The sequence below is a fragment of the Leptosomus discolor genome, chromosome Z (assembly GCF_034619465.1).
Source record: "Leptosomus discolor isolate bLepDis1 chromosome Z, bLepDis1.hap2, whole genome shotgun sequence".
Classification (NCBI taxonomy): domain Eukaryota; kingdom Metazoa; phylum Chordata; class Aves; order Leptosomiformes; family Leptosomidae; genus Leptosomus; species Leptosomus discolor.
Window position 1 is genome coordinate 22972787 of NC_141419.1, and position 144179 is coordinate 23116965.

The window sequence follows — 144179 nt, forward strand, 5'->3', positions numbered from 1 at the left end:
TGCCGTATATGAACCTAAATTCAGAGTTTGCTGCAGTAGCAATGCTATAACAGAAAATTCTGCATCCAAACACCACCAGCCTTTGGGGATATTGCGATCTCAGTTTGAACTTGACCCCTGTCATTCAAGACTCTCTTAGCTGTATGGTTTCTTGTTTCCAGAGATGTGAAAACCCATTATTTTTTAAAGCACACTTCTCGTTATGCTTAACATACTTTTAATTTCTTAGACTTAATACCATTATATGGCCTGCATAGCATAATGGTCAATGATACCTTTGAGGGCCATGGTACTGATAGCATCTAGATCATGGCAAGACACAGAAAACAAAAAAGGAATTATATTTTGGAAAATGGTATCTATGCAAAGGAGGTGATAAAGAGGCACAAGCATTTTTCATGCAAAAAACACCTCCCAGAAAGTGAAGTTACACTATGTATATGAGAAACTCTTAGTTTGGGAATAAACTGTATTTTGAAACCTCTCTTTTTCCTCTCCTTTCCCCATGGGATCCTTTCCCATATATCTTTGCTACCATCTCCTGCCTACTGGTGGTGGCCCTGTCAGCCTTGCATCAGAAGAATAAAAAAGCCCCAGAGAAGATGCTAGTTCTACCTCCCAGGACTAGCTGATGGCCTCAAAGAGCCCAAGATCCTCATAAGGAAGCTAATTCTTTCACCCTCTTCCCTGAAGAACATTTCTGCTATAATATGGTTGAAAAATATACACAAAGGGGAACGTGTAACTTGTAAGTATTACAAGAAGCATGATTCTGTAAGTTATATTTCTAAATGTTATCATCATTTTCTAAAAGTTCCATTGTTGTTCTTAATATTGTGCATAACCTAGAGTCCCTGTGGCCCTTTGTTTTACCTTCCCTGTGACCACAGCCTTGCAGGCTTCCTTTCGCAAGAGCACTCTTTTGTTTAAGCTTGGCAAAATTTGGGATGAAAGACTAAGCAATGCATTTGCTTTGCAACTTTAATTTGGTGAAAGTCTTAACTGCATCTATTTAGCTGTGGTAATGGTGGTTAATGAGAAAATCATTAGCTGAATAGTTTTAGCAGCTGAGGCAAGAAAATGCCTTTAGCCAGGAAGAAGAAAAAAACAACCTACAATGTAGATTAGTGTCTAAAAAATGAAGGAAAGGAACATTTTATGTTCCAGAATATACACTGGATTCATTGGGGGAAATGAGGAAAAAGCATCACACCCTTCAATAAAAATTCTTATTTCTTTGTATTTACAGTATTTACAACATCTTTTTGTTACTCGCACGCACGCAGCTGCTCACTGAGTATCAATAACAGCCATCACCCTCTCGTATGAAGAGGAGAACCACGGCTCAATGAGACACCTCAGAAGAAAGACTGGGACAGAGGTTTCCTTCAGTTGTGTTTCTGCAGTCAAAAGCTTTCTGACGAGCTTGATCGGCAGCAGGGTGCAGGCTGAGGACTGCTTCTTATGAAATATTTTGGAGACCTGTGGCCCTGAGGACAGCTGCCTTTTGGAAAGTGCCATGCATGGAAGGGAGGGAAGATACTGCTCCCTCACACCACACCTCCTCCATCCTTACTCACAGATTACAGCTCTCAGTGACTGTAGCCTTCAGTTCTACTAGGAGGACTGCTTCCCCTCCCATCAGATGAAGCAGTCAGAGGTGAGTGGGGAGGAATGCTTTGCCCCCACTGACTAAACTTTTTTATTCTACTGGCCTGCACAGTTGAGAGCAAGGGTTCAAGTTTGCAGCTGCAAGTGTGCCTGCCCTGAAAGGAGGGATCACAAAAGCAACACTGATACAGGAACTGATAACTAACATGACCCATGCCCTCGAGGGCTCAGATGTACAAAGCTGCCTTGTGCGGTGCAAAGTCTCACGCTGTGGTGTAGCTCTGTGTGTGAGAAGTCCACACTGGCCTTGCAATAACCATAAGCAATTGCTTGGTCATACCTCATTTTGCAAATGAAAGCCATTTTTGTTCTCTGCTGTTAGTAAGCAAAAGAGATGGCAGATGATTTACCAGATGATGCTAGCACATTTGGAAACTCGAAATGGCTTACAGAGTCTGAGAAAATGTACAAAACTCATAGGATGTGGCTGAAAGAGGGAGTTGCATGACATTATGTATCTCTACTGGACTTAAAGCCTTTTTTGCTTCTTCTTGTGGTGACTGCTAATACACTAGGTTTTATATGCTTCATATCCTATGCATACTTACTTCCCTGGTTCACACCATGTGCCCAAATGGTCTGTCCACAATTCACACTTGAGTTCTTCTGCCTGCTACTCCTGCTTCTCTGTCCCTGCTGATGTATTTCTCCCACTCTCTGGTCTTTCTCCTGAACATGGGTCTGAGTCCACGGCAGCCTCCACCTGAGCAGGGAGTCCACCAGAGTTTGCTCCTACACCCGTGGGCTGCCTACCTGGCTCTAGGAGTCTGCCAGCACAGGTTATTTACAGGAGAGCAGCCTGTTATTTCAGGGGTGCAGGAGCAAGACAGAGCACTTACTTCCATTGTGACTGCCCACCTCCTAGGACAATTAGTACTGCAGTAACAACAATTCTAAGGGTGACATTCTTACAGTACTGGAGTGATCTTTAGTAGGGACAGGATTGATGACAGCAACCTCAAACTGTCTGAAATACCCCAGAGATCCTCTAATAGGTTTCAGGAATTCGTTTATCCTCATTTACTGGCTAGGACTGGAAAGACATGTGATTTTAATTTTAGCTAGCTCTCCACCATTTCAGAAATATATTTACAAGAGTATGAACAGCTCTGCAGAACAACAGCTCATTGAAGTACACCACACAATTAAAAAACCCAAAATGCCACCATATAGGACCTATCAACACCTGCTAGAATAGACAAAAACAACCACAGAATAGTTTCATGCTTAAAACATATGGTTTCATGTATTTTGTTTCTGGTTGTGTAAGTGGATTTGTGCCTCTCCACCATACAGCCAGTGGAAGAGAACTGGTGGACAAGGTATCTACAAGTCTTTATTTTTAAAAAAAAACACATAAGCTGCTTTTCCTCTGATCATTTTGTTGGATCCTATTATATTTTATATAATAAAATATTTTGTTTATTTATTTTATTTATTTGTTTGTAATTTATCTTTCTTTTTCTGTTTTGGCAGGTGTTCTTGTGGTGTTGCCATGGGATTTGAGCAACATTTGTTATCCTGAAGGATACAGATGAAATAATATTCACATTTCGTGTGGCCAAAGAAATGATATGATATGTTGAGCAAAGTGACCCTACTATTGCAAACCTGAAGGAGCACAGTAATGACAAGAAGAGAAGTAGAAAGTCACTTAGTAGAATTAAGAGGAGGAACCCAGTTTGGAACAAATTAGGCTTATTGCGTTAGCAGAATAACATGATGATGTGTCAGGAGGCCCAGAGAAACCTGCAAGGACAGTTTAGCACTGGAATAGCTCTTGGTGTCCAGAGCAGCAAGGATACCAAATGCTTTGTGAGTTAATCCTGTTAGCCAGGAGTAAGGCATGGAAGAGAAAGGTCCTAAGCCCCATCAGATGTTTTTTGGATTGTACATAATTTTATCTTTTTGACTGGCTGTGTTGTGTCTATGTACCCAAAAGCTACAAATCCAACCAAGATTGCTTTTAAATAATATGTTGAAAGCACCGGTCAGGTCCTTCACTGTGGGGTTTCCAGTCATGGCCATTGCATCTGACTGTATAGATATAATATGACTTGCTTGTTAGGGGCTAAACTCCCTTGTTTTCTAAATAAATTCTGAATACTCCGAACCTGAGGAACTCACAGAGAAGAGGAAGCTCAGTCTGAAAGCTCACACTGGAGTTGGATGATATGGGACTTTGCCTCTGGTTGCTATCTTGTTTAGAAACACATTTAATTGCCCTTAAGCATTTTATTATGAAGAATATTTTGAAACTGTGACTGGAGAAAAAGAATATAGCAGGAGGAAACTTGGTTCATGCACCCTTTCAGTAGCCCAGTGTTTCATAAAAAAAAAGAAAGCAAACAGGAATATGGGGTTTTTATTGGTCTTGAATTTCAAAGAGTTCCTCCTCTATCCCCAAAGCCAGCCTTGACAGAGTACAGTTCTTTCTTACCTTATGTGTATACCTAGGAAGAAGAGGAAGAGAAGTATCTATCAACCCTTTGACACTTTTCAGCAGTGACACCCCATCCCATCCCATCCCATCCCATCCCATCCCATCCCATCCCATCCCATCCCATCCCGTCCCAAAGTCTTGGCCACTGCAGCAAAACCTGACTTGATGCATGCTCAGCCACTGCGTGCTGTTGCAGTGGTTCTGAGTCTCCACACAGTACCTGGAGAAGATGATACATGGATTGTACATGGGCAAGGCAGTCATCTACATCGTGGATTTGTCAGGCAGAGATTTTACCAGCACTCCCGCTCTTGCCTGTGCACGACAGGCAGTGGTCCTGCTCCAGTGCATGAGGTGTTGTGAGATAAGTGACGAGACAGTCATAAAAGCAGTCAGGCCCTATGGTGAGAGAGGTCACAAGACTTCAAATGGGTCAGCTGAGCTGAAAATCTTAAAGGAAATCTTGCGTCATAGAGACTGATAGGGATAAATACATGAATGGCTGCAATTTACTTAGATATGTGCAGTACCTAAATTCATATCCCCAAATCCCATACATAGAAAGCAGGGAACAAAGCAACATAACGCTCTTTGATATGCAACATCACTTCTTAACACAGAGCTGCAACTCCCTGGGAGGCTCACTGTGTAAGCATTGGATATGCTTTTGTTTTGTTTGAATGGGAAGTTGTGAACGTCCTGCCTTGTGCACACAGGTACACATTTGTGCATTCAGGAATACACGTGTTTTCCCAGGAACACTGTGACTTCTTCAGCAGAGCTGGGGAGTCCCAGCCCACTCACAGTAACTCTGTTCAGCAGGCAGCATGTAAGTATAGCAGTGATGCCAGAGGATTGGCCTCCTGGAAGTACTGAGTTACTTTCACTTCACATTTAGGCAAATTTACCTTCCCAAAGTGCTACTGGAAAAGTCAACAGAGTGTCAGGGGTTGTGTTAGCTTATGCTCTTTCAAGTCATTATTTGGTGCAGCATGGCACCGAGCAGATAGTTGTCTCCCTGAGCCTCATAGTACTGAATGTCGAACAGGAAAAGATAACTGAGGTTGACCCCATACTGTTTTCTACTTGCCATATTGGTAATGCCTTGGTCAAGATAATGCTGTAGCTCAGCGGTTAAATTTCTGTGTTAACTGAACAATGACCACTGCTAGAAAACCCAAAGACAAATTCACTGTAAGCTTTCACCACTCAAAAGAGTTGACTTTAGCCATTGCAATCTGGTACCGAGTGAGACCATCAAATGAAGGCACAATCCTCAGCAGCTCCAGGAATATCTTTGCAGTGTTCATGATAACGGTTCACTGGGTGCAGGGAGCTGATTGCAGAACAGGCTCCTGCAGCAGTTATTGGGTGGCTTGCCAAAGGAGAGCACTGGGTAAAGAGCAACAAAATTAAGTGAAGAATTCTCAGTGGCAGGCAAGAACACTGAAAGGAATAGGAAAAGACACCTGATGAACACGTGGCTTAGCAGCTGGTGTCATTGGTGGAATTTTGGTTTCTACGATCATGGGGAGGTTTACATAGCCCCAGGCCTGATGGCGACAGACGGAGTTTGGCTTTCTAGAAAGGGGAAAAGGATTCTCACGTGTGAACTGGCCAGGCTCATCAAGAAGGCTTTAAACTAACTCGAAGGGGGAAAGGGACAAAACAAGACCTACCAGTGATGAACCTAGGGGTGGCATGCCAATGTTGGGGGTGAAATCAATAGCTCAGCCCAGGTGCATCTACATGAATGCAGGCAGAACAGGCAACTGGAAGCCATTGTGCAGCAGGATAGCTATGACTTGGTGACCATCACAGAAACATGGTGGGACGACTCTCAGGACTGGAGTGCTGCAATGGATGGCTATAAGGTCTTCAGAAGGGATAGGCAAGGAAGGAGAGGCAGTGGGATGGCTTTGTATGTTAGGGAGTGTTTTGATTGTCTAGAGCTTAATGACTGTGAGGACAAGGCCATGCTTATGGGTAAGGATGAGAGGGAAGGCCAAGGAGGCAGATATCCTGCTGGGAGTCTCTTATAGACCATCCAACCAGGAGGAAGAGGCAGATGAGGCATTCTACAAGTGGCTGGCCGAAGTCTCATAATCATGAGTCTTTGTCCTTGTGGAGGACTTCAACTTACCAGATGTCTGCTGGAAATACAACACAGCAGAGAGGAAACAGTTCAGGAGGTTCCTGGAGTGTGTGGAAGGTAACTTCCTGATGCAGCTGGTAAGGGAGACTAGCAGGGAGGTGCCTCACTTGACCTGCTGTTTACGAACAGAGAAAGGCTGGTGGGAGATGTGGTGGTTCTTGGTCAAGTTAGGAGGAGAGTCAGCCAAACCACAACCATGGACTTCCGAGGGCTGACTTTGAGCTGTTCAGGACACTGGTCGAAAGAGTCCCTTGGGAGACAGTCCTGAGGGGCAAGGGGGTCCAGGAAGGCTTGACATTCTTCAAGGAGGAAGTCTTAAGGGTGCAGGAGCAGGCTGTCCTCGTGTGCCATAAGACGAACTGGTGGGGAAGATGACCGGCCTGGCTGAACAGGGAGCTTTTGCTAGATCTCAGAGAAAAAAAGAGGGTTTACCACTCTTGGAAGAAGGAGCCAGTAACTCAGGAAGTGTATAGGGACCTTGTCAGGTCATGCAGAGGGAAAATTAGAGAGGCACAAGCCCAACTAGAACTCAAGCTGGCCACTGTCTTGATAGACAAAAAATAATGTTTCTACAAATACATTAACAACAACAAAAAGAGCCAAGGAGAATCGCCATCCTCTATTGGATGCGGAGGGGAACATTGTCACCAAGGATGAGGAGAAGTCTGAGGTACTTAATGCCTTCTTTGCCTCAGTCTTTAACAGTCAGACGAGCTATTCTCAAGGTAATCAGCCCCCTGAGCTGGAAGCCAGGGACCAACAGCAGAATAAACCCCCCATAATTCAGGAGGAAGCAGTTAATGACCTGCTATGCCACCTGGACATCCACAAGTCTATGGGGCTGGATGGAATCCACCCAAGAGTGGAGCTGGCGGAGCTGGCCAGACCACTCTCTATCATTTATCAGAAGTCCTGGTCAACAGGGGAGGTTCCAGACAACTGGAGACGTGCCAATGTGATGCCCATCTATGAGAAGGGCTGGAAGGTGGATACAGGGAACTACAGGCCTGACCTCGGTGCCGGGGAAGGTTATGGAACGGTTCATCTTGAGGGTGCTCACATGGCAGGTGCAGGAAAACCAGGGACACAGTCTCCCACAGCATTCTCCTAGAAAAGCTGGCGGCTCATGGCCTAAACAGGTGCACTCTAAGCTGAGTTAAAAACTGGATGGACGGCCGAGCACAGAGAGTGGTGGTGAGTGGAGTTAAATCCAGCTGGCAGCCGGTCACAAGTGTTCAGTATTGGGACCGGTCTTGTTTAATATCTTTATTGATGATCTGGATGAGGGGATTGAGTGCTCCCTCAGTGACTTTGCAGATGACACTAAATTTGGTGGGAGTGTTGATCTGCTCGAGGGTAGGAAGGCTCTGCAGAGGGATCTGGACAGGCTGGATCGATGGGCCGAAGGCAACTGTATGAGGTTCAACAAGGCCAAGTGCTGGGTCCTGCACTTGGGTCACAACAACACCATGCAGTGCTACAGGCTTGGGGATGAGTGGCTGGAAAGCTGCCCGGCAGAAAAGGACCTAGGGGTGCTGGTCGACAGCCGGCTGAACGTGAGCCAGCAGTGTGCCCAGGTGGCCAAGAAGGCCTGAAGCATCCTGGCCTGTATCAGCGATAGTGTGGCCAGTAGGAGTAGGGAGGTGATCGTGTCCCTGTACTTGGCACTGGTGAGGCCACACCTCAAACACTGTGTGCAGTTTTGGGCCCCTCACTGCAAGAAAGACATTGAGGTGCTGGAGCGTGTCCAGAGAAAGTCAACAAAGCTGATGAAGGGCCTGGAGAACAGGTCTTGTGAGGAGCGGCTGAGGGAACTGGGGTTGTTTAGTCTGGAGAGGAAGAGTCTGAGGGAAGACCTTATTGCTCTCTACAACTACTTGAAAGGAGGTTGTAGTGAGGTGGGGGTCAGTCTCTTCTCCCAAGTAACAAGCGATAGGACAAGAGGAAATGGCCCCAAATTGCACCAGGGGAGGTTTAGATTGGACTTTAGGAAAAATTTCTTTACTGAAAAAGGTGTCAAACATTGGAACAGGCTGCCCAGGGAAGTGGTGGAGTCACCATCTCTGGAAGTGTTAAAAAACTTGTTGATGTAGCACTTGTAGACATGGTTCAGTGGGCATGGTGTTATTAGGTCAACGGTTGGACTTGATGATTGTAGAGGTCTATTCCAGCCTAATGATTCTATGATTCTATGTTGCTGCTCCTTTAGGGTCCTTCCTCTGTGCCTGGTCACAAATCTGCAGCACACAATACTACCAGGGTCCCTTCTGCTGGCTGTCCCTGAAAGTCACTCAAAGGAGTTTGTTTGTCTGAGACACCCATGAGAACAATGCATCCAAAATACAGCAGATCTGGATGAAATTAAGGAGGCAGCTGGAAAGGAAATCCCAATGTTCTAGGCATAGCAACGCCTGAAGATGTTAACAGAAAAATTTAGAAAACCTGTTCCATGCATTTTCTCTACAAGAGCAGTGTTTATGGATAAAGCAGTTTGTTTACAGCTTAGTAAAGTAAGAATTAGACTGCAACTGGATAATGGACCTCAGGTATACCAAAGACTGTACACATGAAGTTTCTCAGGGAAAAAGTGAGGATTATTTTTCAATAGGTATGTAGATAGCACCCAGGAGGCTGAGGCTTCTTGTTCTTCTCCTCCTGGAGAGGAACAAGAAAAGCTGCCCAGCTACAACTGACTGCAGAACAAAATTACATTGATGAGGATATGGAGAAAGCACAAAAATTGGGGTAAACATAGATCCATCCTTCCTAGAAAAAAAAAAAAAAAAAGTAACAAATTAAGTAGAGCTACTTGTGATAACACAAATAAGTAATAGTGATTAGACTTCCTCTCATCTGGAAAAATATTCTTCTGTCCTCAGGCTCACTGCATGCTGAGCTTCTCACCAGCAGGTACACTGAGATCCCTGTTTCCTTTCAGCAAGAGGGAAAAAGGCAGCTTTAAAAAGACTAGTGATCTTTCTTAATCTTTAAAAGCTTCTAGGAATTTAATTACTATGATTCTTTTCCTTCTGTATATAAAATTATATTTCCTGGCTCTTTTTTCATTAAATATCAGTATTCAGTAACTTTATCATTCTGTGGTGTTCCCCAATTATCTCTTTCAGTAAAGATCTCTCAAAATCAATTCTTTAAAAGCAAATCACAGAGTATTTTGGGGATAAGTGACATTAGGTTTCTCAGAGAAATAATGAGCGTGTCATTACTTAGGGTATGGATGGAATTAAAATTAGTTTACAGCTTGTGAATGTTGGGGCTGTAGAGCAACGATCAGTGTGCAACTGCAAAGCAGATCCACACTAAGTTTAGGAGAGCAGCCACTAGATTTTGCAATGAAAAAATTACAAATTTTGTTCCATACTCTATCTCTGGCTCTAGTACAAGCATAAATCTATGAACAGAGTTCAGGAAACAGCAATCAGCATGCCAGTCAGGAGACTGTACAGAATAAGCTCAGGAGAGTAACTCTTAGATCTTACAATAACAAAATTAGAAACTATAGCAGGAACTCATTTTGAAAGTTTCAGCATTAAGTTTAACATTACAGCAAAAGAGTGTGACAAATAAATGTAGTACAAAGCCACTCAATTTCAAGAAAGGAACTGCAGAAAATGAAGCAAACTGTAAAGCGAATGAAAACACATAAGGCAGAAAAAAATAAGTCTAGAAGCAGCCAGGGAGCTTTTAAAAACTACTGTGTTAGAAGCCAAAGTAAATTGTGTGCCCAAACTCAAAAAAAAAACCCACCCCAAAACAAACAAACAAAAAAAACCCAACAAAGCAAAACAAAACCTTCATAATTCACACTCCCTAGAAGTTACGGAGCTTTCAAAAGGAAAACATCGACATTTTAGAAATTGAAAGGTTCCTTAAATGAGAACAACAGGAAGGTTTTAAAAAGGGACTGGGGAAAATTCATGAGTGACAGGTCTGTCAGTGGGCTCTGTAGGGCATAAGGGAAGTGCTCTCAAACATCTCCAACACAAGTGCGCACGCTGGGGGAGCAATACCAGGGGAAAGGACTGCAAACTGAGGCTGGGCTTGCATGCTTTCCCCAATTATGCCACTGATCAAGATCAAAAACTGAGTTAGGTGAACCACTGGCCTGAGCTGGTGGCATATTCCTTACATTCTCATCTTATCCTAGATAGGTTTAAGTTTTTCCTGTGTTAAAACCTACTGAATGAAACCAAAAAAACAACAGTAAATCAGATATATTTTTCCATGCTCCAAGTGCATCCCTAGAAATAATGCTAAGTCTCACTGTGGTAACTAGCAAGGTTGGGGTGAGAAAACCGTTTCCTTGAAGCAGAAGTTAAAGACAAATAGTAACAATAGCATTTTTAGATGACCCCAAGCCCCACCCCAAAAAAATTAGGACAGTAGATTTCCTTTCTAGAGTTTATGAGAAATTTCTCATAGTTTTCTGTCCATGAATATGGACTGGGGTTAAGGTAAGGGTTATATTCAGTGAAGCTGAAGCAAGGGGGTATATTCACTGTGGCATTCTGAGCTGCCCTGAGTAAATTTAGGTGAACAGCTGTTTTCTTTATTGGTGATAAAATTGGGAACATCATTTTACAGGTATCAGTGAGGCAAGTCTGAGCCTAAACAAGGTGTTGGGGTTTGAGTTCATGCTTGAGAGATGTTTGCCAGGGGAAAGCAGACTCTGGATTAGTTTAGGAAAGGGACAATAGCCACCAGGCTTCTCAGGGACAAAATTAGGAAAGACTTCCCCATGAGGTTCCTAAATCTACTCTTGACCAAGGGATAGGGTTGGAGGGAGAGTGCGATAAAACAGAAGTCTAAACTCTACAGGTAAATTATGAGTGGCATTTGCAAGTGTAGGCCAAAGTAAATATAGACCCCTGGCCTAAAGGTCCTTCAAATAGGACAGTTAGAAACTTCATTCTGCAGGGTACCACTTCAACCCATGCAATGCTGATCTTGGGATTAATTTTTTTATCTAGAACAGTGAGATCTAAAGACCTATGGCAGCAATGAGGAGAAAGCAGTGAATTCAAGACAGTAAGTTTTAGCTTCCAAGAGACAGAAATACAAATTCCACTGGGAATCACTGAACTAAGTCTAAGTCTAGGGCTAGTCCAGGCACATTAAAGCAGAAGCAGAATAACAACAGTAAGAATGTCATGGGAAGACAGACCCTTAGGCGAAGGGTTTGGGATGAGAGATAAAAGTGATATATAGAGAAGAAATTACTCTGCTAAATTCATGTTTTTCACTAGTATTCAGGCTGCGTTTACAGTAAGTTGTTTCTTGGTACCATAGGTTTGAATTTGAACTTCTGTTTGAGTTATAAAAAAATTAAATAAGGTATTCTAAGAAAGTCACAAAGTTAAGTTGTGGCAGCTTCCAGGATGGTGTATTTATGTCTGACAATGAGCTATTTGCCATGAGGGATCCAAGAAAGTGAAAACTCACAAAGCAGCAAAATTCTCTTTTAAAAACATGTCTGGGATGCATGGATTGCTGTAGAGCACCCCATGGGCACATTATGTACTCCCTATAAAGAACCCCACACTCAGCTTCTCTAGGTCTTGAAGCAGTACTTCTGAACTGCAGTCAGAGGGATGGTGGTGCCTAACTCCACAAGGAAAAACCTGGCCCATAGTGCCTCAATAGTAGAAAATGCTACACAGCTTTATAATGGAGAAAAATGTCAAAATTCACAAAACACCTGGCTGTAGTATTTGATTTATGTTTCCTAAAGCTATCTTCCCACCTCAGAGCAAACATGATTGAGATGGTTATGATGTCTGCATGCAATCTGCAGAGCAAAATACTTTTATTTGCCTCTCTGCCAGTCTGTGGCTGCAAAGGATTACCTTAGCTTTACATTCAGCTAAGACGTGGAAGCTCTGTTGCACCTCTCTGAAAGCCAGCCTTCTTGTTTTCATAAGTGAAATGAAAGAACACCAAGATATCTCTAACATTTGGTATAGCTGTAGATATACTAGATGATGGAAATGCTTAGAGAGCCGTCATCTACCTTTATGGTTTGTATGAGTGAAGATTGCTGGTATCATGTCTAAACAGAGGGAAGCCTGGACAGGCCACAGGTTGCAGCATGCCATCTTTCATACAGCCTTCTATTTTGACCCAAAAGTTTTGGTGTAGGCTTTGCATTTCTTTTGTACTTGTTTTCCAGCCTCTTCGTTGTAGTGTGACTGCAACAACTTACTGGGATCCTTCTTGAAAGCACTGGTATCAAACATACAAAGACTTTAACTTTCTACTGGATTTACATACTCTCAACAACTCTGCAAGCAATTATATCCTTTACCACATGACACAGCAGGTTAAACCCCTGGATTTTCTAATTCCTGAAGCCCCTGTTTTCTCTCATTGTTTCATTCCAGAAACAAGTGGAAGTTTTAACCCCTTATCGACATCAATATTGTGCAACTGACCCGTTTGCTTTAACTAATGCCTTTATTTGGCACAATTGATATTTTTTGTTGAAAATTATTGTCCCTTGACTGCATGGGGAATGTGAGCTGGATCTTTAGAGTAATTTTTTTCTTAGTATTGAGGGAAGACTTCCTTCTAGAGATTAAGATGGAGGTAGTCATATCGCCAATTCAAGGAAGAGTTTCCCTGAGAGTTTGCCCTTAGCATCCACTTGACTCCAGACTAGTTCAAACGGGGGGTTGGTTTTGGAGAAGCTGTTTCTCATGAAAAGGTTTGTGTCATAGACACAGGGCAAAATAATTTGGATGGAAATTATTTTTATTTTCAAAAAAATATCCCTTGATTTTTTGCAAAACCATCTGATGTGACTGGAACTCTGGCTATAAACTTTTAGGACTAAATGGGGAGCAAAGAAAAATCCTAGAATATATTAGTCATGAAGCTGTTCAGTTGTGGATTGTGAGCGGATATATCGGTGAGGTTGTTATTTTCATACTAACAGTTTTCTAAGCATTCTCTGAAGCAATGCTTAGGGGCTGCAATTATATGCTCCTAGTGTACCTCAGACTCTGCAAGACTTTAAACTAATTTTGGAGGAAGAGGACCCAGGGAAGTAAAGAAGGATTTGGAATTCTAATAGGAAGAAGAAGCTAAATATACTCAATGGAGATATCTCCCATGCTGGAAATCTGGAGTTCTTCCAGTGTTTTCTGAATCTTTTGACTAACTTCAAGATGGGGATATGAAGACAGAGAAGGGAGTTTCCATTAGATAGGAGCAATTTTTGCTTCCAGCCAAATTAGCCTTAAAGAAAAGCCCAACAAGGCAGAATTTGTATGTATCATGCCTAACCCAGTTCCACAGACTTAAAGGGTTCATTAAGCATCTAGATATTTTAGTGCTTTTTCAAACACAACTCAAATGTGTTCAGGCTGCAGGTTACTCCAGGCTGTACATAAATCTGTGCTGAAGTCAGAGGGAAACCTACTGCATTCACCTGTTGTGCAATTGCTCCATGTCCTCACTGAGCTATGCAGCAGCAGGACATTAAATGGCATGAAAAGCATTTGTGGAACTGTGATTTGTTACACTCGTTACCTCTGACCTGCTTGCAATTCAGTGCCGAAGGCATACAGCTCACTCTTACTCATGACCCTCGTGTGTGTCATCAGCCTTCTCCGCTCTGTGTTTTACTTGCATGGATCTCTGATTTTCGCAGTACTTCGAAAATGTTGTTGATCAGCTGCAAAATATCAGAATACCACAGTTCCTACAAGATATCTCATTCTCTAACAAGGAATCAGAGTCTGAAGATTATCCCATCCTTTCTTTGCTTGGAGTGTGGCTTTACTCTGGATTGAAAAATGTGTCACCTCCATTCCTCTCTGTTTTGTCCCTGGTCTGAACTTGGAGTCACGCCTGCAGGCTTTAGCGACAAAATTATTTTTTCGTTGGCTTTTATTCTAGCCAGTGCTCAAGATCCACTTGGGGTAACCGAGAAGGAGCCATCTTCAATTATTTCCTCTACTTTGCTGCACAATAGAAGTAGTGTACATTAGCCAATATTTTGTTACTTTGCGCATGAAATCAATCAGATTCATACCGAAGTGACAGCATCATTAAGACAAACAATACTCGGAGAAACAGTCTTCTAACTTTTTTGCGCATGAAAAAATTTGGGCTTGTTTTCCTCTTTACTCTTCTGAGAATACTGAGACAATTTTGGCTAAAGCACATACTCTTTAAACTACTATCTTTCTTGGCTGATGAAAGGAAGAAGAAGGGTTGGTTTCTTTGCTGCAGGAAGATGACACATGTCATAAAGAAGGAAGTGGCAGCACTCCAGTGGGTACAAGAGTTCTTCATGCTGGCAGCTTCTTCCTAACCTTCACCGTTTTTGACTGGGTATAGAAAATACTGCTAAGGCGTTTGGGCAGTTTTCACATTTTCCTGGTGTCTTAGAATCCCATTTAATTCAGTCATGGCACAAAGTTTCCTTGTGAAACTGTGTTGTGCTGAAGCAGATGAGGTCATGTGAGTACATAAGAAATAATTCTACATACATGCAATAGGCGAAGCTTTGCTCTTTGAGCTGAAGACCAAGGAAGAAAGAAATGAACAGCTTGGTACTTCAGGCATGGGATGAGTCAGAGACATAAAATCATTCTGTGTATACAGTATGTTCAGTGCACAGTCATCAGTGGCAAAGAGTGGAGACTCCTGGGGGGCTGTTTGCATGAAGGACAAGCAGAAGGGATCTTTACAATGCTTCTGCTTACAAGCGGGAAGGAGTTTTTCCTTTAAGAAACTGGGTATTGGAAGATACAGGAAAGGCTGAGCAATTCAGAACATATTCTGTTCTAAAGAGTTTACTTTCACTACTGATTAATTAAATACAATGGTTAAATATGGCAACCCAATTGCTTGGGGTTCTAAGGATTGCAAGGATTTCATTAACTTTGGATAATCAGTTACACAACTGCAATGTCCCTTGGCAAAAAGCAATAAAGCAAAGCAGGAGGAGTTCTCTTTGTTTCTTCCTCTGCTGCATAAGATTCCACAAAGTAATAAAACTCAAGGCAAAGGAATTGTTAATTAGAAAACTTGCTCACCTTTCTTTGTCATACAATGTTTGTCCCACTAAAACCAATCTGTGGCTTATAGCTGGTTGCAACGGCAGCTTTGCCTGTTGCTTCAGTGCAACAGCTTGCACTCCTGGGCACAGGCCCACTATTCCCTCAGAGTCTGCTGTCTGTATCGCAACAAGCTGACAGAGGAAAAATATCCATTACAGCAGAAACAGATCGCCCCCACCCAAGTCCATACGATCACCACATTCCTGTCTCACCCTTTGAAGACTCTGCTGGGACCGTCTGTAAATGTTTCCTGTCCATATTGGAGGAGGCAGTGGAGTCTAGCATCCCTGAGTCAAACTCTGCAAACTCTGCCAGAATCTCAGCATGCCACTTAGACCTCCAGTGGTAAGCAGCACCAGCAGAAGGGTTGAGACAACCTTTCCCCAGAACTATGGACCTTGCTACAAATGGTAGAGAGCTGATAAGGGGTTAACTACCCTGGTGCACTGAAGTGATTGCAAAATGAATGTGAGAAGCTGAGCATCACATCCCAAATCAGCTCTGGGGAATGACCAAAAAATCACTCAGAAATGCCACCTAGCAAAACGGATGGGAAAAGGAGTGGGATGGATACAAAAGAAGTGCATCAATGCCAGTAGTGCTCTGTAGCCTAGCTGTCTGAGGGGCAGTGAAGGAGAGACTGAAGAGCCACCATGAAGGTGTGGGAGCTCATCTGTCAGTTGCTTATGGTGGAGAAATCAGGGAGGTTGTTTATGAGAGTGTCCTCCAGGAGAAGCAGCAGACTCCCATTGTTTCTGATAGAGCAATGCAGAGAACACAGTCAACTAGCAATAGCTGCAATTTAAGTCTCATTTGGATCTTGTAATACTTTATAACCAGAAAATGAGTCTGTCATGTGAATAAGGAGTTACAGGACTCCCCCCAAAGGCAACAATGTGGAGTGTACTGCTGCCACGAGATAAATACCTCCAGCCTGCTGTCAGGTGCATGGAGTAAAAAAAGGAGAGAAAGGAGTAACTTCATGGGTTATGCTGGTGGTGGTTTGCCACCAGCTTTTCCCAGAGGCCTTTCAAAGCATTCAGGAACTTAGTTCTGCACATGTGCGGTGCAGTCAACTTGAGGTTGCACAGTGGTTTACACCCTTCAAGGAACTACTGGATGTGTTGAGCACATAAAATAGGTGTGATCACAGGTCACAGCCATGGCGTAACAACTGTCTCCCACCACCCAGCCAGAAAGGCCGTAAATTTTAGTACTGTTGTTATATGTCTTCCAAAGAAAAGAATGGTGCATGTAGTCTAAGCAGCCATGCAAACATCTAGCCTTTCTTTCTTTTTCTGAGAACTCCTGAGAACTTGGACACTGTGACATGTTGTGGCAATACACTGTACCTAGGGACATCTGTGCTATCAACACCATAAATGAGGTTGGTGCTCAATGTGGGAACTTGTCTCTTTAGCTTTACTTTCTCCTTAACCGCTGATGTTGTCTCTTCTGAAGATGAGTTCAGGTATCCTTCCTACCTGTGAAAAGATCTTCTTAAGGTTTTCTCCTATACATCTTCCTTTGCCTGTGCCTCTGAGACACTGCTACGTTAAGCTGAGTGAATACTGCAGATAAATTTTGTATTCTAAATTTCACATCTTTCTTGTGGTTTCTGTTACCTGTTACTGTATTTTTATCTTCTTGGTGTTGTCTGCTGAGAAGCTAGTTTTCAAGGATAATCTCTCTGGCACAATTGAATTTCAGCTTTGCCTGACCTGTTTTTTCTTTTTCAGGTGTTCTGCTTTTATTTGTCACTCCTTGGAGGTTTTGTTCAGTAGCATGTCAGCAATGAAGTCTCGGTCATCTCAGCAACTATTAGCAATCCACACTCACTAGGATTTGTGTTGTCAGTGCATACATTTGTGGTCCATCCATGGCAAGTCCTTAATATCAATGGAAGGGAAATGCAGCCACGTTTTGTAGGACTGTTCATGCCAAATCATTGTTTACTCTTTCTCTGATACAGCACTTTACTTTTCTCTTCCTATTGTTATTAATAACAGCAGCCGACCTTCTCTAGGACCAAAAGACACTGCATAGCAAAGATTTCTTCAAGCTGTTGTGGGAGCTTTGAAAGCCAGTGTTTTGTTTTGTATACATCTGCAATGTGCTAAGTGGATATTTCTGGTCTTTGCAGTGCTAAGCCTATGTCCAGACTGTTCACAAAACTTTCCATACACTGCTCCTTTTATCCCATGGGGTGCAGCACTTGTAGAAATCTTTTCAGATTAAATACAGCTCATAACTCGATTCCAGGCATCTTTGTTCCTGCAATCCCATTTTGGGGCATTTTGACAACAATTCTGTGTTTTCAGTGTGCTGGAGGGAATCTCTTTTCTTTCTCAGGCATTGCTATTGAGTTCTGCCATGGTTTCTTTTAAGTGGTGGATGTCACATATCCTTAGCATTACTGCTACGACTTTTTTGACTGCTGCTCTATTGTTTTTCATCTTCTCAATTGCAGCTTGTATTTCTGACATTTCTACTGGAGTGATATTAGCGATACTGGCTAAGTTCCCATATTTCACTGGATGTTGTATTAAGGTGGAACTAACTCTGCTTGGAAGTCCTGTGCCTTTTACTTTTTTTTATCTTTTCCATGTTGTTCTACACAAATCTGAGGATGTGTTCCATCTTCGCTTTTGATTGGCCCATTTCTTCTTTGGCAGATTGTCACTTGGCAGAACGCTCTGCGTTTCCCCACTTTAGAGCAGTTTCTGCTTCAATCATTAGGTCTTCACTTACCTTTTATGCACTGTTTTTCCCTGCTCTGACTGCTTCCTTGGGCACGTTCCCCTCACCTGCAGTTTTTCAGTGAGCTTTGCAGGATATATCATTGCAGTGCTTTTCTTTCCTGGGAAGCTTTCCATGCCTCTCAGCTCCTCCAGCTCTTGCTCACTGGCTCAATATCCGGTTATTCCACATGCATCTTGAATTGTGTTGTCTCTGGATAATGTCAATTACTCTTCCAGTGTGCCTTTTTTTCTTATTCTAAAATCTTCAGTAAAGCAGGAGCTTCTTGCAGCACTTTCTTTGCCAGTATGTGCTCTGTCTTACGTTACTGAATCTGCTCTGCATTATCCATGGTGCTTTCCCCTGGTCTCTAAAGGTTTAAATCCTATTTCAGAGGAAAAGCTGCGGTCACAAAGGTGTGTCGGTATATTCAGTCTAAGTAAGTGGTTAGCATGGCACAGATCTGCTGGCACCTGCTTTGTTGATGTGCCAATCAGGTTAAGTTAGTGCCCTTTATATTGTAGGAACGAGAAGGTGTAACTTAGAATAAATCTGAATGTTGGTACTTGAAGCATCTGATTAAGCATTTTCTGCGTCTGTGTCCTGTGAAGATGTTTTTGGAGGTTAATTTCAGACTGACCTGCACAGGTGCAATCTTCACACAGTCGCAGCTGGCTGATGTGCTACTCCCAGCCCCCTCCAGCTGTATTTTTAGAGAACAAAAGGGGCGAGAAGATCTGACCCTCAAAGTTTTCTGATTTTTCTTTGCAGAGCCTGTTAGCTCAGCTCTCTCTACCACGCAAAAGTGCTTAAAATAAAATCATATATTTCTGAGAACTGACTGTTCCTCTTATTGTGACTGTAGGAACAACAGTGCAACATGATCTCCTTTGTCACAGAAATTATAATGTCTTCTGGCTGAAGGACAGGAGTTCTGTTTCTGCTTAATGGCTCCTCCTGCCAACTTCATTTGTGCTGAGTAGTGTCTTGCTTGGCAGATTCTGCTCTTGAAACCAAAAGAGGAACCTCAGAATGAGGAAGGGCAAAAGGATTGGTCCCACTGTTATGTATTTATTCCTAATGTTTTTGCTCAAAGTGCTGGACAATCTGTGCAAACCTTAAAAAAAAACCCCAAAAAAACCACTACCACACCAGAAACCAGAGATTAAGGAATCTATTCCATTAGGAACTGAGCAGGAAGGTGAAAAGTTTAAATAACTGAAAAACAGAGTAATAGACAGCAGTTGGAGATTTTGGTGCAGATGCATATGTACAAAAATATTAATGGAGTATGTTGTCAAAGACATAATACCTCTAGTTCAGCCATATGTAAATAGACACATCTCCAGGGGAATAAACCAAACTTCACCCACTTAAACTCTGAATTAATCTTCATGTGTCTGTACACAGAATCTGGGTTTGAAAAAGGAGAGATTTTACTTGTGCATATTTTGATACATATCAACCATAAAAATTTGGGTTTGTTTTTTAAGGTATATTTTTATTTCCTTTAATCAGAGCTAAGCAAATTTTGCACCTTGTTTTCGGTCCTTAGCTCTGACAGCAATTACATGCACAACTTTGAGCAAATCACTCCCTCATTTCTTAATGATAACTCTTAAAAGTTAAATCTCTCATTTCTTAAAGATAACATTTCCTTCCCTCCTGCTCTCTGAAGGTCTTTCTTATTTAGATTGCAAGCTATAGAGACTATAAATTTCTGTTCTAACACATACATACCTGGCACATTACAGTCCTGATTCCCATGGGTGGAGCCTGGGAAGCGGAAGAGAGAATAGGAGGTGTTGCTGCAGTAGAAATAGTTTCCAGATCCACCAGTAAAGGAGTAGGATGCAGTGAAGGGTAAGCAAGCAGGCAAGCAAGAGACAAGCACTTGAGTAGCCATGAGTCACAAGAGCTTTCATGCAACCTATTGCTCACTTGAGTACAAGGCAAGTGCTACACAGTTTGAACAAAAGAGCAGAGGTGTGTTATTACTTCCTGGTGTTTTCTTCAACCTAGACACAAACCCTTTGACACTGCTATGTCTTGGTTTTGGTTATGCATTTAATTGTTGAAAAAGAATAACAGCTTTCCCACCTGTGCTGATGATGCTCCATTCTGGCAAGATCAATTCTAATTGCTTCTGTCCTATGCACACCTCTCAAAGATACAAGAAAGTGGTCTTGTCTGTAAACCACCCTGAAGAACTTATTACAGGTGATATTCAGTATGGTGGAGATGTTTATCAGACTTAGCTTAAGAAGTGTTTTACACAGCCTAAACTGCCTGGCATTTTTAAGTAGATACAGATGAAGAGGCAAAGGAGGTCAGTGACTATATGTACTTTGAAAGGAAGAGACCCAAATGAGGAGGAGTGTGTGTCCTTGTGAGTGTACATTTCTGCTTCAAGCAGTCATCTCAAACTTTGAATGCCAGCCTGCCTTTTTTCACTGAAATGCTCAAATTTTGTGGTGATCAAATCTTAACCTGAAATCTAAAATCAGTCATGGCTATAGGAGAAAACACGTATTTTACTGCTGGCAGGAGAGACGGGGGGTTCTTTTCCAATTTTATGACATCAATGATGACTAGCCTTTACAAAAATAAAAAAGAAACATGCCTGCTTTTAAAACATTCATCTTAGGGGAGGTTTTCACACACAGCGAAAACTTTTTTTAAAAAAATACAACTCATCTGTGCTGCCTCCTTATTCCTGTAGCATACAGATGACTGTAAGATGGAGACAGACGCAGTCCTTGGACTAAACGGAAATTTTGTCTGTTCTCCAGATAATGTTGTTTGCAAGAGGAAACAACAAAACCCATGGGATGACACTGCAGACAAAAGGCTTTTTATTATTATTTTATTATGCTGGATATTTGTTTTTGCAAAGTTCAGTTTTCCTCCTGTCTTTTTATCAATTTCTGCTTTATAACCTCTGAACATTATACAGCCTTCCAAGATTTCTGGTCTATGCTCAGTCTTTTCACTCTGTGTAGTTCAATCAAATGCATCTCCTTAGCACAGTTTTTCTGAATGGCAGCAGCCAAAGTAACGGGTTTGATAACCGGGTTTGCATCTTTGGTGTTCCCTGTCCCCAGTCCCAAGCTATCTGTATCTCACGCACTTTGTGGACAACAGGAGGAGGGACATTTAAAGTTAGGCTGTTTTCAGATTTGCTGCAGGGTAAAAGGGGGGCTTTATGGGTTACAGCTGTGCTTATTTGATGGTTTCCTGGCTTTTTACAGTTCTGCCACCCACGAGCCATCAAGTCTGCCATTGCACAGCAGCGGGTGAAGCTTTTACAGACCGGCTCCAAGCTGTGACATGATCGCTTTAAAATCCTGGCATAGGCTTCGTTTTGTTGTTGGAGATTGGCCTCCTTTTGCCCCTATTCCAACCCCTTGTTCTGCGCCCCTGCACCACACATACTGTCTTCTGCGTCGCTGAAAGTCAGACGTGACATTTCCACCACCGTTTAGCAAAGTGAGGCAAGTCTCTTGGCTATGATGTCATCAAGGATTTCTAATTCATGTCTGTGACATTATGACAGCGAAATGCAAGTTTAGACAAGAGTTTAAGTGAAACCAGGACAATGGCTACATCTATAAGAGTGGGTAGTAACGCATGTGGTTAGTAGTAATGATTGTCAATGCCAGTGTAGTTTTTATGTTATTTGAAACTCAAACCCAGGAGTCAGATGCTTCCCAGACCCCAAGATGTATGGAGTGGCAGTGTACCAACTAAATTTTTGTTTTTTTTTTTTAACTATAACACTCACAGGTTCCACCCAAAACTGATGTTTTACTCTTCTAGAGGCTGTCAAATCCCAGTCTCTGCCCCGAAGGGTTTACAATCCCTGCTGTTGCTTTCACCAAGTTTTGCACTGATGTTTTTAAATGGAGCATTTGAAAGGAGGATAAAAGGCATTGTATCTTTTTTTGACTGCAGAGATTAATTTCAGGGTTTTTCAAAGCTCCTTTCTGCACCCCATACCCTAAGGGACTCTGTTCTCAGTTTCACCCTCCTTGAAACCTCTGATCCTGAGGTCCTCTTGGGAGCCAGTCTGGATTGTAGCAGGTGCCCAGCTCACAGATGGACTGCAGAGCAGCACATGCCACACTCCTCCCCCATTTCTCCCTGCTCCAGCCTTATCTCTATCACTCCTAGTTGATGGGAGTATCTAAGGATGGTGATTTTTTTAGAAGACAGATGCTTTCTTTAACAGGGCAGCCCTCATTATCTGCCTGAAAGTAGTCCTACTCCAGACAAAATGCATGTACAGGTAGAAAAGAAGCAGATTCATTGTGCTTGGTAGACTCTGGGAGGCAGAGTGGAAACTAGAATGGGACAGAAGACAGAGACACATATTCTCATTATGCCAAGGATGCTGAAAGGAGCTCTTCCTTCTCTGTACAAGAAGCATACTTACTCTGAGGAAGAATCTGCTATTCCTTGTACTCAGAGTCTTCTTGTACTTCCAGAAATGTAAAACCAATAAATCTTTGGCGTAACAAAGCCCAAGCTCCTGATTCAGTAAGAAGCAGAATGGGGAAGTCCTGCTGCCTTTTGTTCTTAAACTTCATCCCAGGGAGCACGGGTATTAGTTCTGCTGAATGAGCAGTGTGAGGAGGGCTGCAATTTGAGGAGCAGCACTGCACACAATCCCTGCTTGACTGACTGACCAAAAGAGCATCTGGAAACCACCCACCCCGAGTCACAAGGAGTGCCTTGCTCCAGGCTTCCCAGGAATATGGTAAAATACGAGGGTGTATTCCTATTTTGAAGATGAGGGATTTTGTTGTGCTGCACTCCTTTCAACTGCTAATGGGAATCACAGGCCATGCTACCCAGGCATGCAGATAGTGATGTGGACCACTTCATGTAAAGCCTTAACTACATTAGCCCTTTCCTGACACTGAGATCTTGATTTTGACCTCAACCATTAACTCATCATTGCCTACATGACCTATGTATTTTGGGGCAGTGACTGGTTTCTGGTGTTCACGGAAGTTATGCATTTTACTGTGTGAATGCCTTTATGGACATCTTCTTGTTAGGTATTCGGTCTCCACAAAGTGTAATCTTTCACTTACAGCAGTAAATAAAAGCTTAGCTGAATCACACTAGGGACAAAGAATGGGTCACAGTTCAAAAGAAAATAATAGGATCCAGAAGTGTTTGGCTGAGAATATATCCTTTAACGCAATAAATTTAAAAGCTGGACTAGCAAAGTTCATGAAGGTGTAATAAATCATGGTATTCAAAAGGCTTATTTAGCACTTCATACAGATTGTATTTTAAAATGTAGAGACCCTACATGATACCAGTCCTCTCATAATAGGGTTTTTTTTAAGCATTTTGCTTCAGGATTTTTCATATTTCTCACACAACAGGTAACTTCACTCACTCGGTGCTTACAGGACCACATAAACTCATCTTATCTGAGTTGCAAGAAGATTTGCTGCCATGCACCTGTGTTTACCCTCAGCTGGGAAGAACCCAGGGTGAGGAGTGGATTTCACTTGGCTCATCCACCTGTTCATAATCCTCAAATGTGCCTTGAAGAAGAAAGACTGATTCTTGGCATTCACATAAAGGGAGTCTTTTCTTGTCCTTGCAATCTGGTATTTTCAAACACATGTATTTCTTACTGTGTGTCAGAAAGTAAGATACAATGCTGGAATGACGGACCTGCAACCACAAAGCAAGTGCCTCAAAATGTCACCCGGAAGATGGTGTCTGAAAGGAGGTGGATTTCTGGTCTTTTTCAGACTATGAATCTTGTCCTGTAGATGCCAGCTGAATGGAAAGAGACACAGTGACACTTCTGTTTCCAGTGATTCAAGAATTACGCCACCTGAGTCAGGAGTCATTTCTATGACCGAGAGGTTGTGTCAAACTGCTGGCTTAAGAAATTCTTCCCGACTAGCAACAAATCCATAGCCTTTGGCAGAAAACGGTCCAGACAAACCAGATATTTAAAGCCTCTACTTTAAGTAGCTTAAGTATGTGTCAGCAAGCATGTGCAATTCAGCGGTAAGGCTCCCAGTATATAAAGTTGAACAGCCTTGCACCCTGACCTACTTCTTCCTGCTCAACCTCAACATTTTACAACTTTCATGAGAGTTTTTGCTGAGAAGGAAAAAAAATTAGTTTCAGTGTATCTTTGTAGGCTGTAGGTGCTAAAGACCAAACTTCTGGTGGAGCAATTTAATATGTTTTTTCTAACTCCACCTTCCTGTAGGACAAATGCTTCCACAGTTCCCGTTAACCTGAACAGGGTGTATGAACCTACCTCAAAGAAAGAAAAAGTCTTTGTTTTCAGCCTTCATGCACAGTTGGTAAGATAAACACTGAATTTTGGCTCAGAGTCTTCTATGAACAGGTTCCAGGACAATTTGAATAGATCTGTCTCAGGTGGTATGCTTATAGTTTTCCTATTGCCTCTCACTGTTGCATCCACCTAATGATATATTTGAACGGTGCATGTTCCTCTTCATTACCTGTACTATCAAATAATTTTAAAAAACCCCCATATTTTTTAAAAAGTTACCGTTATTCAACTGATCTTAAGCTCAAATATTCAATCACAGGTCAGTCTCCTAACTCCTATGGGGAGAAAATTAGTGCCTATTTTAATCACCTGCTGTTAAATCTCCAGTTCTTAATTCAATCCCCACACTACTGGGTACCTTCATCTATTCTACTGTGTTGCATAGTAGTAATAAGCAAAACCATACAGCATGGCCTGTTTCTAATTACACTGTCATGTTTCCTCTTAATGAACAAAAAATTTCCCTTTTGTGCATTGCCTGTTAACCTCTGGAAAGGTCAGCACCTCGCTCCTGTAATGCAGCACACTTTTTTCCCTTCCATATAACACAGTTATTGCTTTCTGGAATGCAGAATGTTTCTTGCCCGGGCTGATGCCGCATCAGGCTGGCCCTTTTCATTCAACATATATATTTGAAAGCTCAGGGAAACATACTTGTCTGACATTAAGTGTAATAGCTGCCACAGACATTGCCTTGGCTACTTGTCCTTTGTGTGCAAAATTGATGACTGATAAAGCATGTTTTCCATAAAAACTTCATACTTTTGGCTTGAAGATCTTAAGCCGTGGTAGAGCAAGGACTTGAAATCAAGTACTTCCATCTTCCATCAACAAAACTATAGGAATCAGCAACCCATATTCTTCTGCCTAGCAGACAGCTTCTTTCTGTCACAGGCCAAAAACCTCAGGTTTTTGTCAGGAATTTTCAACCAATTTAATTTATTGTCAATTAACAAGTTTCTAGCTACTGGTTCTGATATTAAGGAATAAAACCAAGCAAATAAACACTTAGAAGAACATCTCAGCTTTGCTCCTGACACCTCTCCTCCTCCATTTTTGCTCTTTTTGCTGCACTCACTCAGCCCCTTCGGTGATGTGGCAGGTGGCACAGGGGACTGAGTTGATGCATTGCTGTTCCTTTACTTTTGCTCTTCCCATTCTGATTCCATTGCCCAGCATGGTGTCCCCTCAGAGCTGTATGCTCTCACGAGCTTCCTCGCTGCCCCTGCCTGGGTGACTCTTTGCTCTGCCCTGCCTGGGAGACTTTTTGCTCCTGAAAGCAAAAATTAAAAAACTAAAATCTGCTGTGGTCCCACACTTGTTTTATGGCACAGCTCAAAAGCCAGAGATGGAACTATTTCTGGGGGTTTTTTGTGATGCTGAGGAGGTCACTATCAGGGTGAGCATGTCTCCAAAGACTTACCATGGAAATTACCAGACCTCTCTCTGCACTTTGGACACCTTCTTCCTACTAAAGAAATGAGAATTGGGCATCCAGAAATCTTTGAAAACTACAATCCAAGCGAGCCAACTTCTGGCAGCTGCTCGAAAAAGCAGATGTAACATCAGGAAACGTGTGTACATCTGTTAAAAACATGGGCTAGACTTTCATCAGGTTTAAAGTGGCTTTAGTCAATGAGGTCAAGGGGTCTGTTCCCCCACTCCACTGGCATTAAACAAATAGCTTTCTGCTTGTTTTTCTTTGTAGCTCTTACTTTTACAGCCCTGTGAAGGCAACACACAGGAACTAGAAGAACATCTGCAAACAAATGCTGCAAATGCTACACGTGGGTTTGTAAACACAAGCAGTGTTTCAACCCTAAAAGGCAACTAGGCCTTCAATTATTAGCTGACAAGGCTGAGCTGACCCCAAGTCTTTCCTCTGTGCTTGTATGAGGTAGAGAGGGGGCATTTCACTGACTGTGCAGCATCGGCCTGATCACAAAGTGATGCTGTGGCAGCCAGCCAGCAGAACACTTGTAATGGTGCAGCAGCTGGGTTTCTGGATTACATGGGCTTTGCTCCAGGGAAGGTGGGCAAAGCCTTGAGATGCCTCCATCACCCTGGTTCATTCTCCCTTGGTGAGGAACTGAATCCAAACCTACGTGTCTGTTGCCATCTGGGATGCCCCACAGTGTCCTCCCCGCTATTCCAGAAAGACACAGGAGGGTTTCCACAGCTCTTTTGTGCTCCCAACACCTGCAGACCTGGTCTTTGATACCCCACAGTGTCCCAGGTGGAACTAGGAACGAGATGGTGGGGTGAATCTCATCCTTACAGCCTGGTTCCTTTCCTATCCCTGAGACACAATGCTGAAATCCAGGGGAGCAAACTGCACAGAGTCTACCCTAGGAAAAACCCGTGTTCTGCTGAAGGAAAAGAGGTACCCAGAAAAAAGGGCTACCAGCTCTGCTACCTGGTATCCTTGTATCTCCCTGTCCCGGCTTGCTTCTGTACTCCTGTGTTCATGTTAAGGAGGGTGGACACAAAAAATCACCCTCTGCCACCTGACCTCTGCTTCTTTCTCAGCACAGCCCTGTCCCCAAAAGCTGTATCAGAAATAGCTAAACACTTCCAACACAAGGGAGGTTTGTGAGAGTTAGGTGAAAAAGAGGGCACAGGGACCCAGGAGAACAGAAGAAAGCAGAGTGGGTCTCCAAGGGTCTTGTGAGCAGTCTGCATCCACACTTCTCTACTTTCCTTCTTTTTCACCATTTTCTTTATTTTATTTATCTTTATATTTAGCTTGCTTAATAAGCACAAAGTTAAAAAAAAAACTGAAATGGAAAAGAAATAAGAGACCTGGCTATACTTCTGGCACTAGGTATTGAAGCCTCTCAAAGATCTCAAAGGTAGGTGTGCACCCGAAGCCCAGCTTTGGTAGGAAGCCTTTACTTGCTCCTAACCTAATACTTTGGGTGTAATTTTTTAAAAATTTTTTCAGGTTCCTTGTCCATAAGCTATGTTCAGACACAGAGATCAGAGACAAGTCACAGAGGACAGAGATTTTTTTGTCACCTAACTACACCATGTTTGTCTGTGACAAAGGGTGGCTGCAGAGCCACAGTGGAGATGCAGCCAGTGTTGCAGTTGAGTGTTGGACCTGAGAGCAAGTTTACAGAGGAGGTGTGAAGCCAGAAAAATGAATGTGCCTGTGGTAATATACACAAGAAGTGGATTCCTAGACTGCTCATTAATTAAACCTGGAGACTGGGAAGATTATTATAATAGGAATTATATTTAATGAAGGAGGCATGTGCTCTAGGGGAAGAGTGTATCTCCCAGTGCCTGACATTGTTCCTGTATTTTCACATATCTGGAAGGAATTTCTCCTTATATACAGACACCTATGGGGTTTTGTTCTGTGTATTCATCACTGGATAACTCCATTGACTGTAAGAGAGTGTCACCTGGAATGAATTTTCTTGTGCTTTAGAATAATCTGGGGCGGGGGGGGGGGGGGGGGGGGGGGGGGCTGCATACATTATTTAAATGGCACCACTAAGAAAACAGCTTGAACTGTATTAATCAGCCTGACTGCCAGAAGTGTTGCACACCTGCAGGTCCCATTTAAGGCCAGTGGAAGGTGGAGGCTGAGAGGCATCTCTGCTTTTGCATTCTGAGGACTGAATAATCTATCGGGAGGTTATTGGAGGTTTTTAATGGTGCAATCAAATCATTATAAGCAAAAAGCTACAAAAATTCAGAACAATGAAAGCATCAGTTCGTTAATGGAACAGTTCCAGCCATCTGGCATTCATATGTTCTGCATTGGGGCTGTTATTATGCAGACATAAATGACCCAATCTTACCTTCAAAAGAGCTCCCATTAACTAAATATATCCAAATTCTTTACCGTTCAGCTAACATTGCAGGTCCTATCCTGCATTTTGGAAGGGGCTTTTTTCAATTTTGTTCAGTTAAAGTTTCAGTCCAACACCACATTTCCTTTAGGACATGCATGTTCCCCATCCCACTGTAGACACAGCACCTCTTTGAAAAGTTTTAGTGGTTTGTGGTGCCAAAGCTCTGGAAGAAAGAGAAGGAGCAAATTGTGTTTCAGTGAAAATAACAACACTTAGACACTAATGACAAATACTGCTGCTTGAATGAAATGCAATTCTAATGTAGGGCTGAGTTTTTCACTTGCCATTATTTAATTTTTTTCAAATGATAGCTCCAGCAGCAATTCAAAGATCTGACATTTAAACAGACCAAAGTGATATGCAAAGATATACAGTACAGAAGCATCCATCAGACTTTTTCCAAGCATTTTATTTTTTAATCTTGTAAAGGAGTATGATGTTCAATTTATTGGTGGAAAAGTATCATTCAGTTCTAGGTGAAAGGGCACAGACAGGACAAATGATGCATTTTAATGCTGGCTGTTAGCTAACAATCTCTGTTGGGGCAGGATTTTACATTTGCTGGACCTCGCAGCTAGAGCCACAGGGCAGGTACTGGAGAGGTGTGTTAAAGCAGTGCACCCACCAACAGCCGCTGCACTTGCTGAGGGTAAAACTCTCACTTGTCTCCCTGTATCCTCATAAGAACAGGGATTTCAGTCCTTTCATGGCAGACTGGGGCCCTGTGCTTGATGAATAGACAAATCAGAATGCTGCTTACCATTCAGTCTTCCCTCAACACCCTTCAAACAAATGCTGGTTTGCAGAGAACCAGGAAAACAAAATGCTGATGGAGTAGTAGTGTCTCAGCGGCTACTTGGGTTTTTAGGCATCCTGCATCAATGCACAGCTTCCTTCAAACAGCAGCAGTGTCCCAGCCCCAGGCTCCAGCCCAGGTACACCTCAGAGCCGAAGGATAGGTGCCATGCAGGGCTGTTCAATGCTGCTGCCCTCTCATGGGACACACAAGTCCCCAGCCTCCCCTTGCTGCTTTCCCTGCGTGGAACCTGCAGCCATCCCTGTCTCTGTCCTTACCCCAAACCTCATAGCTCCCCCTCACTCTCTCCCCTCCCCCATGGTGGTGAGGCCACATTAGCCAGCTTCCTGGCTGCCCCTCCCACTAAAAGGCAGCTTCCTGCCCCCCCCCCCCCCCCCGTGCCCCCCCCCCCCCCCCCCAAATAAGCACCGTACGCTTCACATAGCCATCATCTCTTGTGTGTTCCAGTGCCTGATCCTACATGGGTCATGAGATTATTAACAGTAAAGCTGAGGCTTTTGGTCCTATATGAGTTATTACTGGATTTGCCACTAATGCATCGAACTCCTTTGCACCTCTAACAATAACTTGCCTGAAGCATCTTACAAACCCTGATGCAACCATCTCAGGGCAACATGTATGGTGCAAGCACCAGGCCAAACCCAAAGCTCCTTTCACAAGGAGCAGCCATGTTGCTCACTCGGACAGATTCTGCTCTGGTTTCTGGCATTAGGCTGTTCTACATGGCCTGATCTGAACTACATCTTGCCACAGAGACTAAACGGAACAACCGTCTCCTCTGCTTTTGTGGGTACATTCCTGACCCTCAATATGCTCAGGCATCCATGGGCCTTTTCCTTCGATCACGGCCTTGCAGTCCTGCTGTTAGGGGCTGGGCGTGGGCAGAAAGCCATAAATAGCCAAAGACTGGCTTGCAGGAGCAGTACGGTCATGTTAGCTCTCCAGTAACCACTGCAACTTTACGCTGCAGAAGAATTAGGATGAGATCAGGTCCAAGCAGCATGAGGCTGAGCCAGAGAGAGAGAGAGACTCTGCATGGAAAAAGCTGCTTTCTGCCTTGAAAGCTTTCCAGGTCCAGGAGGAGTTCATGGTTCGTAGGATGTCGTGCGCTGCTGCTGTAAATACAGAGCAGGAGCCCAGAGCAGACTGCATGAGGGCAGAAGCACTGCAATGGAACAAAGATGTTGTGGCTTTACAGACAGGGCTGCTTTCTTTCTGTGGGACTTCTTATACATCTGAATTTGCTCCGGAGAACTATGTGTTTTCCAGCTGCGGGTAATGTTGTTATTTGCTCAGATTCCTCTGCATTGTGTTCTGAACAGATCCCCTAGGCCTGAGCACTGGACTTCGGACAGTCCATATACAAAAAATAAGCAAAAAGCCAAGCTCCAGAGAGTGCTTTATTCTGCATGCGAGGCTGAAGCTGTCTTTTGTAAAATAACACATGCTTTAGCAATGCATTGTGGACAGTAGTGTTTTAGGAAATTGGAACATACTTAAAGCTGATCAATAAAAAGTGTATGCTGAAAATATTTTTCAGGTTCTCTAATTATTCCTTTCTCAGACAATGCTGAAGCTTGCCATTTTTTTTTCCGCACTAAGATACTATTAATTGTGGTCTCATCTAACACTTCCTTCAAAGCATCCACTGCACTGAAATATATGACACATTTCCAACTGAAATGAAATTATCCACTGTTAAAAGAACACCACAGTATGCTGCATAGAGAAGTGACAGAGTGAAGAGACTTCTTAACTGTAAATTCCCTGAATTTTTATTTTTTCATTAAAAACACCAGAGGTACTTTCCAGGTCCAGACTGAAGAGGAATTAAATGTCTAACTTTTCTGGGTCTGTATGACTAATCTTGCAGACACTCAGTTGAAACTGTATGAACGCTGAGAATTAAATATAAATGTATCAATATGTGTACACGTTAAGCATACTTATGGTATGAATTGATTCACAAAATTAAGCACATGGAGCTTACGTGGTTTGTTCTGGAAACAGACGTTTTTCCAGACTGAAGGATGTGAAAACTACTTCCCTATCTTATGTGATTCAGTACATCTGTGTGTGATTACATAAACACGTTTCAGACCGCAGAGCAGCACAGCCAAGTCTCATAGAAGTTACATTCATTAAACTTTGTCAGACCATGTGATCTCCCCTGGACCTTCAATATTTGCCCGTTTCTAAGATTTACTGAAGATTCCCTATATTTTCTAGTTAGAGCAAGAGTAGAGGACTGAGAGTTAATTATACTAGCCTTGAATAAATGACAAGTCACTGTTTCAGGGCTGAGCAAGCATGTCTGAAGTCATTAACAGAAATCAAAGCAACTGAAAAAACATTGCTGCTTTAACTACATCAGTTCAGTGCAGGTGGACTCTTTCTATTGTGTGTCATGATTTTGCCTTCATACAATTCCATGTCATGCACAGATCAGCCTTTCCCCATGAGCACAGGACTGCTATTTTCCTTCAAGCGTCGGTAGCTAGAGTCACTACTGAGAAGGTCCTAACCAGAAAATCTGAGTAACCATAGGAGGTGAGACATCTTTACAGAGGCTAGGCAGTGGTAATTCCCAATTTGCAGATGCGGTAGCTCTTCATACCTTCACTGTCTCACTGAAAGACGCTCCTGCATGCTTGGGGTGGTAGGTCTTGCCATGGAGATGCAAGTCCTTTTAGCTCATCCTTTGCTTGAAGCTTTGATTATTTTTAAGTTAATCTTGGTTGTTTCAGTGGTATCTGGGCAACTGGCTGAGCACGGCACAGGAATCGTAGACATGTGCAGGCAGCTCCTGTCCCAAAATGCTGAGTAAAATCTGGTTTATAATGAAGCTACATAAGAAAAACATATTGCCATAGCACTGGAGGAATCATTTTTACATTCTGAAGACCTGCTTTTCAACCAGTGGGTCATGCAATTCACCTCATTTCTAGCGCCAGGGTAGGACACATGTGCAGTTGAAGCATACCGTTTCAAGCCTGCAGTTGTCCAACCTGGATGCAGCCTGTGCAGAGGTGGGAAACCATTAAGACCTGTCACAGTACTCAGTGTATCAATGCTAAACCAGGTATCAGGGCTAGTAACAAAACTTGCTTTTTGGTCACCCCTTGCAAACATTTGGTAACTTGCTTTGAAAAAAAGTAGAAGATAAAAACAAGCATTTTCCAAAGCTAACGGCCTGCTGAATACTTAACAAGACTTTTCAGCACATCGTAGCCTAGTCTCTGTGCGAAATCAGAGTGCTGAGTACAAAAACAAGGTCCAGTGCTGTGTGGGGACAAAACACCTTCTTCTTGAAATACATATATAATACAACCATTTTTGATACACAAAAGAAGTGTTTGACTGGTTCCTAAAGGGAAAGAGCTCCTAACCAGCCACGATAGCAAGAGATCAGCTCACACTGATGCTGCAAACCTTTCTAATTACAACACGTGTGATACAGGAGATACTGTCAGTAGGTATGGAAGCCAGTGTCATCACTGTGTTGATGGTACACCAGCAAAGGTCTGACCTGGAAAGAAGTATCTCTGCTGCTTCCTGGTTCCTCGGGAAACGTGAGTACTTTAAAGGGGATTGGTCTTTCATTACGGGCTCTTGTGCTGCTGGAGGCATTGCTGGGTTGTATAGCTGTAAGTAACCTCTAGAAAATCTCTCTGAGGCGTTAGAAACGTCTAGCCATTTCAGCTGCCGAACACGAAACGCTGTGCAGGACACACCACTTTTTCACTTGATGCATGCACATGCGAAAGTGGCCTCTAGATGCTACTGCAATCCAACTGAACCGGACTATTTCACAGTAAAAACTGATGGCAGGGGGCGGGGCGGGGGGTGTGCGCGGAGGAGAACTAACTTGAACCTGCTTTTGTATAATAAAGTTACTCAGTCCAAAGTCTGGAAAAGTATCCGTCCCGCAACCCTGCGCGTTTCCAACTACAAGGGCTTGCTGAACCTAGAGATTGATTCTTCTTCCTATAACCGGGCCTCCCCAACAACTCTCGCCGCCACCGGCGGGAGGCCCGAGCACCTCTGCGGGAGGAGAAATCTGGTTGCTCCAGAAACACCAGCATACCACCGCCACGCAGCCCCCGCCCCGAGACCCCGCCGCCCTCATCCTAGGGAGCCTTCGCGACCGGCCGCGCCCCGCCGCCAGCAGCAGGCGACGGCCGGCCCGGCCCGCAGCCGCCAGCAGCGCGGGGCCGCCGCCGCCCCCCGCGCGCCGCCCCGCTCCCGCCTTCCCCCCGCCGGGGGGCCGCCAGCGGGGCCGCAGCGGGGTCCGGCGGGGCGGGGCGGGGCGGCGCGGGGCGCACCTGGGCCCCCGCCCGGCGGAGGCGGGCGGAGCGGGCCCGGGGGGAGCCCGGCCCTCCCCTCCCCGGCCCTCCCTCCCTCCTCCCCATCCCTCCCTCTGTGCGCGCCGGCGGCGGCGGCGGCGCCGCGCTCCCTCCAGCCGCGCCCGCGCAGCCCCCGCAGGTAAGCGCCCGGCGGCGGGCCCGGGGAGCGGAGACGGGACGGGCCCCACGGGGGGTCCCGCCATCCCCGCCCGGGAGAAGGTGTCCGCTCCGCTTTCCCCGGGGGCTCCGTCCACGGCGCCTTTTTTGCTCCTCTTCTTGGATGTTTTCTTTAGTAGCTGGTGGTAACTTTGGCGGGTGTGCAGCGGTGTAAGGGGGAGGCGCGCGTTTGTAAGAGGCAGCGTCCGGCAAAGGACTCCTTAGGGATGGGCTCCAGTGGGCTGTTGGCGTCGGGTCAGGCTGCTGTTTCTGCTGGTCTAACATCTCTGAGGTTGGCCTGGAATAAGTAATGGACACTTGTTTGATTAAGGGACGTTAACAGTACTGACAGTGTTCGCTTACTTAGGGCTTGTCCTGATTTTTGGTTTGGTTTGGATTGTTGGGTTTTTTTTTTTTTTCCCTTGAAGTCTCTTGGAATTTATTTATACCAAATTAAGGCAGTGGAAAAAGTGCTAGCTAAAAAAAAATGGTTGCCACCTCTCTCTCCTGACTTCCTCAGTCCTTCGGCCGAAGATCCTGCTAAAGTCAGATGGGAGCTGTGTCTGCATATCCGTGGTGCTTACAAAGGTAAAGGACAGGGAGAGGATGAATGACAAGCACACGGGTGCGGAGTATTGGAGAAAGACCGGGAGGGTGTGGAGCAGGAGGGAAGCTTTAGGACAAAAGCCGTTAGCAAACTGAAGTGAGAAGAGAGAGGTGGAACCAGAGGGACCAAGTTTCTTCCTCTCACTCCTTTCTGCATGTTCTTTTTAAATAGCTCCACAATGAGACCCTCCCCAAAAAAAAGCTTCTTCATATGGAAATGAGTGAAAAGTTTTCTGTATAGCCCTTTATTAGAAAAATGGAATGTCTAAACTTTTTTTCTGGTGGACTTCTCTGTGAAAGAAGCTCACACCTTTCTGATTTCAGTTGTCTGTGAATAAATTAGAAGCTGCTCAAATCCCCGATTTCTTCTTCTTTTTTTTTTTTTTTTCTTTGCTGCAATTTTTTTTAAGATTTAAGGCAAAATAGTTTGAGGAAGCTTTTGTAGCCAACCTGTGTTCCCAAAGTGTTGGGGACCTGGGGTAGCTGCAGTCTTTTGCAACTAAAAACTGCTGCAACTATATCTTTTCAAAGAAAGTCTCTTGCATGCCAAATCAGGTTTGGTGTGTTGTACCATTTGGTCTAAAATGAGTCACTCTCAGGTCTGAGAGTCGTGTTTCATTTTGGCAGCCAGGACTGCATGCCATGTAGCCTCTTACTCTTGCGCGAGGATGGAGTGTGCTGTAGTAATAAAATAATACGTTCAGGCCATTTCAGCAGTGGACTGAAGCAGTACTCTGTGTGCACAGACATAAGTGAAGTTCTGTCCTGCAGCTCACTAATACTGGCTGTAGGCGTGCCATGTGTTTCTCCTTAACTGATATATGCTCGGACTTACAAAGCAACTTGATAGGCCTGTGTTTTACTGTTGTTTTTATTAAATATTAACTACACAAAATCAAATACTGTCTTTCTTCAGAAAAGATCGACACCGTCTCACTCTGTGCGGTTGTACATGAACTGTGGTTGTTCTGGCTTTTCAGCTGAAAAGGACGAAGGAAATGTTATTTGGGAATACTGGGAAACACCGTTTCATGCTCAGTATGGTGGTGTCCTTATCGCTCCCTATTACAGCTTGCACTAGTTAGACCCTTGGCTGGTATGAACCTTGTTCTGAGAAGTTACGATTAAAGAGTGCTGCTTGGAGAGAGGAAAATACTGACTGGTGTCTGCTTTCTTTTCCTCCCCTCTTCAAAGCAAATATTGAGGGTGGAAAGGTTAAACAGCTTTTGAGACAAAACACATGGGAAATGCAAGATTGAAGTAATGCTACACTGTGTACCCAGCTTTAATAAGTGAACTTAACGTGTGAGTAACAGACTATCTAATCACTGTGTGCAAAGATACTTAGGGCTGCATGGTTTTCATCAGTAACTCTGGAAGACTGTAACTAGGATATGATTTATTCTCTGCTAAGAAATGCAAAAAAATAAAAATCTGTCTTTAAATTGATCTTGTAGTAAGTGTCACACAGTGAAACCATGTGGGGAATCCAGGAGGGGGTGTTGAGAGTGTTTTGCTCTGGAGCTGTAACTTAGATAAGTCTTACGTAGGATTGGCTTTTATATTGCTGTGATGAGCCATTAATAACACCTTAATGTATAGTTAATTGTTTCTCAGCAGCTTCTCCATACTGAGATTGCCTTGTCTGATACTCAGAGGTTTAAACCAAAAGGCAAGTATTTCTTCTAAGTAGCTTTTTTCTTTGGCAGACCACCACCATCTTACCTTTGAGTACCCAGCAGTTTTGCCCATTAGCTCTCAGAGGTAAGCTGCCTCCTCCAGAGCTGGTCTGAAGAGCTAGCTTTGAGCACCTCTAGGTGGTGACCTGCCAGCATTTGGCTGAGCGCTGTTACCATGCCATTTGCTGTGTATGTGGCTTCTTTACTGTATGGGCGCAGGGGAAAGCTGAGTGCAGCTCGGTTGCCAACAGGGCTGGATGGGGAGCTCTCACAGCCACTGCTCATGGTCTTGGTGATGGTCCAAGGACACCTAGTAGAATCCGAGAGCGGGAACAGGTTGTATGGTGAGGCTGTTGTCCTTTTCGTTATCATCTCCCTGCACCCCCCACCCCACCCCCCCCGCCCCCACCCCAAAAACTGGAATTTGCTACAATTCTGGGATTTCTTCCCTTTCATAAAGAAAAGTGCATGTAATTTAAGGGACACTTAAATTCAGTTTAAATCCATCTAAATGGGTTTTTTGAACTGCAACTGCTACAAGTAATGCTAGGGAAAAGAAGCATACAAATCTTACTGAAAGGAGGATAGAGCAAACAACATCTGATCCTTTCAGTGTCTTCAGTTTGTGGATTAGTTCTTTATATGTAGCATATTTCACTGCTTCTTCATTCACAATCTGTTCTATTCTTTTTTTTTTTTTAACAGTTTAGTAGTATGAAAAGGAAAGGAAACAAATTTTTAAAAAAGTAAGCAGTGTGGTTGTAAAAAAAAAACCAACAAAAAAAAACCCCAAAACCGCAGGAGTTATCAAAAGGCAATGCTAATAGCTGAAAAACCTATTTGCGCTCTTTTTTCTTTTTTTTCTCTCTCTCTCCTTCCTCTGTCCTTTTCTTTCAGGTTGCTTTCCTTTCAGGTAAGGTCCCCATTTGAAGTCTTAGGGTTTAATGATAATTTGAAGGAAGAACACTGTACACTGCTCTCCAGAAAGACCTGATCAGAGGGAATTGAGGTGGTAATGGCTTGAACTGGTAGTGATTATGTAGTATCCCATGTGTGCTTTTGACTTTGCTTTTCCGTGTGTTGTGAGGTGGTACTGTAGAAATGTGACACCACTCAGTCGTGCAGCGTCACAGCTGAACTTACACATTTTTTGTTTTCCCTGAGTTTTCTTCATAGCCAACTCAGAAGCTTAAGGCTTCATCCATGGCCCAGAGATGTCAAAGGTAAAATCGGTATTGGCATTGAAGAGCTTTGCATCAGGTGCAAGGCTGATATGTTGCTTTGACAGAAATACAAAATTGTCCCCAAGACAGAGGAAAGCTGTATTAAGGGAATAAGAGGTGCTTGGGGGGTTCAGGGGACTTGAATGTTGGTTTTCTTCATTTATCCTTCAAGCTTAGTTGTTTTAAAACAAGTAGAAGCATTGCCTGTGCATTCTTGCACCTTCATTGTCATACTGAAGCAAGTGACAGTGAACATCTGAGGCAGGTCAGGTGCTTTGTTTTGAATTTCAGTGAATCTAGAGGAGAATTCTGAGAAGTGCCTGCCTTTGTATATCCAGATCTCTCCTTCTCTCATCCATTGCGGTTTCTTCACGTGCATGACACTCTTCTCCCACACCTAAGCTGATTAACAGCACAACTGGCTTGCAAAGTCTTGGTCACTGTTTGGCTGAATGTTGCACTCTAGGATCAATTTTCATTTTTTTAACAACTGGTGCCTCTTATTCTTGAAAATGTGGTTTCTGTTTATGCAACATTTAGCACTGGTAAGGAAAAGAACCTATTTAGTTCCAGTTTGGGTAGAATACATGTGTATATGCCATGATCATTGCATTTCCCTAATGAGCTCTTGAAAAAGACCCTTTGAGGTAGTTAAGACATTGCATTTCTGTATAAAGGAACAATAGCCTTGCTTGGATCAGTGCAAAGTCTCCAGAATTTCCTGACAGGTACAGCCTGGAGTAATTTGCTAAGCACATTTTCCTCGGTCCTGCATCTACTGCCTTCTGGATCTGGCTCCTTCTTAACCCACATAATGTAGGCAATTATGTTAGTGCACATAAATGGGCGAGCACTGGCACATTTACCCCAAGGTAAAGAAGCATTTCTTCTTAAAAAGAAAGCAAACCTTCTTCCTCTGCTTCTGGCAGACAAAACCAGTCACAGACTCGTGTGGCTGCTGTGGTTCAAGGAGTGTGGGTAAGGCATGCATGCCCCTTCCAGCAGCATTGCTGGAGAGGGAAACTGTCCTTCCTTCTCAGGCCACTCCTGGGCTGAATAGCCTGGATGGTGTCCTGGGCTGGGGCATGTGGAGAGTGTTTTGCTTTCCAGATACCTTGAAGGTTATTGCTGTTGAAGGTGGGTGATGGCCTGGATGTCATTCATGCTGGGGAAATTGGAAGGTAAGCGTTGCCCCTCACAGTTTCTCACCTGTGGATCACAGCATGGTCTGCTGCTGAGGAGGTGATAAATAGGGTGGATTGGTGGCACAAGAAATGCTTCCAGTTGCAAAAGCAGGAAGGCTACATCTTTTATTAGGAGGAAGCATGTTTTGGGGGCACAGCATTGGTGAGAACTGCATTACAGTTCTCTGCCAACCAGATTATTTTTATTTTAAATTACTTTAACTTGAGAGTTGTTGGAACTGCTTGTATTTTTTTTTTGGCTTCCATGTGGCATACTCTAGATAAAATTTGGAGGTGCTTTCACCTTCTGTTTAAAATTACAAAGGTGCCAACTATGTGAGCCTAATATTATCTTTCTGCTTTTGCTTCTGACTGTGAGTAATAGGCAAACATCTCCTGAAATGGATTTTTGAAACTGCTGGAAGAAGTGCTGATAAATTTGATAGTCGTATATGATGACCTTCAACTCACTGTCATATACCAGCATGAGGCCTACACACCATTAGGCCTTTTCTTTAGGAATTTACGTGCCATAGTGACCTTCTGAGTAGGGTGAATTTCACAGGCACTCTCTAGACAGTACATCCATTTCTTTGCCAGCTAGAAAATGTATTGCATACTGCAGTGCTTGCAGGAGCAAGCAAAAAGTATTGGATTGACATCAAAGGCGAGATCTTTCTGTACAAAATGCTGTAGATTTTAAGAGTGGTAAAAATCTGGCAAAGGAAATGCATACTGTTTTTCATTGTAAGGCCCTTTCCCTCCCTCCTCCCCCTCTTTTTAGGGTGTGTATGTCAAATACGAAATGGTGCCAGTATGTTATTTATGGGAGCAGTTTGCACAGACTTTTCTTAGAAGTTCCTTGGACATTTGGGGATGATTGTTTTCAGCCTGAGTGGAAAAATGTATGTATAACTACAGCAGTATATATATATTTTTTTTTATTGTGAAGAAGTTAGCTGCAGCTCTGTTTAAATTTAAAAAAAAAAAAAAAAAGTGTTGGAAGAGTATTGAATGTTTACTGCATAGAGAAATTTGTTTCTTCTTTGGATGGGTGGGTGATTATTTAAGACTACTGAGCTTAACACGAACTCCGGCAAAGACTTACTGGTATCTGAGAAACCAAGGAAGATGCTGTACAGGTCACATCTGTTTGTTAGGTGGTTGTGCTTCAGTTTAATGTTTGCAGGAAAGAAGGACTGCTAACATCTCAGGAGGAAATAGCTACGTACCTTGCAATCATGGCAAGTGTTGTTTTGTTTGTTGCAATGGAGCATTGGTAAAGGTTCTGTAGCCACTGGATTTCACTGAATGTTTAGTCATGGATAATGCAATCTGCTTTTGACCCGTTGTGGACGTCAGACCTGTAGGATGGTGTCCCGAAGCCTCAAGCTGCTGCTGGTGATGGAGCGAGGGAACCATGGTGGCATTACATAGCTGCAGTGTGTGAAGGGCGACGTGTCTTCCCCTTCCTTCCCCAGCCAGGCTGCAGGTGTCACCAGGATGCTGGTGCAGAAGAAGGCCCAAATTTGCTTGCTGCTAATCTCTGAATCAGCTTCACCATCAGTGAGCAAGGTGCAAGGGCTGATCCTGGCCATCTTGAATGTGATGTGTTGTACTTGTAAGATACCATTATAAATGCCTATCGAGTTTAGTGGTCTTTCCTTTTGTTTGCTGTCCCTCCCGAAATGCAGACATGGAGAGCAATGCTGTGGAGATGAGCAAGGGTGCCATTGACCTGCCCTGAGCACAGTTTTTGTGCAAGGCTTAGAGACTGTGCTGATGTGGCTGTCAATGCATCGGACTCATTTTGCTCCTCCTAAAGCTTTGGATGGAACTGACGAAAACATCACCTCGGAGCAGTGCATTTACCCATACGGAAACCTTGCAAACTAGAGAAGACCTTTCGAAATGAATGTTTGCTCCCCTAGTCTTTCAGCTTCTTGTTTACAGCAGTTGCAGTGTCCTATTTCAAATACGCCATGCAAGTGAGACTGGAAGTTGACTGAGACTTCAGGGGATTGCTGTGATCAAAGCAATTCTAGTAATTAGTGAATAGACTTTAAACAGGTCTCTTGAATTATTGCAGTTTTGCAAACAGTTGATAGGAATAGCATAGCTTAGTGCCTGCTTCTTCAAGAAGTATGGTATGTTTCTGTTCCCTGGCTTGGGTTTCTTAAGTTTCACACGCAAAAGCATCCTAAGAGGTTCACCCTAGAGAAGAAAATGCAGGAAGAGATGTGCAAGCTGATGACAATCCGATGACAGGAGGGAATTACATGATTGTAGAACACATAAATGCCTTAAAACTCATATGCCTCAACAAACACTTCTGCTGTGGTCCTGCATATTTCCATCCTCAGCATCTCTAACACAAAGTTTCTTACAAACAGAAGCCAGCTGCCTAGTTTTTAATGACAAAGTTCTGGTTGAGACACTTGTTTACTGCTTTTTCAGTTCTCCTCTCTAAATTTTCCTTAACATGCCATAAAGACTCAGTGAAGGGACTTTTGGTACAATTATTGTGGGGAAGGAGTTGCTTTTTCCTTCAGGATAATGGCAGAAAATTGCGGGAAAGGCTTTGGCGTTGAAGCCATGCCCTGTTCCTTTGTGCTTCAGCATTGGCAGGTATGTGGAAAACCAGGGGAGAGAAAATACTGAGTTTCCTTGGAGACGCCAAGATGAGGCAGCATTTCTCGGTTGGTAGCAAACTCAATGTGAAGTTGCTGTGTACCCACCTCCTGTATTTGTGCCAGAAGTCACCCCATGCCCTATATCTTCCCCTGACTGTTCCACTTGTGGTTTGATTACCTTCCCCCCCCAAGACCATGCAGTGGGGACTCTTGCTGGTATAAGCTGCATCTCCACTAGAGGGGGATGCCAGTATACCTATACTGGAAAACTTTAAGGATTTGCTTAGTTATATTGCTTTACTCTTCTGAGCTGTCATTGTTGCCTGTTGGGTTAAGTGAAGCGTCCTTGGAATGAGGCTGCTGTGGGACTGAAAGCAGACAGGACCCAGCAGTGGCATCACGCAGTGGCTGGCCGAGTAGCAGACATTGTTTTTTTCCAAAACAGTGTCAATTCTGCCAGCATGCTGTGACGCATGTTTGTATAGAATCATAGAATGGTTTGGGTTGGAAGGGACCTTAAAGATCATCTAGTTCCAACCCCCTCCCATGAGCAGGGACACCTTCCACTAGACCAGGTTGCTCAAAGCCCATCCAGCCTGGTCTTGAACACTGCCAGGGAGGGGGCAGCCACAGCTTCTCTAGGCAACCTCTTCCAATGTCTCACCGCGCTCACAGGAAAGAACTTCTTTCTAATATCTAGTCTAAATCTCCCCTCTTTCAGGTTGAAACTGTTGCCCCTCATACTATCACTGCACTTCCTGGTAAAGAGTCCCTCCCTACCTCTCCTGTAGGCCCCCTTTAAGTACTGGAAGGCTGCTAGAAGGTCTCCACAGCCTTCTCTTCTCCAGGCTGAACAACCCCAGCTCTCTCATCCTGTCCTCATAGGGGAGGTGATCTGGCCCCCTGGTCATCTTCGTGGTCTTCCTCTGGACTTGCTCCAACAAGTCCATGTCCTTTATATGTTGGGGCCCCCAGAGCAGTGGGAGAGACAGAAAATCAGACCCAGCATGCCGAAGTGGGCTTTGTCAGGGGTCAGAGGGGCTCTGCATGGGCCTTTAGATTTGGTGTAATGGACACAGCTGGTGGGTTGCGACTGTGGCATGCCTAAAAAAATCTGTTTTGTGGGTGGATTTCAGTACATTCTCTTTTTGTGGCCTGGCTCCCTTGGACTTCTTAATTTATTTGTGTAGTCGCAAAAAAAGAGACTTAGTGGTTCACGAGTAATGCTTTATGGCTTATGCTTTTGTTACAAACTGTCTTAAGGAGGCTTTGAAGTGTGTGTGTTTACTGTTTGTACCCATGCTAATGTGCACTGAGTTCCAAGGGGAGAGTTTGAGGCAAACTACTTTTAGTTTTGTTATTCTTTTTTCTTTAAGAATAATCCATTGGTATTCAGTTGTACTTTTCTCCAATAGGATTGCTTTTTCTCCTTTATTTTTCTTTAAAAGGTGTGCAAAAGGAGCATATCTGAAAAGCGGTGAGGCAAACTAGATAGTGCTTGGACACTTTTCTGCCATCATATGTAAGAGAATATTTTTGGTTGTTGTTGTTCTAACACTGACTGCATTCTGCCTCCTGGCTTTTCATTTTTCGCTTGAATTCTTGGTATCTTCTAAATATTTTGATTGAAATACTTGCTTTGGTTGGGCGGTATGTATACTGAGGACCTAGTCAGAGAAGTTGAGTAATCACTGAAGTATGGTGTGAATTTACAACAGCCTACTTAATTCATGTGACCTCTTTGGGCACTAAAAGCCTGTCTGCTAAACACAACTCAGAGTTAATCCAAGTCAATTCTTAAAGTGAATTAGTCAAGCTGCGTGCTAATCCTCTGTGTTTACCTGCTTATTCAGATAGGCAGCAGACTAAGTTGCATTAAATGTGACTTGATAATTGAGAAGGGAAGGGTCGGAGGGAAAGGTGACGAAATCTTGCTGTTTTCTTCATCTGTCCTCTTTCAGGACATATTTTAGAACTGCTTTATGTTTCTGAATCTTGGATTCATAGCATGATCAGCATGAGCTACCTGAGGCCAAAATCCGCTTCTCTGCTGCAGCTTGCTACTAAGCATCCCTGGCAGCTGCTGCTGCTACCAGGATATTTTGATGAGTCTGTTACTTCCTGATCGTCCCTAAAAGTCATTCCTCAAAAACCCCAGCTGATTGAGTTGAGATGCTGTAGACAGTGGGGAATATGGTGCAGACTGTGGCGATAAGGAAGCCCTTTCAATTTCTGCTAAGAAACTACTAACCAGCCCTGATTTTGCAGCATGGACTCACAAATTCTGTGTGTATTGTCCAAAGCACACCAGAGACTAGGATGGTGGGCAAGAAGTAATTACCTTTCATTTGTCAACATTAGGATTTTTATTGTCTTGAGCTACTGGGTTTGCTACCCCTCCGTTGTGGCAACATCAAAGGTAAGATCTTATTTCTGGGTCACTGCTGTCCATCAGATAAGTTTGTTTGCGGCCTTGGAAAAAGGCTGTGATGTGAGGATAGGGAATTTAAACACTGTCATTAAGATAATTCTTTCTTATTGTCAATTCTACGTTCTTTCAAACTTCATTCAGCTTAACTATGCAAAAGACAGCACTGCAGAAATTGCCCGGAGAACAGTCCATTGAACTGATGCAGATGTTATAAAAATATTTCTGAAGCAGCATGACTGTTATTTCTAGTTTGAGGGGTTGATAAAATAGTTACTGTGTCTGCATTGGTGCTAGCCTGAACCATGTTAAGCTGATGACGCAGTCTTTAAGGTACTTTGGGGGGGGTAGGAGGGTGGCAAATTTATATTTCAGATAAATTTAATTAAATTTCTGTTTGCGCACCATTGGTCAGGGCCCATGTAGATCTATATTAGGATGGTACTTTGTAATTTGGGGTTTGGCATGCTTAATTGTGGACTTTCTTGGCTTCAGCATTTCCAGATTATTGTATTTTGTGGTGGTTCATTCCGCCTGAAGACTGAACATCTGTTTCGGTGGGGGGGGATGGGGCAGGGGAGGGAAGTAGTATTTGCTTTAATGCTGGCCCCCATCAAAGCTGTTTAGAGAATTAGAGATGTTCTGTTATCATCCAGATGTTTTTTATCTAGTCAAAAGGATATTGCCTGAATGTTTAAATACAAGCTTGTTTCAGAAGACTGCCAGCATACTACTACTTTTCTGAGCTTTAAACAAAAGGTGGGTCATGTCAGGCAGGGTTAGCAAATGGAGTCTCTGGTGCTGATCCATGGAAGTGTTGAAGTCTGTTTGTAAGTTGTTGAGAAGATAAGTTCTTGCTGCTTTTCCTGCTGAGAAGTGATAGATGGAGAAAAGCATCCTAATGTCTTCTTATATGGTGATTTATGCCTTGATACAAGTTTGCCTACTGTTGCCTTCTTTAATAATATTGATTAGTAAGCAAAATAGTGACAAGAATGCACAAAAGAGTTAAATTCTGTCAACTACCAGTGTGAGGCAATGCCTCTGTCTTGGCTCTGTGTAGTGAAAACTGCTTCTTGCAATCCTAGTGTTAAGAATAATTTTAATGAGCAGCTCCTTGATTGGTTTTTTGTTTATAATGGAAGAGGACAAAAGCTTCTTTTACACACACACATGCACATACAATGCTGGAAACGGTTAATGATGCATCTTAAATGTTGCACTATCCACAGTGACTTTGAAATTTTCTCCTGTTAGTTAGCTTCTTCAAATGTAATGCCTGTCAGTAGAAATAAACCATTTTTAAAGTTTCAGAAACTGTTTTGAAATGCCTTATTTTAGAAGCATTTGGTACTTTAGAAGTCATTACAAGGAAAGTGAAGACTATGAAAACATTGTCATATGACAGCAGCTTCCTTGTGGTTGTGCTACGAGAGATCATCCACGTTGTAGTTACTTGTTTACATAAGCCTGAGCAGATTGGCATTATTTTCCAGCAGTTGATGTCTAGCTGTATTTTTCTTCTGTATTTTCTGGTGATTATTTCTTGAAGTTTAGAGTAGTGAGATAATATTGAACTTAGATGATGGCATCAGTTATTACTCTGGAGTCCGTCTTCCTGGTTCACAGTACTTTTACTTGAAACAGAAAAATTAGAAATTCACTTTCAGGGATATGTTACTGTTCCAGCACTCGCTAATTCAAAAAACCCAGTGGAGCTGCTGCTGTGTAGTACAGATGCTTTAAAGCAGTGTGTGTGTGTGTGTGTGTGTGTGTGTGTGTAGGAGCTTGGTTTGGTTATTTTGTCTTATGCTGACCTGCTCCCAATACATCTGAAGAAACATGTACATACTAGCCAGCACTCCTTGGATTAAGGCAGATGCTTACTCATTCCCCCAAGTTAGAGTGGGAAGAGGTTCTCCAGCCTTGCTGAGTGACAAAGCAACAATCATCTCAAAGCAATCCTTAACAAGCAAGCATTAATAGAGGTCATTAGGAGAAGCTGTATTCCTGATAAATAATGTCTGAAGTAAGTCTAGAGGTTCTGGATGGTAATGGGAAGGTAACCTGACATTTCAGTTTTAAGGGAGAAACTGCAGGAAAATTAGAAAACTGAGGAAGCCATGCAGAACCTTTTGGACTTTTCAGGCAAAGCTCAGAGGAAACTTTACAGAGAAGTGGGAGGCTTCAAGAGAATGATGAAGTATCATTTTAGATTTAAAAAACAGCAAGAAAATTCTGCCCAAAAGGAGGGTGTGGAACAGATACAATATGGAAACAATCAGAAAAGGAGGTTGAGCAAGTGCGAGAATTGCACTGAATGGTGCAAACTGACCTAGATCAGGGAAGTACAGAAAGGATTCTTAAGAAGGACAACTACACAAACTAAATGGAAGTTTCGTCTGATGGTAAATAAGATTTCAAGTCCCTCAATGTGTAGCAGAGAGAGAAAAAGTATCCTGTATTTAACAGGGAAAAGGAGCGTGATTCAATTGTGGACAGCACAGTGGTGGCACTTTTAGCAAAAATGTTGAGATTTGAATAGAAAATGGTGAGTGTCTCTTGATTTGTTTGTTTGTTTTTGTTTTTAATCTCGTCTGAGCAGTATGGAGAGAAATGTGGTGTGCTGCTGCATGCCTTGTGGATTAGCCGGATGTTCACGTGAGTCCAGTTTGTACCATAACTAACATGTCTTAGGGTGAGTGTGTTCATGATTTCACATGTTACAATGCCAAATACTATGGGTTTCTTTTTTCAGAATGTGTTTTCTGTTTATTAGTAAAATGTGGCAATTTTTTCTGATAGCAGAAGTCAGAATAGTAAAGCTACAAATCCCCTAGAATATCCTGAGGGAAAGGAGTTAATTGGTTTGGACACAGAAAACTAGAAAGGCCAAGAATTTTTTTTATTATTATTTTTAATCAGATACAGCAATGTTTCATTTCCTGCCTTCGTGATGGGGTGTTTATGTGCCTGAGAAGAGACCTTTTAAGTGAGCATCTTGCTACCACTGACACAGAGGAGGGAAGATGTTTGTTATTTTCCCTTCAAGATGTTCTTGGTCACTTCCATTAATCTGAAAAGAAGCATCACAATGATCCAAATGAGAATCCATTCTGCTTCCATCAATGCTGTAACATCATCTCCTCAAATACCTTTTGCCATGAGTAACTAACAGCAGGAAATCGCATGGGTACATGTTGCAGAAAGAATAGTGAAGGGGCTCTCTGACTGCAGCAGAGTTGGACCTGTAGCAAATGCTTGGGGAAGTGGGATTCCTTCTGCCTTCCTTGCCTGCCATTGAGGTCATCAACTAAACGCATTTGAACTTCATGGGCATAGGATCAGACTCTTGGTTTATCAGAATAAACAGAAACCAAAACAAAACAAAGGCCAAAGAAAAAACAAAACAAAACCCAACCAACCAAACAAAAAACCTAAACCCAAAAACCAGAACAACAAAAAACACAACCCCAAGACAAAAACAATTCCAGAAGGAATGAACACATTGTAGTTTTGGGAATAATCTGCTCACTGGAGAGCGTTCATGGTGGCCACAGTAAAACATCTGAAGGTCCCTTCTGGGGATAAACATCAGAGCAGGTAAAGGTAAAGGAGAGAGGCAGACATGCACAGGTTAACACAGACACTTGAACTGTATGCACTTTGGTGGAACCAGTGCATAACTGTGGTCAGCCTGCTTTTTTCATTCTCTAAAGGGGTATGAGGCATGGTGACAGGCAAAATGGAGTGGCATATGGAAAATACTTCCCTGCAAGATAAATGCTTCAGGGTAGTGTAGTATCTACTGAATTTTTTGCATTGAAAATCTGTGGATAGAGATTTTTTCCTTTTATATATTCAGATTGATCTTCTGCCTTTTGGGGGGGATGGGCAGGGTCTCTGATCTTGCTCCAGTGGGATGACTGGGAAGATGGCTCTCCTGACTTGTGTTCTCTGAGAAATCTGCTTTCACTGAGGGAGTGCCGCTGCACAGTGGTACTATTTTATTGCTGTGAATTAGTTTAGCTCATGGTAAGTGGATAAGGTGACAGATTGTCTCCTGAATCTTGCAGTTGGGAAGAAGGGACAGTTTCACACAATGCTGCCTCTGCAGAGTTCATGAAACTGTTTAGCTTGGGTAAGGAGGGTCCACCTGACACTTTAGCAGCAGTCTTGTAGTACTTGTATTATTAATTACTGAGGCCAGAACAATGATCTTTCCCTGATTAGCCACAGAGCTCCTATTCAAAAAGGTTTGACTGATGTCATTTCTTTTTGAAGCACAGGCTGCACTGTGAATGTAAACAATGTAGATTTGAGATGCTCTGTTGATTATTGTGTTGTGGAAGAGTCCTACTGAATGCAAGGCAAGTTTTAAAGTTTGTGTTGAAATAATTTTCTTTCTAGCCTCGGATTACCACAGAAAACTTTTTTCCTTACATAAGGAAGGCTAACAGCTGTATTGCACTCCTGAAAGTGAGAACCAAGGCAGTAGAAACTGTAAGTCTCTTCTAGCATTGGGAAGTTGCAAACTTCCCTGGAGCACCTTTTAAATCTCTTAAAAAGTCTCTGAGGTGTACAGGTATGAGTTGGCTGAAGGCAGAAGGGAAAGTAGGAAAGATTACTTCCTTCTTTTTTTTTTTTTTTTTTTTTTTTTGGCTTTAGTAATACCCTTTTAGACTTCTGCATTTTTATTTGATCTTATTAATTTATCTCTCTTATTCCTGATTTTTTTTTTTTTTTTTTTTTTTTAAGATGCTCTTCAGGTGGCTGGGCAAGTTGAAGTTAAATTTCCCAAGGTGGTGTTTGTTATTATTTTGTTTTGGCTTAAGTAAAAGCTGAATGCTCTGGCCAGCTGTTGCTGTTCTCACTAAAGCAATCTGCAAGGTGATACACAGCTAAACGTGCTGCTCTCCTGCTTTGGATACTATTAGTGTCTAAGAGGTGGTTGTGCCATATATTATGTGGAATATATACTTTGAGTGACAAAGTGCAATCAAAGCAGGCATCATACAAACATAGAAGCAGATTTATTACTTTATTTATTGTTCAGGGGCTGCGTTAGATCTGAACTTGGGAATGTTTTTGTCCTTCTGCTTTTTTGGTTGTCAAAGTCACAGACAGATTGTAAAGCTAAAAAAACCAAACCAAACCAAAACCCCAACCTAAAAACAAACAAACAAACAAAACCCAAACTGAAAAAAGCCAGAAAGCAGGTGATGTGCACAGGGTAAAATGACATGTTTTTCAACAGCCTGAAGAGGGGATCTCCACTGTTGTGATCTAATCTGTTGGGCTATTCATGTTGTTTTACTCTGGTGTCCCCAGAGATTTTAAGGCGGGTCAGGCATCACGCTGGAGATCAGATGGCAGGTGGCGATGGCACTTGCTGTCCAGAGGTCTTGCTGGAGGCTGTTCTCCTGCTCTCTCTCAGCGTTTAGGCAGAAGGCTGTCTCAGCCTACCTCCCTGCCAACCCTTTTGCGGATGTATGTAAGCCTTTGCTGTCACATGGGACATCCTGTAAATGCAGCTATGCTAGAGATCCTGCAGCTCCGCATGTTGGGACGCAGCCCACAGCATGTTGGATGGGATATTGCAAAGCCTCATCGTGCTGCCATATAGCTGAACAGTGATTGCAGGAGAGAGGGGTTAGTACCAACCGATTATGGTTTGTGGGCCAATGAGCTCAATTCATTCAATTATCCATTGTAGTTGCCAGTTTATTTATTATTAACATAACACTTGTTGATGTCAGTGAAACATTTGAGATACTGCGTTATTCTTGTTGCATGTCTCCCTCCCTTCCTCCTTCCCTCCCTTTTAAGCCTTAATGATACTTTGTTTAGCCAGTTCCTTGTTGTTTGTCTGTTGTGTCAGGTTGGAAAATTATCCTTTTTTTTTTTTTTTTTTCTATCAAATAATTTCTTCGGAAATGTTTGTGCTCAAACAGTGCATTACTTCATCAGCAACGGAAGTTCTGTGAGCAGAAATTATCTGGATAGACATTGATGCTGTTGGGTTAACCCACTCAGCCTGTAGAAGAAAAGATCTGATTTCTTAAACTGCAAAGAACTGACATTTAATGTCAAGTGAATTAACCATTGATTACTGCGAAGAAATGACTAGGTCATTTCTCCACAGGGACAGCTATTTGATGGAAAAATGTTTCTGAATATGGATTGATTTCCATTTGTGGTTTGGGCAGATGTGTGTGCTGTGTTTTGGCAAAGAGGTATTCTTTGCATAATTATCTTTTACTCTGGGTAGTTATTGCCTGTCTTGGTGGGTGTGAAAAATTATTTTTTGCCTATGTGAAGTGCTAGTGTAACAACAGCATGGAAAATTCACCTCCTTTCCTGTGATGATCTCAATTTCTTCTGCAGAAGTGAATGAGTATCTCAGTTTCATTGCATCTTCAGTCTGTCGTTGATCTTTCTTCTCAGACTGAAAAATCTGGCCAGTTTCTTAGGGCTAGTTTTAACTTGTGATACTCTTGCTAGTGGGAAAGGACGGAGACCATCAAGTATGTTTTACTCTGAGTTTTCAGGTAGGTGTTTTTTGCAATATTTGCGTGATCAAGATTTCCTGTCGTTGTGTCTGAAGCTTTCCATATGTTAGCAAATTCCAGTAAAGTCTATTTTTCTAGACAGTGAAGTCGGACTCAAGAAATGCCTGGCTTTATTGGTAGAGGCTGTTTCCAGGGGGGCAATGATACAGCCAGCACAGAAAACAGGGTGATGTTGTCCCTTTCTCTGCAACTCCCCTTCCAGACTTCCACGACCCTTTAAAACCTCACAAATCCATTTTCACAGCGAATTTATTAATTGTTATGAAGACCTTCCAAATGTGCAAGATGCTATAGCTCCATAGATCTTTAAAGCAGTCTGCCCAGTGACTAGAAGGAACAGGCAGGAGGGCTTTGGGAGGAGATATGTTTGTATAACTGGTCTTCACTGGGACAACGGAGGGTAGTGTTGCGTGCACTGTAATAACAGGTGTAACGTGCAATTTGGTGGTAGTTAGTCTGAAGGCATGCTGAATAGTTGCATCTACTTCCTTCTACAAGGATGTATAGGTACAGTGGTACAACCCAGTCAGTGCTCACATCAGTCCCTGTGATATCATAAATAGATCATTGTCTTCCATGCTATTATTGACAAAAATGTACAGTAAAATGTGTGTATTCAAATACACACACTGTCAACAAAGTTTGACAGGGACAGTTAGTTTTGTGCTAGCTTCCAAACTGTATTGATGCATCTGCTGAGGCAAGAGAAGGGGAGGTCTCTTTTCTGAGACATCAGAAATTTGATAGAGAGATGGTAGGGAAGGAGTGTCATTAAGTGGAAAAATAATTGTGGGTGTTGTTCAGAGGAACTTCAAGGCAAGAATGCAACAATGGGCCACACCATCTGTCTGGAAATCTCTTTTATTTCTTTTCTGCTTCTTTTGCCCAGTACTGAATCATGGCTGTTAACCTGTTGCAGCTCTTTTAAGTGCTGAGCAAGTTGACACAGGGTACAGTAGGTTATCTTCATTTGTAGGCAGAACACACTCTGGAACAGAGAAAGAGGACAGAATTAGGAAGAAATATGAATTATAGAGATCATAACCACTTAAATGAGTTCAGCTTGTCCTTACACTTTGGTGGGTCATCCAGTAAAGTTTCACATGCCTTATGCAGCTTGTTCTGCACATTTATTTGTCATAGTACACCACATACCAAACTCACTTCATGATTCAACAGTCTGACCCCTGATACAAAACAAGATGTTTGCTGAAACACCACTCTAGACATGCCACGCCAGGAAAGAGGAGGAGAGTCCTGAGGTGACAGGACAGGGAGCCAACATGTGGCTTTTCCCCTCATTTTAACCAGTAGTGAACTGATGGCAGGGGCGGGGGGCGGAATGGAGTGCTGTGTTTATGCAAAAGCTTGCTAAAACTAAGTGTTTCAGAGAAGTCAGTACTGACATCGGAGTTTGGATTGCCTTGCAATTTCAGGGAGACCACAAGCTCCTTATCTGCATTTCTGTGGTGTGGTTTGCCCTTTGCCAGTCTGCTGAGACTATCTTTTCACAGTTACATTACCTCTGCTCACCTATGAAATCGTGTTGACACATCCTGGGAGTTGTTAGGATTTTTTTATTAATTACTTTAAAGAATATTTAAAGAGTATTTGAAGAGTCGCTATTAAATAACTTTTTTGGAACAGTTTTAAGCTAGCTGACTGCATTTGTGTAAGTGAATCTGTACATCTACTGTTCAAAGTGACATCATCAGAGGTGGTGAAGGCTTTATCTAAAATAATGTAAGGATGCAAAAGAAGTAGTATCTTTCTGTTAGGAAGAACATCTAGTGCTCTGTAACTTGCAAAAGAAAATCCAAATTTTTGCAATAGTTCCTAGCAGTCACTGTAGTAAAGGAAAAAGTAACAGGAAGGTCTCTTTTCTTAGCAGCAGGAAATTGAAACCAATTTTTCTGCCTTTCATGTTTATTTTCTTAAGTACTAGAAAGTGTATCCGTAGTTGTTCTTTTACTAACCAAGTGGTTACTGGAGAGGAGAAAAATACCTCCATGAGTCCATAGTAGGTAACTAAAAATTCGTGTTATCACCAGCACTTTAACAAGTGGTAAAATGAAGCAGTAGACAAGTCAAGTCATTGCTGTTGCTTTTGCTGTATGGCATTCGCCTTTTCACCTTGTAAGGCTGCCATGGTGGGGTCATGCTTTTATTTGTGTGTTGAGCAAACTAATGCTTGCAAGCAGTGGTTGTTTAGTGAAGGAGGCTGCTGGAGGTGAGTGATGCTGAATCATTACTTTTGGGGGGGCAAGACTTCAGATGCCACATGAAATCTGGAATGTCTCTGAAGTGACATCTGGAAGTGGGACCCTTACGTGAAATCTTTTTCTTACTTTCTCACCTTTTCATATGTTGTTCGAATGCTTTACTTTCCTTGATGGGTTTATGGGTCCTATCCATCTGGGATCAATTAGGGCTTAAATCTGTTCTCTGAGAAACCAAAAGTTAGGCTTTTATTCACTAGAAGTGTTCAGGGTAGCTTTGTTTAGCTAAGTCACATTTAACAGCTTCAAGGTCATACCAAATCAGCATCTTCAGAGTCATGCAATCCAGAAACTTCAAGTCTATGAAGTCGAGCTGTGGTACCAAAAGGTGCTCTGATAGGGGTGCCGGAAACCAAAACTGAAAGATGGCAATAATGCAGGACACATGAAATTGTCTAACACAGGAGATAGCCACAGATTGTGAAAACCCAATCTGCCTTTCAGTCCCAGCATGTTACTCTAGCAGAGGCACTGTGCATTTCTGGGCCCAGATGAGATAAACAGTGATGCAGAAGTTGGTATTGCTGTATCACTCCTGAATTGCAGGTCATGGTGTACCATGCAAGAAACTGGGGAGGAATAAGGGTAGAAATTTTTGTCATTGTAATGGATTTTCTGGAAGCTCGAGATGAGGTTTTTGTGATACATGACTGCATTTCTCCTAACAGCTCTAAATAATGACAAAACTGCATAGTTCCCTTTTTCTGTGGTCTCAGACAGCTGATCCAGAAATCACGATGCTTAATCATAGCATGTCGGAGAGCAGTATGTTTTGTTTGGTGAGGATGCGTTCCTGCTCCGCATGTTAGATGCGTGCTACCCTGCCAAGTGTCAGCTGATTTATTTCTTTTTTCTCAGTTAACCAAAACCTCAATGTTTTCCCATAAATGACTTTCTAAATGTTGTAGTTTATGGTGAAACGTCATTTCTTAGAGATAAGTCACCTTCAAAAAGGATAAGAAATTCTATAATAATTTTACAAGTTTTATGTACAGATCCAATGTGTTTCTCCAGTTTGCAGTTCTCCAGATGCAATCAATAAAGACTATCTATCAAGAGAAGAGTAGGTAGAGTGGTATTTGCCTATGACACCTGCAGTTCCAGTGTTTGGGAGTGATATGTGTGAATCTGCTTCCAACTTTGGGTTGGTTTTTTTTTTTCAACACTTTGTAGTACAGCAAGCCATCAAAATCTCATCAGTAAGAAGCGACTCCTGTGCTTTTGAGTTTCAGACTTTCTTTTTAAGAGATTACATTTCCTATCCTAATGGAGAAGTTCATTTGAGGATCCTGTTCCCTTTATTTGCAGTTCTTGAAAAACACAGGGCTACACCCTGAACTCACACGGGTATTAAGTTAGGAGCCACCTTTGTTTGCTTGAATGGAGTCAGCTTGTTTTCTGCACTGCTGTGAAAGCGCAGCCCACTCTGTACTTTATTACTGCTGAAGACGATGAAGTGGGTTGGGAGCAGGGGAGAGTCCTTTTGTACAGTCCAACCTCTTTTCTACTGGAATGCTTTTAGAAGCCTATGCAGTTGTCAGAAAGTCTTAATCGTTATGTATGTCATGCTTGGGAGGTTGAGAAGCAAGGAGTATGCAGAAGAGCCTTCCTTTTCCTAGCCAAATTGAGGGATCAGTGCAATACAAGCAATGAAGATGCAGCTAGGTGCAGAAGGAGAAATGTGATATGGTCTTACTAATCCTGTGTTTTCTATTTCTTGGAGAGATGGTGAAAAATGGCTACAGGCATATTTCTCCTCTCATCTGCTTAAAATGCCTGTTGGATTTTATGGGGTTAAACTTTTTGAAACATTTGTGTTCTACCTGAAGTACACAGGGCTAGCTGAAGGCTGAACAGACTTAAGATTTTAATTTTTTTTCTTAGTTTTTCTTTTCTGCTCTGTGATGCTACCTAGTAAAAATGACAATTTTCTCTCCTTTTAATATGTGGCAAACAGGATTCTAAGTATACCTCTGGTTTTGGTCTAAACAGTCTTCCCTAAAGTCTGCTTCATCTCTAATTTTTTCCCCATCTTCAATACCCAATAAAGGCAGCATTTCAGGATTAAGAGAATAAATTTTAAAAGAAACAAACAATAAACTGCTGTAAAGCAGGTGCAGTGACACTGCTGCTCTTAAGTGTGTTTTGAGTACAGAAACAAAGGTCTTCTGAGATCTCATTTAAGTTATGTTTGTGACAGCTCATGAGACAGTAATGAAATGTGCCAGTTGAGGATCTTGAAGCTGTTGATGGAGTTTTACTGAAAATCACTTTCTTCTTGGTCAAATAGCAAAGGTTCTCTAAGTCAGAAAAGCAGTAGTTTCAAGTTGATGCTGTTTCCTTCATATGTCATGCACAGTGGAAAAATTAGTGAACTTCAGAAAACAGGCAAAACTCTGTTTTTGAAAACAAAGCAGGAAGCCTGAAGGATGTGTAGCTTGGTTCTTTGACTTCCAGTGAAGGCTTTCCTGGAGGAATGCTAAATCTCTATTTTCTGTCCTCTCCATGAGTATAGTAGTAGCAATTTGGAACAAGGAGTGGAAAGAATGAAATGTCACTAGCAAGAAATGATAGGAAAGAATAGGGGTCACTGGAAAGCTATATAAAGATGGAAAAAGTGATCCCAGAGCTTGGAAGATGAGACAGCTACGTGTGACGTAAGGCATGTGGGGATGTGTTGAAATGCGAAGCAGGCATTTCAAGATGATGCTTTTTAAGAAGGAGGAATAATTTCCACGCTGGTGTGCAAAGGCTGAATTTAAATAACAAGAAACAAACAAACAAAAAGACATAACTGACTCAGAAAAGCGTGTGCAGTGCAACTTTCCTACGACATGTGTTCTTTCTTGCCTTGGTAAGTGTTGCCTTTGGAAAAAATGAACCGGTGGCCAGGAAAGTTACTAGCATTGTATGACTATAACCATGGTCTTAGTCTGAAAAATACCAGTTAGGTTTAGGGTCATTTTTTGTACATTTTTTGTATGCTGAATACAGGTAGCGTGAGTGGTTTTCCACCATGACTTAGAGGATAGGAAGTGGTATATACAGACAGCAATAGGTGTCTCTCGAAAGTCCTTTCTGTGGTGACTAATTTGTGGGTTGTATTGTACATGTCTGGCCTGACTGAGGGGAAAAAACTGCAGTAGCCTTAGTCCAGAATTTTCAAATGGGATTAATTTCTCGGCCATTTACATTTTATCTCCTTTTTTTGTTTGGTTTTCTTTGCACAAAAGAATAGAAACATATGTGGAAGTTGATCTAACCTTGATAAACACAATAGTTATATGCATATAACTTAATTCTGTTGAATCATCTGCGCAACCTTTATACAGCAATTCAGTATATTCACCTACAGCAAATCTGTGCCTATGAGGCAAAAAAAAAAAAGTATGGTTAAAATAAGTCAAGGATAGGGATGTCATAATGTTTAAGTTATTTTTTTTTAACACAGAAGAAAAGTTTGTGTGATTACTGAACTGTAAAACAATATCTGTTGAGGAAATAAATGTATCATAAATTCCAGCAAGTAATTCTACGAGTGCCCTTCTGTGACGGTTTGGGGTTTTTTCTGTTGTCGCAGAAAAAAAAACAACTTAATGGGATTCCAATGCCCAGTAGGTGACCATCTTTCCTTGCAAATGTGTACGTGGTCTGTGCATTAGCCTTCTTGTTATATTCAGTTGGTGTGAATTCTAGTTTGTGTGGTCGAGTGAATTGTTTTGCTGTTCTGGCCCAAATTCCAATGTGCCCTTTGAAACTTCTCCTGCAAATCTGCTGTGAACTGTCATGTAAGTTAGATTGTGCAAACTCACAGGGTGGTTTTGCAGCGGCCGAGGGGCTTGGGTGTTGACTGCATACCCAGTTCTTTTGTTATTCTCAACAATTTTTTTTTTCCTTCCTACTAGGAGCAAATACCAGCATGACTAAGGTCTGAGGAAGTGCTTCTGTGTTCCTACCAAGGGTTTGCGGGTGCAGAGGAAGAGTGCAAGGATAGCAGGGACATTTTGAGCTACCATGGATATCCCCACTGATTTGGTGTCATCCTCCATGATGTCCCAACCTGAGGTGATTGAGGTGAGTACACCACGGTGAAACTCTGGCAGCTCATTTCCTAGCTGCTTCTCCTGTCTCACTTCTGAGTCATCGAGGGTATTTTTCTTGAAATATTGTATAAAAGACACTCATCATTTGCTAAGAATGTTGTTATATTTTCACACATGACATTGCTGTGTTATACTACTTATTTGCAGAAGAAAATAATAACAAAATACGGTCTTTATTGACTCCATGTAGGTGATCCTTGCACTATGGTTTGATTTTTACAGTGCCTAATGAATACAAAGTAGGAGGTGATATAGTGTGGTTCAGTTGGAACTATACCACAGGAAATTTCAGATTCAGTGTTCTTATCTGAAAAGCTAAAGTTTTGAGCCAAAAGCAGCAATAAAATTAGTAGTATACTTACTAACACACTAATATTGCTTTCATGAATCAAAGTGTGCATTTCAGACTTGATAATTTGTAAACACCTAAGTGATCTCTTCAGCTGCATGTACTGAACAGCAAGTATTTGTGTTTTCTGGTGAAGTCAATATTACAAACAGAAAAGGAGATGTTAATAACAGTCAAGATTTCATCTCAGAAAACTGTTTTCAAAGTCCCTTCCACTTCATAGAGACCCAAGTGTCTGTTACAGCTCAAAACTTTTAAGCATGTATGTTTTACTGAAGAGGACACCACAATAGATTAAGGAGGATGTCAGAAAACTGGAGATCTAATGTTTATTTTGCCTTGTTTGTTTGTTTGATGGAGATCCTTTGGTTCAGGAGACTACACCTCTTAGCAATATGCACTGAGAAGTGTGTAGTTCAGAGACCCTTGGACCCTGTGAAGTTACAAAAAACATGTGCACTAATGGGTGGTGATGTGAAACAAGCCGAATCCGAAATCTGCTTTGGAGAAACTTCTTTGTGCTCTTTCTTCTCCTATGTTTCAAACACAGAACTACTATATTTTAAAAGTATTTTTGTTTCTTTTCAAGTCTTTGAGCCTGTTAGGGTCCGAGAAGAATTTGTGTCTTTACAGCAGAACAGAATACTTGGTAGGAGATGGATGCTGTATGTTTGCATCCCAGGCTGCCTGCCTGCTGCTGGACTCTTCTCCCTTTTTGGAGAAAGGCTCCCCCAGGCCATCTCCTTGCATGCTCTGAAAGGCACCTGCACCCCTGTCTCCGTGAGTTCTCTCTTCAGAATCTGTATGTATGAGAAATTTGTGTATCTAAGGGTTGCTGTTCAGGGTAAATGCCTCCTTGAAGAGAAAATAAGGTCAACTGTGGTGCAAGAATGAATGGAAGAAAACCTATCACTTGTAAAGGACTTGATGATCAGCATAGTCACTATTCTGTTGTACTTAGGGGTGAATAAATGCACATGTCCCATGTCTGCATGGAGTTTCTGCTGAATAAATCCTGCCCTGGACTTTTACCACTAGACCAAAGACTAGAGATAAATGGACGGTTCTGGTCATTGACTGGTAGTCCAGACAGCTCGCCTTCCATGCTTGGGTTTTAGAGACTGCTTCAATGAGATTTGTCATGTCAGCCAAAAAGAAATGGCAACAGGAAGCAAAGGAAAGACTGGTATTTTGGTGTGGGAGATTGTGGTAGAAAAATATCATCGTTTCAACCTTATATTGTAAAAATTTATTCAAATTTTATATCCATATGGGCAGACTTACATGCATGCCTGAATTTCCACAGATTTGAGTAAACCATTGTGGATCTGATGGTTGATATAAGCTTTCAATCCTATGTAAAGGAGTAACAGCTCCAAACAATCAGCTGGGAGACATGTGTATGTTTCTAAGGGTAAGGAAGCACTTTTTAGCAGGCAAAAGCATAGTGAGATGCATAGCTAAAGAGACGAATCATTAGATGGAAGTATTGAAGTAAAGTGCTTTTCAGACTGCGACTGCATGGGCTTGCCTTTCAGGTTTGTGTTGACATACAAAGGAATTTTGAATATAGTTTAGAAAACTATATTAATTAATTATTTTTTTCTGGAGGACATTATTTTGCCTTTTAAAACTGAGTAGATGCCTCAGTGTGCTGCAGGAGACATTTAGAGACTAACATTTTAAGGAAGCGGGTTTTTTTAAACTTGGAAATAGCCTTGCATGCCTTCTGCATGAGCTAAATGGCATCTCAGTTAGAAAAAGAAGTGTTTTGCTACTTTACTTAAACTTTCTTTATCTTTAATCTTTTTTTATCTTTTATTTTTAAACTTTCCTTTAGCATTGCCAGGATAGTTGGTTTCCTTCACATTTGGTCAATTTAGTCTTAGAATATTATCTATTTTGTATACACATGTATGTATATGTATGTATGTGTATACATCTCCAGTAATAAGTATTCATCTGCCTATGTTTAGGCAGTCCTTTAACGGTACAGGGCAAAGAACAGACTTTTATTTATCATGGGGAAGAATCCCAGAGACCTCAGTAGGACCTTTTGCAATCTGAAGCCCAAGCTGACAGGTTTTTGCTTGGGCTTGAGTCCTACAGATGATTGTAGGGGCACCACAATGAGGGAAATTCCTGCTGATTTCATTGGAAATGGTATCTTTCTCAAGAGTTGTCTTCTGAGTCAGAAGACAAAAGATTCACATTTTGAAAAAGTTTTTTTAAAAGTCACTTGTTGATCATAGAATCATAGAATGCATTGGGCTGGAAGGGACCCCCAAAGGTCATCAAGTCCAACCCCTCTGCAGTAAGCAGGGACATCTTTAGCTACATCAGGTTTCCCAGAGCCCCATCAAGCCTGATCTTGAGCGTCTCCAGGGATGGGGCCTCCGCCACCTTTCTGAGCGAACTGTTCCAGTGCTTTACCACCCTTATGGTAAAGAACTTCTTCCTAATACCCAATCTAAATCTACCCGTTTCTGGTTTAAAACCATTGCCCCTCATCCTATCACTATGTGCCTTTGTAAACAGTCCCTCCCCACCTTTCCTGGAGGCCCCTCTCAGGTACTGGCAGGCCACTAGAAGGTCTCCCCAGAGCCTTCTCTTCTCCAGGCTGAATAACCCCAACTCTCTCAGCCTGTCCTTGTAGGGGAGGTGCTCCAGCCCCCAATCATTTCTGTGGTCCTCCTCTGGACCCACTCCAACAGGTCCACGTCCTTCTTGTACTAAAGGCTTCAGAGCTCGATGCAGTACTTCAGGTGGGGTCTCGACAGAGCAGAGTAGAGGTGGAGGATCACCTCTCTTGATCTGCTGGCCACACTTTTCTTTATACAGCCCAGGATGCGACTGGTCTTCTGAGCTGCAGGCGTGCATTGTTGGCTCATATCCAGCTTTTCATCCACCGGTACCCCCAAGTCCTCCTTGGCAGGGCTGCTCTCTATCACATCATCCCCCAGCTTGTATTGATTACGAGAATTACCCCGGCCCAGGTGCAGGACCTTGCACTTGACCTTGTTGAACCTCATGAGATTCACATGGGCCCACCTCTCCAGCTTGTCCAGGTTCCCTTGGATGGCATCCTGTCCCTCAGTTGTCATCTCATCCCATCGCTCAGCTTGGTGTCATCTGCAAACTTGCTGAGGGTGCACTCAATCCCACGGTTTATGTCATTGATGAAGATAGTAAACAGCACTGATCCCAGCACAGACCCCTGAGTGACACCACTCATCACCCATCTCCATCTGGACATCGAGCCATTGACCACTACCCTCTGGATATGACCATCCAGCCAATTCCTTATCCACCTAACAGTTCACCTATCAAATCCAACTTATCAATTTCCAACTTAGAGATAAGGATGTTGTGGGGGACTGTGTCAAAGGCTAGATGACTTGATACCAGATGTGAAATTGTTGTTACTGTTTTAAAATATACTTATGGTTAGTGTGTCAACATAGGAACTGCTTTTGGTTCTTTGAGGTTTTGGCAAGTGGGTTTTATTGTAAGGCAGAATCTAGTGATTTCAGATTAGTTAAGCCATTCTGCTCTTAAAGAGAGAGAAACAAAATGTAACAGAACTCTTTGATTTTTAAGTTGGGGATATTTTGTGGTACAGGTGATGACTTCATATCTCAACTATGTATAAGCAAAATTATATCATAGAAACCTGATTAGTCTGATAATGCAGTAAGCAGAAAGTTAAATAATTCTTTTAGAAGCATTTAGCATCCCAGAGGGCTTTGCTGTTTGCAAGAATGAAACATAATAAGTGGTGATCTAAACTGATTAATGTACTCTGTGGAGTGATTAGTATCTTCTCTCTTTGTGAATGGCATGAGATGAATTCTGCAGTAAAAGCTTTGAAGAAGAAATGATTTTAGCTCCAGTTGCTTAATGAACCAGGGACTTCCAACAGTGCTTCAGAAATGCTTAAAACAAGAAAACAACAAAAATTCATCATCCTCTCTTTGCTTTTGCCAGCAGTGGATCCTACCAGCCAAATACTAGAAGTAAATGAGTACATTGAAATAACTGCTTTGCAGCTGTTCCAAAGAGGAATCCAGAGCAGTTTCCATTATAGTGGAATAATGTGGCCTGTCATGGCTGTGTGGTTACCAGAGCCAAATACCACTTCTCCCACTCTGTGCCATTGAGTACTTCTCTATTTTCCCTTCTTTTTGTCTGAATTACAGTGGAAGAGATTTAAACTATCCTTGCCACAGAATGGTCATCCTCTGTAGCTTTTTCCTCTTTATAATGATGCTTAAGAGCAGACTGCTGTGGGGTGGCACAGCTGTTGTCACCCCTCTCCCCAACAAAGCCCAGCACTATTTGCATCTTGGATTTGGTGCCCAAATTTCTGCAACCCACAAATGTGTGGATTTTTTTTCTCCCCTTCTAGGTGACTAAACTAATTAACCTCTTTACTGAAACAGACCTCTGGCAGTGTAAATAATGTAAAAGATAGAACAAAAGGAAATGGTGAGACTGGAAGAAACAGTTTGTGATTAGAGCTATATCCACCCAGTTACAGGCATCATAAGGGAAACTTAAATACCAGTATGCTTTTCTTTAATTCTTTTACGAGATGAGATCACCAGTGTTTCAAAACACATCTCTGTTTTGTTTAAAGTAGACCGATACTGCCTTATAGGCAGCTGCTCAGTACCATATGAACAAATTACTGATAGAGAACTCATTGTTGCCAGAGCCCTGAGAGATAAAGATTTTTCTGCATTTCGTTTACGTATTTCACAAAGGAGTACAACAAAGCAAAAGAAACCCAAACTGTTTGATGTATATTTCAAGAAAAATTAAGTATTTTTGGTGTTAAACACAGGATAGTTGTCTTATTTCCATTCGGAAATCTCAATTTCCAGCCCAAAATAAAATTTGTTATACTCATTAACATAATTTTGAATAAGCATTTTGCTTGTAGGCTAACACAATCCTACTTTGCTGGTTTGCTTGGTAACGAGTGGTGGAAGGTGTGCCCTGGAGGTGGAAGTAGCCCTAATAGCCTACATCATTTTTTCAGCATAAAAGGCCAGTCTCTCAGCTGCTTGAGCCAAGAATTAATTCCCAGCTTGGCTCACTGAGCACCAAACTGGGCCCAAAGGATGCATGTTGTAATTCATTATGCAAGGAAACTCATTTGGATGTTAGAGGTGTGGATTTCCCCTCTGCCCCCCTCCCATTTCTTCCAGTCTGGCTTCTAAAGCGACACAGATAGGGAAATGTGTGCTGTGCCTCTCTCCAGAAAGTTCTTCACAGTGCTGAGGTCTTTGAGGAAGGTCTGTCCTGCACTGCACTGGTCCTGCACAGCAGCCTTCAGGGACTCACAGCAGGTTAGAAGTCTGGCTACAATGTTCAGGTTGAGGTTAAGGCAGGTGGGCAACTGGGGAGTGAACCAGGTGAGACAGTGGAGAAGCCTAGTCTGCATTATGACCCAGACCTTTTTTTTTTTTTTTGAAGGCATAAGAGGTAGCATATTTCAGTCACTAAATTAGATGATGGAATATAGTTGCCATCCTGTGTCTCCCACAAAGCCAGGAAGTGTTGAGCCTATACCTGTGCTTGGCTAATGTTTGTGAAGCTCAGCTTGTCATGAAAGTTCCCCTAGAAGAAAATGAAGCTTGAAAAGCTTTGCAGAAACCTTTCCGTGCTCTGTATGGGACATTTGGCCTCAACTACTTAATTAGGGCTCAGCATGCCCGATCACATCTCTCCTAGTGGCAAAGCCAATTAGCTTATTTTTGCAATACCTCCACATTGCAGTGCTGGCCTCCCTTTGAGAGGAGTTTGGAAGGCAGAGACGGGGTGGCAGAGAACTGCTGTGTGGTCTGGGAACAACTCTTTCAGTAATCAAAGTTGAAGCCATCCCAGCAATGTAAGGTGGGATGTGATGATGTAGAACTGTGCCTTGACTCAGTCTTCATTTCCTCCTTAGCTGGAGAACATTCATCAGAACATGTAGGTAGTGCTTGCGAGGGATGCAGCTCATCTGAAAATGCTGGATCTGTGGAAATGGAGCAACAATACAGTAGTATCTGAAGGAACTGGAGGAACAAGTTCGCTTTCTGTCTTTCCTTGGATATTTTTTTCCAATTCTTCTAGCATTTTAATTTCCTAAGTCTTTTACTTGCAGAATTCTGCAGTGGAAGAGACTTCATGTGCATGTGCATGCACACTTGCTTTCTGCAGCAGTAGAAGTTGAAACCCCAGAGCTAGCAATCTGGGGCCCTGTTGGGCCAGCTCAGTATGCTCCTGACCCGCACTGCTCTTCGTTAAAGCTCTTCTCTTTGGAAAGTGAATTGCATAGCTCCTGATTTATCTATCCTGCAAAGCTTTAGGGCCAAGTCGAGGTATTTCAGACCTGACAGTTAGCAGCCCTGGCATCTTCTAGAAGAAAGGCATTTTTAGAATTAGCTGGACTTCCTGCTCTTACCCATTCCTTTTTTAGCCCACTGAAGCTATTTTTGAATGTGCTTTTGTAGTAGGCGACAGTGAATAAGCGCTAAAGAAGGTCAACACCCTCCTTGGTTTTACAGTCAATCTGTGGAGGTCGTAATGATAGTTTCCAACAGGATCTGTGTCACTTGTGAATTATACCTTCCAGTAGTAAAATAGCTTCTTTTTCCAGTGTTGCTGGTGACTGGGTCTCTTTGGTACACTGCGTGTGTAGATATGTTGGGTTACCCTTTCCAGGTGTAAACTAGGATACAGAGAACTCAGTTCAGTTTCTAGTAATTAGGACATTTGTTAGATCTGAGACTCCATAGTAATAGTCTACTACAAAAGCATCCTAAAAATTATTGGATATGCTAGCTATTGCCGCATGATCCATAAGTAACTTTATGCTTTGTCATGTTATAGCAGAGTTAAAGGAATCCGCTTGCAAAGAGATTAATTTCCTCCTGTCTTTTCAGCTATGTGAAGGGCAAAATGAGGCTAGTGAGATGAAGTACTTCTTCATTAGTGACTGAATCACCGCATCTTATCATACAAGTTTTTCTTTAAATCCATTGAATGGTTACTTTGGGAGATGCAAATCTATAAAGGATATGTGAGGAGCATATCCTTGTATCATGGTAGTAGGGTTTCATACTTTCCTTGTGCAGATGAAATTATATCTGTACATAAAGCATAGTAGGCATAAGGCTATAATGAATCAGGACTCTCGTCTTCAGACTTTTGGTTTTTTTTTTTTACTTAAATTTTGGGTAAATGCCTCCTCCACTTTTATCTTTAAAGGAAATGCCATCTTTTCCCCTTCATTTTTAAACCTCATGTTTCTTTTGCGTTCTGCAGTTTGAACAATAGTTTGTGCTTTTCATTAAGTAATGGAGAAATTTTTGTTGCAAATTGGGATTTTTTTTTTCTCATCTGTTACAATGTTGCTTTCATAAAACCCATGGTTTTGCAGTTGTGGGTTGAGAAAGTATTTACATATTGATTCAATTATTCCTATACTTACTTGTTCATGCTTATTTTAAAGATATTCCTAATCGATACCCTTATTTGGGGATTTTGAAGCCGGTGGCTCTCCAGAGTTTTTCAGCTCTAGCCTTCCTGCTATGCTGGTAAACTTCAGAGTATTTACCCAAACTGAAAGTAGTGCTACTGCTTTTCCATTCACTGCTGCACTAAATGTAATCCTGTAAGACTCTTATTGCTGTTTTGGAGTCCTAGTCTAACATTCCCAATTCTGCATTTCTTCTGAAATGTTTTCTGGATTTCTGGGTAGCGCTGAGAATGATAAATATTATTTTGGGGACCCAAGGGTAGCTACCGCAAAAATTAAAAGTTTATCCTGTATGGAATGGGTCTCCTCAGTTTCACAAACTTTAAGGAGACTGCATGCAAGTTGAATGACTTCTGCAAAATTCAGCTTGTACTTGGCATTTCATTGTATGCAAAATTGTCATCTTCCTCAGACTTCCTTGCCAAATAAATTGTTTTTCATCTCCTCTCTGTGTTCTGGGTAAGAAAACAGCAGCATGTCGAGGTTAATTCCGTAAAGGGAAAAAAAAGAGAGGAGCAGACTGTGTTTGGAGAGCTTAGGGTTAAAATATTTTTAAGAGTTTTCTTGGATATGGAATCATTTTTGCGGCTTCCAAGTTTTAAAAGCTCTGTAAAAGTCAGACCTTAGTGTTCTAAGAATGTTTAGCTCTGTTTCTTTCTCTCAGCAAGAAATAAATGCACCCATGCATGCTGGGGGGGGGGTGTCCTTTTTTTCTTTTTTCTTTTTCTTTTTTTTTTTTTATTAGGTGGACTGAGGAACTCTGCAAACTGTTGGATTGCAGTGGGGTTTATAAACTGATCATTTGCTCCTCAGGCACCTTGTGCTAGCTGATGCTTCATTTAGACAGTATCAATCAGCGGTGTTTGAAAACTTGTTGGTGTTGGTTTTCTACCCTAACCATCTCTCCATACCCAGCCCTCACCAGATGGATTGTTGCTTGCCACTGATCTGGCAGGATCCAGAGATCCCCTTTCACCTTCCCACTCCAGGCAGCCAGTCCCTTCTCCCCTCCAGTCTCTTCACCAAGAGGGGAAGAGGGTAATGGGCTGCTCACCCGAGGACATCCCATGGGCAGGCTGCTCCATCCCTTGGATCCAAATCTTCACCACACTTTTTAAGCTGTGATAGAGAGGTGGGACAGTAGCAAGATGAAAAACACTGGAAAGCATGAAACACTGGAAAGTTGCTTACATGGGCTCTTCTTCCCAGTCTCCCCACTGCCACCCCAGTGGCGTGGTCCTGAGCCACCAGAGGAGGGGAGCTGAGAGGACAAGTATAGCAGATGGTGGTGGCTGCCAAGCTGACGTTCTGGACATGGGGTGACTAGGTGTTGACTGTAGAAGCAGAGTGAGTTTTATTTATTAAGTCCTGTTGCCAAATTTCCTGTACTGTGTTGTGGTTGTAACTCCATCTCATGATATTAAGAGGTTTAACTCCATGTACTCAGGATTTTCTTGTTCTTTGGGACAACTGTGTCTTGAGTATTAAATCAGTATCACATGGTTAGAGGAGGCTTTGCTTTTAGCCTGCTATTACTCTGTTGTGCTTTATCTGTCTTGTTGTTTTATAACTCAGACATTTTCTACACAGATGTGTCTTGGAGGTTTAGTTAACATGGGCAATTTGCAGCTCAGTTTGTTTTAAACTTCTGTTGAGATACACTAAATGGATGAGGTAAATCTCAGGGCACTGCACATCTGGCTTACCCCAGCAATGAAACACACTGAGTGAAACTTCAGGAAATTAAAATATAAACTTCCCTGCCCCTTTTCCTGCAGGGGTAGGAGAGGGGATGGGTCTGCCTGCTTGCAAATGCCATTACAGTATGTTAACACTTTCGGTACTCAGAGATACATTTTATTTCCTTCCTGCTTGAGCCTTTCCAGTCAGATAGCAGCATTACTGATAAATGTGATGCCTTAGGATTTGTATGTTCATGACCTCGGAGGTCAAAACCTTCCTGTAACATATACAATGGCATCTGAGAAAGCTGATCATCTGGAAGTCCCCTGTTTGAACTTTTGTTAGCAAACTGTCTCTTCTGCTCTTCTTTCCCTTGGGACTGAAAAGATTGCTTTTAAAGGAGATCCCAGGTTTTAGATCAGAACTCCCTAAAAACAAAACTTCTCCAAAATCCCCTATGCAAACAGACAATTTTGTTCCTGTGTTTTCAAAGTGAGAGAAGCTGCCAGTGAGCCTCATGCTATTCCTCCAAGATTGCGCAAGTGCTGTTATGCTTTTAAATTTAACAAGTCTGATTCTGTAGTGTTTTACATACTCTTATGTTTTGCATACATTCAGCCCTGGTTTGGCATTTTGTGAATAAGACAAATTTTTTTAGCATATCTTGTTTCAGATTTCATATGAAAAGGCTGGAGAGGATATTACAAAATCAGGATATAATTCGCATTCTAAGCCCATGTGCAAAACAAAACAAAGCCACAAAAAAAAAAAAGTGCTACCTATCACACTTTAGATTTCTGAATTAAAAGTATGTGTTCTGCCAGGTGTAGCTGGTCTCTCCACAGGAGCAACAGTGGAGTAGGAATTATTACATATGTGCAGAAGAAAAATTTAGATCACCAAGTACATAGACAAAGAGAGAATTTATTCAGGATTGCAAAAGTCCACTAGATCTTGGAGTTCTGACCTCCTCTAGTTCAGACTGTAAGACTGCATCCAGATATTCATACAGAGAGCAAAAAAAACAGGGCATTCACCTAATTAATGCAGATGTTGGCAAGCTTTTATAAGGGCCACTAATTCATTTGTATGACTTCCTCTCTCCCTCAAGGGTTCTTATACTTGACCTGTTATTACCACATGGTCTTTAACCAAAAAATTAAAGCCAGATGTCTTGTAGCTAGGTCTCCCTTTGTTAAGTATCCCTTATAAATTGTTTTTCCTATGAGACAGAGAGATCCTACATTAGAACTTTTTAAAATTCTAAAATAATTAAGGCTGAAAGGTTTCTAACCTAAGAGTTGATGTATCCTGGAGGAACAATAAAAGTTTTATAGTCACTGTGCTGAGAAATGCTATTTACTCTAGCTTCTTATTATCCTGGGTCTGCAAATGTTTCTAATTGATGTTTAGATTGGAAGTAAAATCATTCTAAAGAGGCCTTTTTCTTTAACATAAATCTAAATGTCATGTAATGCATTTGGGATATAGGTGGAAAGTTTTGTATATTAGCTTAATTGTGTTGACAAACAGAGGGAAATGAAAGGAAACAGAAACAGCTGTGGGAAATTCTAAGGAAATCTTTATCAGATATTATTTTCACTTGAGTCCAATTACTAATTCTGTTTCACAATTCTGTACATTTTTCATTTTGACATGAAGGTTAGGTTAGTTGTAGCATTTCCTGCAGAATGGCTGGAGTGTCCAAAACATAATGTTTTGTTTGCATGTTTTAATGGGAGGAAATCTTCATCTTTTAGTATTGTTGATCTGTTCTTCAATTGAGCTTATTATCCATTTTTTTCCTAAAACTGTTCCTCTTTTTGTAAAAATTCAAGTCCAGTCAGTAGAGTTTCACAGTGATAAAAGCAGAGTGTCAGAGACAGGTCTCCTGGATCTCCTTAGAAAGACACTTTTTTGACATGAGTTTCTTGTCATTTTGTGCTTTTTTTTAATTATTATTTTTACATCCTTGTTGTTAAGCCGTACTAAACAAGGAATCAGGATGTTATTCAAAGGGGTTTCTTTTTCTAAGGTTTACGTTTTGGGAATTGCACCTTGAGTAATTGATTATAAATGAGGAAGGAAACTCATTAAGCATTTTCTTGTTAGCCAACAGTTTTACGCAAAATTTCTACACTCTGGTGGAGTATGGGGCTTGTTTGCTGCCCTCGCAGCTGTACTCAGCAAGGAAAATTAATCATGTATTCCCTGACATAGCCATAACAACACTTAATAGGAGAAATAAGGTTTGATGCTTTTAATGCTAGTTACGTCAAATATTGTTTTTCTGATTTCTTGCCTAACTCCTTCAATTTCAAATTGGAATAAGCCAGATCAGGTGAGTTACACATAAAAACACAGTTTATTTCAAACCCTGCTTAGAAACATGACTGACAGAAAAAGAAGAATGATCGTAGAAATACAGTGACATGCTTTGTTTATTGTTTATAAATGCACTTCATGCTTTATGGAAAGACGTAGCCCCTGGCCCTGGCAATTCACAGTCTTAGAGCTTACCTTAATTTAGGGCATACTTCTCAGTTGTTAAGACAGGACAAGAAGGAATGCCCCTGATGGAGACCTGAATGAGTCAAAACCTGCTGGGAAATGTAATGCATTTTTCCTCCTCTTTGAGAAGCTCTTCTTTTACACTGCTACAGCCAAACAACAGTTTTATGCCCTGATAATGTAAATAAGGTGTCCTGTTACAGAGTGAACTTTTCTTAATTATGAATTATATGCCCTTCTCTTTGTAGAATTTTTCAACAGGTCTGCTTGGCCTGAAGCTCATTTGCTGTGCAATTTACAACTACGTCAGAAATCATGCTCCAGAGCAGATGGAAGCATTTCTCGTTGTTTCTAATCTGGTTGTTGTTACTGGACTCCTCAGAGCAATTGTTTGCGAGTTGTGGAATGCCATTTGGTCTGAAAAAATAAATTTGTTCTGAAGTGTGTTCCCTTCCCTGCTCTCTGTGCATGTCTTGTCTGTGGAGACAATCATATGTTTTCAGTTCTGATGTCATTCTTCTTTTTTTTTTCTCTCTTTTTTTCCCCTCTTCTTTCAGTCCACAGCCATGAGTGAACCACAGTGCTACTACAATGAAACCATAGCCTTCTTTTATAACCGAAGTGGAAAATATCTAGCCACTGAATGGAACACTGTCAGCAAGCTTGTAATGGGACTGGGGATTACCGTCTGCATCTTCATAATGCTGGCCAACCTCTTGGTTATGGTGGCTATTTATGTCAACCGCCGATTCCACTTTCCTATTTATTACTTAATGGCCAACTTAGCTGCTGCGGACTTTTTTGCAGGGCTGGCCTACTTTTACTTAATGTTCAACACAGGACCGAACACTAGAAGACTGACTGTAAGCACCTGGCTTCTCCGTCAGGGTCTCATTGACACTAGCCTGACAGCTTCTGTAGCCAATCTGTTGGCCATTGCTATTGAGCGGCACATTACAGTTTTCCGAATGCAGCTACATACTCGGATGAGCAACCGGCGAGTGGTTGTCGTAATTGTTGTTATCTGGACTATGGCCATCGTCATGGGTGCCATACCAAGTGTCGGATGGAACTGTATTTGTGATATCACTCACTGCTCCAACATGGCACCGCTCTATAGTGACTCCTACTTGGTCTTCTGGGCTATTTTCAACCTGGTCACTTTTGTGGTCATGGTGGTCCTATATGCTCATATCTTTGGGTATGTCCGCCAAAGGACTATGAGAATGTCCAGACACAGTTCTGGACCCCGCAGGAATCGGGACACCATGATGAGCCTCCTGAAGACTGTGGTCATTGTGCTTGGTAAGTGCTTACTTTGCCTTCCTACTCTGTTTCTTATCAGGTGATTTCAGTAATGCATGTCCAGCTTCTGGGAGGTCAGCAGCATTTTGAAGACACCAGAAAAGGTGCGGCCTGTAGGAACTCCCAGCATACATTACTGTGTTGGGGCTGTCAAGCTTACTTATGGAAGTGGGTATAAGAGCCTTGGTCACTCAGCCCTGTAACATGAAACTGATGAAAATCCAGGACCCCGAGATGTTAAAGTGGTGCGTTTTTTCAGCAATGCGGGTTTAAAACCTGTTGTAGCAGCCTATCCTGTGCAGTGTTCACCCTTTTGCCTTTGAAGATGCCAAATGGCTGCAACCTTAAAATAGTACAGGGAAGGCTCAATCTTCTCCCAAGTAAGAAGTCATAGGACAAGAGGAAATGGCCTCAAGTTGCACCAGGGGAGGTTTAGATTGGACATTAGGAAAAATTTGTTTACTTGAAAGAGTGGTCAAACATTGGATCAGGCTGCCCAGGCGAGTGGTGGAGTCACCATACCTGGAGGTGTTCAAAAAAACGTGTAGATGCGGCACTTCAGGACATGGTTTAGTGGGCATGGTGGTGTTGGGTAGATGGTTGGACTTGATGATCTAAGAGGTCCATTCCAACCTAATGATTCTATGATTCCACTGAAATACCTCTTGTCTCCTTTTTGCCACCCAAAAGGTGTTGTGTGTATGCAGGCAGTGCTCCCATGTCTGGAGCACAATGAGGGGCTACAGGCTATTGATGAACTACGTGTTAAGCAGGACTGCCTGTACAGTTCTCTCAGGTCTGTAAAGTTTGGCACATCTGAGTATCTGCCAGTTTGCTAATACAGAAAAGTAGCATGTGACGCACTGGTGTGCTTCAATACACTGCTCAGAAGGTGCCTAAGCTTCAGGGTTTGTGAAACATCAAGCAAATATCAAGACACACTTTGGAGTCAGAGGTTCCTGTCTTTTTGTGAATGGCTGTATTTGTTTTGTGTCTGGGGTTCTTGGCTTCCATATGCAAAAGCACAGCCTGAATACTGGGTACCATTCCCTGATGTCGTTCTTTGCAGTTTATTCTGCTCTTTGTTGCTGCAGATGGCAGTGAGCTGCAGGCAGGCAGGGATGGTGCCAGTTGTCTCCCTTATTGCAACCTGTGTTCCCACCCATGAGGTCCTCCAGCATGGTACGCAGGTCTCTTGGAATTCTAGTACTCTGTTGCATCGTGAAGTTGCCCTCATAGCCCATAAATGCAACTGTATATAGTCTGCAAAGCCCAAAACTTGGCCCCAGTTCTTGCTTTGATATCCTGATTTCCATGGCTTTATGCTGTGACTTATACTTTCTAGCAGTTACTGTCTGCACAAACGTGGCAGAATAGTTGCAGAGATTTGATGTGAGTCATTGTGTCAACTCATATGTTAGTTTAAGAATGTCATGTTGCTCTCTTCTAGTGATTAGCTTTGTAACCAGAATATGAACTGTGTAGTTGACTAACATGTTCAGCCATTAATTAGTCATATTTCTGTGCCCTGCTCTTCTCTTCAGGGAAAGAATTTCAACAAGTTTTGCAAGGGAGACTGTAGTGGTGGGTAAAACCTGTCCTGACTGTCTGGTGGTTCAGAGTCTATCCCTCCCCACCTCCATGATCCTCCTCGCAGAAGGCAAGATGAGGTTAAGAACACAAAGAAAATTCAGGTTTTGCAGTCTTATTTTTAGGAAATAGATCCGTGTTTTCCCTCCTGAAGGAACTGCTATTCATACAGCAGTGGAGTATTTCCTGTGAGGTGAAAGTCTGGCTCAGACTTCAAAAAAAAAAAAAAAAAAAGTGGGTGGGAAATAGTAAGCGCTTCTGTCAGTGCAATGCAGAGTTGTAGAAGTAAATAATCACTGAATAAATAGCACATAGCAGCTAATCCCAAGCATGTGCAGGCCCAGAGGTATGTATGTAGCTGGAAGGCTAGGTAGTGACTGTACCCTCCTCTGTTCCCCTTGTACCCTCCTCTGTTCCCCTATGAGAAGAAGTCACAGGGAAGATGTACAGGCCACCCAGTGTGGTCACGACAATAGAGATGTACAAGGAACATAAAGCAGCCTTTTTCTCCCTAATAAATACCTTCCTTTTTCCAGGTACTGTTCTGTAAACAGTGGAACAACTTCAGCGGTTGAGTAACATTAGCCAAACTGAAGGTGTCTCAAGTTTAGCTGCTGATGTAGTTCAGTATTATCTCTCGTTCCTCATTGGGGCTATCTGGAGTAAGATTTTTCAGGACTGCGGGTAGCACGGGTTGAAGCTTTCTTCAAAATTCAAACAGGACTTTGTTTCTTGTTACTGGTGCAGTTGAATTCATTCGGTGTGGCATACACACTCTGCTTTAGCACCTCTTCTAGTCTCCATAAAACACCGTTTACAAAGAGAGGTAATGTATTATTGCATTAAATCTGTTTGAAGAAAATAAAGGCAATCCCAGTCTGAGACACCCTTCTCCCTCTTCAATATTATTTTGAAAAGATATTTCTTTTTTCCAAAGCAATGTGGTTTCTTTGGTTAGAGGAGGTTACTCATAGGGCTGTGGTGTAAAGGAGTAGCAATGCTTTAACTTCTGTACCACCTGTGAGGCACAGCTGCAAGATAAAGATGACTGGGAAACAGCTGTGGGTTTATCTTGTTGGGTTTTTTAAAAATAAATAAAAAATAGCCTGAAGCCAAGAATCAGGCCTGGGGGCAACCACAGAGACTTTTGGGAGGTTAAATGTTTGTGCATCAGGGTGTTAAGCAAACTGCTAAATGAACTATGAGAAACATTCAATAATTGCCATCAGCTGGCGAGTGCCATCCCATATTACTGAATTTGCACTTCTGATGAAGGATTGTTTTGTGCTTTTAAAAAAAAAAAAAAAAGCTAAACATCGCTTCAAAGCCCTGGTTAGGTGATACCTCAGTTTGGAGTGGACGGTGCGGTCATCCTGTTGATCAGGCAGGCGTCCTGCTGCTCTGGCACTGCTTGCAAGTCTGGCTTAAAATTTTCACAAGCAGATTTAATTTCAAATGTTGTACTTCCTGAGTGCCTTCTTGAAAAGGTAGTCAGCACATAGTGCTGCAGTTCATCTGCTTCAGCTTTGGGAAAGGCAGAAAAGGTGGGTGTTTCAGGCAGGCTGAAGCAACTTGATGAACATTTATCTCACGCTATCTGGCTATTTCTGCATCAGTAAACCTCACTAACACAGAGGAAAAGACCCCCTGCCTTTCTTAATTATGCAGATCAGGGTAAGACATTGCTGTTTGAGGTAGAAACCAACTTTTTGCTGGAGGTAGAGAGGGGAAAGAAAGTGTTTCAGTTTATTCTTAAGATCCCTCTCCAGTCCCACAGCTGAGTGGGGAAGGGAGCTGGTGTGTGTCAGCCCACTTACCCAGGAGAAGGCAATTTATTTTGGAGAAGAGGGAGGGTGCCTTGGGAACCAAGGAAAAACAGATCTGGGAATCTGAGTAAACCTATGAGTGTTGGCAAAGGAAGGCAAACCAGTCCTCATCTTAGGATCTTTGTTAAAATGCTGCTCAGCTGTAAGTAACCCCCCTGTGATTTGGGCAGCAATGAACTGTTCGCTTGACTTTTAAACTTCCATAAACGGGTCTTCCTGAAGCCGTCCGGCTGGCTGCACTCCCAGGCAAAGGCTCATTGCTGCAAGCAGATCATCTTTTCCTCTGTCCCCGTCCATGCTGCATTTTGGGGGGCAGGAGAGGGAGGGAATTAACAGAAGAGCTTCTTGTTTCTTAGCTGCCTAACATGGCCTGCCATCCTTGCGCCTTGCTGCCTTGCTCCAAGAGCTGCCCTGAAGGGGCTTCAGTCCTCCCGGCGGTGATGCTGTCAGCGTGTGCAGGGCAGATGCCAGCAGCCTCTGACAAGGGGGTGATTGTGTGGGGAGGGCTATGGCTGCTGGACGCGCTGGCTGGAGCGGTCGGGATCTGGCACACTGCGTCATCCCACAGAGTGGGTGGGATGCTGAATCCTAGGAAGAAGTCAAATGCAGAGAACAGATTCCCCCCCCCCGCCCTTTTTCATGCCCTTTTGTGTGGGGTTTTTTTTTCCTTGAGTAAAATATTTTAAACAGAAGGAAGTGATTTCATAGCTGAGCCCTTTTTTCTTTTAACAAGGCTGCTTTTGAAATCTTTCGAAAGTAACGAGGAACATAAACCTCTTTCTCTAAAGCATGCCTTTCCTTTGTGCTGGGGCTAAGGCAAGACTGATCTGTGTACCGCACAGAGCCATGAAATAGGGTCTGGTTTGGCTTGCAGCTCAATGACACTTTGCCCTTCACCACCACTATGTGTTATGTTTAAATGAGCAATCAAGGGAACAGGCAGAAACCTAGCAGGTATGAGAGCTGAAGGTTGGCGTCCTCTCTTCCATCCTCCACATTTTCTTATCTTACATTTAAGGACAAAGCTAAACTGTTTTTCTGGTAGATGTCATAGCTAGATCTGAATGCATCTGGCTGGGCCAAATGCAATTTTGGCCCCAAAATGGATGACAATATCATAGAATCATAGAACGATTTGTGTTGGAAGGGACCTCAAAGACCATCTAGTTCCAACTCCCCTGACATGGGCAGGGACACCTCCCACTAGACCAGGTTGCTCAAGGCTCCGTCCAGCCTGGCCTTGAACACTGCCAGGGATGGAGCATCCACAACTTCCTTAGGCAACCTGATCCAGTGTCTCACCACCCTCAGGGTGAAGAACTTCCTTGTATCTAGTCTAAACCTGCCCTCTCCCAGCTTCCAACCATTCTTTACCCCTCGTCCTATCACTGCAGGCCCTTGTAAAAAGTCCCTTCCCAGCCTTTTTGTAGGCCCCCTTCAGGTACTGGAAGGCCACTAGAAGGTCTCCCCAGAGCATTCTCTTTTTCCAGGCTGAACAAGCCCGACTCTGTCAGCCTGTCCTTGTAGGAGAGGTGTTCCAACCATCTGACCATCTTGGTAGCCCTCCTCTGGACCCGCTCCAGCAACTCCATGTCTTTCTTGTGTTGGGAAACTATTATTTTAAGAAGCAGTGAAAGCACCAAAAAAAGAATTTCAGAGCTCAGGGCTGAAAAACTAGCTATGTTCTGGATTTCCATGGCCTGGAATAAGTCGTGAAAGGCTACGGTCTTTTAGGGGTTCTTATGTAGCTGCATTTGTAGATAACTACCAGCTTAAATTGTTACTGTTGGAAAGTTAGTCTGTATATTCTCCTGCCTAAACACTAATTAAACACCCATCCTTAATTTGTCAGCTCTTGTTTTTATCATGTGGGTAGCTTTTCCCTAAACCTCTATGTACATCTTTGGGCATTCTTCACTCTTTAGAAGTTATACTCTGAGATTATGATACTGAGGTTTTATAACTGAGTTTTAAATAACAGTAATATCCACAGCCCTTCTTATGTCTGTTTTACCACTCCTGCCAATTAGCCTTCTGTCTTGGGTGAGTTCTCAATGGCGACTGGCCAAAATTAGGCATGCCTGTTAAGCCACTAGCCCCCAGGACCATAGGGAGAGCAAACAATGAATTCATGATTGCTTACCCTTTATGTTCCTGGGAACTAAAAAGACACTTAGGCCTTTCCTGCCTGTAAGACCATCTACTTTGTTTGGAGGAATTGGTTTGTTCTGTAAGATCTGGAAGCTAATGTGGGCACAGATTAAAAAAGTGAAGGTTCTTTTTGTATAAACTGTTACGATATAAAGGAGTCTCACTGTGTTTGAAGACAGTCCCTTACTTATTATAACGAAGCAATAAATGCAAGGAAAACATCTGGAAGTTCAGTATAAACATCTGGAAGGGTGGAACTGCTCAGCAACAGCTTTTTTCCTGCCCTCGCTTTCTGCCACAGTTACGAATTGCATGAGACACTTAACTTTTGTACTTTTGTAGCTTTTCTTTCACAACTAGGTACCAAATAGGGATGGAAAGCAACAAATAACTATGGTAATGCATGTGTCACATATGCTGTAGCCAAAGAGTTAAACCAAATAAAGTGCATTATTGATAACTTTAACCTTTCTAGGTGATTGATATGTAGCATTTCATTCCAAGATCAAAAACATGAAGTTCTGTGGAGGCATATTTTTTAGAAGATGTTTTCAATATCTACGCTGTCTCTTCTGGCATGCAGTCTGCATCTTTTCCCACTTCCTCCCCTCATGCAGTAAGAGCACTTGATTTTCAGTAGAAAATACAAAGACTGTGAAGTAGTGCTACAAAGTTAATGACAGCACTCTGTTTTGCCAGTGGTGTGTCTTTATTTCCGTACCCCTCATGCAGTGTGAGGTAGTTAACTGGGATGGCCTATCTTTGTTGGCCCCCGAATCATAAGGCTTTGATCAACCTAAGGTTTATTAACTGTATTTCACGAGTTACTAAGTGGTCCTGGGCCAAGATGAAGATGATCTTGTCTAGAGCTTGGTTATGGCATCACTTGAACTTCAGCAGACCTTCCATGCCTGTGGAATGCTATGGTGAGCCAAAGCAAACATCAGCCTTGGTAGCTCAATGCAAATGATAAGAGGATCTTTTGGAGAAGCCGAGGATTTTATTCTGAGCCCTGTGATTGGGGGAAGACAATTTCACCTATTCACCTCCTCCCTGAGGAGCTCTGCTGGTGTGAAGAGAGCCAAGCTCTCCAGCAGCATTTTCCCTGAGATGGCTGAAAATAACAACGTCATCTTATCCTTCCACCAGGTAGCAATGGCCCTGTTTAGAGAAAAGCAGCATCCAGCTGGGTTTTATTCCTTGATGTTATTACATCTTCCTTAGAGAGGTGGGCAGGACAGTGAGATCAGGCTAGAATTCAGATGAGAACAGCACATTTCACAGCTCCTTCTCTGGAAGTGGGGGAGTGTGAAGCCATAAATACCAGGTTACCCTGTGGCCAGCATGGGAGGCTCGCTCAGAGTTACCAACCCTGCCTGACCCCTGCGTCACAGTAATGTCGCTTGTGTATTGATTTAGTCCTGACGGAAAAACACGGCAATAAACTCTGGAACTGGAGCTGGCAATACAACCCTCAGCATCAATGACTTTCTGTTCTAGCACACAGGGTGCAGTTATGTGCAGTCCCAGTGTTTTTAGATAAGTATATTTCAAAAGTGCATAAACTGTGAATTTAACCCACAGTTGAGTAAACTGGGAAATTGTGGTTGATGACTATAGTTGAAATGGAGTGCTCTTCATAGAGTTTATAAAATTAATTCTTATTACCATTGTATGGAGAGGGAAGGTTTATAGTAAGTACTTTCAGTGCTGCAGTGTGATGGCAGTACTTTCAAGCTGTATCATCAAATATTTGCATGAAGAAGTGAAATCTTCATTAAAATTAATCTATAAGGGTTTTTTATAGCACACCTTATCCTGCAGGATTTTTGATGGCTTGGATGTCTTTCTCTTTTCTTAGTGGAAGTCCTTAAGACTAGTTGTGATTACTCCTTGGAGGAGAATATCACAAACAGTTTGGGATGGGGGTGGCTTCTAGGGCTTGCTGTGACTACTTAAAATATCATAGAATTGGAAGGGACCTCAAAGATCATCTAGTTCCAACACCCCTTCCACTAGACCAGGTTGCTCAAAGTCCCATCCGACCTGGCCTTGAACGCTGCCAGGGAGGGAGCAGCCACAGCTTCTCTGGGCAACCTGTGCCAGTGTCTCACCACTCTCACAGTAAAGAATTTCTTCCTAGATCTAATCTAAATCTTTCAGTTTGAAACTGAAAATTAATTTTTTTTTCCATGAATCTTAATGGCATTTTTGTATTGATTTAAAAAAAACAGTGTACAGTGTAACATTGTAGGTGAAGCAGAATGGAAGTGTTCACATTGTTGCTTGTATTTGTTAGAAGATTTCATTGTGAAATCATTCAGATTTAATAACAAAACTCAGAATTTTCATGATGTCTATTATCCATGAGTGGAGTAATATTTTCGTTTGCACATGCAAATGTCCATATTCTTATTTTCTTGATAAATATAGCTTGATTTCTATATTAGATAGATCTAGCACTCTTTTATAAAAGGAAGACAAGTTTTTGCAAAGAACTATTAAAAACCAGTTACATTCCATCAGCAAAATGGGTTTCTGCTTTCAGTTAACATAGTGGAGGCATGAAAACTTGCTAGGGATCTGAGCTGTAAGTTGCACGTAATTATACAGTGACTGGAGCATTTCTTAAATTTAAGATCCTTTGCACTTGCTTTTTTCATGCTGCTAGTAAAAGCAATAGTATATTTGCTCTCTGACAATCTGTCTCTCACAATCTCACTTCCTGATCATTTTTATTGTCAGTTATAGTCCTGCAAGTGAATTCCAGTTGATCTTTTTGAATGTTTCTAGTAGCCCTAAACCAAATATCTTTCCAGTACTGCTTGGCTGGCAAAGATATTGAAAGGAGAAAGAATAAGGAAGCACAGCATCTGGAAATTGCACTACAGTCAGTTTGTTTGTGTGATAAACTTTGTAAGTAGCTTTATTTTTCAAAACAAGCCCATGCAAGCTGTCCTTGCTGAAGCAGAAGTTATTGCTGCCTTGAATCCAGACAGCTCTTCCTCTGAACCAGAGTGTAGTTGGGTGTGTTGGGAGTCACGTTCTAAATGTTTTGCTTAGTTTCTTCTGTGACTCTCCCAATTAAATTTATTGCATCCCCAGCTAAAGCTGATACGTCCCTGGTAACTGTCTTTTCTCTAAAGTATTCTACGTGTCCCTGTGTAATTCATTGCTTCACCCAGGGAAACCATTTGGAACTTTCCCCCTTCAGTTAAGAATAAGTATTATTTATTTTCATTTGGGATCCTTTGAAACTGTGCTTTGAGGAACTTTCATCATTTCCCAAGGCAGGAATGTGGTTTTGTTTTATTTTATTTTTGAAGGAGGAAAATCCCTCTAGTAAATCCGATTACTTTACATACGATGGAAATGAGACCTTATTTAATAAAAGTCTTTCCCCTGACTTCCGTATAATTTATTACCTTTTCAGGGAAGAAATAAATTTAAAGGGCAAAGGAAAGCTCTCTGTGTTCTTCCAAGAATGGCCAGAGAGAGATAAACCTTGAGTAGTCCTTGGTTTGTACTAATGTTCAGTCTTTAATTTAAAAAAAGAACAAACCACGCTATAGTTGCTTGTGTAGGTTGTCTCTTGTTTCTAAAAGGCTTCTAAAAATGAATTGCCATGGCAAAAGTAGGCAGTCGTCTTCTCAACAAGGCCAAGGGAATTGTTGGTTGTTTTTTTTGTTTTGTTTTAATGAATAATAGGATTTGGAAATCACACCCTTACCCCCAAGCAATAGAATCCAAACATTTTCTATCAGATCTGGGTGAAGTAACAAACTGCTGGCTAAGGAGTGGAAATCTGCACTAAAGCAAAATGAATTAGTACCGTATCTTGCTCTGCCGTCTGACTCCACTTAGCAATGCTGCGTCTGTGAGTGGGTACTCATCAACCTGGGCTTCTCCGAAAGAGTGGAGTCAGGGATGTGTTGTGGGATATTTGCTCTAACCCAGAGGTCTTGGTAAACTATAAGAAAAGCTGAAAGCCCAGTGTAGAGATTGTTACCAATGAAAAAATCTGAACATCGATGTGTACAGGAAGACTTACATGTAAAATATTAGCACATGGCCAAAACCTACGGATCTTGGGCTTTTTGAGTTTAATTTTTTGGAACAGAAAAATCCTTCCTTTAGAAGAGGCGACAGTAATGCTTTCACAAAATGGCTGCTTGCAAGTTATCATTTCTGTCCTCTAGAAAGCACATAGTTGCATGGGGAGTTCGGTTCTAAATGTTTCACTTAATTTCTTCACTGCCTTTCTGGGTTGAATTTGTTGCATCTTCAGCTAAAAATAATACATCCTTTGCAGCTGTTAAAGCAAAGCATTTGCAGTCTGGAACACCTAGGGTAATGTCCATGTCCAGCCACTGGCCTGTCTTTTCATCTTTGAGATACCTGTGTTTCAGTGAAAACTGCTGAAATGCTAAGCCAAACTTACAGCTAGACCTCAGCTTGAGAAACTACGTGAACAGAACTGCCAGCTGTTAACTTATCACATTGCAAAACTGCATTCAATGAGGCATTGAACAATCGTTTGTTTCCACCAGTGGAAAACATTGAGAACAAGAGACTGTTTTGTGGGAGAGGAGAAGTTGGTGCTCCTTCTTTTGCATTGCTTCTTTGCACATGAGCAGTGTGAGTAAGTATTCTTTGTTGTCTCAGTTTTTGGTGTAATCTGTGAAAACATAAAAATACCATTTTAAACTCCAAATTATTTTTGCCTTAATAGTTTCAATGAAACTGTGGCTCTTAACATCAAAACATGAAGTTATTGCTAGTGGAAAAGCTTGCTGGAACGTCTGAGGTACAGCAGCCAGTCAGTGGGGAAATTGTCAGCAGTGAGTGATAGCCTTTGAACAAGAGCCTTTGTGCCTCACTCATAGTCTCAGCATGAAAAGCATGTTCGAGGAAAAGGCTGTTTGTGCATTTTTTTAATAATGTATTTTGAACCTGAATGTGAAAGAAAAATGTGATTCTGAGCTCTTCTGGTTCTGGCTTTATTAGCGGAACAGCTTCCTATTTTCCTGTTTCATACAGCTAGGGATGCTATAGCTAAGCTCATAGGTGGGCTTCTTTTTTCTTTCCTTTTAGACAAAAGTCCTTTTCTTTTTTCCCCAAGCAACTAAGTTTCTGTCACACTCTTACACGTTTGATGCCCTTCTTTAAAGCTGAAAGCAACAACAGCTACAGAAAATCCCCATGCTTTCTGCAGTTCTTATTCAGGAAACCTTCGTGCCACCCTTCTGCTTTGCCCAGCCTAAAAAAGTCCCTGAAGACCCTTTTCCTTGTATCCACATGGAGAAATGCTGATACTACATTCAAGTGTGCTTCTTGTGTACGTGGCATGTCCACTGGCAAACACTTATCCTTTCCTGTCAGTGCCTGGAGAGCAGGTAAAAGGACTTGGAGCTTGTATGGAAGGTCATGAGACTTCAGAAGCTACAACACCATTTGTTAAGTCTGAAGCATTTCTTTTCCACGCTCAAGTGTTGTCCATCAGTCTGTGCTGCTTAATGATGTACTGGAGCAAGGAGAACTACCATAAGAGAAAATAATTGGCTTCCAGGCCTACCAGCTAACAGGGGGTGTTCGAATGCCCGGGGACGATTGCTTTGAAGTTTGTGGGCAGGGTGACCTTGAGTTCTGCAGCTGGGGAAGTGAGAATTTGGTCTGAAAAACTGTCGTAGACGTACCTGCCACAGGGCTGGCCATCTGCTGCTGCAGACTGATGTTAGGAGAGCGGCCTCTGTGTGTTGCAGTAGGTGGAAGTAGTAATTCTTTGATGTTAGCACTAAAAGCCTATGAGCTTACTTTTAAAGGAAAAAACGAAGGTTCAGATAAGTTTGTGGGGAGTGAGAGAGCACAATTCTGTGGCATTTCTTTGTGTTGGAGTAAGAGCTATCTGCTTGAGTCTTTCTGCTTTATTAAAGTACTTGGTATCTGAGTACAAATTTGCTAATATAGCCATAGATATGCAAGGACAGTTAAGATTTTTGAAATATTTTCCTTCATGAAAGAAGTCTTTGTCTCCTGAAGAAGAGGGAGAGAATTTAGCTGTTACAAGCAGGAAAAGCTGCCAAGCTCCTGCATTTATCTTCTTTTCATGGAAATCCTTTCCTCTGACCCTGGACTCGCTACCTTCCTTGTTCTCCTAAAAGCAGTTTTAGGAGCTGTTTCCCATCTTCTGATATTGATGTAACCTCAGAAAGAACTTGTTCTGACATATGGCATTGATAATTCTCGGCTTTCCTTGTTTGAAGTTGCTTTTAAGTGCACAGTTTTGACTTTTCTAGAAGTACAAGGAGTAACATGGAGATGAATTTTCCAAGCAAAAACTGTGTATATAAAAAGAAGGAATAAAAGCTGTGTAAATCTGTTACGTATTTGTAGAATGGCTGCCGCTTTCTTCTGTTAGACAAATTAAAGTTGAATACTGTGGTTCGTAAAAGGAAAACTGAAGGAAATTTTTAAAAACGTGTTGAATTTTTTTTAAAGTTTGTTACCTTCATTAATTATCAAAATAAACATATTTAATGACATTTTCTACCATAACTGCCTCCTGCTTATATGAGAGAAAAGGATGCAGTATAGAAACTCTGCTCACTCTTCCTAACTTGCAGCAATTGTACTAACACCCCAAAACAGGCCGGGGTACAGCACCAGGGACCTGCCGTTGCCTGCCAGTCTCCTGTTTGACACACTGCCCCTCACAGCCTGCCTGCTTCAGTGCCGATGCTATTGTGTGTGCATTTCAGTTATCTTCCGTAATTGGGAGGAAAAATGTCTGCATAATTACAAAAAAAAAAGTTTAATTTCAAACCTTGAACATGTGAGGAACAGGCTGGTTTTTTTATTTATCTCTTCAGCTGGCATGCAGAGTGAGGAGTGGAGTCCAGTGAATAATAGTATTAAAAAGTCAGTCATGTTGTGACTGTTAATCAGCAGCTGGTTGCTACAAGGCTATAGCCACCTGCTATAGAGGTGGGTTACAATTAAAATTTACTAGCATAGCCGTGAATTTGGGTGTTACAGGTTACAACTGTTTAATGGGGAAATACATTTCTTTCAATACATAGTAAGAAACTGTCAACTTTAAGTGATGTGTAATACAGCCCCTAGCACTCAGTTAATTGGCAGAGGGGCTACAAAGAGTCACTTAACTCCAGGCTGAGAAGAGCCTCATGGATGAGGAAAGGCAGAGGCTGAAGGAGTAAAGTCACATCTTCTCTGCAAATAGAAATACATAACAACTCCTGTCTCCTCATACCATGCTGTAGAAAGCAGGGTGGGAATGACATGTGGGTGTTTCCAACCCCTGCTTGCACAGGTCAAAACAGAAATTTGTGATAGAAAACAAACATTTGTTTGTCTTGAGCTGGCAGACCTGCAAAGTGTGTCTGTTAGTGTTTGATGTTCAAAGTCATGTCAGCAGGGCACACCATGCTGTGGTTCCTCATCTGGAGGCGAACAGTGAAATGGAGTTCAGTGCTATAAGGCTTTAAGAAGGTTGACAGTAACAGGAAAGAAAGACTTAAATTCAGGCAAGATGAACAGGCAAATTGGTTGAATTTTAATTTGTGTTGTATTTAATTTCAGAAGTTGACTATCCATAAAGTTATTTTGAAGCATGCAGTTGCAAAGTGTTACTGGTTGGGGTTTTCTTCCCTGTATGCCAGTTCATACCAAGCAGCATTTAGGAAACTGAAGAGTCATTTTCCAAGATGTGCCAGCTAAAATTCTTGTTCTGAACCCAACAAGTCAATAATTCATATTAGAGAAAAGAAGATAACTCTGTTAGGTGAGAGTGGAAGAGATGCAGTACCTTGATCACTGAAGCTGATGCACTGTGTATGTTGTGAAATACAGAAGAAATTGGCATTTCTGATGATACTTGGCATAGTTTCTGGAACTTGTGTGAGTTCTCCATGAAGATTTATTAATTTATTTCAACAATGCATCTTTTGAAAGTGTCTTTTGTAGTATACAGCAGTGGAGTGTATTCATTGTTCCTTAAAGAGGTCACAATTTTTTTTGTTACTATTTCAGTATACATGCTTGGTAGATAACTTAGCAAAATGGGAAATTAAGCGAGATGTCTTTTTGCTTGCTCTGCTTTTGTTCTGGTGCCAAAAATATAGGGTGATCTGAGGGATTTAGCTCTGAAGACATGAAGAACTGGGGGTTTCTTCCTTTTTCTGTTTCAAGCACAGTACAGGCTTAATGAGATCTCTGTTGAAAGAGCCTGTCAGCCCCAGGTGAGGAGACAAGATAGAGACTCCCCAAGAAAGAGCTGTCAATGCATCAACTGGCTCTGATCCCTCCTCCCTAGGTTTCAGCAGGGGCTCCTGCCTGCACCATTCCCTTCACCAGGGAGGATGCTTGCCTCCGCACCGCAGGGACGGGAGGGGCATGAAACGGCCACCTGCAAAAACTCCCTCTCCTGCTCGGCCCCTCGACGTCACGCTGTGTGTCCCTGCTGTGCGGTTTTGCATTTTGCAGTCTGCTGGCCACAAAGCCCTCGCTCTGGGCAGAAGCAATGTTGTGGGACGTAGGTGTAGGGGCACTGAGCACTGAGGGATCACTGCTTGCTGCTTGCTTGCTTCCTGGTGCTCAGCCTCGTGGATGGGCTTTGCCTTCCGATTGCATTTTGGATTTACTTTCCTTCAACAAAGAGAGAGTAATATCAGGGTGTGTCGTAGCTTAGTGCCTTTCCTATTGTTGTCACACACGAAAAAAAAATTAAGGTAAAGGGAATGCGTATTGGTTAATAAGCTATATGGCTTCTGTAGACCATGGAATTAAAATGCATCCAGTCCTTGCCTGTTTAGCCAGTGTTCTGCATGAAACGACTTGTGCTGGTTTGTGTCTTTCCAGCAGAAAAGCTTGGCTTGGTTCAGGCTAGAGTGAGGAACAGTCAATTTAAATAAACAAACAAAGCAAATTAATTAACTAGAAATAATTAATGTAACATTCTTTAGATGAACACTTCAGCTTTCAGTCTATTAATCCATCAAATACCCCAGTGCTGCATTCACTGTGTGCTGCTGTGTGGTGGTGTTAAAAAGCAGAAAGCTTTCAGAAAGCGCTGGCCTTGCTTGCCCCATCAAGTAAGCGTGAGAGGTGTGTATGAAGCCATATGCACTCAAGAAATATGATCTTTTAGGCACATTCCAGAGAAAACAGTAGTGATTGATGCTCTTTCCTGTGAGATTTTGCTTTTATTTAAATTTTTTTGATTCTTCACCCACCCTCCCTCTCCCCTCCCTCTGTTCCCATCTCTCCACTCCCTTTCTTTATTTATAACGTTGTCTCTGTGACCTTGCTCCCATGCAGCTGGCAGGCAGAAGCAGCACCTCTGAGAGCCAGCCCAGCTGCCTGGACAGTGTTTGGAGCATGAGCTATGGAAGGAAGTTGCGGGGCGACTGCAGCCTGGACTGCCCTGTCCTACAGCGCTGGTGGCCCCGTCTCAGGTGCCTCTGAGCCAGACCAGGCTGCTGGGCTATCCAGACTTGTGTCAAGGCAGAGAAAAGCAATTCCAGGCGTATTTCCAGAAAACAAAGTATAGCCACCTTCCTGTGAACCATTTTCATAGGCATAAATATCCAGTGTACAGAGATTTACTCCTGGAAGAAGAGGAAATAATTTTTTCCCCTGAGTTTTTGGAACAAGGCTGTAAAATGGAAGAAGCATTTATTGCATTTTTACCCTGCCAATGACAATACCATGTTTTTTACAGTGTGCATTAAAAATAGGTGTATTTAAACTGTAAGAGTAGATCTAATCAAACAAATTGTTGTTGGTAACACAAATTGAGGATTTAACCATTTACATTTCTTTTATGGATACAGACGTTGAATTTACAAAGAAACATGTTTTAATTAACAGGGAGATCTTAATTCACTATGCTTTTGCTGAATGGTTTTAATTTTTTGTCTTGTTTTTGAAATGTTTCAGTTGGGTTTTCTTGTTTTGCTGAAATTGCCGGTTTCATACCCTGCAGCCCATCTGCAAGTTGCTTGCATTCAGAAGAAGTTCTGAATTCACTGGAAACTTTGAGTTACCAAGAATTTAAATAATAAAAAAAAATAAAAATACTGCATTCATTTTGGATATTGAACTTTAAAATTTTTCCCTTGGAAGGTTTAGAAAATAGAACAACTAAATAGTCACCATTGAGCCCTCTTGTTGATTTATCTCTCTCACTGAAGTAGAGGTCCAAGGGAGCAGGGCAATGGGGGGCAACAGAGCCCTCTGCTCTTGGCCATTGGCCAGCACAGGGCATTTTACTGTTGCTGTTGAGATCTGGGGGGAGGCGTTGGGTTTCTTGCCTCAAGTGGCTCTCTCTGGGTCTGGCAGAGCCCACAGAAACCAAGCAAGGCCTGGGACATGTCCTCCTCCACAGCAGTGGTAGAGGTGGAGAGGATACATTTTTTCCTAGGGTCCCCAAAATTTTGCATGTTCCCAGAAGTCTATAACCACTCCTCATTTCTCTGGGAAACTCGATGCCAAAAAGATACTTTTTAAAAAATTGTTTTATTTTATTTTAACCTAGATGTCAAATACGCACAGTTCCTAAGCTCAGGACCTGACTGAGCACCAGTAATTGAAAAAGCAGGTTGCAGAGACATAATAGCCAGTCAGGGCTTGATCCAGAAAGAAATTGTGCCTGTTTGAGTACTTCCCTTTGGGACAGGTGTTCAGCCATATAGGTAGCAATTTTCCAGAGTACAGCACATACGACAGTGCCTCAAATTTGTAACATCTCCTTCTCCATTTACAAGAAGCAGAGAGAGTTGGATCCAGAGCCAACTGAAGCACAAGTTCTGCATTTGACTGTGTTAACACCAGGATTTCATGAGAACATTGGTGAAATCTTAGCAGCAACATGAACCAGATTTTAAAACCTGGCCTTAACCTTAAAAAACGGTGATGAAATGCATTAGAACTCTAAGCATGATCCATTCATAGGCTTTGTACCTTATGCACTTTGCCTTGAAATGATGTTTTTCTCACAGAAGTTTGAAGAGTGATCTCCTGCACCCATAGGCTGACTATCAAGAGTTACCCTTGACTCATACAGTAGAGGGAATCCTGCAAAGTGTCAGTTATGGGATCTCTTGATTGCATGTTGTACTGTTGGGTACAGATCTCCCAAAAAATAGCAAAAATTACTACAGAAAATATTATATGTACCAGAGGTTTTATTAGAGAAGCTTTGACGTCCTTCTTTTCATTTGAAGTTTAAGTTTACTGCCTCTTTTTTCTGCTGTTGCTTTCAAACAGGAAATAGAAATGTCTGTTGGATGCATCAGTTTCATTGAGCATCTCTTCAGATGTATCTAGGAAAGCAGAGACCACAACAAACAAACAAAGTCAGGCCAAGCAAAAGACTTCTGATACTGTTTTAAAAAGTTACAGTTTTTTGTTGTTCAGAAAGTAGTCTTGGTACAGTGCATAGAAAAGGCACTAGTATCCTGACATAATTGCCTGTAAAGCTGCATATATGCAATTTTGCAGGCAGCATTTTGCAATAGTGTGATATGGTGGAGTTCTGTGTGTGCTGAAATCTGTGATAATAAGAGATGTCTGTTGCCACATCTTGAAACCATCTCCTCCACTTCCATGACATGGACTGACCACTTTCAAAAATAATAAAAAAAAATAGTCCACATGCTTGGAAGTATATTTTCTTTGTTTAAACACCTCTGTCTTTAGTGCCTCAGGAAAATAAAATGCAAAGTGCTTGGAAAAAGACAGGCACATTGCCAGCATTTTAAAGAGCTGTGAAAGAAGAGTTGCTAGGCTAGCAATAGGTTTGGAAACTTCCTGAACCAGCTTGAGCGATATCAGTAACAGAAACATCTGGAAATATTTAATTATTTGGTAGCTCACTTCATGTATGAATTGTTCTTTAATTTAGATGGAGAGGCCTTGTATTAGATTATTTTCATCATTTGAGATTAACGGGTGTATATGCATACTGCAATTTGTGCCCTTGGTTTGAGGTTTTTCCAGGGGATCCCTCATTGCCGTGACCACAGCTGCCCTCTGTGTGGCAGTGTCAGCAGCGGCTCCAGGACTTGCTTTAGAGTTCATGAGCACTCAGGAGCTGATAAACATGCCTTTGGTCTGCACATGATGCGTTGGCAGGAACTGCCTCCAGTTGTGTCTATGCCTGAGTTACTACAAATGCTTGAGAAAAAAAAAAAACAGTGGTGTAGGTGGTGGGTCTGCACTGGGAAGATGAGCCCTTAAGTGGCCATAGCACTTCCTCTGAACCCCAACAGATGGCTGAGGTAGAATTTGGTTTAGGGCTTGGGTCTGCTTCTGGTGAGAGAGGTTTTCGTCTCCTGGCATGGCCATGGTGCCAGGGAGTGTTAAGGAGGGTGGCCATGACTCTCTCTTGTGAACTGTTTGGCCCTTTTCTCTGAGGAAGACCCACAAGTGAAGGCTGCTCTGGCTCCTTCTGGTTCCTCCAGGGCGTCTTCCAGCAAGGACTCCCAGAGAGTCCCGTCACTTCCCTTGGCATGGAGGCGCGCTGGTGTTTTTGCTTTCACCATCCCTCAAAACAAACAAACAAACCCCGAAACACTTACATGTCCTGGGAGCCAGGCAACACAAACACAATGCCACAGTAGCATTAAATAATTTCTGGCCCTGTGATAATGACATGCTTTTGAAAAGCCACGCAGTGCTAAAGGAGCCAGAGAGAGACATCAGTACCAGTCCTTAATTCGCACTCCTTTCCTTCTCCCTGCTCAGCATGTTGCAGATTGCTTTAAGTATGAATGTTCCCAGAAAAATTACCTAATAATTGTGGCAAGGAAGGGTTTTGTCAGCAAGTTTGTGCAGCTTGTTATTCCACACAGGAAGGAGACAGCTCATGCTCTTGTGATGCCGGCTTAGTGGGACAACTTTCCATAGTGTCACAAAATTCAGAAAGTGCGGCTAGGGAGAATGATGGAGAGGTGGCAGGTCACGAATGGCCCTCTTGTCCTGTAAACAACTTTTAAGGTTTTCTCTTTTCATCTATTTTACACATGTCTCAATAGAACATTTCTGGGGAAAAGATTAAGTTTTAAATTCATCTGTAAATGTTTACATGCATCTGTTGCAGTGATGAGCAACACTCTTGCAGACATTGGTATACTTTCCTCTCTTTCCTTTTCCCTGTGCTCGTTGTACTGTACATCATCATTTTGCTGCTTATCTCCAAGGCTTCTGACAGTGCATACTGCCTTTTGCAAACAACCTCACTTCCTTGCTTTTTGAGGTGTTTGCTCGTGCCTGCACCCTGCACCATCTACTGTGAATGACCAAATTTTCCACTCAAAATGCTGCCAGCAGCAGTGTCTGGAAGCCACAACTGAACGCTGGGAGATCTCTGCATTCATGCCTCTCCCATCAGCCCTGAACTCCTGCCCAAAGTGACCCTGATGAATACAGGTATTATTCTGTACAGAATAAGGAGGAGGAGATAAGAAACATCCAGGCTGTGGATCAGTTACAGGCACCTTTTTTTCTTCTTTTTTTTTTTCCTTTTATGAATGCAGTGGGTAGCCAGTTGCAGTAACGTACAGAGCATCGATGCCAGTGGACAGTCACACTGATAGGCAACAGTAGCAGGCTTTAATCTCAAGGGAGCTTCCCTGGCCAATTTGGAGGAAAAACAAAAACCGGCACTGTCTGAGAGAGAGTGACAGTTTATGACTTGCTGAGGCAAAACTCTCCTGGTTTTGGGAGGGTAGGAGGGGAAGCAGGGTCCAGCGGTGCTCCTGCGCCTCCCCATTCTCACTCATTCCCTTCCTCAGGCACACAGAGCTCAGGTTTTGTAGAACCTCTGTGGTTTGGCACTGATGCGGGCTTCTGTGGCTGTGGGTCAGGTGGGAGGAGAGTAAACTCCGCACATGAGCTATGTCAATAGGGAGAGAGGGTGGCTGAATCACAACCGGGAACGACATCTTGTGCACTGGAGCACGGAGCTTGCCAACCACAGCAGCTCAGATGGGATCCCAACGCTGCGGGCTTTGCAAAACGCTCAGTCGGCTTCAGACGTTAAGATCAGCCAAACGCCAATGAAATTAGCAGGGAGTGAAGACTCTGTCCTGCTCAGACCATGTTGCCTGCCCTGCACCCGTGGACATGTTCAGTCTCATTGTGTATGCTAACGCTGCATCCTTAAAAAGCTGGTGAAACTTGCATGTACCTTCTCTGATAAATGTTGTTTAAGGCAGGAGTGTAGTCAGTGATAAATATAGACAATGAGAGTTTTCAGAAAAATATCTGCTGGAAATACCATGGAATCACCAAACTTGCAGGATGTCAGTCTGGAAAATCTGCCTCGTCGTTTCTCAGTCACCAGCCATGTATTCTCATGCTCATAGATAGAGCATTAATGAACACAGTTACAGTATCAGGGTTCAGATGGCTGGACAGCAGAGAGAGCACTGGTGCTGGTAAAAAATGCTGGTAGCATCAGCAGGTGACTAAGGAAGCTGAACGCCCATTAATTTTGGAGGAGGAACAGGTAGATTCAGCCCCTGTTGCTTGCCTCTCCAAGAAGGTACCAGAGACACAAAATCTGTAAATCTGTGCTCTTCTCCTCCCCTTACTAGCTGCAGAACAGGTAGTAAGAACCAAGCAAATCTGAAGCTTGTCTTGCTGTTGGTTTGGGTCTTTATTACTGGAGACAGAGCTGTGATCAATCTCCAGGCTACTATTAAAGGCAAACAGCTGCAGGTATGGGCTTTTGCTATAGCACTGAAGTGGCCTCTCTGCCTTGTTGCGTTCACCCCTAATTTTGCTAGCCTGGCTTTGTCGTGGCCATTGCTCTGAGTCCTGCACAAAAATGCTGAGAAGCCAGCAAGTATCACCAGGAGTTTCCAATGAAGTCCAGCAGAGGCTGATGTGCGTTTGCATCAGGTCTCCTCCTTTATGCATCTCCCTTACACACTGCTGCTGTGTTGGAGCTTATCTCAATGTTGCCTCAATACTCCTTTCATTGTTCAAACATTTTAAAAGAAAATGAGGTCAGCTTTGATTGGCTCACTTCAATGTGTCGCTGAATGGTTAGGGTTTTGTTCTTTTCTGAAGAAGAAAAAAAGTTGTGTATTTTAGAGCAGCAGAGGTACTTCCTGGAAGTAATTGCTGAGTAGAAGGATTTTGCAAGCGATTTGCTTGTAATGTACTAATTGCTTTTTTGCCTTTTTTTTTCCCTAGACCCAAAAATTCTTCAGTGGAGGGCCTTTTCCCTTAAAGGTCTCAGTTTGACCCATGCAGCTTCCCATTTGCATTAGTTGCAAGCCCACAAATATCTGCTAAAAAAACAACAGTGGAAACCTTTTGAATTCATACATCAATGCATCTGTCCCAAAATAATCTTGACTTAAACTACTGTGAGCAGTGCTGAATGTAAACATCTGAATGACTCTGCAGGCACTGTTTTGGGTGTGTGCTGTGGGAGGAGTACTCAGTGTAGGTGCTTTAATTAGGTGGCATTGCAATAAAATGTATTTCCTGTGTCCACAGGTTCCACCTCCTGGACACATGCTGGTGCCATTAAGCGATGCTGGTGGGCACAGCCTGTCTGCTTGATGCTGTAGGGTTTTCTTAACATGAAGCAATTCAGAAGCTGGCAGTAGGAATTGGAGGAGGTGTCTTTTTTAATCATCATGGCCCTGTTTCAACCCTTCTGCTTGTCTGTCAATTTGCTGCCTCCTCCGCCCCATAAGTGAGCTGCAGACCTGTGCATCTGCTGAAGGTAATCCAGCTCGAAATTGCCTTTATGGTTTGGTAGCAGTCTTGGTCCTTCAGTTCCTCTGTCGTCAGGGAACAACAGTTGGTGTTACGCTAGTTAGGTTTTCTATTTTGCAACCACTATCCATGATGCACGCAGATGGCCTCGATATACTAAGACCTTTTGAGGACTGATAAGCCTGCGGAAACTTTTTGTGTTTTTCCACAGAGACAGTATGGATGAGCCTTTTGTTTTTCTTTTAAAGGCCTGCTTTCAATGCAGATGTGCCATTTGCAACTGTTTTTACAACTGCTTCTGGAAGTCAGTGGAGTTACAATTTCTTCAGCGTCTGGCTCCCTGCTTATATGCTGGCCCTTTTCTTTGAGCAGACAGCTCAACGCTGCATCTAGAACCTGTTCCCATGGAGTCATCAAAGCAGCACGTCTTGTGGATGTGGCTGGTGGGCATAGCATACGGGATCGTCGGAGGGGATTAGACGGATCTAAGGGCCATTCAGAGCATGCAGCTCAAATTAGGCTTGCTTTTTGGATGCCACTGCATTGTCATTCTCCACATGCAATCTCAGGCTTTCCAAGTGTGAAGCAAACGCTTTCACAGGTATCTTCTGCCTCTGCCAGCCTTTGGTGTGGCCTGCACCATACGTGGCTGATCTGCAACTTCTGTTCGATAGTTATTAGTGGTTATTTTTAAAGTACTGCCCTGTGGTGATGTGGATTATTACCAGATTGGCTCAGTCCACATCGCAGAGAATTGTATTTTGAAAACTTCTAGACAGTTTCCACTGCCAAAGATTTTACGTTGAATGGCATTTAAATCCCTTATCCCTTGAGGACTGAAGTCCCTGGCAAGCAGAGAGTGCTAAAATGGAAGAATTTTCAAGTTCTTGCCCTGCAGAAGCAGCATGCTTCCCAGCCGCTCCATGGGGAGTGCTTGCATGTGCACAGCCATGAGCTCTGCCCTCACAGCAGCTTGCCTTCTTTGTGTCACTATGACAGACGAGTTGGCTTCGCCTTTAGTCTGAAGACAGGTGACAGCAGGAAATAATTGCTGTCGTCTTTGGCAGTCTCATCAGAGAGACCAGGAGTTCAGTGGGAGCTGAGACAGCTCTTTCATGCCCAGCTGCAGAAGACCCAGGACAAATCTGAGCTGCACTTGAGGCATGATATAGAGAAAGCCGCAAAGTTAACGCCTCTTTCTTCCTTGCTTCGTAGATAGGGGCTGGTTTTAAATGACCTTTGTCTGGCATTTCTCATGAACACCCCTGAAAGCGATGAAGGTGTCTGAGAATCAGCCCAATTTTGGCATTGAAAGTACTTCAGTATTCTGCTGCAGTACAATTGCCCTTTCATGAGTAGGTGGGAGTAAGTGAACTGAAAGAGAAGACTTAGTGTTAGTGGGTGTTTTTTTTTCTTCAGTATGATTGTTTCTTTCTATCATAGCCAAAATCTACAGTCTTTTATGGGGATGCTGGAGCAAACTGTGTGCCAGAGGTCAAAGGAATCACATCCTCAGAAATATGCAGATTGAGCAACCTTCAAAATAGTATGACAGTGCTCTTTTTTGTGGTTTCTGAGTCTATTTATATAGAAATCTTTAAGCCACAGTGACGCAGGATGTGGTGCTAACACAGGAGCTGAAAGACAAGCACTATTCTTGGGCATACTTTGCTTAGCAGGCGTTAAATTTAGAAGGGGAGAGCGGACTGCCAAAGGTATAATACTGTTCCCAAAAAACAATTGAAACACCAGAATACGTTCAGTATGCAAAATCAAATTCATATCTCTGATAAATGCACGAAATGTGGGGAAACTTGGTCATAGAGAGAGGACGCATCACTTGTCTAACCCAGAAGCAGTTTTAATGGCTAACTCTTTAAGTGGATGAGACTGGGGTTCCCTCATTTGTAGTGACAAGGGTGTCTAATGCATTCTGAATTTTTCTCTTACTTTACTTTTTGCCTGCTGGTCTTGACCTAATGACATAAAACAGAACTGTGCAAAGCATTGCTCCCACAATAGCTGTGTTCCCAGGGTTTTCCACAGCTGTGTACTGACTGGCGAGGGAACAGGCTGGCTGAAGATGCACCTTTTTTTCTCCAGTATAACGCATAGTTTGGCAATGTGATTCTTGAAGTTAGGAGTTGAAATAAAGGCTAAATTTTATCAATGCTGTCTTCTGTGTTTGCCTGAAGACTTTAAATCAATATAGATTCTGTAATGGTAAATACAAAGAAAATCACAGAAAAGCTGCCACTGGAATCCAGATATTTACCACCAGCAATGAAACATTTCCAGACTTGTTCGCCGTATTTCCCATTTTAAGTATGGGAAATACTGTCGTTACCGCAATAAAATTATATGCTGCAGGAGAGTAAACACCCTTCTGACAGGGAAAAAAGTACCTACTGTGCACTGTTGCAGTGCTTCCTTCTGCATGATAGTATTTTTAATGAATCCAGAAACTGGCTTCATAGAAGATAAAATACTAATCTTTCTTTCTCCCTGACCCCTACGATGTAATTTACAGTATGATGGCATCTTGTCCAGACAGGAAAAGTTGGATGTTCCAAGGGAATTCAGAGGCATCTGTGAGAACCAAGAGGTAGCTACATCCCTTTAAACCATGTCTCGTCTTCAGGTAGAAATATAGACCAAAAGCTATATTTTCTGCCCGAGTTATCAGCCTCTTCTAGACAGATTTAAATGCAGCCTCTTCTAGACAGGTTTAATATAGAATTAGGTGCTAAAACATGGGATTTACCCTTCTGGTAAACTGTCAGTGTGTACTTACCACAAGCAAAATTTGGGTGGTTCTTCACTCAGTGCTTCTCTTGTGAAGTGCAATGCCATGTCTGTCTGCTATCCTTCTGTTTTATCATTCCTATTTGTAGACGCCTTCCTGGTAGTCTGATAGCCTGAGCAACATCCATATGTCCTTGATACTGCTTGGCTGGTGAGATGTACAGCACGCTTACTATAGCACTGTTGTTCACATACAGTCTGTCCAAGGCTGCTTCTGCTTTAAGGTAGTATTTTTATTTGTTAACATTCATATGAGGAGTAGAAGGTATTTGTGGGGAGCAGGCTAGCCTAATTTTCCGGGAAGATTTATTCTGGAGTGACATTCCCTTAACCAAGAGGGCTTTTCCCTTGTTGTCCACTCCAGAGCTTGTGCTCTTCACTTTCCCAGAGGAGCACAGCTGTCACAGTGGATACTGCTTCTTAATTGGTCTTAATGCAATTCCTTCAAGGGGTGTCTACCACAACTTAACCAGCTAGCTATAATCAGATAAATTACAGTATGGCTATATTAAAAAAAAAAAAAAAACAAACACCAAAACCACACACACAGTTTTATTGCCATTGAGGTAGAGCTGGTATATAATACAGTCATTTTAAGTATCTGTCCTTTTGTAACTCTTTCTTCTGTTCACAGTCTAGTAGTAGCATGGGAGAAAGAAATTTTATTCCTATTAAGGAAGCAGATAGAGGCTAATATTTTTCTTCTAATATTACTAGTTTCATCTTATGTAAGAATCAAAGCAGTCCTTTACATATTAAATTGCATCCACCCATGCTTCATTTGGAAGCTTGTGTTGCAACTGGAGCTCATCCAAACATGATACCAGTAACACTTAATGTCCTTAACAACAAAAGAAAATACAATTAAACAATCTCTTGTACCAAAGTTATTTGAAATCTGTTAAACAAGCTGTATTATTTGAGTGTAGCGTTGTGACTGTCCCTGGAAAGTACCAGAGTACCACGGGGGATACATGGATTTCCAAAGGAAAAGTGGGCAAAACGTTTTTTTTTCAACATGGCCATGAATGATTTTTCTGTGACTGAAGACTGCAAAACGAGAGAAGCGGTGAAACACCCAAGTCCCAAGCATGCTAAATATACCTTGCAGAGGCAGGCAGAACACAGTCCAGTTTGTAAGCTCTGTCTGCAGGGTGCCAGCTGTCCCGCTCCTGCCTCAGATGACCTCTTGCAGCGAGCCTTCACATTTGGGTAGGCATGTTTGCATTGCCAACAGACCTGGTCACCTCCAGCTGCCCCACACCCATGGACCTGAAAGCCTCACCTAGACCTCTAGGACAGGGTCCTCTTACCATTCACAGACGGGTCGGTCCCCCATCCAGTGCCCCAGCTCATGACCAGGAGCAATCAGTGCCCATAAAGAGGATCCTGGCTGAGTTTGTACGAGGGGGATGCAAGCAGGTTGCCAGGTATGGACTGAAAGGAAGTTTCTTGCTTCTAATTTTCCCCAGACATCTGTTGGCTGCTTTTCTTTGCCCTGTGTCACCATGACCCAGGGAGACCAGTACCATGAGCCTCAGGAGCCTCATATCAGCTGGGTTTCTGTGCTCCTTTTTCAGCCAAGCTACCGGCACTGATTTGGAACTGTAGGAGCATTTGTGTCCATAACAGAGCATAAAGCCTCATCTAGAACGCCTGAAAGTTGAAAAAGATACCAAAATTTCCTCTGTGTGTCAGGGTTTTGGCAACAGCAAAACTCCACAGGGACTACTGTTTGTCTTTACACAGAGATAAATACTCAGATTGCTTTGGCAACAGCCAGGCTTTTATTCAGAGATTAGCTTCACATATCTTTACTAATTTAGAAATCAGTTGGAATCCTGACCATTGGCATTTAATGACTTCCTCTTCTTGTCTAAAATGCTTTTTATAGATAAAAGGCTTACTTTCTTCTTTTTTTGGGGGGGGGGGGGCACTGTCTCTTTCCTGCGGTCACTGATCAGTGGCGAATTCCATTTTTCCTTAACAACCTTTTCATTTGAGGGATTCAAATGGATGTGGATAAAATGCCATGGGCTCAAGCTTTTGCTTTTCTTTTTGGAAAGCAGTTTGCACGTGCCATCATTGCAAGGTCTTCTTAAAAACCATGATAAGCGTATGTTTGAAATGAGGAGGTATTTGATTTGCACCAACACCTTTGGTTTGCATGTGTCAGTTGAAAAGCAGTCCTGGTCTCCTCCATTTCAATTGGCACTTGATTTCTCCTTCAGAAAGGAGAAACAAGGAATACTTCAGGGTGACTGGATCAACTGGCTGGAGACGAGCAAACTCTTTTTGCAAGACTACGAGCAGCAGGCAGAGAATGATACCAAGCAAGTGTTAACCTGGGCTAGAGTTTAACAAGCCCCCCTTAAATAAATGGGTCCATTTTGACAGCTTGCTTCTACCTACATCTCATTTTCTCTTCCGTTTGTTTTGTTTTGTTATCCGTCATCTCCAGCCTTTTCTATCTGTTGCTGTTTCAAACTTCAAAAGCTTCAGATACTACAGACATACTGAAGGGCTTGGAGACCCATGCGGTACCTGAAACATCCACAGCTGGTGCCAGGCTCTTTCCACCCAGGGTCCAGGTGGGAGGACACCCAGCAGATAGGACTTCCAGAAGGAAAGCGAGAAGGCATTCAGCCTACCCTGCCTTCAGCACCTGGCAGCAAGCACGCAGGGGCAGAGAGCAAGCTCATGAGGACTCCCATGACTGCCATGTACGAGTCCTACTGAGGGAAACCTGCTCTTCATTGCCTCTAGTCTGGGCTTGCAAACTGAAGCAGGAAGAGAAGACCATATGTGTCAGCCACCCCGAGAAACAGGAAGGCGTGATGGCTGTAGGTCCAGCCCCACTGACCACAGATGTTTTCTGTCTGATAACCTCCATGCTCAGAGACAGAAAACGTCTGTGGCTAGTGGTGCCAACAGAGTTGTTGGCTCCTGGTTGTTGTCAGCACCCTGTGAAACTGCACGGTGGGTCAGGTATATCTTCAGTTGGCCCTATATGCAGCTGGTGTAGCAGAGATGTGTCTGGTTTAAAAGGAGGGCTTTCACCTAAAGATTTTGCCAATGAATTTGTAAGAGTGAGTATTTAAATGACAAATTGTCAGGAGCGATGTGGTAAATGTGAGCATTGGAAGAGAATAGGGAGAGCAGAGGCCAGCCTGTAGCAAAGGAGTCAATATGCCAGCAGGGTTATCAGTGGTGGTCAAGACTGTATATCCATTTAGGAAGAGTTTTTTACTTTATTTTATTTTTTCTGAAAAGAACTAATGTGATGAAGATTAAAGGGATGAACAGGCACAGGTGAAATATTAAACATTAAGGCCCAGAACGAGGTGTCACTAACGTACACTGGAAACTCACTCTTTGTGGGCAAGGCTTGCTGCTCCTCCAGCCCAGCTAGAGCACAAGCAGAGCCCCAGGAAAGCTTTCACATTAAATCATTAGCATGTTTTTAACCAGATAAATGGTTCAAGAGGTTCCTCAGCCAGGTTCCTCAGAGAGGGAATGATTTGTTGACAAAGATAGCCATGCCTTAAACACTGAATCAATTCTGTGCACAGGAGTTCAAAGGTGAAGGCAGATGTTTGAAATGTCTGATGTATTACTGCTGGGAAGGAGGAATACATTTTGGAGCCAGACATGATTTCTGTGTTTCTACGTGATCCAGCCATTATTTCATGCAAAGTCTGACCAAACACAACAGCTCAAAATCCCAGAACAGGATTCAGGAATAGGTTGGAGTGTGCATGTGCATATAGCTGTGGAGAAGGTCGGAAATCAGGGAATGGATGCATTACTAGCAAAACCAGTTTATTTAAAAATCCCTTTGCAAACTGTGGGCTCAGTAAACTGCAAAATCTGGCAAACTTATAAACTTTTGTATGGAGTTCAGATGCCTGGAAAAGCTGAAGTAAGGATTTTATCTGTAACCTGCACATTCAGAGCTGTTCAGCTCATGGGAGACTAGAATGGGGGTCCCAGGGGTTGGGGCACATATAGTGTTGTGAAAGGTAAGCTGACAGCTCGTACCACCCAGCTCCTCCCATATGCCCCTAGTTGTCTATTTTTCTCTTATTTACTTGGGTGCTCTTGCTCCAAATCATCTTATGAGAAGTAAGTACATCTGTTGGAGGGACAACACAGCAGGGCATAAGCAATGTGTTGATATGGAATGTGTTGGTAATAGCTTCCTTCTCCAAGTGATAGAGGAACCAGCGAGGAGAGGAGCTATGCTGGATCTTGATCTCACCAACAAGGAGGGGCTGGTCGGAAATGTGAAGCTCAAGGGCTGTCTTGGTTGCAGTGACCATGAAATGATGGTGTTCAAGATCCTTGGGGCATCAACAATCACACAGCAAGCTCATTAGCCTGGACTTCAGGAGAGCAGACTTTGGCTTGGCAGAGTACCATGCGATACAGCTCTGGAGAGAAGAAGGGCCCAAGATAGCTGGTTAAAGTTCAAAGACCATCTCCAAGCTCAGGAGTGATGCATCCTGACAGAGAGGAAATCAGGCAAAAGCACCAGAAGGCCTGCATGGATGAACAAGGAACTCCTGGACAAACTCAAAAAAGGGAAGCCTACAGAGGGTGGAAGCAAAGACAGGTAGCCTGGGAGGAATACGGAGAAATTATCAGAGCAGCCAGGTATCAGGTTAGGAAAGCTGAAGCCCTGATAGTATTAAATCTGGCCAGGCCATCAAGGGCAACAAGAAAAATTTCTATAGGTATGTTAGTTACAAAAGGAAGTCTAGGGAAAATGTGAGCCCTCTCCAGAAGGAAACAGGAGACCTGGTTACCTGAGACGTGGAGAAGGCTGAGGTACTCAATGACTTTTCTGCCTCAGTCTTCACCAGCAAGTGTTTCAGCCACACCACTCAAGTCAAAGAGGGCAAAGGCAGGGGCTGGCAGAATAAAGAACCACCCACCGTAGGAGAGGATCAGGTTTGAGACCATCTAAGGAACCTGAAGGTGCACAAGTCCATGGGACCTGTTGAGATGCATCCACGGATCTTGAGGGAACTGGTGGATTAAGTTGCTAAGCCACTGTCCATCATATTTGAGACGTCACAGCAGACTGGTGAAGTTCCCACTGACTGGAAAAAGGAAAACATAACCCTTATTTTTAAAAAGGGAAAAAAGGAAGACCCAGGGAATTACAAGCCAGTCAGTCTCACCTCTGTGCCCAGCAAGATCATGGAACAGATCCTCCTGGAAAATGTGCTAAGGCACATGGAAAATAAGGAGGTGATTGGTGACAGGCAATGTGGGTTCACCAAGGGCAAATTGTGCCTGACAAATTTGGTGGCCTTCTACGATGGGCTTACAGCATTGGTGGATAAGAGAAGAGCAACGGACTTCATCTACCTGGACTTGTGCAAAGCATTTGACGCTGTCCTGCACAACATCCTTGTCTCTAACTTTGAGAGACATGGATTTGACAGACAGACCACTTCATGGATAAGGAATTGACTGTGAGGTTGCACTCAAGTTGCGATCAGTGGCTCGATGTCTGAGTGGAGACCAGCGACAAGTGGCATTCCTCAAGGGTCAGTACTGGGACCAGTGCTGTTTAACACCTTTGTCGGCAACATGGACGGTGGCATGAAGTGCACCCTCAGCAAGTGTGCTGACGACACCAAGCTGTGTGGTGCGGTGAACACGCTGGAGGGAAGGGAGGCCATCCAGAGGGACCTTGACAGGCTGGAGAGATGGGCCCATGCAAACCTCCTGAAGTTCAACAAGGTCAGCTACAAGGTGCTGCCCCTGGGTTGGGGCAATCCCAAGCACAAATACAGACTGGGCAATGAGTGGATCAAGAGCAGCCCTGCAGAGAAGGACTTAGGGGTGCTGGTGGATGAAATACTGAATGTGAACCAGCAACGTGTGCTCACAGCCCAGAAAGCAAATCATATGATGGGCTGTGTCAAAAGCAGCGTGGCCAGCAGGTCAAGGGAGGTGATTCTGCCCCTCTACTCTGCTCTGATGAGACGCCACCTGCAGTACTGCATCCAGCTCTGGAGTCCCCAGCACAAGAATGACATAGACCTGCTCGAGTGAGTCCAGAGGAGGGCCGCGAAAGTGATCAGGGGGCTGGAGCACCTCCCCTACAAGGACAGGGTAAGAGAGTTGGGGTTGTTCAGCCTGGAAAAGGGAACACTCCAGGGATACCTTACAGCATCCTTCCGGTACTTGAAGGGGGCCTACAGGAAAGGTGGGGAGGGACTCTTTACCAGGGAGGGTAGTGATAGGACAAGGGGTTACAGTTTTAAACTGAAAGAGGGGAGATTTTAGATTAGATATTAGGAAGAAGTTCTTCACTGTGAGGGTGGTGAGACACTGGAAGAGGTTTCCCAGAGAAGCTGTGGCTGCCCCCTCCCTGGCAGTGTTCAAAGCCAGGTTGGATGGGGCTTTGAGCAACCTGGTCTGGTGGGAGATGTCCCTGCCCATGGCAGCGGGGTTGGAACTAGATGGTCTTTGAGGCCCCTTCCAACAGAAACCATTCTGTGATTCTATGATTCTACGATACTTGTAAGGTACTGTTGCATGAATATGAATGTAGATTTTATTTAGCTTTGCTTTGTTTCTCATTTCCTATTTTACACTGCTGGAGATACCCCCCTTCCCTTCACACACAGTCCCACCAGAGAAATGTTTGTCTTGAAATGCAAAGGGGCCATTGCATCAGTCTCCCAGACACATGTCAGAGAAAGCAGTGTTTTGCACTCAGTCAAACACTGCAGGAGTGTGCTAGGAATCTCTCACTCATTCAAAATTCACACAGCTTCCTTAAATAAGGACACCTTCAATAAATTAAGGGGTTTTGATAGCACCTTTTTCAACAAGACCATTCATACTGACACGCTACATGCTACTCTCCCCCACCTCGGCTATTTTTCAAGGACTGTCTTTCACTGTCATCCTCCTCAAGCCTTTCAGAGACTGTGGATGGAGAGGCAAGCCTTTCATATCTGAAGTTCTACAGAGTTTGCCAAATGTAGCGTAGGATTATTTTACATTTGTTAATCGGGTCCATATGTGGTAGTCATATTTTATTTTTTCACATAAAAATTCCATGGGTGGAGGCAAACTTTACCCCGATGTTGACTATTTCCAGCAGAAACTACAAAAAAACAGCAACAACTGTGTTTTCGTCCACCAAGAAGTATAAACTATATTGTAGTAAGGTTGTGGCAAAATCGGGGAAAATTATGTCAGACTAGAATTAAAAGAATTACTCCTACATTCCGTATGTTTACAGTGTGATAAATGGTCTTCATGGATATTTTGCATATATAATAATTCAGCATTCATTATAGATTTCATTTTCTAATGTTTGTATCCGGGGAAAACAATGCATGGCTATGAATAAGCACTATTTCATGCAGTACTTATCTCTATTCATGCTATGCACAAGATAACACGCAGTGTGATAAGGAGGGTTATTGATACAGCTTACAGATGGCTAAAGCATGAAGAAGTGCAGTTGTGTTGCAGCTGATGAGCTTGTTCCTCAGCTAGCATAGCAAGTGGCTTTCCCTGCTGAGGGCGGGATTGTATCGGGATGTGGAAAATTCCAGGGATTTCTGTAGCCCTTTTTGGCTATGGTTTTATTAAATAACACAAATCGTCTCCCCATAGCAGTGCTTTCAGCCTGCAGAAAGTGCAGCAAGACCCTTCTCCCTGTTGGTAACTGGCAGTGATGCTCAGTGTCCTTTCCTCTCTCAGTCAGTGTTGTCCCAGTGGAAGAGGTGGTGTAGCCACCCATCACAAGTGCCACTCTGAGAACAGGAGGAGATTTGGAGAGGACAGAAGGTGCACAAGGGGAGGTAGGCAACAGCAGCAAAACGTAAATGTCCCTGCAGTTCAACTGCAGTGGGTCTCTTCTGTCTTTGATATGGTGGTGCCTTATCCTGTTTCTGTAATGTTAACAGCAGCGCAAACAGAAGCAAGATTTTTTTTCCCCCCTTCTGTCCTCTCACTCCCCTGAAAGAGGCCCTTTCCATATTTTTCCTCTCCATACAGACTTCTCCGTATGATGAATTTGCAGGGTGACTGTGAGGCCATGACAGAAATCAGTAAATCAGAGTCAACACCCAAGATAGGTGGAAGAGGGCACACAGAAACGACACAACATAATGAAGCAGGAGAAAAAGGGGTGTTTCAGAAGAGGTGTACATTGAGAAGAGCCGTATCCCACCGCAGCCTCCGAGGGATGGCGGTGTGTGACTTGGCAGGAGCAGAAGCACTTCCTTTGTTTTGCTGTTGTAAGTTAGAGGAAAACAGACGTTCATGGAATAAGCACAGACTTATGCTGTCCAAGGCAAAAAGCAAAAGAAAAAAGAAAAAAAAGTGCTGCTCAGGAAATCCTTTACCTGCTAACCTAAGAAGTTACATGAGTAGCCGTCCAGTCTGGTATCCTAGTAATGAGTGACTAGTTCATCAGTGTTTATTCTCATGTAGCTTGTTTCTTTTCTGCTGCTGGTTTTTGGAGTTGTTTTCTCTTTTGTTTTTCTAGTCACTCATTTTTGTGTGATTTATCATGGTTGGTTTCATATGCCTACTGCCCACAACAGTTTTTACTGTCTTGCAACCAAATCTTGCTGTGAGGCCATGCCACACTTACCCAGGAGTTTCCAACTACTGTGGAAGTACGATCCACACTGGTGCACCAGACGAGCATTCAGGAAAGATGTATTGTAGTCATACTGTGGTCATCCCCAGTGGATGTTTGCCACAGCACAGCAAGACAGACTATGCACGAGGAGTTGGAATTTCAGCCCTGGGTGAGAGGTATCACACAGCAACAGAAAATGAGTTTAATGTCATGACTGCTCTGCTGTAACTCAGATTTCTTGCTGTAAAACATACTTCTCAGTCTATAGGGACTCTTCCCCTCTTGTGTCCTTAAATCTTTTTGAAAGATGCAGTGCCATTTCTCCGGTTCCCTCAAGCTTTCCCGTCTTGTGGCTGGCCATTCACCCCTCAGCCTGATCGGCATTTCTTCCTCACCTGGCCCTCTTTTGCCAGACTCACAGGGCAGGCCTTGGCCATGCGCAATAGGGATGTTCCTCCTGCTGCAATTGAACAGCTCGGTCAGCTTCATGCCGTGCCAGCACCTCTAAGGACTACCAGGGTTGGAGGTGTCACCCCAGAGGTGCTATCTGTCCAGGCAACAGTGCTCTTTAGCCACCCAAGGACATACCATCTGCAGTTTTATTTGTGTATGTTGGGCTTTTTTAGTGCCATGGTGTGACAATGACTTACCCACGAAGATCAGCAGATTGCATTCACTGAATGCAATAAATCTGCTTTATATGTCATTGTAATCTGGGTTTGACCAAGTTTGTGAAATGTTAAGGTGCACCTGGGAATTACTCACATTGTGCTTTGGACTGCTCTCAGTTCTGTTCCTGAGCAGAAAAATACATCAAGATTTTGGTGTATGCTTAAGGCTTTTCAGTATAGGGCAGCAGGAAGCTTTTGGATCTCATTGTTTTATTAGATGTGATATTTTTAGAACTTCATTCTTGGTGAAATCAGTGCACAACGGATTTCTGGAAAGGGAAGAATTTAACCTCACTTTTAGCTTAGTATCGCCTTACTTTGACAAATATTCCAAGTAAGAAGTAGAAAAAATAAATTTCAAGCTTTTTTTCCTTCCAGGGAAAAAATTCTGTATTTAACAGATGATGTTTCCTAAATTTGAAGTAATAGGAGCCTGGAATTTTTACATTCCTTGAATTGTACCTAACTCAAACATGCCCGTACCATGAGTGGTGCTTTCAAGTATTTTCCAGGGTACCAACAGTTAGATAACAAGTAAGAAAACCCTAGGCATTGTTTCTGTTACCGTTTGCAAGCACTTAACTTAATAAGTCACAGGAGCCATTAGCATGGTGGGAAGTTTTGCTAGGAATATCCCAGGGGCTAAAGTAAAACAAAGCCCACTGTGCTGAATGGGGCTGGCTTCAATGGCCTTTGCTTCCCAATAACAGATGAGCTGTCTGTTCAGGAGCTTGAAGCTAGCTCTGTTTGCACAGAGGTGTTGTCCTGAATACTGTGTGCTCCTCCTGTGTGCTCCTCTGCTGCCTTGCTGATGCATGGAGGAAACAGGTTGGAAAGTCAGCCTGGTCTGCAGCTGGGGGTCAGGACAGTGAGAAGATCACGTTACCCAAGCGGGTCTGGAGCTGGGCAGCATAGGGTTTCTTCTCCTCTCGACACCCTGGCTGCCAGAGTGTCATTGACCCAGCTCCAGGCCTGGTGTGAGCAGCAGGGTGACAACTTGCAGAATAATGGCTTCCATTCTCTTCCAGAGCTGGGCGGGAGGATGACCCTTTGTTTTTATCTTTTTCCAGTGTATCATGATCTGCACAGGGCATTTAGTTGCTTGCTCAACCACACTCCACTTTTTCTTGAGTGCAACCACATCAAGCCTCAGCGTATAGGTTATTAGACCTGTCTGAGATACTGGGGAGCCCAGAGTGACTCAGGAACTCCGCCTGAGACCAGTGTTCAGTGCAGTGGGCTGCATGTGGAGTTTCATCAAAGACTTTGGAGCTTTTTCAGGGTCAAATGCCTACCTGCCTCACCGTACTGCTGCTTTTTGTTGCTGCTTTTAACATACCCAAAAATTATGAACAGAATGTTCTGTATGGCATACTTAGTTTCTCAGAAACAGATTTGGGGGAAAAAAAAAAAACAAAAAAAAATCATTAGAAAATTGAAGCTTTCAATTGCAACTTTGAACAACGCTAGGAGAGCTTTCCTGTCAGCTCCATTGTTCCCACATTGGACTTTTCTGCTACAAGCCTGGTGAGGATTCTGTCATCGTCTTTTGTCCTTGACTGTAGATCCCATGACTTGCAATGTTCCCGTCTCTGATGTTGTTCTCCCGAGGCAGCCTGTAATGAAGAAAATACATGCTCAAGCTGGAACAAAGTCCATCACTGCCTTGCTAGCTAGGAGGCTGAGCGCAACATGCACAGTTTCAGCAGCCAGTGGTTGAATTTGAAAGATTGGCTTGGCTTTTGCAGAAACGAGCTCAGCAGAGCTGCTTTGTGCAGAAAGCAGCCTCTGCGTCAACGTGGACAATCCTGCAAGTAAAGAGATGCAGTCTTCCACTCTTCTGGGAACAGGTACAAGGAAGCGACAAAAGACCGTAGTTCTTTGCATGGGTTTCAAGTACTCGTTTCTGGGGCTGCTGGAATCCGAAAGAGCTGCAGACAAAAGCTATGAAGTGGATTCATGTATTTGATGCCACCTAGGCGTGGGAGAGTTTCATCCCCATGCTGTAAAATTGCTGCCATCCCCTAACAAAGTCATTTGGCCAAAGACATTGATGCTTTGTACTGGCAGCTGGCAGTTTGCCCCCCAGCTTCTTTCCCTTTGCAAGCTCTGTTGGTCGGTGAAGTGATAGGCATTGAGTGGCACTGCGGCACCATCAGTTGCAAGCAAGCTCAGTTTAGGGGTGCTTCTTGGTATGTAGAAAGCCTGTATGTGATTGCCTGGTTGGCAAGGAGGGTCCATACCCTGCCACACCCTGTGTATTTGCAAATCGCTTCAGAAAATGTTCTTCTTTTTGATCTAGGTGGGTTTGGTATCCAAAATGAAAGGTGTCTGCACAGCTTATATTCATCACTGCCCAAGATGGAAATTGCTGGCACCTTCTTGGCAGGCACAATGAAAAGGCTGTGCGCTCTGAAGACTGACTGTAGTCAGCTGCTAGACCTGCAGAGAGCATCACTGCAGAAAAAAATGGAGGCAGTATGTTCATAAATACCACAGTGACAGGAGAACCTGTTTGAAACAGCACTCACTGTTCAGTGCCGGGAAGCCCTTATTGTTGCTGCCTGCACTAAGCCTGCCCGCTGATGATAAGGCCTTGGTTTACACCTCAGTCGAGCATGTCAGCCTGGAAAATCTCAGGAGCACCGTCTTCATTCTGACATGATCGGTGTGTAAGGGCTTCCCCAGCAGTGCTTATATTTAAAACCTCTTTAACCTTGCAAGGAGCTACCATCTTCTTTTAACTCAGTACTCCCAATAAGGTGCAAGGCATTTGATTTCATTTCTGCATTGAACTGTGAATTTTGTTCTGAGCTTTACTCCCCTCAGTTCTTTGCAAAGCAGAGAAAGGAGGGGGAAGCATTTTAATCAGGGCAAGGCTTTTTGGCATTTACACTATTGAAGCCTGAGGAGCCTCTGAATTGAATAGAGCCCTAAGAAAAGAAGTAGATCTGTTGAAGGACGGCATTTCAGTGCAAGAAGGATGTGTGTTTAGGACTTTCCATTACATAATGGGGCTGAAATGGATTAACAAGACCCAGGCTTTCTTTTTCTTGAGAATTGCTGCCTGCACCACTCTTTTTCTATTACTGATGCTTCAGTCACAGCACTCACAGAAAGGTTTTCTTTGTTGTTATTAGTTTGAGAAGTAAATTGCAGCATTGTTTCTCCTGATCAAGAGATTGATTAGTCAGAGGTCTCTAGCTGAAGGGAAAAAATGTTCCTCATTATCAACTTTAAATGCAAATGTATTTGCCAAAAAGAGTTTCACATGGTGAGTGTTGGGGGGAATGCCTTGCTCTTTTGATGTGCTGCCCATAACCATTTACAGATCTTTGAAAGGCATCCCTCTCATCAGGTCAGTGAGGAAATAGTGTGGGAACGATACACTTGAAAGAGAAGATTAACCATTGCGGCTTCCAGTTGGATGTTTCTCATAGCGTTTTGACAAGTAGTGGTGCATTTGTATATTTGTGGGTTTTGTTGTGTTTTGTCCGCTTTTTCTCTTCCTAGGTGCTTTCATAGTCTGCTGGACCCCAGGATTAGTCTTGTTGCTCCTTGATGTTTGCTGTCCCCAGTGCAACGTCCTGGCTTATGAAAAATTCTTCCTGCTCCTGGCAGAGTTCAACTCCGCCATGAACCCCATCATCTACTCCTACCGGGACAAGGAGATGAGCGCAACCTTCAAGCAGATCCTTTGCTGCCAGCGCAGTGAGAGTGCCAATGGCCCCACCGAAGGCTCAGACCGGTCGGCGTCCTCACTCAACCACACCATCTTGGCTGGCGTCCACAGCAATGACCACTCAGTGGTGTAAAACCGCAGCCAGCCACGTGGCCGACGAAGAGCAGTGGGCTGCGCTGCGGAGCAGGGTGGGTGCACAGCCCTGGGGAAGGTAACCCACTCACAAAGTTTTCTCAAACACTAATGGACTACAAGTGCTTCTTTTCCAGGGACCCCGACACACTGGTGCAGTCCACCCTGTCCACAGAACTAGCCATGATGCAAGGCCTTTGATTTCTACTTTCAGAAAGTAGAAGGCAGATGCCTTGTACTGGAGGCCATCAATAGTGCATGGAAGGCCTCGCTGAGACTTTGTCGGACTTCACTGCGTCTTAGTGCCAGTCTGAATCAACTCTGATTAATTAAGCTTATACCTGCTTCACTGCATTTACATGTAGCCACTTAGTCTTTTTAAAAAGGGAGTAAAGGGGATAAAAGTATGCCTATCATTTAATAGACATGTAATATTTATCACCATCAGCATGCTTGTGATGAACATTTTCTGTGCAGGGAGTAAAAACTGTGCGCTAGTCTTCATATCTTTAGCCACACTGCCATGACTACAGTAAAAACAGAAGTATTTTTTTCTAATACAGGCAACAGGAAGATGATGGAAACCAACTCTTCTTACCTTCATTACTGATATTAGAGAGCAAGCATGTTCTGTGTGTATGCAGATTGTTTTAATTATAAAGAAAAAAAAAAGCTCATTGTAAAGTCTGCAGGAAAGTAGAAAAGCATAGACTGTATTCCAGTGTTTGTTTAGATTATGAAATAAACAGTACTCTAGTCACAACGTATTTAACATTCTTCTTTGAAGTGCGTATGAAATGTGTAACATGTGAGGGGTCCCAAGTTCTTCATGGACAAGTTCTTGAAGTAGGACACATCCCTAAAGCTCTTAAAGGGCTACAGTCAGATTGGTAGATTTAGGAAAAATAGTATTTATGGCATTGGAATGCTTTTCTCGTTCATGGTGGAAAGTAAAGGGATTTTTAATGTAAAAAAAAATCGTATGTTTTTATGGAACTTTTCTTGTAATTGAAAACAAAACACCTGCATTTTTGCACTGAGAAATATTTGTAGGGTATGTTTTAAATCACGTATCATTCGTTTCAAACGCAGTGGGTCACTAAGAAACAAGGTACAATTTTATTTTGTAAAGTCAAGACAACGTAGGTAGTCCTCTGTTGCAAATGACTGGACCATGCTACATATGATAGCCACACATGCACATTGTTAGGAATAGCTAAGCTAACAGAGTTTTTCATCATCTGTGGCTGTTTCAAAGACAAATGCCACTCATGTGAATCTCAGTTACCAAGAATCAGTGACATTAATCAGAACTCCTTGACAGGGGTAAATGTGAGCAAAAATGGGATCTTGCTGATAAAAAACTTGGGACCTTTCTCTGGGAAACTGTGTTCTCCTAACAATGTAAAATATATCAAAAGTAAATTCCTGGGGCCATTTTCCTCATCGTAATTTGCCTCTGTAACAAAAACGAACAAACAAAAAAATATCTGAGGTGTGTCCTTCAATGTATCCTACTGAAATGGGACATAAGGGACAATATTCTCTCATTTGGGCAGGGAAGAAATGGAGGGGAGAGGGTCAGCCCAGCAAAAAAAACAGTTTTTAATATCTCTTCTTTGGAAGAGGTGCTTACAAGCATAAAATTGCTTGGAAAAGGCAGTTCTTTGCTGAGAGAGGGAAGAGCAGCAAGTGAGAAAAACCTGTCTCCACTGAAAAAAGTGAAAGTTTTGCCACCGCTTTCAATAAAACTGAAGTTCACCTGTACTGTCAAGCCAAATCTGTGTGGACACTGTGGAAGATGGAGTGAGCAGAGGGGATAAACATGGCATTATCTTCCAATTGATCAAGGTACCAAATGTTGCACTTGCTTTGGACAAAACAGCTCTTTTTTCTGACTGTTTGAGAGCAAGTGAATGTAAAGGTTGGTTTGTTTTTTATCCACGTAACTGTACTGAGAAAGAGAAGAACAGGCTGTATGAACTTTTTCATGTAAAAGCATCTGCTTGCTAAGCCACTTACAAATTTTTCTTGGTGCCTGTGTGATGTTTGAGCTAGTGAAAGTAAGCAGAAGAAAGGAAAGGGTGGAAGTGCCTCCAGAGACGGGGAACATCTGACTGGAAAACAATTTCCTTTTCTCAAGAGTGCTCAGAGTTGCTTTCTTCCCTGGATACTGGCACTTTTTCCTGCCCCCAGCTTCCCCACAAAAGAAGGACATCATAATAGCTTGTTTTCGGGGGGGGGGCGCGGAATGGGTTGACTTTTCCAAGTGTCCTTTTTACTGCTGTTTGCATACTCTTTATTGAATCTGTTCTGGATAGGGTGGGAGGATGATGTTAAGAAATAGCAGCAAAGCAAATGGTTCACCCTTGTTCACCGTGCTGAAAGTGTGGTGGTTGTGGAGAAGCCATGGGTGAATAATTTTAAACCAAGGGTGCGATTGTTTGTGATACACAAGTGGGTCCAGAGGCCCCTTGTGATGCCCAAGGAGGCTTTTCTTTTCACATAGTAATTGGAACAGGTGGCAGTTGCTGCCCAGGTATGTCAATCAGCCCTTCTCCGAGGAGGCACTTGACAATTCAAGAAGCTAGACCTCTTGAACTCTTTAACAGCAGTTAAATTTCTGTTGTGGGGTAGATTAATCTGGCAGCACTTCTGGCAGCAGGTGGCTTTTTCTTCTAAAAGGTGAAGTGCAATGCTTTAGATCAAGGGCAGCAGGATGCAAACATTGCTTGTAGGATTCCACTAGAGGAACTCACTGAGCATGTGGTTGTTGTTTAAGAATTTAATTAGTGCTTTGTTTTGTTGACATGATCTCCCTATATCCTTGAGAAATCTGATCTGTGGATTGAGTGTTTCTTTGCAAGCTAATGAAATTAAAGCTGCTGTGAGCAAAGTGAATAAAAACCAGAGCTTGGAATAGAAGGATTCATTTGCTCTCTTCTTTAGAGTGGGTCCCATGCCACTTGGTTTTGTCTCAGTTTTTTTTAACTTTTGCTTCTCTGTTCAGATTTTCCAGCTTCATTTTGCAGTTGTAGAACTCACTTTTGCTATGTGAAAACGTCATGCAAAGTACTTAGGGAAAAAAAATCGCTCCACTTATTTTTACTTATCTCAAATTCTTCAAAAGGTTTTAGAAGACTTCTTAAAATACCAACGATCCTCCCACAGCCATTAAAATTCTTCTGTTGCTGGCTGCCTCTGGTCCAAGTAAATCCTCTTGAAGCTCAAATGTAATGGTGTTTGTTTCAACAATTGTAGTGGTGGGGAGTTGCGTATTGAAAGGAATATGGTTGATGAAATCATTTGCAGGTCAAAGAAAATGTGTTTTTCCAACTTCTTTTTTTCAGTGGCAGCACAAGTCTGGAGTCTAATTGAAAAGATTGCCTTTCAATGAAGGATTATTAAGCAGAATTTTAACTCCCTGTTGGTATCGGATTTAGAGAGTCTGGGTGACCCATTGGTCCACAGAGCTGTTCATCAGAGCATTTACATGAAAAGGTGAAAATATATTCTGTGTTTGACACACGTTGCATTTTGTGTCAACCCCTTTTTTGCTCCATGTTCTCTTGGTAGCTTCAGGCTGGCTGCTAACTGCGATGCTCAAAGCTGGGCAGGTAGCTGGCACAAGGAGAAAGGGCAGACCAATTAAGAGCTTTTTCAGTCATTCCTAAAACCAAGCACACCTGTCTGTCCATAGTGCACCAGTAGCAGGCATTTTTAAATAGTTGCCCCAAGATCCACCATTGGGTTTTTTGACTCTGTCTTTCCCAGCTAGTCACAGCTGTGGCACTGCTTAAACAAGCTGGTAGCAAAGGCTTGGCATAGGTCACTTGGCGAAAAAGAAAGGCTAGGCATGCTATGCTCATTGTGCAAACTAAGCCTGGGTAACTTGGGTGTCAGAGAGGAAAGGACATATTTTTATGTCCACAATCTTGGTTCTGCTTCCCCTCCAAAGTAATTTTTCAGTATCAAGCATAAATTTCTCCCACTGTGGCACTGCATTGAGATGAAACATTTCAGGTCACTCCAAGGAGTATGTCTTTTGGTCTATACCTCTGTGGTGGTTGCGGGTGGGGTTGACAGTCTGGATCCCAGGAGCAATCTGTCGCAGGAAACTCAAGTGGGCTCTGCTTCTGAAGCAGGTTTTGTAGCTGCTTCTGACATCTGCTTTGCCCCAGAAGTATGCTACCAGATACCAGGCTTAACTACTGTAAAGCCAGTTGTAAAGCCAGCTGAGGTTCCTCTCTGCGATGCTGCCACCACCAGCGCTTTCCTCACTGCATTACGTGTCCAGGTCTAAAACCACACTGCATTTTCTGTGAAAGAAATAAAAGCTGACCCATCAGATTCTTCTCCCCAGGTGGGATTAAAATGGACACCACTGGATGGAGAGGCTTTGACGCAAACACCCGTAGCCTGTCTTTCAGTTGCTGTGAATCAAGGTGACACAGAGCTGGCAATGACATTTCTCTAGGGCATTGTCCCCACCCCGCGCCAAGGCATACCCCGTCCCCGTTGTACCTGTCGTTCCTTTGGGTCCCTTCTGACTGTGAGACAGGATGGAGCTGGTAGTGGTCAGCCTTAGCAGACTGGCTCGTTTCCACCTGCTGCAGAAGTAACATAACCCAAATGCAAGCTTTTTCTTTCTGTTCCTCTTAAGGAAGCAATTTGCAATTGCAGGTCTACCTGCCATGTCCTTTCCCATCAGTTCTTGCCATTAGCAGTCAGTCTGTGCTATAAGATGAGGTCTGTATGGAGGGGCCTTGCACCTGCAATCTCTTTTGCTCAGACAAATTGCCCAGACTTTACCATTTGATTGGAAAGGCTACTTCCAATAGATAGATAACTTAAAGAGTATTAATTCTCACAGCCATCCAGCCATGCCTCCTCAAGAAAAAACACCCTTTTCTTTCCTTCTGCTTTCTTCTCTTACACTTCCCAAAAAGTTATTTGCCCAGCTCCAGTTTCCTAACTCTATCAAAGAGAGAAAAAGAGGCTGATATAAAAAAAAAAAAAAAAAAAGAAAAGAAAACACACCAAAAAAAGCGCCCACACTGAACAAGGATGTTAAACTATGATGCTGTCTTCTGTGGTATATGGAAATCCAACCCACTCATAAGCTGTCAGCATTTTAACAAGAGCCTCTGTGAAATGTTCCCATTTGCCTGTGATAAACTTCTGATAAGCAGAAGTGTATGTGGGAGACTCAGGAATTTGTTCATTTGTTTTCCTGTTTAAACAAAACCACGTTTATAACTCGAAAGTACGGAAAGAGCCAATGAGGTTTGGCAAACAATTTTGCTATTAAGTGTACTTACTGCAAATGTTTAGAGGTTATATCTAGTACAATAAAGTATTTAGCGTTTGTAATATGGACTACCCTTTGTCGGGAGAGCTGGTATTTTGGATGTGGAGGGGAATTATTCAAAAAAGTGTGTCTGTCTGGAGGCACAGGCTGGTCTGTTCCAGGACATAGCATAGGGCTGAAACACAAGGAGAATGAAGGGGCAGGTTATTTCAAGTAAATCACTTAATCATCGGTTCTATTTGTGATTCCTACCAGCCCATCTTCCTTCCTTTCAAGTCTGCATTTGCAACTTTTAACCTCACGCCTCCTTTTGTTGCTACATAGGAAATTTTCCACACACAGAGGAAAAAACCCCTGTTACTTCTTTTCCCTCTCCCTTTTCTTTCCTTTCTCATTCTCCCTTCTCCCTTTTCCCTTCTCCTTTCCCCCTCCCTTTCCTTTCCTTTTTTGCTGTGCATGGACATGTTTGTCCTAGAATGTGTCCCCAGTTTTGATTTAACCATAGAAGGTCATACATTGACTAAACAAAGCTGGTTGGCTTATATATAGAAATGAATGTGTCCACACACAGATTTGCAAAGCCATAGGAAGGGGGAAGAACTGAAAAAAGGTGTTATTTCAGTACTATTTGAGCATAGCTGGTTTAAGACTATTTTTATGCTAATTCCTATTTCACATTTTGAAGAAAAGAGGTCTTAGGTAAAGGATTGGTTAACCCCGTGCCTTTTGTTAGAGAAGTTAATCACTTATATACTGAGAGAAACCAAGTGTCTGCTTCAGCAAAATAACAGAAAATAAAGTTGGTGTTCCTAAGCTAAAATTGCCGTACTAATCACTCAGGGCATTATTAAGTACAGAAAAATAAAAAGGGAAGAAGAGTTCGATTTTTTCGTTTTCCCAAACTCGGGTCAGTCATGACTAATGCCTTGGTGCTTGGCTTTCCATGACATGGCATGTTTAATGTAAAGCAGCCCCACAGAGCTTGGTTGCTGGACATAACAAGCATGAAGCCAAAATACACAATTGCTAAATAAATCATGCCTCACGAAAACGCACTGCAATGCCTGTGGGATTTTTTGTTTTAAGCCCTGGGTCACCATTTGCTGGCAAAGTCAGACTGTTTATATGGCAATCTGCTAACATTAAATACACAACACGTGCAGCGACACAGGACACAGCCTCAGCACGCAGTAGGCAGCATGCAGAGCAGGAGCTCAGAGAGCCAGCACATTTGGGATGACGATGCCCAGAGCCCATGGTGCACTCCCCAGCATTGCATGGGCCAGCCCACCCATCCTGCTTTGTGCCATTTGAGATTTGCCCCTTCAGGCCAGGTATGGCTGGGAGGACAGGACTGCTGCAGATGAGCTGGTCCCAGCAGGAGCAGATGTGAATCAACCTCTTACACTTTTGTCTAAAGGCTTCCTCTTCTTATCTGCTGAGTCTTCATGTGGTTATGGATCTGCTGCTCCCTCTTCTAGTCATTGCACGCTCAACCTCTTGCTGGATTTTCTTGTCGCCCCTCCAAAGAGCCTGTCCAGTTCCTCATTTGTGTTGCTTTTCTCTGCACCTCCTTCGGGTAGCCTAAACTGCCTCTGAATCAAGCTGCAAGGTAAACACCACCACAGACAGTTTCTTTGTAATTCCCTGGGGGGTGAGTTGGGAATGGAGTTAAATCCAGTTGGCAGCTGGTCACAAGTGGCGTTCCCCAGGACTCAGTGTTGGGCCCAGTTCTTTTTAACACCCTGACACAGCCTTGTAGTGAGGTGCCCAAAACTGCACACAGGATTTGAGGTGCAGCCTCACCAGTGCCGAGTACAGGGGCACAATCACCTCACTACTCCTGCTGGCCACACTGTTTCTCATACAGGCCAGGATGCTGTTGGCCTTCTTGGCCACCTGGGCACACTGCTGGCTCATGTTCAGCCGCCTGTCGACCAGCACCCCCAGGTCCTTTTCTGCTGGGCAGCTTTCCAGCCACTCATCCCCAAGCCTGTAGAGCTGCATGGGGTTGTTGTGGCCCAAGTGCAGATGCACTGTAAGACAGACATGGACATGCTGGAACGTGTCCAAAGAAGAGCAACGAAGCTGGTGAAGGGTCTAGAAAACAAGTCCTATGGGGAGCAGCTGAGGGAACTGTGGTTATTTAGCCTGGAGAAAAGGAGGCTGAGGGGAGACCTTATAGCTCTCTACAACTACCCAAAAGGAGGTTGTAGTGAGGTGGGTGTTGGTCTCTGCTCCCAAGTAACAAGTGACAGAACAAGAGGAAATACCTTCAAGTTGTACCAGGAGAGGTTTAGATCAGATATTAGGAAAAATTTCTTCAGGGAAAGAGTTATCAAGCACTGGGACAGGCTGCCCAGGTTGAGTCACCATCCATGGAGGTATTTAAAAGCTATGTAGATGTGGCGCTTAGGGACATCGTTTAGTGGTACACTCGGCAGTGCTAGGTTGATGGCTGGACTTGGTGATCTTAAAGGTCTTTTCCAACCTAAACAATTCTGTGATTCTGTGATTTTATGGAAAATACATAAATAAAATACATAGAGAACAGGGAGGTGAAACATTGTGGGGAGAGAGGGGCAACACAGGAAAGAACCCTCTACCTTCTGTCCAAGATTTGGTTTATGATCCTTTCAAAGGCTTTCTGCCAAGTTTAGGACAGGATTTTGGGTTGTGGGGTTTTTTCTCTTGGAAATAATGATGCCCCTTCCATGGCATTACTTTTTTTTTTTTCTTTTTTCTGGTGGAAGACTTTGTTGGTTTAGGTGTATTTCATTTATTAAGCGCTCAAAAGGCCAACTTAAACAAGGAGAAGCCTTCCCATTTCCCACCCACACTCAACACAGAATTAAACTGTTTTTATATAAATGGTGTTTTACCACTAAAAGATTGAAGGATGCTTCAAGGACTGGCATAGGGATTTTTTTACTTCTCCATTTTTCCAAGGTTCATGATATCTGGATATTTTAATGCTTGTTCTGCCACAGATTTTGAAGTTTGTACATTCTTCTTGTCCTCAAGTGTCTCTTTGCAATCCTGCTTTTTCAAAATATGTAAACACTCCTTAGTTCAAGGGAGTTACTCAAAAATGTGCCTGGTTTGAGCTAGTCCAGCTGCTATTGCCTTCCAGACCCCTCTCCTCTTTGCTCACAGTGAGGTCTGATTTTGAGCCACAACTAGATGCTAGCAAGTGACAATTATTTTGTTTAGAAATTCTTGTGTCAGGGGAGATGCCAATATCATACTTATGTCCTTACAGCTCATGCAGTATGCTGCAGGCAAGTTAGATGCCCCTATGGCATTTCTTAAAGAGATATATCAGGAAAACAGACTTTCCTGAGATGGGCTGGATTAAGGGTTTGAAAAAGATGACTGGCCTTACTTTTATTTTTGAAACATGATTCCTACATCTTTGCATGAACATACTAAGGGGTGAGCTTTCTTTAGTCTTCAGATCATCTGTCCTTTCTCCTGCTGTTCAGAGATGTGCACACTCCTGTCCATGGCCATGCTTCCCCCAGCAGTGTCAGTGGAAACAGTGGTGGGACGAGGAGTGTTCAACCTGGGACAGGCACAGGGGTGGAAGGAGGAGAGCGTTGATCAATGGGCTCAGGAATGATCCAGCTCTGGCCAGCACAGTCTTGCACTCACCCATTGATGTCAGCAATGCCCTATGGGCTCCTGGACTCCAGGCCTGGCACTAACAACCACAACACACACAGGAGAGGAGGAGGAGGAAAAAGAAGAGGAGGAGAAGAGGTAGTGTTCCCAGCCCACACCTCAGAAAGTGAAGGGTACAATCATGCTCCTGTAGACACCTGCAGAATTCTGGTTCTTGGCATTAATTTTATTTGTGCCTTTTTTCCCCTTCCCACTTTGATTATTTTACCTCAGATGTCCAGGTGGGGACATCTTTCCAGGGTTATAAAGCACCCAGCAGAGAACTGAGACTTTTTGGGTTGCTGGCCAAAGGGTCATGTGCTCACAAGCAGAGACAGTGATGGCAGCATTCCGGCAAAAAACACATGGCGTCCCAATGCCCTCTTCTCTCCTTGGCCGGGAGAGAGAGAGAGACGACTTCCACATTTTGGGAGAGGAAAGGTTGTTCTCAGACCCCAGGTGCAGGAGCCTGGGGGGGGTGCAGGTGGGCTGCCAGCTATTTGGCACACACGTGCAAGGAAGGGCAGCCTTGTGCCAGAGAAGGGGCGGCTGGGCTGGGTCAGCTGAGTACGACCACATCAAGCTCGCACAGACCCACAGCAGCAGAGGAGCACACTGGAAATGGCAGGTACCAACAATTCAGAAGCACCAGTCTTCCTTGCAGATTATCATTGCTCAAAAACATAGCTCAGGTAAAAAAAAAAAAAAAAAAAAAAAAAAAAAAGGAAAAAACCCACAAATTATCTATAAAGTGGAAATCCTGTTTTTCAGTCGACATGGTTAAAAGCATGAGACATCCATGCCTCATCTAATCTACCAGAAGGGAGTGCACAGGAAAGTAAAGCAGGAGCTGCAGCCCTTGACTGTCAGAGCTCTTTTCTCGTCAGCTGGACACATGCTTAGTGTCTGTGCTGTGATGTCTATTTTGGTCCTGGAACACCCGGCATGTTTAATGACTTATTGTAAGTGCACAAATAAAAAACAATTGCGACACATGCAATGATTTTGCTTAGACAAGCTCCGTGAAAACTTGCAGGATTAGAAGACTTTCACTTAAAAGTGTGTATTTTTTATTATTATTTTATATTTCTGTGCAGAAAACTGACAGACCCTGGGCAATATTATTTTATTTTTCCCTAAGCAGAACACGCTGTGAATCTGAGTAAGTGCTTCAAAATCCTGGAAAAGCACAAAGGCAACTGTAAAGGGAGAAATGATGATTTTTTTAAAAACCATCCATAGATGACATCTTCCTTTTTTGAACAAACTGTGTAAACCTAGCTGCTATAGAAGGATTGCAGTCCTTGAAAACTACCCTCACCAGCTTCTGAAACTGACCTGTGCCCAGTAAGCTCAGGGAAGGGGATGCCGTCAGAGAGGTTTTCTTCTCCCTCCCCAGTTTCTGCCCTGCCATGGCTGCAGTGGTGCAGAGAGAGGCAGGAACCAGAGGGGCTATGGAGGGGAGGGGGAACCCCCATATCTTTCTAGGGGGAGAAGTCAGTCCAGGTGTGCAGTTGTGGCATGCGGCCTTGCCAGGAGCAGCAGCCACAGGTGAGCCGCATGGCCGTGTTGCAAAAGAGGTATGGAGAAAAATGTTTGTAAGTAGCAAAGCCAGGCTGGACTACCCTCTTCCCTGCCTTTAGCATTTTGTAGAAAGGTGAAATCTCTGCTGGCATGCAGCAGAACAATCCCACTAGATTGGGATGGAAGGAATTACATGATTATAACAAACCTGTAAGGTGGATTGTAGTAGTTGCAGACCTGGCCCAGAGAACAAGGCTATAAATCTTGTCTGGGCCAAGGCTTTAAGGGTTGTTGTCAGCAGATGTCAATCACAGTGCACCACAATGAACTTGGGATGGGCTCCTTGGCACTGGATTTAACTCATGCTCCATGGCTATAACCCAGAAGGACATGTCAAAGAACATATGGCTTTAATAAGGGGGGGTCATCCCAGGAGTGTGGAAAAAATGACAGCCTGATAGCCCCTCTGCCTCTCCAGTGACTTCCAGCCAGTGGGCATTTCTGGCTTGCGTTGCCTGGCTGGGAGGTTGAGCTGTGGCAAAAGAATCCATCCTGCAGCAGATAATACGAGCACGATGATTGCATCCTGTACGTTGTAGAGGGTTTGGGATTTTCTTTCTATCCAACATTTGGATAGCATTCTGGAGGTTTCCTGCAGCACGGCTGTAGCCAAGGTAGACATTTTATTAATGAGCAGGCACCAGGCAGTGCTGTAAGAAAAAACATCTAAATCATCTATGCGAAATTCAAGTTCCCGTTTTTTCTACCCATTTTCCAGTGCACAGAGTTGTGAAAGAAAGCCTTTGTAGCACAGATTTTTTTGTTTGTTTAGTGTTAGTGCTCTGACCCTTTACTTGCAAGGCTAGCATTTCCCCAAAGCATTTGCGTAGCAGAAGAAGCATAAAGTTTTGTTAGAATTCTTTGGCTGAAAGTCAAAAGGACTTTTCTTCCCAAGTGCACTAAGTCACTCACAAATGTGCTGAGTACAATGGAAGAGACACAACTCCGCTTGAGTCAATATATCTGTACTAGTATACCATTGCTTGTGCCAATTGCTTATTCTGGTTCAGGAACCAAAAGAAGCTGTGCTAGTAAAAGGCACCTTTCTTCTAGTGCCTTGTATTACTGTGTGAACGTGCAACCGTAGAAGGAAAAACATCACATCCTGTCCAACATGCACCAGCGAAATTTTTCTGGTATAGGCCATGGACTCCTAAGTAGCTCAGACACTTCTGAAAATATTACTCTTCATCCAAATAAAGTAAAAGAGCAGCCAATGTTCAGAGCAAGTGGCTTTACTAATAAAGTTGCTTAAAGCAACCTCCCACGTGCTTCCACCTTGAGTGAGTAACTCCATAACTGAAAAGTCTGGAGATGGTCCAGATAAAATAGTGTGTTTTTCATTAGGAGTGGAAAAAAATTACACAGCATGTAAATTTACTATGAAGCCATATTGTTTGTGATGAACTAACAGCGACATACGTATGATTTTAATAAAGAAAATCATGATTTCATTAGTTAACACTGTGTGCAAGTCAAGCATACAATGAAAAACAAAGCAGATCCAGTCATTCATCAAAGAATTGTTCATCAATAAAGCTACACTAGCCTTTGAAATCACACCACCAGGCTGGGTGGGCTTCCACCTCCTCTTTCTTCCCTAACCACCTCCAGCCCATTCGCGACTGGATTTGCCCCTGCAGCTGGCAGTGGAGTGCTGTGCTGAGAAGGGCTGTGGCTGTGGTTCCAGTGTGTGCCACTATCCCCCGGGGCCACTGCACGATACGACACAGCAGTCCCATCACTGCACCATCCCGTGACCAGAAGGGATCTGGTCCTGCCTCCAACCCAGGGACCCAAGACACAGTCAAAAAATGCAGGGAATAATCAAAAGAAAGAGGAAATACAGCCAGCTGAGTACAACTAGCTGTGCCAAGACTCTGGAGATAGAAATTATGCCTGGCTCTGCCACAGGCTGTATACGGCTAGGCAATTTCCCCTCAGTATCTAAGTTTTCCATTTCAGTAAGGGGTAATAGGTTTATTCCCTCTGCTCCCTTTCCACTGTGAATTCCACAGTATGGGGAATGCCTCTTTGTAATGTGTTTTTGCAGAACCCAGAGCAATAAATTAACATCTCTATGGGAGAGCATTTCCACCAGGAAATAAGGCCATTTCTGGTGCAGGACTCAAGAGTCCCTCAGTTGAGAAACTCAGTCACCAAGCTGACTCACTGTCAACTCAGGCATGAGCTGGCTGGTAATGTATTTACCTCATTCTTGGAGAAGAATTTGGACAGGAAAGCAGAAAGAGAGAATTACATCAGAATGTAGTTGGGCACCAAGAAGTAGTAATGAAGGAAGAAGGCAAAACATATTTTCAGTGATGATAAACCAAGAGGAGAAATGTAGTAAGTGGTAAATGTAATGCATTAAATGCAAAGTCAGTTAAACTTTGCTGGACCACAGCCAGAAAACTAATGGGACTGCAAGGCTTGATTTTGTGAAGCACTGTAGATGAGGAAGCCATCGAAGGACCTACTGAAAAGTAGGATGCTGGAGTAGTGTCCATCAGGAAACGGCTGTATTTCCTGAAAGCCTGGAAGGCTTGAGTTAGTCAGCAGGTTCATCATTTAAGCAAATCCAGACCCTTACAGCTGCTGAAGAGTGTTATGGAAAATCAGTGGGACCACGCGGACCTCTGGAGTGCTGTTAAAGGTAAGCCTATGGTGCTTGGGAGGAGAGAGGAGGGAATGGGATCTGCTTGAAAAACAAGGAGCAGAGCCATTCAGCTCCAAAATACGACTACAGCACAGAGAAGCATTTGTTAGAGCAGACTGACTTGACAACAAAAGATCCATTATGGAGGATCTTGGCTGGAACCTACAGCATCAAACTCGCTAGTGGGTGAGATGGCTATTGGATGAGAGCATGAATCCACAACACCCTATGAAAATACATGACCTGGCTTTTCCCTGGCCATTTTCCCTGGTTTTCCCACATGGGTCTATGGTTCTTTCATGCATGGTAATTCCACAGTGGCAACTAAGAGATTTCATTCATAAATACTGAGATAAAATGTCTAATCCAGGGAGGAGAAGGGCTTTGGTGAGAACTGACCCTCTGTGGGCCAGCTGCCAGCTCACTGGGGCTGGTTTCCATCGGACTTTGTGCAGGATGGAGCCCAAGCCTTCCAGCTGACAGCCCCTCTGTTTCCTGTTGTGTTGAGTTTAGTTGGGCTTGCTTCTTTCCTCCCCTTTGTGACAGCTGGAAATGTGCTCCTGGTTTCCCTTACCAGAGCCAAGGCCATGGTCATATGCATGTTTTTCTGAAACAATCAGCCTGACACTCTCTTGCTGACTTTTGTTGTAACAATCGTGTTCAGTCAAGCTGAAGGAAGGTAGTACAGTGGCTCAAAATCAGTCTCATGGCAGAGTGCTCATGTCTCTGTGTAGAGACAGAGGGAAAGGCAGCATGGGGTTTTTTTCCTTGCAAATGCAAGCATAACTGAATGGAGTATGGCATCCAAGAGTGACAAGGCTGGTGCCACTGGAAGGGATTAGCTTCTAGAATAACTGAAGTTACGGAGTGCTAATGGTCTCAGGGCACACGCAAGCCTTCTCATTTAAGTTGTTTCAAAAAATTATTTGTTGAGTTCAGGGGTCTGCTGCCTACTCCCAGGCCACTAAAGGCAATGGAAAGGAAGTCCTACTGACTTCAGAGAGGTTTGGGTGAACATATACAACTCATGGAGGGAAGCATGACTCACTGCAATGTTCCCAGGGACTGAAGCCAGCCCAGAGCTTCCCACACTGCACTGGAGCATACCTCAGGATGAGATGTACAGGATACTCAAGATACCAATATCAGCTCAGTCTTTAGACATCCTCAGGATGAGATGTACAGGATACTCAAGATACCAATATCAGCTCAGTCTTTAGACATCTCCTTGGAGGTAGAAAATTAGGCGCCACATCAGTGTCTTAATGGAATGCACAATGCCAACCATTGGTGTCCGTTTCATAACAGTATTTGTCCATTAGAGCAAACAAATGCTCTTCAGACAGACCAGTGGCCATTCTCAGGAAGGAAACAGCATTCCTCTTTCATGAAGCCTCCATCAAGTGTGCTGCAGTGTTCAATACACTGGTGGGAAGTACTTCTGCAATAAGATCAACTTGTTTGCACAGATTTGCAGGTGGCATACCCTGGAAAAATCAGTTGTTGCAGGTTAACAGCTTTAAATTCTTACTAAAATAGATCATTTAAGCTGTTTTCAGAATGACACGAGATGAAATACAGAAAGTGGTGTTACTGTCATGCGCACAATCATGATCTTGTCTCATTTCTCTGTAAATGCCAGATGATCCTGTTGCAATCAGAAAAGCAACTCCAGATATATGTCTATTAAACCAGGATCAAAACATGGGCACTGCTTCTACTCTTCTTGTCAAGTGGGAGCTAAACCTGCCTTTGACAATACGTAATCCCTGAAAACCCATGGAAATAAAAACAAAGACTAAAGTCCGTATTCATATTCAGGTCAGGGGCAACGTTTCCTTGTGACAAGGATCTGAGCTGTCTCTATGACAGCAAGTGATTAGGGCATGAAAGACTACAAGTGTGGCTGTGGGACACTGATAATATTTTGATGAGCATTGGCTTTGAACCTGGATTTCCTACTGTCTTTATTGTTGTCCTCATAACACTTTTGCTTTTGCTTTTCTTAAGGCAAAGATCAAGTTCTTAGTTTGAAATCATACTGATGCAACGGCTAAGATTTCCAAAGAAGAGTTTTCCACATTATTTTGAACATCTCAGATAGAATTAGTCCTAATGATGGGGAAGAATTAAGTCTTGTTCACAACCAGTGAGAATCCTAAACTGACACTGCAGATGTGTTTCAGGGGAACATTCCCGTCCTACTTCACCATCTCCTACAAACCTGCCACTACTATTTGTGGGCCGTTCATGTCATGTATGCTTAGGAGACTTTTCAGAGTCAAGAGTAAGAAAATCTTCTCGTTGAAAAAATGGAGCTCTGAATTCAGGTAATGATCCACATCCAGTGGGGGAAACAGCTGGCACATTATCCTCCCTGGCGAAGCAAGTATGGATGCTTGGAGACCCATCAAGACGATGGAAACCTTGGCAAGAGACAGGGGGATTGTTCATATTATCAAAGGTATTATCAGAGTAAGTAGAGCAACCTGCTTTTCCTGCAGCTCCTTTTAAACATTGTGGATGTTTAAAACTCATGTTCCTCGAAGCTAACTACTGAAATGCATTTACCTTTCAATTTTTTACAGGTGTTTCACTATCCGTTTTTCTCAGAATCAAAAAAAGAGCTGAGGATAAAACTAATTACCATTTTGTTTTATATTCGCTGGTTTTACCTGCTACCTATCTGGGTATCCAGCTACAATAAATTTTACACTGATGGCCAAAGTGATTTCCTTTAGGATATCTCTTTTTCAACAAATAAGTTGATAAGCAAAAGAAAAGTGAAAAGGAGGATAACCAGAAATGTAGGTGCAGTGTTTGGCCTATAAGGCACTTCTTCACCTGTTCAAAAAAGAGCCTCCAAGTGCCTTTGGCTTTGTGATGGGTTGTTCTCAGGAGGTGTTTGCAAAGTTTGAACATCTGCTTAGGGGTGACTCACTCCCTCATGCAAAAATCCTCACTGTGTTGTGATGTTTATAATAAAAAGAGGTCATGGCATCCTGTGTGGAAAGTGGAACGCTTAGGGAATGTATAGAAGACCAGCTGAAGGATGTTTTGGTATATGCTTTATTGGCCAAAAGGGATATCTTAAACAGCTGGGGAATGTTCACAGCTGCAGGCATGAAAACGGGACCACCTTTAGAAAATACCTAGCATTTTTGACCTCCAAGGATTATTTCTGGGAGTTGCAAGGCAGGGCCCAGTATATCACCAGCCCTTACAAATGCCAGAAGGTGCCTCTCCCATCTCCAGATGCAGCAGGAGTGCTGAGGAGCCAGAGCCACTCTGTGACAGCTTGCCATTAGTAAACTCTGAAGCAACAAACAGCAAACTCTGACAGAGTGAACAGAAATAATGTAGTTGAATGAGGACGGGCTGCTGGAGGTCTTTCTATAAATGATCTGTCATAAATTAGCGCAGACATGTTAGAAGCACTGACTATTATTTTGTGAATGAGCACTAGTAGCTGGTGTGGGAAGACTAGAAATAAGCTGAATGATGACTCTAGGAAAGAGATAGCATGACAACATTCACAGTATGGAGAGGCATTAACAGCAGGAAGGGAGACATTGTTGGGAAAAGGAAGCGTGAGGGCTGTAAAGAGGAAATGGAAACTGCAAGCAGAGCGCACATTGACAGAGCATTTTCTGACTGTTTGATCCAGGGAATGGTGTCACTACGAAGTGATTTGAGAACTACTGCCTTGGATATTCCAACTCAGTGTACACACTGTTTGCACCCAGGTAAATGTTGTTTAAAACAACTTCCTCACAATTCTAGAGGTGTCTTCTTACGTAGCACTTGACACTACCCTGTCTCTGAAACTGATGCTGAAATTCACAGTGGCTTCAGAAAGAGAAGTGTTAGCCCAATGCTGGACAGTTCTCAAGCTCTCATCCTACTAGCTCTGATTAGCTATAGCTAGTGGCCTCCTATGACTCTGTAGGCTTCAGTGGTAGCTAGGATTTTGCTAATGTAAACCCAAACAGCAGCAAAAATACTGTTGCTGGTCCATTCCTTCTTGGATTGCCAAAGTGGAGCTGATGTCCCCTTAAAATCCAACTCAGAGCCAGCCTGGATCAACCGGTGTCCAAGACTAATAGCTCCACAGTTTGCTGACGACCATCATTCATCTTCCTGCTTCATGCACATCTCTCTTGTGCCACTCTACTTCGTATGCATCACTGCTAAATTTTGGTGATCTCTGAGCAAATCCTGTCCTGCTGGTTGTCTGTCAGTGCTGATCCTTTGGCAATGTACAAAGTTTTGACAGAGCTCCTTGAGCTCAAACAGTACGTTGAGACAAACATCTGGTTGGTAACCTCAGCTGATACGATGACTCATCTTAAATTGTTGTGTGTAATACTGTTAATAAACCCCTACACCTAGCCAATTTGAAAAGTATTATATGATCATTGCCTAGAGGCGATCATCCGAGCAGCACATCATTTTACAAAAGCTAAAGAAAAGAAAAAAAGCTGACAAATGGAAGAAAAAAGAAGCAGCCAATACCGATTGTGCCATTAGTTTGACTTTTCGTGAATAAGTGGGGGGTTTGTCTTCTTCACTGTGTTTTCTAATATTTTATGACACAGCAGTCCCTTTCAGAATGCCAGTTCTCACGGTTTGGCTGGGAAAAGAGCTTTTGATGGCTAAAAGTTAGCTAAAACAAGTAGCACTTGGAGAGCTGGAAGACTCATACATCAGTGTGGGTGACGCAGAAGGAGCATTACTAGGAGCCATGTGGGCCATGTTCACAGCTCTTCTGATGTCCCTGTGGGTGAAAACATGGGAGGTGTAGTACAGTTGGTTGGATGCTGTGTCCCTAGCGACTAATCCCTCTGCCTGAGGAGGGGGCTCTGGCATCATACCGGCCAGACACTCTTTGCTCCGGCTTTGCTGTGCCAGGGTCCGTGGCAAGGCTGTGCCAGGAGGCTCTGGCCATACTGATCTGTGCCGTGTCGGAGGAACAAGAGGGTTTGAGGGTATAAGGTCAAAGATCCAAGCCTTTTTACAAGCCATAAACACAAAGACTGACATGCAAAAGCATGGAAACAGCGTGTCAGTCGTGTTTGCCTAGAAGCGATGCCAGTTTCCACTACAGGAGAGGAAAACAGCAAAACTAGTACAAAGAGATTTGGTTTTGTTTTGTCCTTTTTTTCTTTTTTAAGAGTATCATTCATTGGCTGCTATGGGATGCAAATAGCTTTTAACTCCTATGCTGACACAACCCAAACACCAGTGGTCAGGAAATGCTTGTAATCCCAACTGAAACCTGAGCTACCAGCAGTCCAAAGAGGGGGAAAGGCAGGCAGGCATCTTTCCTGAGGCACCTGAGAGAAAAAAAGAAACATCAATGCATCAAGGAGAAAATGACACGGTCTTCCCCTGAGAAGTCCTTGCACCCCAGAGGGGCCCAAAGCACTTTACATACCATGTGCCTGAATGCCAGCCACCCACCCCGGGATGGTAATGACTGCAGACCTTGAGAGGAAAAGACTAAACCTTATGTGTTGGTGCAGGAGGATCTTTTCATCCACAGCTGTCGCCTCTCTGTGGTGAAACGGGAATCTGGGAATCCATTAGCATTGCATATCTTAGCTCTGTGTCCAGAACAGGCAGATTAATCATCTAGCCTATCTTCTAAATTATCTTGAAGTGAATCAAAACATGTGCTTCTGAGGAAACTGTGCAAAACACCATAGGCATGTGAGCTGTGCTGTAAAAAGCTATCCCAGGATTTGGGGCTGCTCGCCTTAACAAGTCTCTTGCCACAGCTAGAAAATGTTTATTTCAGCAATGTGATGGCCAAGGGATTATTGGACATTCTTGTGACACAGATTTTTGCAAGAAGGGGTGTTATTAAGTACCTTTTCTCCCATAAAAGTCTAGAGGTGATCTGGAAAAATCTAACTGCCTGGAAAAAACTCAAGGCAGCTAAGAGGTAGTTTGACCAACTTGACACCAAAGTGTCCTGCTTAAAAACAGAGGAGAAATTCCTCATTTTCCACCAGCTGGAGATGCTGATTGCTTCTGCTCTGTTGCCCTGTAACAGGGCTCTTTCCTCTCCACCTCACCTGCTCCTCATCTGCCAAACACTTTCTGAATCAGTGATGCTCTGCCAGTCAGTTCTGCTACCTGTTGCATTACCTGCTTTGACCAATGCTCCTCCAGGTTTCTTGCTGTTAGTGAATTTCTTCCATTTCTTGGTCACACCATCTGCAAGAGCAGGACCTGAAGATGAAATAAGGCCCAATATTCCTGTCTTTCAGAACTTTCACTTAAGGTACACCTCTCTCTGTTTTGAGCTCACCTCTCAGTCATGTGAAAGAAGCTCTAAGCTGTAGCTCTGGATGTCCCAAACATAATTCCTCAGGAACATCCAGTCTCAGCATCTCTTTATGTTCAAGTGTCAGGAGAAGAGCAGAAGTGGTTTGCACAACCTGGGAAGAAACACATCTGCAGAAGGTTGACTTCTGATGGCAGCTCTCAATAAGTTAGCTGCACTTGTCTACGTGAAAACATGCTTATGTTGCTGTCTTGTTCTCTCCCCCTGCTCTCTATTTCCCCCACCTGTTGCATGCTGGGGCAAAAATATCCTCTTTCCTGCATGCTTCTGCGTCACCTAGCACTGTAAAGTCCAAACTTTACAAAGGGCACCTGGGCCCCACCAAGAATTTCACAGCAAATGCAGACCGGTTGTATTAGGGTCAAGGGATATGTTTTGAGGATTTGCTCCAGCAGGAAGAAATGAAAGTTTCGAGTTTTGCACATGTGTAATTATCATAGGAAAATTATACTTTTTTTTTTTTTTTTTCTAAATGACTCCACCCTGCAGAAAGAACTATCTGGGAGGCTCTGGGTTGCCTATCCTTGCATGTTAAAGCTGTCAGAGAAATGGCATGCTAAACTCATAAACTGCATACTTCGTGGTGTGGAGCGCGCATACGAAGTTCTGTCTCAATCTGTTGCTAAGTCCTATAAAATGCTTTTGAACAAATATACAGTTACTCCACCAAGGACACTGATTCAATTATAAAACTGTCTATTGGATCAGTGAATGTGTGAATCAGACAAGATGTTTTCTGATGCTCTCTGAATTCCACAACTTGAAATAATCTCGATGGAAAGAACAAAGTCAGGACTGTGGGTACCAGTTAATGTGAGTTTGAGAAGATACATGATAGATGTGTGTTTCCTGGCCATTTTTTTCACAGTGCTCTGTTCATTTTGTTCATGCACATCAGAATTTTTCCCTTTTCTGCTTCGTAAACTTTTCTCTTCTGTGTCTGTATGCCATTAACAAAGAAGCAGCAGCAGAACAAATAGCTGTGCAAATGGTAATATAAATATCATCCCATTTATCAGACCAGTTTGACCTGGTCATCTGTGGCAGCTAGTTGTACTGCTTTTAGTGGGACTGAATGAGCAGGCAAGTGTAACCTGGGCAAGGCTTGACCCTTTTTGGGTACGAAGTCACTCCTGCAGTGCCAGGCTGAAGAAGGGTGGCTGTACATACACAGGGACTGGTCAAATACTATGGAAAGTTTGGGGGTTACTTCAAACAATTAATTCAAGACTATTCCCAGCCCACTTCCTATCAGCAGTCTGCTTAATGAATCAAAACTCTTTGAGCTGGTGACTGTTTTCCACAAAACTATTCTGGGAGGAATTTTTGGCTAGTCACAGAGGCCCTTGAGTCAGAAATAAATTTTCTGAGTGAAGAACTGGTATGGGAATTCTATCACGTTGCAGTGGTAAAACCATATGCAAAGATGAAAAATTGTTCCCAAAGTGACCGTAAAGGAGGGTAAAACCCAGAATGACCCCATACCAAGTTGTTCCTTACAGCCACATGCCTTGAAATTAAAACTTTAGGAAATCGTTACCAGGTTTAGTAGTAACCACCCTTACTTTTAATGAAAAGCCGCTACAGGGCTATAACCACCATTCCTATAAATCAGCACAGCCCCATCAAAATCACTCTTCAGTTTCCGAAACCTGAGGTACTGTCCTGAAGAAGATTGCAGGAAAGGCAGGTCATCTTATCCTATGTTATCCTGGTGGCATAGGTCCATTCTGCAGGACACTTTAAATATCTGTCCAGACAGGAAGGGCATCATGAACTGTAGAATAGCTTCAGACATAACATGCGTGAAAACTCTACTGGAAAAGGTTTGTTATAGGTTAATGCAAGATTTTAAACATTTCATGCTTAATGTGTGTCATGGTGGGTTTCAAACAACACTGAAATAATTGATGGTTAGAAGCAACTCATTGCCCTTTGGACTCCTTAAAAATTGATTGCCAGTCACCAAGGCAGTATATTAAGCACCTATTAATAGCCTGTTGTAAGTGATTGGTATATAAGCCTCAATGAAAACTATGACCTACATTCAATTTTTAAACCTTCCTTACCTGCTATTCTCCCTGTTTTGCAGCAAGCAATTGCTGCCTCTACTTACTTGGAGCTCATGGCACAATTCACCAAATTCAGAGGAGCTGTTCTCCAAGGAAAGTACAATTTACACTGATCAAGGAAGGCAAAAAATCTGTCTCACTATCCCTGTTATTCTGAAAGAGAATTTTTTTTCCATAAAGAAGGAGAAAATTGGCCACATATTCATGGGAAGATAGCAAGTAGGAGATGTTTTCAAGTAGTTGCAATGCAGAAGGCAGAGCCAGGATGAGTGAGGCACTGTGCCTGGCAGGCACTGAGGCAGGAGCTGATACTCACTCCTCCAGATGACAAAACCACCGGCCCTGCCCCTGGAAAATGCATCTGCACTCTGACTAACTTATTAAACCTACCCTGCCTTGTTGTTACTTCTCTTCACTAAAGTAAAAGCAGCCTGTCCATCTTCGCAGAAGGAAAGAGCATAAAAGAAGGAAACAAGGCAGTTTTAATAGCTTGGCTCACAAAGCTAGGAAAAACCCCAGCACATAATCAGGAAATCAGATTTTCTGCACATCAGTTCAGACTATCAGAAAACACTCCGTGGAAAGCTCATGAAGAGGTGTTTGGGGGTAAACTAGTTTCCATCTTTTCCTATACACAGCTGGGTGCACTACAACTTTCTAAGGACTAACCATCTTGAATTAGAACAGCAGAGCACCAAGGATGCAGCTTGCCAAGGAGGACCTTCAGATGCCCACTGTGGCTAGGGAGGAGTTTATAGCAAAGGCTGGCATGGGGGCTGCAGTTTGGGAGGAGGGGTGTGCTTGGAGCTCTTTGGGAAGCATGAAAGGGAAGGGTTTATTTCTCTGACTTTTCTTGTGTTCAATTGTAAGCTGAAGAGAGAAGCTCCTGTTTTCTTATGTTGCTTTTTCTCAGCTGAAATTCCTCTTGAGAAAGGCCTTGTTTTTTTGTCTCCCTTCTGTTTCCTACTCCTTTGTTTATTTACAGTCCCTTCTGTGAAAGCTCAGGAGCACTGGGAGGGCATTGCTGAGGAGTGGTCCTGCAGTTGCAGAGTGTGTTTTTTCTCAAGTTCAGCACGAGGCTTGGTGCACTTTTTTTCAGCTGCTCATGCCCTCACTTCACACAGACCCCTCCACTGCGTGTCACTCGTGATCCACAGCTGGGCATTCTGTGCATCCAGACCTTGAAAAATGAGCCTCTGGCATGCTGGCTTCACACCATCCCTGCCTGCTTCCCACAGCCCAAAGTGGGCACGCATCACCCTTCAGTCTTCACGGCTTTCTAATGTGCCAGCACCTGGAAATCATAGGGATACATGAGACCATTAGCTTCCACACTGGGTTTTGATGGCCTTTTTTGTTACCAGTTGGATTTTTCTCAGCAAAGTTTTCCAGGGCTTTAAGAACTTGGAAATGATAGTGCCTCCTCTCCTCTCACCTCTTTCCCCATATATGCTGCTTCAACCAAATGCATCCAAATCAGCAGGCAGCAATGCAGCCTGACATGAGTTATGTCATGTGAAAGCTGGGATTTAGCCAACCAGCCACTTTGCAAATCTTTTGGGTGGAGATCTAGCTGGCACCATGATTAAATGCTACGCACTAGCATGTTTTCTCTTGCTGTCAGAAACTGAACTACACCAGCAAAAGCAACAGGAGGAAACCGGAAGAGGAAAAAAAAAACTTTGTACAGACAAGGCCAAGCAGCATGAAGCACCAGGCTGCCCAGAACAGATGATCTAGCCCTTGCATGTGATTTGCTTGTAATAAAATAATAGAGATCCTGAGCCATTTGCCATGTTACATAGCCCGGTGAAACACCACAGCCCTGCCATTTGGCCTTTCAGCATCTTTCTGCTCCATTAATTTTTCATATCTTACCTCTCCTTGCTTTTGTCTCCAGATTTCACTTTCCCTCTCTTTTTTTATTTTTGCATTGCGCATGAGAAAGCACGGTGCAAAGCAAAGTGAGCAGAACAAAAGTGGCTTATTCCCTTGCAGGCTGGGTGCAACGCAGCCAGGCAGCAATAAAGCTACTGGCTTTCATGGGGGGAGACGTGGGGTTTTTTCATTTGGAAAACATGTGCGAAGTTCCTATGTGGAGTTTGCCAATTGCAGAGTTTCCCGAGATACTTTATATATTTATCTTATTATTTTGTAACACAGTCTTCAAAAACTGCCCCTGGCTGGCTTTACTGACTCTCCTATCATTTAAGTCAGAACTTCTGGATAATGGATGTCTCTGATTTTTGCCACTGAAAGACAGAGCAGGAATCCATTTGTTAGTTGGATCATTGCATTATTTTGGCCTTAGTCAAGAGAGAGAGGAGGGAAAAAAGAAGATATTAGTTTGTATGTGTGCACAGACTTTCAAATATTTTCTATTTTCACCAGGAACGTACCTTGCTATTTTTTACTCATGTCGGCACTCCTGCCATGGGCTTGCCTGTTTGCACTTGGCGAAGATAAGACACTTTCTTTTTAAGTGGCAACAGAATTGGGCCCAATGCCCTTAAAGTCAGGGCTGGGCCAGAGCCTTTTTCTTGAAATAAGGACCGTTCTGGCACTGCCCCAATATTTTCAGCTTCACCAGATCTGCACTACATTCAGGATCAAAATTGTCAGTCTCTTCTTTTATTTTTCCTTTATTTTCTAGGCTTGCTTATGGCTAAGACTAGAAAGTGATGGAATGAAGAAAACAGCTTGCATGAAGCCAGAAATCCCCCACATGCCAGGGATCAAGCACGGTCATTTCTGTACATTTCTGGAAAGAGCAAAGTTTCAGCTCTTCAAGGTTTTCTGAAGTAGCCCTAAAAATTTCTTTCATACCTGCTGCTTTTTACATTTTGTTTCATTTTAACACAACTGTTGCATATAAACCTAGCCATTTAAGATAGCTTTGAGCATGTGACCTTGTTACACCTTTTAAAATCTTTTAGCATATTAAAGTTTGACGTGAACTTAATATTATTTCTGATTCATTTAATCCTCTGACAAGAAAATAAACATACACTCCTGTGCTTTTCCTGTTCTGTCCCTAAGTATTTAAGTCAACTTTTTTTTGGATCTTTGGCAACCTCTTTCTTCGGCATTTTGTGATTTCGTATTGATGGTTGCTCTGGCATGACTCTGTGTGTAATGAAATGTTGTGTAACAGTATATGCATACCATGAGATACTCAAGAACCAATGGAAACATTAAAAATCTGTGGTGTGAAAAAGCATTAAAACTCTGAAGTGTGCAACTGCATCTCTGGCTAAATGTCAGGGGTTTGATGTGGGAGCACAGCCTCTGAGGAACAAAGACCGTGCTTGTTACTCACAATATTTTTGGAAGACCTGGGATTGGATGCGTTGCTTTTGTATCAAAGCTTAGAAGTAATTCTAGACTTAAATATCCACAAGTCATGACATTGCATTAAAATCCATGAATAATTAAAACCAATATCTTTAGGGCACTTTTGCCTGCTGGTTGTCCCTCCTCCAGGTATTCTAGTATTTTTCCAGCACTTTTCTATGAGCTACAGGAAGGTTCAGAGGTCATGTCTGGACTCTGACAGATGCTGGGAACATCCCAGCCATATCTGGGATGCAGATGCAAACTTTAAGACTTAAACACCAGCATTTGCTGAATTTGTAATCTGAAATCAGATGAACTGGGAGTCTTGTGTTTGAAACCAGATGGGGAGGTTCCTTTGGGTTACTTTTTCATCCGCTCTGTGCTCTACCTCAAGTAATCCCTGCTCGCTCAGATCCCTTGTACTCTGCAGAAAGCTAGGTGGTCAGGTTTTGGAAGCTGCCTTGAAAACCTCAATCTGTGCTTTTAAAATGAGTTCATTGCACTGTCTTGCATCAATGGCATCTCTGTGGCAGTCTGCACAGTCAGAAGAAGCTCCCTGCCCCAACTCATACCTTTACAGACTTGTTATGCACAGACTATCTTTGCCCCTGCATTGCTGGAGTTTGTTATGGAGCAGCAAAGAGCATTCTCCTAGAGCACTGGCTTGGGGCAGCATCACCCTGCAGCTTGCAGATAGGGCATTTATTACTTTTTTTTTTTAAGGTGGTAGTAGCAAAGCTTTTAAATTTGCAATTAACAGCACTACTGAATCTTTCCTCTCCTGTCTTTGGAGGCACGCCCACAGCTTGCAGTAGTGTGTGGTCCTGAATACTCTGAGAGGTGAAAAAGTGTCTAGTATTTTTGAAGAATCTTTTTTGACCTCTGGTCTCTAACAAAATGCTTTCAGGAGCTGGACACCAAAGCAGTAACACTACAAAAGTGGATAAACTGAAGGAAACCCTTGTTTAGCATGGAGGTAGCTGACTTATTATTGCTCCTTGGGATTTATTTTGGCTCAGCCTAGGCTGAGTCCTCCAACATCCTGAACATCTCCTGCCAGGGATCGGGCCTTGTTTTGTTTTCAGCTGACCACAATGTTTTACAGGACTCCTGGAAAATTTCCCCCCGACAATATTGTTTAATTGTTTATTCGCAAGCCTCCCTTGGCCAGCAGCCAGAGAGCTGCGGAGCAGAGGGTGTCCGGGGCTGCAAACATGAAAAACTTGGCAGCCAAAGCTTTGTAACAGCTTCCATCTTCTGTGTCATGAAACACAATACATGGTCCCCTCTGGGAGATGTACTTCCTCTGCACAAAAGACATTGTCCCCATTGCTTGAGGCATGTCATGTCTCAGAGGCTGTGACACTCCTCTTACATCACGGCCCCCGCTTGAACACATGTGTGCACATCCCAAGCAAGGATTGCAAGGCCTTGTGGTTCTCACGGTGGTGCCTGTACTATGCATAGTGCGTTATGCATTGATCAGGGAGAGTCACTTCTTTTTTGCACTGAATGATGCAGGAAGACCTTGTCTTTGTTTTTAGGTGAGAGCTTCTCTCTGACGTGTTGTTGTCAGCAGGAGCTGAGCTGGAAATTTCTATGGCATCTACGACGAAAAAACAGAACTGGGGAAGAGCTTGGCCAGGTAGATGTGAATGAATGGGTAGGCTGGGGGTATAGATCTTCTTGAGTTTTTGCCTGCCAAAGAAGTGGGCCACTGTATAACTTACATACACGCAGATGAGAACCTGTAATGGAAATGTGTTTCGGAAAAATAGGACAGACCTTAGGAGATCATAGTTCTTAAACAAATCCTACAGTGCCTCTATACTCTGTAGATATGATTTAATTAGGGGAAAAGCACCAGCTAAACACAGTTGTTATCTGGCTTTTATCCTGTTTTGTGAAGTCAGTGCAAGTTACTGACGCAGAAAGAAGGAGTAAGGCTTGAGTAACACCTGATTGTCCTCTAAGGGCTCTTACCTCTACCCTGTCTTTCATAAGTCCTTCAGTAAAACTAACCTGGTACAAATACAGCCTTGAATAGAATATATATTGCAGTTCCTGACACTTTCTGTGTCCCGTGAAAGCTTTAAGTTCACGCTACAGCAGCAGGTATTCCTCCTCCAGAGAGCAGGCAGGGAAGCATTTGCAAAGTCCAGGGACATAATACTGCCAGCAGGTTCACTGTCCTACTGCTTTGCTGCAGTGAAAGCAGAGGAGATCTGGCCAAAGGCTGCACAAAGGCTTCCTGGGAGTGCTCGGGAACCAAATGGGCAGAGTGCCACATTTCAGCTCCCGTTTTCTATTAAGCAGAAGAGCTTGATCTTTCACACACTGAGCGATTCCCTTGGGGTGCTGGAGCAAATTCCTAGCTCTGCAAAAGCCAGTGGGGAAAGCTTTGCCGGCTTCCCCAGTGCTGGGGTGTCACAGCAGTCTCTGCGAAGGTCAGCCTCGATCAGGGAGTTAAGGCTCTGTACAACTCCAGCAGAGCATCTAAGCACATGGTTGAAATTAAACATGCATTTCTGTGTCATGCTGAGTAGGGAAGGACAGTAGAATTGAAGCCAATGATAAGGAAAAGGTGATATTTTTAAGGATAATATAAAGCTCAGGTTAAGTCATTTACACTCTCAATGTGATATATATTCTTCCTTTCAGAAAAGCACTTATATTTACATGTGATTGAGACAAACACGAGCACGCATTTCAAAAGCCTCTAGTCCCAGAACCCTTTGATAAATCTGGTTTTGCCCAGCTGATTTTGTTTTAGGTCCTGACACAGTAGTGAAATTAGGATGGATCTCTTCAAGAAAGTGCTTATCTTGCTTACAGGTATTTCTTATTTTTGCAAAATATCTCTTGCATTCACCATGGCTCTTCAAAACTTTTTGCCAGGCATCTAGTTTCATATTTCATACATCAAGTTTTATCCTTCATACATTTAGTTTTATGCTTCATACACACAGTTTTGTCTTTCTCTGCCTCTGCAAGAACACTGCAAATGCAGAAGACACTGGAAAGAGACCTGCTGCTCTACACTTCAAAAGACTGAGGCCCCACCAAAAAATTGTGGCATTTTTTTCTCTGCCCTTCAGCAAAGAAAGAGTAACACTCTAGTGAGTCCTTGAATACTGCAGCATTGAGTTTTGTAATATATTTTTGGCTTTTTTATCATAACTTACTTATTTCCATTATTTTTTCCACTTTTAAATTTATCTCCAAAATCAGTTATCAAATTTGTAGTTCATTAGTCCCCCACTATTCATATCTTATAGTATGAGGCTAATCAAAAGCTGTGAAAAGAATGTGCTGGAATCTGTATCATCATTCTTCTCAGTGATGGCCAACGATAGGACAAGGGGCAACGGGGGGGTGCGAGCTGGAGCACAGCAGGTTCCACATTAACATAAGGAAAAACTTTTTCCCTGTGAGGGTGACAGAGCCCTGGAACAGGCTGCCCAGAGAGGTTGTGGAGTCTCCTTCTCTGGAGACATTCAAAACCCGCCTGGACGCGTTCCTGTGTGACCTACTCTAGGTGGTCCTGATCTGGCAGGGGGGTTGGACTAGATGATCTTTCGAGGTCCCTTCCAACCCCTAACATTCTGTGTGATTCTGTGATTCAGCACCCTCCATTTTCCTCCTGGACACTCCTGACCTCCCACAGAACAGTCTTTAGCAGTCTCTATAATTTACCACCAGATCAGAGCAAGCAGAGTGTGCACATATCTTTTGAAAGGAAGATTTCAGTGGAGAAGGGAGGACCTGACATGCCCTCAGGACTCATATCTTTTGAAAGGAAGATTTCAGTGGAGAAGGGAGGACCTGACATGCCCTCAGGACTCATGTCCAGGCTGGAGGGACTGATGACATGGGAGATAGGGATCTGCATGCCATCACTCCAGCTGTGTTAGGACTCAGGCCCTGCAGACCCTCTCCTCTGTGACGTCTAGTAGGACAGAAGAGCTGCCAGTGCCAGGCTTTTTGTGAGTTGCTGCAGAGGTAGAGAGCATGGGCAGGATCAGGTATATTATTGGCATGTTTGACAAAAATTGCATGTACCGGCTTCCTCCATTCTTATTGCACTGAACACCCTGGAGACACCAGGCATCTCTCTTATCTAGTCTTGCTGGACATCAGAGTTTCTTATGTGATCACTGGTGCAGTGAGTGTGTGTGTGTCACTCTTCATTCACAACAGGCTGGAGAGAGCAAGCATGGCAAAGTTTCACAATTTCCCCAGGGTGGATGTGGAAGTATAAATTATGCAGGACTCAGGATTTTCAGCCTCCACTGGCAGCGTCCCTTTGTTCCCAGCACACCTCAAAAGATCTCCAACACCTTGAGTTTCTGTGCCTTCAAGAGCCACAAGGAAACTTAACAAAGCGGCTTCTCTTCCCACTTTTTAATGTATGCTGTGAGACAGAGCCAAAATAACCAGCAAGAAAGAGTGGGACTTGACAATCTTCCTACATAGACCCAAAAATGTGCAGAGGTAATGACCAAAACACTTCCTGAACATGAGCCGTGGTTTAAGACATGTAGTTACTCTACAAAGTGAGTGCCTAGTGGATAATATACATCAAGAGGCTGCTGCTCTCATGCCATTGTTGCATGACTCCCATGCTCAGACTTGACTGAGATAACAGCTTCGTTAAGCTGAGTGCTGGAAAAACAGAGGAAGAGTGTGGTGGTTTGGTATCTGGCAGGGTTTTGGTAGTGGGGGAGGGGACTACAGAGGTGACTCCTGTAAGAGGCTTCGAGAAGCTCCCCCAGCTCCAAATTTGGACCCACCTCTGGGCAAGGCCAGGCCAATGGCACCTCTGCGAATAACTATTTAGGAGTGAAAGAACCTGTTGAGGAGTGATTTGTTTGTTGTTCTCTGTTGGTGAGTGGAGGAGAGGAGGAGGATGTGAGAGAAACACCCCTGCGGACACCGCGGTCAGTGAGGAAGGAGAGGGGGAGCTGTGCCGGAGCAGAGGCTCCCCCGCGGCCCGCGGTGGGGTGGCGGCTGAGCCCCTGCAGCCCCTGGAGCCCAGCGGTGGCCCAGAGGTCGCCCTGCAGCCCGCGGAGGGCCCCGGGCCGGAGGAGCAGGGGCCGGGCCCGGAGCAGCCGTGGCTCCGAGGCAGCCCGCGCTGGAGCCGCCCGTCGGTGGGAGGGCGGCAGCCCCGGGAGGGACCCGCCCCGGGGGGTTCTGGGGAGCTGCGGCCCCGCGGGAAGGACTCGCGTTGGGGCAGTGGGCGGAGGGCTGTCTGCCGGGAGAGGGACCCCGCGGTGGGGCAGGGGAGGGCTGCGAGGGCCCCTCTCCCTGAGCGGGAAGGAGCAGCGGGGACACCTCGTGCCGGACGGACTGTGACCCCCACTCCCTGCCCCCTGCGCTGTTGGGGGGGAAGAGGGAGCAGAGCTGAGACCGGGAAGACAAGAGGGGTGTGTGTGTGTCTGTTGTATTTAAGATATGGTTGTATCTCTCATTCTCTTTGATGGTGGTGCTTGTTGTATTAAATGTGTGTTGTTATCCCCAAGTTGAGTCTGTCTTTTGCCTGTGACCATAACTGGTGAGTGAGCCCTCGTGAGCAAGTGGCTGCAGGGTGCTTTACTGACAGCTGGGTGGGCTCAAGCCACAACAAAGAGGCAGCCTCGCTCTAAGAAAACTTGCCTTCAAGACCTGATCCCACAATTAAGTCTATGTCGATAGTACCTTGTGTGCTCCAGAGTTATACCTGGAGCACGGCATAAGGGAAGGTGCCCCAAAATAGGTCAGTCAGAAAAAGGCCTAAGCCAATGCTCCATGCTGGGCCAAAAGGTGTCAAGGCAGAAGCAGGAGAAGAGAAACAACTGGAACTGGAGCAATGGACCTTAGCTCTGTGCATTACTCACAGGTCTCAGGCTTTTCCATGTCTGACAAAGCTGTGAAATTCTGACCAAACTGGGAGCTCCAAGTCCCTCATAACCCCTGTTGCTGAGCTTTCTGCAGACCAGTCCAGCCCATACTCCCAAACCTTCAGGTTCTGATGGTGTCTCATGTGGATTGGATCAGGGAAAATTAGATGATCCATATCAACCCTCTCATTTCCTCATATGATGGAGTCTTTTACCTAATTACCATGGATCAGCTTTTCTTTTCCTTTCTATCTGTTATATTACTGATGTGGAGAACGCTTGTTCAAAACACTGTGCTAAGCCTTGAGATCTTTTACCACATGGTCATTTAAAAAAAAAAAAAAACACTTTCTTAATTTTTAACACTAAACTCCTACTAAAAAATCCATGACCTCTTAAAAAAAGTAAGATCCATTTGAATGTTGAGGCAGCCATTACTTTTTCCAAGGGCCTGTCCTCCAACTGTGCGAGTTGGCTTCTTCAGACAAGGACAGCATCCAGCTTGCCGCAGTGGATTTCTGGTTCTGCAAAGGCCAGCATAGCCTTCAGCAGTTTGATTTAGTGCTTGCAGATGTGACCCAGCTGCAGAGAGCTCCAAGGGAGATTAGGAGCAAGCTGTCACCCAGAGACCTAAGCGCTTTGCTGTTATGTCCCTGGACTGCCCTACCAAGAGGAAGGAGAGAGCAGCATTTGTTCCTCTAGAAGATGCTCAGCATGGCTGCATCTCCTCATTAGGATGCAGGGCAGTGAGTCAGGACACCAGGGTGACCTTTGGGTCTCTTCTGTTGGCACTGGCCTGAGTGGGGCCAGGGCTGTGTGACCGGGGACTCTGGGTGATGATGAAGCTGATGTATTCAGGCTTGATGTCCTACAACACATGAGGGTGTGGGGAGAAGTTTTAGCCCCTCTGAAAAAAGAGGCATGCTTAAACATGGATTGAAAAATACAATCTCAAGGGTCATGGTTTGAGCAGTGCTGCATTCTGCAGCCCTTCTCCAGTGTACACTTATTTGTGAAGCAGAGGGAGGGAAACTGCTTTCCTTGTGCTCATAAATAATTTTGCTGGGCAATTACTAGACTAGATTAGTCAGGCATGCTGAAGCCCCATCTCCCATTTGATCAGAACCATCTTGCTAACAGCTCTGCATCCCGGTAACTGACAGTCTTGTAAATATTTATGAGCTAATTCCCTGCCGCAAAAAGCAACGGCTGTTATTTCTAAGAGCCTACAGATCCTGCCTGTGGCCTGAGCCTGCTTGAGTTGGCAGACATTGTTTCAAGCTCGCAAGCACACACACAGACACACAAAATGTGCTGGCAAAGAAAACTGTGGTCCAGAAACAAAGCATGAAATGAAAGCTGTAAACTTTTACAGTTCCCTTCTGGAAGCAGTATCAGCTAGCCAAGAGTCAGTTTTGTCTCCATCGCAGGGTGTACAAGGAAAACAGAACTGAAGGAACTGGTAAATGACCTTCAGTCAGCTCCTACCTGAAGTTTGCTTTTCTGGCTCTTCTGACTTCATTCTCCTCCCAGAATATGCTGTGCTGTCTTTTCCCTTGTGGCAGCATAGTCTGTGGCTGCGATTTGAGTGTGCGTCATATTTTGGCAGACCAGCATCCCCTAAAGAATAGAGACAACTCTGCCAAGACTCAGAGCTCCACAAACCTGTTGTCACTTTCCCAGCCCTTTACTCTTTACACCTGCATGGCTCTCTCTCATGTGACCCCCTGCTCAGTCTGCTGCACAAGACATGGAGCTCAGCATTTATAGCTCCTCTTGTTTGGATTTTTTTTCTCTTTTTTTGTAGGGAGAAACTTATTTCTTCCTGGCATTTCTTAATCCCATGTGGAAGGCCACAGGTGATTTCTGTTCATTTTGGGGGTTTTTTTCCCCTCCATGTGTTTCTAACTTTCTGTGCTTCCAGCTGACAAAGATGCAACCTGTAGATTTATATGCAGCCAGAAGCTAGTGACTACTTGTGTCTCAGCCTCCACAAACTTCAGTGCTGCTGAGTGAAATGCTTAGCCTTATCTTGTCCTCAATTTGTTGTTGCAATGAGAGGAGGGAGGAGAGGAAAGCATCCTGACTCAAAGAGGCATTGAGTCATGGGAGTTATTGCCTTGTTTTCTCAGGATCTGAAGGGAGGAGAAAGGAGAAGGTCTCCATTAGTCAGGACTGTCAAAATTTTGGACGATCAGTGTAAGAGTTGATGAGTTGATTCGCCCCACCCCTCTCCTCTTTCCTTGGAACAAATAACACTGAACCAGAGATAGCATGAAGGTACCCAGCCAGAGAGCTGTCTATTAGTTATGATGCAACCTGTGTGGTCCAAAACACTTCCAAGTCTGCAGCAGTATTAATTTTGTCCACTATTCGTCGAACAGCAATGCTTTGCGCTCCAGGACACCTGCAGAAATTTGTCACTGCTTTGTCAGAGAAAGCCAGGGAACGGCCAGTTCCAACAGCCAGTAAAGTGATACACATAGGAATGAAAAAAAGCAGCAGAGGTCCTCACCCTCAGTCTCCAAAGTAGTTTCCCAAATACACACATCCAGTCTAACAGACTTTGTTCAGTTTTTTCATTCCTGGAAGAAGGAGCCCATGAAAGGGCCTGTTTCTTTGTGAAATAACTTCTCCAGAAAGGTTCAGGCACACTTATTGTCTTGCATCCCCGAGTATGCCAACATCAGGGAAAAACAGCCATCATGGCACTGCTCATTGCTTTCTGAATGGTTGGTTTTGTGTTTAACTTAACTACGGTTTGCTGTGGATTGTAGCCATCTCCCAATTGTGGTCAATGGACATTGTTCAACTGACTAGAATGAAAGCTGGGTCAGCCCCCATTACGCTACATATTATAGATAGTTTTAATGATATCTTATTTTTGTTTGTATTTTATCCAAGATTTCAAGAAAAAAAAAAAAAAAGAAAAACAGGAGCAGGGCAGGAGCAGGGTGAAGAACGTGGCTGAGTATGTTTCAGAGAGCTACCCTGTTTGTTCGGAAGTAGGTTTTTGGTTCCTAGTCTCTGTGTCAAACACTGAACTTTTGTGCTCAGAAAGGGATAAAGTAGACACACCCCTGTGGCAAGCTCTGTTAAGTGTTCTCACCTATTGGCTCCACAGGAGTATCTCTCAGCAGCTCATACAAAATACACAACAGGGATTAATTACTAGCTTGATCCCAACCCATTCACAGCGGCAGTAGAGAGTTTCTCTTTGCTCATCAGCAGACAGGCTGTCCCATTTTATATGAGCCTTGAATAATGAGTTGGCTGTGGTGGGTCTTGCAAAATTTCCATTATGCTACCGTGGATGTATGTTTGATGCCTGTGTTTGGACAGAATTGAGAGAATGGTTTTTAGACAAATCCATGCTTCACTGAACATTGCTGGGCAACTCACTATGGCCCTAAGGCCACCTATTTGCTTGTTCAGGCTAGAGTTGTGCTAGGTAAAAGGGTAAAGCATCTCAGTAGCCCCAGCACCCTTTGTCTGCTGGCTCTCCCATGGGGCTAGCACTGTAGCTCTAGTCGTCCTAGGAATGGCCTTCAATTAAGTCCTGAGGCTGATGATTTGCCTGATTAGATCCATGGGTTACAGCTTCCCCTTCCCACCACTGTAGCTTTAGGTGACAATTGCCTGACCTAGCAAGACATTTTATGTCTCCTTGTTTTTTCCACTTGCTACCCATCTGCTGCAGTGATAAACACTGTATCACAAGCATTAGGGAGGCAGAGGCTATCTAATGCCCTCCTGTCATTTTAACTTGGGAGCCTCACAGCATGAATTGGCTCTGGTGTAGGTGGGTGATAGCAGCATTTTGACCATATCAAAACATACATTTGATTTTAAAGAAGACAAACCTCATAGTAAGGGCACTTCCCCAGAGCTCATTGTAACATATTAACTCAGCAGATACCAGGAGGCTACTCCTTATTAAAGTACTTCTGAGGCAAGGGGAAAGGGCAAAGAGGGAGAGAGGAAATTTTCTTTATCCATCTGCCACAAAAAGTGTGCATCCCCCAGGAAGACGTTCCAGGTGCAGCATTGGGCTATTTGGATTCCCAGCTTGCCAGAAATTACTACATCTAGAATTTGCCAAACGGTTTGGATCCGAGCATAAATTTATCACCAGGAGATCTCTAATTACATGTGGGAAGCTGCCAGGAGAGGTCAGTTACAGGTCACTCTCATACAAATCCACCACGAATATCCAGCGACTCAAAAAGCTGCATTACATGATCAAAACTGTCCAATTTCACATCAGCATAGATGTTATAAATCTTTGCCTTGCATAACTACCAACATTACAAAAACCTCACTGTCAACAGTGAGAGTGGCATTTTCCAGCATGCTCTGAGCGAGCCAAATTCTCCTGTTGGCACCAAAATCAAGGGAAGTTCGACTTCAACAGCCAGCAAGCAGGACTGACTAGGAAGCGGAAGGGTGAAGGATGAGTCTCATACTTTTGCCCCACTTTTCTTTCCCCAGGAAACAGAGTAGATCAGGAAATGATCCCTGCAATATCCCACCATGCCTGTTAGTTGGTAACAGCATCAACATGCTTGCTGCTGCTCAGCCAGGACAAACTGCATTCCTCAGGAGGACAGAAGAGCCATCCCAAAAGTAGTCACACCCATCCTGGAGTGCCTCACAGATGTCATCCTGCAGTATCACAGTGTGTTTGCAAGGCATATTTGCAGCAGAATGGTTTCACCACAAAAAATGTTGTGCCCACAATCATTTCTCCTTCCTACCACTCAGCCTAGTGTAGAGCCTAAAACAAATGGGAAGAAGCTTCTGGAAATGCAGGGACATCGGTGCCGACACTGGGGTTCGTATCCTTGCCGGGACAGCGAGCACTGGGATTGCTGGTTTTCTGGGCTGTGGGTGGAGCTGCCTGCCGATCCAAGGAGCCATCTGCAGATGAATCACAGATTTCCTTGGAAAAAGGCCTGCCCAGGGGAGATGAGGCAGCCAGCTGCTCAGGTTGACAGTTTCAGCGTTTGGAACTGAAAGAATTGTATTTGGCCACAATCATTTGAAGCCAGGAAACTGATAGCTGGTAGTGACTGAATGGAAAGTGCACTTGCTAAGAAATGCCACTGCTGATGCCATGTCAGTGTTTTACAAGTTTTTCTTCCCCAAATCTGCGGGAAGAAAGTTACTTGATCCTGAAATGTCGGTGCACTAAATCAGTTGAGCGCAGGAGTAGACTTAGGGACACGACCAGACTCCAGAAACCACTGGGGTGTGCATTCAGCTTTCAGCACATGTTTCCCTATGACTGGCTCAGGGACAAGGGCTCCGAATGCATGCGTTTTCTTGATTTTAACTTGGAAAGTGGCTGTGTGCAATCCCAGCTGGCGCAGTCCTTCATTGCAGTGCAGGTACTACATGGGCAGCTGTAGGGCTTCAGCCCTGGCCTCTAGCAATTGCCTCTGCAGATGAGCTTGGCTCCTTGCTCTGTATCCTCTTGTCTATTTTTCATTATACCTCCCAGTTGTTTCCCTTCGGTTTTTGGTAGTGTCGCATCTTTGTTGGCTGGAAACACGGTAAAGGCTTCAAAAGCCATTGACACAAATCAGTGGAGAGCAAAACACTTTGAGTTACACCAGGAAGAGTTTTTTCTGATCCCTGGAGATTCACACAAGGCATTTGCCCATTAAGGGTGCTCAGATGTTGGTTTGGCAGGCGTTATAGCATTATTCAGAGACACAAAAACATTGCACAGGAAAACAGAACTTTAACATTTTTTCGTCCGGTTACATGCCTTACGTCAAGCTCAGACCAACCAAACATCCTTCAGGTAGGAGACCTCTGTGATCTGAGCCCAGATTTTACAACCCAGGCCCTTTTGCAAATGAATCTCACAACAGAAGCAGTAAATCAGGCATCAGAAGGTCAGACATTTGGCATCCTGGGTCCAACTGCCACCAGCAGATATTTTAAGAAAAGCACCAGATCAGGTGCTTTTTATTCTTACATCCATAAAGTAAGTTTTTCACCCTGTGTTCCTCTAAATGTTTCTAGAAAGCAGCCCTGTAAGGCATTGAAACCATCTAATTTAATGAAAATTGGTGGGTCTCCCCTGTGTGGATTTGTGCAATCTCTCTTTTTTTCTTTAAATTTGTTCATACTTTTGGTATTTGTAGCCTCCTGTGCATATAATTGTCCCCTGTGTAAGTTTTTTTTTGCTTCCCTGTTTTTAAGTTCATTGGAGACCCCTTCATTCCTGTGTTGGGAGAAGCAGTAAATAACTGTCAGCCCAACTAAACTCTGAATAAAATTAGAAGGATTGCCGGTGAAGCCAAAGAGAATCTCAGAGTCCCAAAAGGATGAACTGCATGGGTTTTATCATAGACAGAGATACTTTTAT

At 43.2% G+C, this 144179-nt stretch overlaps 1 protein-coding gene across 1 annotated transcript; it reads left to right on the forward strand.

Annotated features, from left to right (window-relative positions):
* The first annotated feature begins 56237 nt into the window (after positions 1-56237).
* LPAR1 (lysophosphatidic acid receptor 1) lies at positions 56238-106945 on the forward strand. The gene is made up of 3 exons (XM_009946902.2): positions 56238-56297; positions 68958-69705; positions 106644-106945. The coding sequence occupies exons 1-3, from the start codon at positions 56238-56240 to the stop codon at positions 106943-106945; spliced, it is 1110 nt and encodes a 369-aa protein (XP_009945204.1).
* The last annotated feature ends 37234 nt before the right edge of the window (positions 106946-144179 follow it).

Bases quoted from the DNA above. Each gene is read 5' to 3' on its own strand.
- LPAR1 (XM_009946902.2), top strand. From the start codon at position 56,238: ATGGATATCCCCACTGATTTGGTGTCATCCTCCATGATGTCCCAACCT. The intron at 56,298-68,957 runs GTGAGTACACCA...CTCTTCTTTCAG, and splicing joins CCCAACCTGAGGTGATTGAG to TCCACAGCCATGAGTGAACC. The intron at 69,706-106,643 runs GTAAGTGCTTAC...TTCTCTTCCTAG, and splicing joins GACTGTGGTCATTGTGCTTG to GTGCTTTCATAGTCTGCTGG.